The sequence below is a fragment of the Bos indicus x Bos taurus genome, chromosome 5, assembly GCF_003369695.1.
Source record: "Bos indicus x Bos taurus breed Angus x Brahman F1 hybrid chromosome 5, Bos_hybrid_MaternalHap_v2.0, whole genome shotgun sequence".
NCBI lineage: Eukaryota > Metazoa > Chordata > Mammalia > Artiodactyla > Bovidae > Bos > Bos indicus x Bos taurus.
Genome location: NC_040080.1, coordinates 11,757,563 through 11,879,045, shown reverse-complemented (window position 1 = coordinate 11,879,045; position 121,483 = coordinate 11,757,563). Strand labels below are relative to the sequence as shown.

General features: G+C 52.2%; 3 protein-coding genes and 1 pseudogene across 4 annotated transcripts; 2 read left to right on the top strand and 2 right to left on the bottom strand.

Moving 5' to 3' along the window:
• The first annotated feature begins 2,918 nt into the window (after window positions 1-2,918).
• Window positions 2,919-46,495, top strand: ADIPOR2 (adiponectin receptor 2). 2 transcript variants are annotated; one of them, XM_027540937.1, is made up of 8 exons: window positions 2,919-3,082; window positions 24,984-25,240; window positions 31,530-31,649; window positions 38,859-39,030; window positions 40,791-40,977; window positions 41,152-41,339; window positions 42,759-42,952; window positions 43,970-46,495. In XM_027540937.1, exons 2-8 carry the CDS (start codon window positions 25,070-25,072, stop codon window positions 44,096-44,098), a joined length of 1,161 nt encoding a protein of 386 aa, XP_027396738.1. In that variant the 5' UTR covers window positions 2,919-3,082; window positions 24,984-25,069; the 3' UTR covers window positions 44,099-46,495. The 2 variants fall into 2 exon arrangements, with proteins under 2 accessions (XP_027396738.1, XP_027396739.1); XM_027540938.1 differs by having other exon boundaries at window positions 2,947-3,082; window positions 24,984-25,244.
• Window positions 5,568-7,638, bottom strand: LOC113893386 (annotated as a pseudogene).
• A 2,520-nt stretch (window positions 46,496-49,015) lies between the features above and the next one.
• Window positions 49,016-117,053, bottom strand: CACNA2D4 (calcium voltage-gated channel auxiliary subunit alpha2delta 4). Its single transcript, XM_027540934.1, has 38 exons — window positions 116,742-117,053; window positions 114,938-115,019; window positions 113,541-113,657; window positions 111,876-111,935; window positions 111,033-111,195; window positions 110,715-110,846; window positions 107,095-107,155; window positions 106,337-106,487; window positions 105,485-105,559; window positions 105,132-105,221; window positions 104,942-105,055; window positions 104,514-104,592; window positions 102,818-102,966; window positions 101,730-101,792; window positions 100,892-100,972; window positions 100,376-100,450; window positions 99,666-99,752; window positions 99,074-99,145; window positions 93,788-93,849; window positions 92,638-92,705; window positions 92,158-92,203; window positions 91,976-92,073; window positions 90,525-90,618; window positions 85,337-85,432; window positions 84,251-84,378; window positions 81,048-81,128; window positions 59,121-59,182; window positions 57,426-57,470; window positions 57,177-57,239; window positions 56,239-56,309; window positions 55,823-55,898; window positions 55,384-55,436; window positions 55,056-55,111; window positions 54,640-54,660; window positions 53,732-53,849; window positions 52,294-52,406; window positions 51,628-51,710; window positions 49,016-51,023 (listed from the first exon to the last, which is right to left on the bottom strand). The coding sequence occupies exons 1-38, from the start codon at window positions 116,894-116,896 to the stop codon at window positions 50,919-50,921; spliced, it is 3,345 nt and encodes a 1,114-aa protein (XP_027396735.1). The 5' UTR covers window positions 116,897-117,053; the 3' UTR covers window positions 49,016-50,918.
• LRTM2 (leucine rich repeats and transmembrane domains 2) lies at window positions 64,188-78,196 on the top strand. The gene is made up of 5 exons (XM_027540936.1): window positions 64,188-64,603; window positions 70,166-70,375; window positions 70,819-70,965; window positions 73,005-73,595; window positions 76,081-78,196. The coding sequence occupies exons 3-5, from the start codon at window positions 70,887-70,889 to the stop codon at window positions 76,533-76,535; spliced, it is 1,125 nt and encodes a 374-aa protein (XP_027396737.1). The 5' UTR covers window positions 64,188-64,603; window positions 70,166-70,375; window positions 70,819-70,886; the 3' UTR covers window positions 76,536-78,196.
• Window positions 117,054-121,483: the final 4,430 nt, after the last annotated feature.

Sequence of the window (121,483 nt, the reverse complement as noted above, 5' to 3'; positions counted from 1 at the left end):
TGAGCATTCTGAAGAAATGGTGGGGTTTGTTTCATCTTTGGGGGGCATCAGGAACTGGCAGCAGTGATCTGAGGGCGGGACCATAATGATAGAATGGGAGGTATATCTTGGGGGGAAAATGATAAGGCTCTTTTTCATATGTTTCAGCAGGGCAAGGACTGCTCCAGAGTAAAGTGCTTTGGTTTGTCAAAACAAAATCACCTAGAGAAGAATGCAGACAAAGTTTGAAGTCTTTGAACAATCTCGTCTTTATGTAGCTCTGTTGTCCTCAGTAGACCTCTCATTAAGCCTGAGGCCCCAGTTCTCTTTGCCTTCTGTAAGTCAAATTTGCTGTGCAGACACACTGGCGTTGTTTCTGAGGTGCTGTATAAGGTTGTCTGCTTTAAAAAAAAATTTTTTTTAATTTATTTATGTATTCTATTATTGGCTGTGCTGGATCTTCCTGGCCTCGGGAGCTCTTTCTCTAGTTGTGGAAAGCAGGGGCTACTCTTTAGCTGTGGTGCACACGCTTCTCATTGTGGAAGAATTGATGCTTTTGAACTGTGGTGTTGGAGAAGACTCTTGAGAGTCCCTTGGACTGCAAGGAGATCCAACCAGTCCATTCTGAAGGACATCAGCCCTGGGATTTCTTTGGAAGGAATGATGCTGAAGCTGAAACTCCAGTACTTTGGCTACCTCATGCGAAGAGTTGACTCATTGGAAAAGACTGATGCTGGGAGGGATTGGGGGCAGGAGGAGAAGGGGACGACAGAGGATGAGCTGGCTGGATGGCATCACTGACTCAATGGACGTGAGTCTGAGTGAACTCTGGGAGTTGGTGATGGACAGGGAGGCCTGGCGTGCTGCGATTCATGGGGGCTTGAAGAGTCGGACACGACTGATCTGATCTGATGGGCTCTAGGGCTCGGGAGTTGCAGCTCCTGGGCTCCAGAGCACAGTCTCAGTAGTTGTGGAACATGGGCTTAGTTGTTCCTTGGTGTGTGGGGGTCTTTCCAGATCAGGGATCGAATCTGTATCTCCTGCATTGGCAGGCAGATTCTTTACCACTGAGCCACCAGGGAAGTCCTTGTTGGCTTTTTTCAAGCTTACCTGGGCAGACTTAATACCAGTATTCTAAAATACTAGTATTAAGACCATCTTATTCATGCTTTTTCTGATTTTAGTAACTTTAATCACTTTTACGATTTTACACTTCCAGGCTGAAGAGTTCTCTATTATAAACATTTTCCCTTATGTATCAGACCTTAGGTCTTTTGATATGAGATCTGTGATGCTTTTCCAGTTTCCTTTGTTTTTTCTCTTGGTATGGTCCCAGGGAGTGATGCTGAAAGCTCAGCTTCTCTATACCCCATTGGGGAATTGAATCTCAGAGGTAGAGTTTTGGGTGAAGTAGAAAAGGATAGCTTTATTATTTTGCCAGGCAAAGGCAGATATAGCAGGCCTTGAGAAAATGTGTCCCCACCCAGGAAGATTTTTTTTTTTAAAGCTTATAAACAACGTAAGTTTATTTCTCATAGTTCTGAAGGCTAGAAGTTCAAGATCAGGGTGCCAGCATAGTTGGGTGAGAGCCCTCTTATCCAGGAGGATTTGATAAGGAGTCTTAGAAGAGCCTGGGAGGGTACAGTCAACAGGGCCACAAAGAGTCAGATATGACTGAGCATGCATGCATTTATACAGCAATATTTCCCAAGGGTGGGGGTTGTTGACAAGATTAGGGTGTGTACAGGATCTCATACTGGTGGTGGTTTAGTTGTTAAGTGTGTCTGACTCTTGCAACCCCATGGACTGTAGCCTGCCAGGCTCCTCTGTCCATGGGATTCTCCGGGCAAGAATACTGGAGTGGGTTGCCCTTTCCTTCGCCAGGGGATCTTCCTGACGCAGGAATCGAACCTGGGTCTCTTGCATTGCAGGCAGATTCTTTGCCGATTGAGCTAGGAGGGAAGCCCTGCAGGGTCTCACGTGGTCTCCTAATCTAGCTAAACTCCTCTGGTCCCTTTAATCTTGCCTCAGGTGGTTTCTTGGCGTCTCCTCCCTTGATTAGCAACAGTTCAAATCTGCCCTTTGGAACTCCGGAAGGACGTGGAGGGTAGAGTCTTGCTTACAAGGAATGGGGGATATAAAAACGAGGCCTCCATGCCTGGGAGCCTCACAAGGTGCCACTCAATTTCAGGATGGACAAGCCTGGGGCATGGGCGTCCTTGAAAGCTTATGGCTTTCCTTTAATTAGTATAACAAGATTTTTGACAGTTAAGGCAATATAACCTCTTCAGAGCACTGAATGTGAAGAAAACATTTTCTACACCGGCCAACTTCTACACTTTGTTTTGTTATAGAATAAGTATGTAGGCAGATTTTGGGTTTAAAGAAGTTAAAGCTCGGTTGAAACAAGTAGAAATTAATCGTTTTGGGCAAATGGACACAGTATTGCTGAATTAGTTTCTGACCTGCTATTACACTGAAACATTTTTAGAATCGCTCTGAATTTTATACTTTTAAGAGGAGCGGGCTCACATTCGTTTTCTGGAAGTCATGAGGCACAAATGGTAGTGTCTCCGTGAGGTAATAAAAAGCAATCGCTGTTGTCGCAAGACGCTTCGCGTTTAGGTCTGAAGCCGCCTCCGACTGTGTCTAGCAATCCCTGGTTTCGGTTCCGACCGCAGCTTGCGGGCCGTATCCATAGAAACCGGGAAGCGTCCTGAGCAGGGCGGCCACGCCTCTTCCGCTGCACACGCTCCCGTTTCCGGTGGGAGGGCAGCTAAGGGACTTCCGTGTCCCCGGGTGCTCGGCGCCTCCCGCTAGATTCCCGACCCACCCAAGCTGCTCCAGGTCCGGGAGCGGCCAGGGGACGCTTCCGGCTTCGACCAGCGCGGCTGCGCACGAGGCGCCTTCTCATTGGCTAGGGCAGCCTCGTGTGATTAGCGTCACGGCGGCGGCAGCTGTAGGAGCCTCCCGGACGCTGGGTCGCGGCGGCGGCGGCGGCGGCAGCGACGGCGACAGCGGGCGCCACCTCCGCTCCTCTGGACTTCCAGCGGCCGCGGTTCCGAGGAGCTCGAGACGTGCGGCGAGGCGGCGGCGAGCTCTGGTGAGGTTCTGGAGTGGGAGCGCGGTACTAGGGAGGGAGGCTGGGCTGGCGGGGGCGAGGGCTGAGGGCAGGTGTCCCGGCAGCGGGGCGAGCGAGAAGCGCGCTAGTCGGTCCCCTTCTCCTACCCCCGTGCCGGCGTCCCTCAGTCCCCGGCCCCCTCCGCCGGGATCCTCTCAGCCCCGGGATCTTCTCAGCCTCCGCTCCCTGCAGTCTGGTTCCCCCAGCCTCGGATCTCCTCAGTCCCGAGTCCCGCCGCCCCGGGTCCCCTTCAGCCACGGCTCCCCCGGCCCAGGGTCCCCGGCTTCCTTCGGTCCCGTTCCCCTCCCAGCCCCGGGTCCGCTCGGCCCCGGATCACCCTTCCGGGTTTCCGCCGGTCGCACTCAGAGGTGGGCTCCGCTCGGGCCCCGATCCGGCTTTTGCGGCGGGAAGACCCCTCACCGGCGTTTGCCCGCGCGCAGGCGGCTTGGCCGGACCGGGTCCTGGGCCCGGTGTGTCGTTGTTGCCCCTCGAGGCGGCTGCTCACCGGTCCGGCGGGTCTGGGCGTCTGTGCCGGAGCTCGTTGCGGGCGCCCCTGGCTCTGGACCTTGTTTTCGTTCGCCGCTGGGGCTTAACAATTTGGCGCGGTCGCGGGTAGAAAGGTGCACGGGTCCCGCCGCGTTCGTACCCGGCACGCGGACTGTGGTGCAGGGTCGGCGTGTTTTTTAAGCAGAGGGGTCTGCTAACGTCTTTATGTTTAGACTCTGGACTCCTCAGCCCTGGGTTGTTCCCATCGCATCTCCTCCCAAAGCAGCCCTTCGTCCATCCTCCAAAGAAACCTTTTAAAACTCCGAGAAATCTGTCATAACATTTCAAATTGCTTCCCAAGTGAAATGTTGAGAATAGTTTCTTCCAATCCAAAGCTTTATTTTTGGGGCGAAGATCAGAAACTTTTTGAAGTTTGAAGTGTCCTCCCAAAGGCCACTTGCGTGTCTCGTCTTGCCACCCTCTGACTGTAATTCTGTTAGACTTTCATAGATGGTTCATTCCTGATTCTTTTCACTCCTCATGTTTATCTCATAGAAATTTCACTTCTAGTGCTGGTAGTTGTCCATAGATGTTTTCATCTCTTCTCATAAATTTTTCCGTGCTGACAGTCCTGATCCAAAACCAAAATCCTTTTCATCAGTTAGTTGGGACTTAAGGCCCTGTGGTGGCAGCCACTGGTGGTGAATTATTATGACATTTGAAGAAATTTCAAATCTATATAAATACGAAAGGTATTTCTTTTTGCCTGTATTTGTAATTGCCTAGCTACTAGCATGTGTACCCATTCAGACTTTAGGCTCCTTAGCAAGCTTTCTCTTACTGGGGCACTAAGGATGAGAAGGAGAATTTCCAGAGCCTAAATAAAAAAGTTGATTTTTTTTGTCCCTACTCTTGTATATATTAATGAATGAACAAGTCCCTTCCCCCCAGTCAACAGTGTCAGTTTAGCAGATGCACTTTCTTTTTGTTTTCCAAAATGAACACAGTTTTGTTTCCCTCTTTATTTCAGGGGTGGGCAAACGTGACAGCTTGTGGGCAATGTCCTACCCGCTGCCTGTTTTTGTAAATTAAATACTCAATGGGACATAGCCATATGCTCTCATTTAGGTCTTGTCTGGTTGCTTTTGTGGTGCGAGTTGAGTGGCCTGTAAACGGTAAACATATTTACTATCTGGCCTTCAAAAGAAAATGTTTGCCAACTCCTTTACTTTATTAAAAACAACACATATTCAATGTAGAAAGTTAAAATGAGTCAGAAAAATGTAAAGGAAAAAGTAAATAGAATCAGCAAAAATCACAACACAAATCAAGGGTTTGTTTTTATGATTATCTTTGTAGAATCTATTGGTGATTATTTCTGTGTAAATGGGCTTATATTGCCAAATATTGGTTTGCAGTCTGTTAAATACTCATTTTTATTTGGCAGTTGAATACATTGTATTTTCTGTATTGAAGATTTCACTAGAAGGGGCTTGATGAACCAAGTTTTCCTTGTTTGTTTTACCAGTCAAGGTTTTTTTTTTTTTTTAATGAGGCATAATAGATGCTTATTGGTGGTAGACACTATTTATTGAACACAATAGATGCTTATTGGTGGTGGACACTATTTATTGAGCACTTATTACGGACCAGATAGTTTTCCAGTCTACATGTTACAGGCAGTGAGTCATTTAATGTCTGCAGCAGCTCAGTACAGGTACACAAACTGTTGTCCCTACTTGCACATGAGGGAACTGGAGGCAATGAGAGATTAGCTGCCTGAGTTGGTCAGATAGTTAATGATGGAGCTGGGGTTTGAGTCCATGCAGTCTGGTTTCCTGGTGGCTCAGTCAAAAAAAAATCTGCCTGCAATACTGGAGACCTGAGTTCGATCCCTGGGCTGGGAATATCCCCTGGAGGAGGGCCTGGCAACCCACTCCAGTAGAATTCCCTGGAAAATCCCCATGGACAGAGGAGCCTGGCAGGCTGCAGTCCATGGGGTCACATAGAATCGGACACGACTGAGCGGCTGAGCACACACAGTCTGGTTTCAGCACCCAGGCCCTCAATAACAGGCCCTCAATAGACAGTTGAGAGATACATAATGTAAAAATTCTTCCTTATGCTCCTTACTCTCTGTAGGAAACCACTGCTAACAAATTTGATATAGAGCTTTCCCTCTCTCTTTGCATATGCAAATGTTTATTTGCAAATCCATCTAACACATGCAGGTTTTACAAAAATTAAGGCTTCGTTAGAGCAGTTTTAGAGTTACAGAAATTGTGTGGCTAGTAGAGAAAGTTCTCATATCACCCACACTCCATTTTCCCTTATTAATAACATCTTTCATTAACATACTCTGTTTGTTACAATTGATAAACCAATGTTGCTTCATTGTTAATTAAAATCTGCATATTAGGATTCAGTTTTGTATTACAGAGTTTTTAAAGTGGGATCAAACCAGTCATTGTTCAGCAAGTGTACTTTTTTTGGGGTGATTTTCAAAAAATAGTGCTTCTGGACTTTTAAATGCAAATGAACAATCTTAATTCACTAATACTCAGATTAATAACACAAGTTTAGCATTTTCCCTGGAATGGAAAATTTGCTTGGAAGTTACTGCTTTTTTCGTTTTTCAGAAGTTTATCCTGTAGCACCAGCTGCTCTTCACTGAAGAAGCAATTACTTTTGGACTGGACATTCTGGCTCCTCCGTGAAGCTTGTTCAGTTTCTTGGAGATTTCTAGCTGTTCTTCATCAAAGGAGTGGTGCACACCCCCCATTTACATCAGCTTCCTCTTCACTGAGCCTGGTATTTCCCCACCTATCCAGATGGTTCTCAGCGTTCTGTTCCTCAGCTTTCAGAAGTTCAGTTCCTGGAATGTAATCTTTAGCATCTAAGTCTCCATATTCTTGCACCCTTGATTTTATTGAGGCCTCTGTAGGCTTACCCTGGAGTTCCTTCTGTGATACCTGAGGATTCAGTTTTCAGAAGAACTGAATCAGAGTTCTAGGAGAGGTCAAGAGTGTATTTTATACTGGGCCAAGTCTTCAGGAAGTTTTTCAGTCATTGAGCTGTTGTCTCTCTCAGGGCATTGCTTCCTCCTGTCATGACTTCCCCAGAGTTCTTGTCATGACAGAATGGGTGGCGTGGTCCTGAGCAGCACCTCAGGGGTCTCTGGGACTACCAGGTGCAGAGAAGTCGGTAATGCAAACAGAAGGGTCTTGTTCCTCCTCTTGGTGCTGCTGCAGAAACCTGTGCACAATGGGACAGAAAGAGCTTGTGAATTCTTGCCAGTCTGGAGATGAAGTTCATGACCAGTATCTTCACTTCAGAAGTTTGCTTATAACTCTTCAGCTGCTTTAGTGGTTTTTCTGCAAATCTTTGGAGCTCCTGAATTGAATGGATCATTGAGAAGTTAACAGTTGTAACTTTTGTCTTGTTTTTGAAGTACTTTGGTAACATTCTTGTCCTGTGTTCGGAGCCTCTCCCCGAGGCATGCAGCATTAGCACTCTAAGTCCTTGCCCTGTTCTTCTTGTTCATCTTGCCCTTGGAGGAATGTCAAGGCAGCTACTCATACTTCGGTGACCTTAGAGAAGCGTACAGTTGTGATAACACTGACTGATGGTCTTGGCATCATTTCACTTATTTCTTCTGTAGTTTAGTCACCACTTCCAGAGATATCTTGGCTGCAGTTGCACTGCTGCCCCTTAACATGTGTGTGTGCAATTCTGCAATACGCATTCACTGTATTCTTGTTTTTTGCACCTTTATTCTCATCAGTCACAAAATGAGTGTACAAAGTCTTAGAAGCTTACATGGCATCATAGAGGTTCAAAAAAGAACTCTGGCAGCCTTGATGGATTGATGAGGTTCTTGGTGAGGTCAGAGCTTTGCAAGGTGTTATTGGGAGGTCTACATTCAGGACAGCGTAGGAGAGAAGGTCTTTTGGTTCTTGAGGAAAGTTGTCTAGATGTTCTGGGTGGCAGTGACCAGTCTGTGCCATAAACATCACCAGCATTGCCAGTTCTTTGCTGGGTTTGTCTGTTAGTCACTCAGTTGTGAGTCATGTCCGACTGTGACCCCATGGACTGTAGCTGACCAGGCTCCTTTGTCCATGGAATTCTCCAGGCAAGAATGCTGGAGTGGGTTGCCATTCCTTTCTCCAGATTTATTTGGTTGCAATTTGAAACTCTCCCATATTGGATGTGCAGTGAATATTCAGCTGTGTAAGCTTCTCAGTGTAGACCAGAGGGTCTACTTTATTAATCCTGTAACTGCCATAGGTTGCTGGGCGGCTTGTGTTTATTTCTGCTTGACAAGTTGACTGTAGACTGACTTTCTTTGAGCGTTTCTCAGAAGACCCACACCACTGATAGTAGCCAGCCCTTCTCAGGCTGGGTCTTGGAGTCCTTCTTCCAGGTGTGACCAGAAGTAGCACTGGGAGCTTGGCTGATGGCGGCATCTTGGTCATAGTATGTTTAAGGGGCTTCCCAGGTGGCTCAGTGGTTAAAAAAAAAAAATCTGCCTGCTAATGCGGGAGACATGGGTTCAATCCCTGAGTCAGGAAGATCCCCCAGAAGAGGAAATGACAACCCACTCCAATTTTCTTGTCTGGGAAATCCCATGGACAGAGGAGCTTGGGGGGCTGCAGTCCATGGGGTCGCAAGAGTTGGACACGACTTAGCGACTGAACACATGGAGTGTGCTTAAAAACCAAGGTCCATGATGGCTTTCCAGGTCAGTATGTTTGTATTTACTCCATCCTTTAGTTTCCTGGTATTTTATTGAATGTGTGCACCATAATTTAATAGTTTTTCCTATTGCTGGGTGTTTTGATTGTTTAAATAGATTGCCTAGTGTTTAAATTTAATATGTATGCATTGTATGTACAATGTCGCGTGCTGGTGGCCTTTAGCTGTCTTCTTTTTTTTCTTCAATATTTATTGATTTGACTCTGCCGTGTCTTAGTTGCAGCATGTGAACCTTAGTTGTAGCATGTGGGATCTAGTTCCCTGACTGGGGATCAAACCCGGGCCCCCTGCACTGGGAGCACGGAGTCTTAGCCACTGGGCCGCTAGGGAAGTCCCTAGGGTGACTTTCTGAGTCTAGTTACTGGGTTGAAGGAAATGCATATTTTTCGTTTTGATGTATATTACTAGACGGCTACCCAGAAAGGTCACAGCAGTGTAAACTCTTGTCAGAACTGTGGCTGAGGTCTAGATTCTTTATACCATTTTGAACTTTTTTTCAATCTTTATCTGATTGGCAGTTGAACATATCTTGCAGTGTAGTCTGTCTCTCTCACTGGGAGATATATTTTGTTTGAAGTTGGTTTAGAGTTACTTTAGGCAAGACCAAGCTTTCTGTAGTAGTTCTGTCTAGTATGTTCTCCCTTAGATAGAGCTGCTCACCTGTTTAGATTCCCTGTCTAGCCCTGAAAGGCAGTGTAATTTTGCCAACCCTGCTAAAAGAATCTGGGTGACTGCCCAGTAGACAATATACTTGTTGAGGATAGGTGTATATAACTTCTTCATGTCTGTTGCAGTCCTGGTGGTGAGTAAATGTTATGTTCTTTTTAAAACCTAAATTAGACTGTGTTCTTTTGGGCTACTGTGAAGTTCTTTAAAGTGAAGTGCTTTAAAATAAAGTGAAGTGCTTTAATTTTGTTAAAAAATAACCTTTTCAAAGTCTTTGTGTAATGTAAACTTGAAAAATTACAGCATAAATTGGTCATCTTGGGTATATTATCTATATCATCCTTTATTTCTAAAATGAGGTAAATAAGACTGGTTAATATCCTAGGACCTGTTTGTAAGGAAATCATTAACCAAACCTATTTAGTAAGTACATACACATTCAGTTTTGGAAGTTAAAGGACTGGGTTAATTAGGGGGTTTGTTTCATGTAACCCCTGGTTTGGAGTTTGCCGTGTGGTAGAGGGCATGTGTACCGCATAAATGGTATCTTGGCTTCGGTAGACCTTGTAAGTGTCCAGACAGAAGGGAAAGGCTAGCCGAAGTCGGGAAGCTGCCAGAATATCTTTAGGCATGGGGAAAATACCTGTGCAAAAGGACATTTCAAGTTTTTCAGTTGAACACCACATACACACACACAAAAAATACAGAACTTACTTTATATGTGGCTTCTAAGTTACATATTCTTACTGCACTTATGAGTTTTCTACAATGTCCATGCACAGGAAAACAAAGCATACAAAGCATAACGGTCTTGAAGAGAAAGAAATAATTACCCTATTAAATTTTGACCAACTTCACTTTCTTTAGCATACATTTTGTTGTTAGTATATTACCTAATTATTTTTCATTGGTAGCATGTTGAGTTTAATCCTGTGTGTCCTGAAATTTTAGTTTCATGAATATGTATGCATAATTCTATCCACATACCCATTCCTTTGGTCAGGAAATAAGCAATGATGGTGAAAACTCCATAACCTTGTGGAGCAGAAGGGTTATTTTTATTTTCTTCAAATTTATTTTCATTTTATTTCATTCCAGAATTTCTGTAACTTAAAAGATCTGGAAGTATAATTATACGTATTAGTTCAGTTCAGTCACTCAATTGTGTCCGCCTCTTGGCGACCCCACGAATTGCAGCACTCCAGGCCTCCCTGTCCATCACCAACTCCCGGAGTTCACTCAAACTCATGTCCATCGAGTCGGTGATGCCATCCAGCCATCTCATCCTCTGTCTCCCCTTCTCCTCCTGCCCCCAATCCCTCCCAGCACCAGTCTTTTCCAATGAGTCAACTCTTCGCATGAGGTGGCCAAAGTACTGGAGTTTCAACTTTAGCATCAGTCTTTCCAATGAACACCCAGGACTGATTTCCTTTAGAATGGACTGGTTGGATCTCCTTGCAGTCCAAGGGACTCTCAAGAGTCTTCTCCAACACCACAGTTCAAAAGCATCCATTCTTTGGCGCTCAGCTTTCTTCACAGTCCAACTCTCACATCCATACATGACCACTGGAAAAACCATAGCCTTGACTAGATGGACCTTTGTTGGCAAAGTAATGTCTCTGCTTTTGAATATGCTATCGAGGTTGGTCATAACTTTCCTTCCAAGGAGTAAGCATCTTTTAATTTCATGGCTGCAGTCACCATCTGCAGTGATTTTGGAGCCCCCAGAAATAAAGTCTGACCCTGTTTCCACTGTTTCCCCATCTATTTCCCATGAAGTGATGGGACCAGATGCTATGATCTTAAGTTTTCTGAATGTTGAGCTTTAAGCCAACTTTTTTACTCTCCTCTTTCACTTTCATCAAGAGGCTTTTGAGTTCCTCTTCACTTTCTGCCATAAGGGTGGTGTCATCTGCATGCCTGAGGTTATTGATATTTCTCCCGGCAATCTTGATTCCAGCTTGTGCTTCTTCCAGCCCAGTGTTTCTCATGATGTACTCTGCATAGAAGTTAAATAAGCAGGGTGACAATATACAGCCTTGACGTACTCCTTTTCCTATTTGGAACCAATCTGTTGTTCCATGTCCAGTTCTAACTGTTGCTTCCTGACCTGCATACAGGTTTCTCAAGAGGCAGGTCAGGTGGTCTGGTATTCCCATCTCTTGAAGAATTTTCCAGTTTATTGTGATCCACACAGTCAAAGGCTTTGGCATAGTCAGTAAAGCAGAAATAGATGTTTTTCTGGAACTCTCTTGCTTTTTCCATGATCCAGCGGATGTTGGCAATCTGATCTCTGGTTCCTCTGCCTTTTCTAAAACCAGCTTGAACATCTGGAAGTTCACGGTTCACGTATTGCTGAAGCCTGGCTTGGAGAATATTGAGCATTACTTTACTAGCGTGTGAGATGAGTGCAATTGTGTGGTAGTATGAGCATTCTTTGGCATTGCCTTTCTTTGGGATTGGAATGAAAACTGACCTTTTCCAGTCCTGTGGCCACTGCTGAGTTTTCCAAATGTGCTGGCATATTGAGTGCAGCACTTTCACAGCGTCATCTTTCAGGATTTGGAATAGCTTAACTGGAATTCCATCACCTCCACTAGCTTTGTTCGTAGTGATGATGCTTTCTAAGGCCCACTTGACTTCACATTCCAGGATGTCTGGCTCTAGGTGAATGATCACACCATTGGGATTATCTTGGTCATGAAGATCTTTTTTATACAGTTCTTCTGTGTATTCTTGCCACCTCTTCTTAATATCTTCTGCTTCTGTTAGGTCCATACCATTTCTGTCCTTTATCGAGCCCATCTTTGCATGAAATGTTCGCTTGGTATCTCTTAATTTTCTTGAAGAGATCTTTAGTCTTTCCCATTCTGTTGTTTTCCTCTATTTCTCTGCACTGATCCCTGAGGAAGGCTTTCTTATCTCTCCTTGCTATTCTCTGGAACTCTGTATTCAGATGTTTATATCTTTCCTTTTCTCCTTTGCTTTTCGCTTCTCTTCTTTTCACAGCTATTTGTAAGGCGTCCCCAGACAGCCATTTTGCTTTTTTGCATTTCTTTTCCATGGGGATGGTCTTGATCCCTGTCTCCTGTACAATGTCACGAACCTCATTCCATAGTTCATCAGGCACTCTATCTATCAGATCTAGTCCCTTAAATCTATTTCTCACTTCCACTGTATAATCATAAGAGATTTGATTTAGGTCATACCTGAATGGTCTAGTGATTTTCCCTACTTTCTTCGATGTAAGTCTGAATTTGGTAATAAGGAGTTCATGGTCTGAGCCACAGTCAGCTCCTGGTCTTGTTTTTGCTGACTGTATAGAGCTTCTCCATCTTTGGCTGCAAGAATATAATCAGTCTGATTTTGGTGTTGACCATCTGGTGATGTCCATGTGTAGAGTCTTCTCTTGTGTTGTTGGAAAAGAGTGTTTGATATGACCAGTGCGTTCTCTTGGCAAAACTCTATTAGCCTTTGCCCTGCTTCATTCCGTATTCCAAGGCCAAATTTGCCTGTTACCCCAGGTGTTTCTTGACTTCCTACTTTTGCATTCTAGTCTCCTATAATGAAAAATACATGTATTATATATATATATATATATATATATATATGGAAAAGGAGGAAGCATATATTCTTTTTCCAAGTGGCAGCTTAATTCAATGACTAAGAATAAAATTTGGATTTGAATTTTCTTGGCAGCCGAGATAAAAATGAAAATATGGTAAAATACGTAGCACTGAACTGGAAGAAGGAACTAGACCAGTTTTCTAGGGATAAATCTTCCCTTGACAGATTTTAAGGAAATTGGGCATTACATAAAGCCTTTTTTTTTTGGCTAGAAGCCTGAGTTTAGAAAAGGGGAAGGATGATGTATTAACATTTCAAACCAATGAAAGAAGTTTTGTAAAGGGCAGTTGGTTTGAATTTAGGTTGCACGTGTGTATTTTATTTGGCTAATAAAAATTTTTTTCATTAACATATTTAAAATGGAAAATACAGAGACCAATATAATTAACACTCACATACCCACCATACATGTCATTTCTCTCAAAATCTTAACATTTTCCCACATACAGGTGAAGCACCTTCTTAGGTTACATTTCACTTTGCAGAAGTATTGCTATCTTGAATTTAGTGTTGATCATTTCTAATGCCTGTTTTTATGTAATTACTACATTGGAGTATATTCATAAATCAATATTATGTCTTGGGCATTTTCAAACTTTATATAAAACAATATTCTACATATTCTGTAACTTGTTTTTCATGAAACATGTTTTTTAGATTCTTGAAAATGCTGATTTTTTTAAACCCATTTTGACCTACAAAAATGGCACTTTCATACGGTTCATCCTAATTAGTCATCACTTTTATCTTCTATAGCTGTATTATTGTATTATACAAATGCAACCAGTTTAAATTTACTTTTCATGTTGGTAAGGTATTTAGGTTGTTTCCACTTTTCCTGTTTTAAAAACAGTGCTATAGTGAACATTGCTGGTTAGAAATCTTTGTGCACATATGTAAAATCATTGGCAGGTTTTTCAAACTACAGGTTGGGAGCCATAAATTGGTTATGAAATCACTTTAGGAATCAAAGTAGGTTAGAGAAGTATCAGGTTGTTTTGCAGGCAGATACAATGTTCTGTGATCGTGTATGTGTGTGTGTGGTGTATGGTTACTGACTTTGAAATGAAGTTCTCTGGTGTAAATTACCCAGAAGTGGTATTTACCTGGTTTGAGATTTTGGAGATTATGAGAATTTAAAATTCTATCAGACATTGCCAAATTGTTCTCCAGAATTGTGTCCCTTGGTGTTTTTTAGCATGAGAAAGAGAATTTGCTGTATCTAACTAAATCCTTATAGATCCATGGCATTGTCAGATTTTTTACATGTTTACAAGTCAGATGAGTGTGAAATGATATTACCTTAAATTTTTTCTTGATTGTTTGTGAGACTGAGCATGTTGAAATGTTGAGTGACCATTCAGATTTCCATTTCTTGGCTGAGTCTGTCCCTGTCCATCTCCCCTACCCCTAATTGCGTTGACTTCCAAAATTGCTTTTAGTAGTTTATTGTATATCCTGTTTGTATCTGTGAAGTGACCTGCAGTATCATCTAGTTTGTGTGGCTTATCTGTCACCTTTTTATGTGGTTTGTTTTGGTGAATGGAAATGATTATCAGATCTATCATTTTCCTTGTTGATTTGTATTCTTTGTGCTTTATCTAAGAAATCTGTTCTGTACTCCAAGGGCATTAAGGTCTCTGCATTTCTTTCTAAAAGCTTTAGAAGTTTGGTTTTTTATATTTAGGTCTTGATATTGCCTAAAAAGAATTTTTTTGTGTGTATAAGTCAGGGATCTAATTTTTTTTTTTTTTAATATATGCACAGCCAATCATCACAGCACTGTTTGCCTGTTTAAAATACAGTGTGTTTTTAAATTTGAATTGTAAATCTTTTAAGCATTTTCTGGTTCAGTGTAATAACAGCCTCTTTGTCTTTTATCAGGCTGCTTTACATGTTCAGGTTTGATCCATTAGTGGATTACTTGATCCAGAAACAGAACCTGGAGGAGTAGATAGATATACCACATTTTTAGGTCTCATGCAGATGTCATTTCTCTCAGCCAGTTTTTAAATAGAGGCTCGGTTGCATCACTGACTTAGTGGACATGAATGTGAGCAGACTCTGGGAGATAATGGAGGAGAGAGTAGCCTAGCATGCTGCAGTCTATGGGGTGGCAGAGGCAGACACGCTGGGTGAGTGAACAACAGCACCAAGGGTGCAGATGGTTTGATGATCAACTTTGATGGAGGGAACAGGTTGCTGGTGTCTTGCTTTGTTGGTTAATACTCACAGACTTTGGAAACTTGATAAGCAGGTGTTAGATTGATTGACTCCTTGATACTGGAAACTTCAAAATATTTACATGTATTTAGTCATCCAGTTGCTGTTATGGATATGTTCTGAAGTTTGAGACTTTCAGTTTTGGTTTTAGGAGAATTCAGTTCAGTTCAGTTCAGTCGCTCAGTTGTGTCCGACTCTTTGCGACCCCATGAATCGCAGCACGCCAGGCCTCCCTGTCCATCACAAACTCCTGGAGTTCACTCAGACTCACATCCATCGAGTCAGTGATGCCATCCAGCCATCTCATCCTCTGTCGTCCCTTTCTCCTCCTGCCCCCAATCCCTCCCAGCATCAGAGTCTTTTCCAATGAGTCAGCTCTTTGCATGAGGTGGCCAAAGTATTGGAGTTTCAGCTTTAGCATCATTCCTTCCAAATAAATCCCAGGGCTGATGTCCTTCAGAATGGACTGGTTGGATCTCCTTGCAGTCCAAGGGACTCTCAAGAGTCTTCTCTAACACCACAGTTCAAAAGCATCAATTCTTCCGCACTCAGCCTTCTTCACAGTCCAACTCTCACATCCATACATGACCACTGGAAAAACCATAGCCTTGACTAGACGGACCTTTGTTGGCAAAGTAATGTCTCTGCTTCTCAATATGCTATCTAGGTTGGTCATAACTTTCCTTCCAAGGAGTAAGCGTCTTTTAATTTCATGGCTGCAGTCACCATCTGCAGTGATTTTGGAGCCCCCCAAAATAAAGTCTGACCCTGTTTCCACTGTTTCCCCATCTATTTCCCATGAAGTGATGGGACCGGATGCCATGATCTTTGTTTTCTGAATGTTGAGCTTTAAGCCAACTTTTTCACTCTCCACTTTCACTTTCATCAAGAGGCTTTTGAGTTCCTCTTCACTTTCTGCCATAAGGGTGGTGTCATCTGCATATCTGAGGTTATTGATATTTCTCCCGGCAATCTTGATTCCAGCTTGTGTTTCTTCCAGTCCAGCGTTTCTCATGATGTACTCTGCATAGAAGTTAAATAAGCAGGGTGACAATATACAGCCTTGACGTACTCCTTTTCCTATTTGGAACCAGTCTGTTGTTCCATGTCCAGTTCTAACTGTTGCTTCCTGACCTGCGTACAGATTTCTCAAGAAGCAGGTCAGGTGGTCTGGTATTCCCATCTCTTTCAGAATTTTCCACAGTTGATTATGATCCACACAGTCAAAGGCTTTGGCATAGTATTAATACATATAAATCTGAGTCTTTCTGAAATGTCTAATAGAAACTTCTACAAAGCAATTTAAGAATGAAAACTATTTTTGTTTCCACTTGAAATGAGTGTTCAGTTGCTGTGAGGTCTGCAGATAGTTATATATTCTATCTTTCTTTTTTCTTTTTCCCCATTTCTTTTTTTTTTTTTTTTTTAATTGGTGATCGAAAGAAGACCTTGTGGTTTAATGGAATTCAGTGATCCTGGGAAAAGTTACAAATACAAGTTTTATTCCTAAATTTCTGGTTGTGATACTGAAAAAGATAATTAACCACTTCTTGGTTTCTCCATCTGCAGCATTGTAACCCTCCCCCATCCCCCTTCTCCCCAACAAACTTGTATTGTAGAGGGTGTTATGCAAGATGAGATGGGGCCCTGAGTAATGGTTGCTTAGACAGCTTTTTACTGAAGTGTAGGGGTTTTGATTTTGCCTGAAACACTGACTCTACAGGCCAGATATCCAGATATACCTGGAAAGATTTTATTTCTGATGTAGTTGGAACACGAGTATGGTTATGTGGTAAAATAATCTGCCTGCAATGCGGGAGACCTGGGTTTGATCCCTGGGTTGGGAAGATCCCTGGAGGAGGGCGTAGCAACCCACTGCAGTATTCTGGTCTGGAGAATCCCCATGGACAGAGGAGCCTGGCCGGATACATTCCATGGGGTCGAAAAGAGTTGGACATGACTGAGCGACTAAGCACATGTGGTATTGTAGGGCAGATGATTTCTGGAAGGAAGTCTTTGCATAATTTACGTATTTTGGTTCATTGTAGGTATGACAGTTTATATACCCTGGACTTCTCAGGATTTCCCTGACTGACTACATTTAGGACTGTTGTTCTTCTCATCTATACTTGGATTTTTGTGCACTGTTCTTTGTTTTAGAAACTCAGAGTTGCTTATAGGTCTTGGGAAAGGGAAACGACATCATAACATGACTATAAGAGTTGTAGGAAGTCCTTTTTATAAAATATTTTTTTATTCATGACCATGACCAGTCACTATAATGCACTGTTTGTACCTTAAATGAAGCCCTGTAATGTGGAGTAATGGGCTTCCCTGGTGGCTCAGATGGTAAAGAATCTGCCTGCAGTGTGGCAGACCTGGGTTTGATCCCTGGGTTGGAAAGATCCCCTAGAGAAGGGAATGGCTACCCACTCCAGTATTCTTACCTGGAGAATTCCATGGACTCAGGAGCCTGGTGGGCTACAGTCCATGGGGTCACAAAGAGTCGGACATGACTGAATGACTGAACAGCAATAGCAAGGTGGAGCTAAGATCTGGTCTTTAGAGTCAGATACAGATTTGAATTTGTAGTCTTCCACTTCAGTTTGTGTCATTGAATTACTTGATCTCCTTTAGTGTCAATTTCTTCATCTGTAAGATAGGACCCCATTTTATAAGGATTGCTGGAGGGTTAAATGAGATGATGGGTGAAAGGTCAGCTATTAGAGTTGGCTCCGTTAAGTGTTGAGCAACGGTTCACCTCCCTTCAAAGAGATAACATCATGACTAGGAAGACTAGAACCACTTCCCTTTGTGGGAGGCAGTGTTGTATCGTGGAGGGGGCCTAACTGGGCAGTTCTCGCTTCTTTGTTTTGTGACTTGTGTAACCTAGACTGGTCTTACCCCCTGTCCTCTTATTTGTAAATAGAGCTTGTACTGTCTGCAGCAGGCAGGTTTTAAAGTTAAAATGAGAGAATGTGTAAAGGCTCACCTTCTCTGGCACTTGGTGGCCCTCTTAATTAGCCTCTGAACTTGGGTAGAGATGGACAGTAACACTGTACTTGGGAAGTAGGTCTCAAGCCTGAGAGGCCGGCTCTCACTGGCTTTGCCCCAGCTCTGCTGCACAGGATCAACTTTGCCTGGTTTCTTCTCAGCAAAGTTGGTCAGTGGGTGGGGCAGTAAGTTAGAAGAGTGAGGTTCCTGGTGATATTACTTAAAAGTTACCCTACTTCATGCTAAGAAGGAAAGTAGCATAAATGATGAGTGTTGCCTGTCTTTATAGCTTCAAGATCATCTTTAAGAAATAGCTGCATTTGATTTGAAATGTTTCTTTGTGCTTCCAACAGTTGAGATTTTATGAACATGAATGCATAATAGTGCCTGTCTTAAAAATCTAACTGTTGCTCCATCTCAGTTATCAGCTGTGCCATTTGTTAAGGGCTGTGTCAGTAGCATATGTTGGGAACTTTTCCCGTTTTATCAGTTATTCTTTTCCAAGTTACCGTTTTTTTTTTTTTTTTTAATTAACATTTTTTTTCTACTCAGAAATGTTCTGAGTGTTTGGAAAGAATTCCAATTTTAACCAGTCATTTTATTGTTTGTGGTATGTGGCAAGGCTCTGTGCTCCTCCCCATTTTCTTCCCGTTTCTTAATATTTTCAACATTGCTGTAAAGTACAGCAGTCTGTCAGTGTTACCTCCTGGTTTTGTCATTTAAGTGCTACTGTGCGTTTATTTGAGAACAGCTTATGGTTCATGCTAACATAGAGGGTTGTGGATAAGAGCATTAACTGGGGTATTAGGTGGACTAGATTGATTGGGTAGATTAGGTTGCCCCTTATTATTGTCATTTAAGACACGTTATTTATATCCCTCTGGGTGTTTGTGATCTCCAGAATGGAGGAAACAGTTGTGCCAGTCTCCCAAAACTGTTGTAAGGATTTCAAGAGAGAATCCAGGGTTCTTTGCGCTTGGTGCTGATTGCATGTTAGCTGTCCCTGTCTTCTCCTTCCTCCACATCATACAGGGAAGGATTGTGAGGTCCTTCTTTGCATCCCAGACCAAGCTTGGGGTTGTGGATACAAAAGTGGATTCCACAAAAGGCTCCCTGACCCTGAGAAGTTTGCAGTTGAGAAGGGGCAGACAGACCAGTGAACAGAGAAATGTAGTCAATTTTGACAGCTACTATAATAGAAACATTAGTAAATAAGAAGAGTTGAAGGAGTCAATGTCCGGAACCTGGGGAAGTCAGGGAAGTTAGTTTCTGCCTAACTTATCCTTGAAGTGTGGGTCGTGATTCCCCGCTTATTTATTCAGCATATGTTTAGTGAATACACGTGCTGTGTGCCAGAAGCAATTTTAGATACTTGGAATATAAGAGTAAAGAAGATACATAATGTCTCTGAGGAATTTTCAGTCTAGTGAGAGAAGACTAGTAGTAAACAAATAAAAATAACGGAGACAAGTGCTGTGAGATTAAAAGGTGATGTGATAAGGAAAGACTGAGATGATGTGGTCAGAGAAGGATTCTTTGAATAGGTGACCTTTAAATAGAGATTCGCATGTGAAGAAGGAGCCCAGCCCTGGGAAGATCTGGGCATTGAACATTCCAGGCCGTGGGAACCAGTGACATCGAGGAGCCCTTTGAGCATTTGGAGTATTTGGGGAGTAGATGGGAGGTGATTGAGGCTGGAACGTAGTGGGCAAGGGGGAAAGGGGTACAGGGTGAGGCCAGAGTTCGGGGCTAAGTCATTTAAGATTTTGTAAGCCCAGGTGAGAGCTTCCTTAGGTGTGAAGAGAAGCCACTGGAGGGCTCAGAAAGCAAGGGAGTGCCTTTTGATAAAGTTACCCTGTGACTGCCTTGTGGGAACTGGGTCCTGAGGATCAGGAGTGGCCTGGGGGGGTGGGTAACTGGCTCTTGTATTAGGACAGGTACGACGTGGTGGTGGCTTGAATCAGAAAGTTAGTGAAGGGAAATAGTAGATTGGGGTGTTTGAAGACCCCTCTGCCCCATCACTGTAACTATTTTTATGTTTTTATTTTTTTTGGCTGTACCTCGCAGCTTGTGGGATCTTAGTTCCCCAACCAGGGATTGAACCTGGGTCCTAATCCCTGGGCTGCCAGGGAATTCCCACTGTAAAGCTTTTAAAAGGGTAAATTGTAAGAGGTCTAGCCCTTTTCCTTGCCAGTTAACGTGATAGAAATCTTCCAGCAAAGTTCTCTGAAGACTTGAAACCAGCCAAGGTAACACATCTAGTATTTACTTTTAATAATGATTTAAAAAGAGAAAAAATAGCCAGTATTCAAAAGAAAATCTTGTGCCTTTAATATCCCTGCTGGTTCCATTGTTGAAATAAATCATTCCATCCTAAAAAATAATCTCGTTTCATTATTAGAAGTTTAGATTTGCATCCTAAAGAAATCAGGAGGGGCGTAACCTGCTGGTACTTTCATGTAGGACATTCTGTACCACTCAGGTTTCCCAAAGCGAAAAGCCTGAACTTGATACCAGAAGTCTCATTTTACCCATGTACTGACTTCACACGCATACCCCAGTGTGGAGTGACAGGGCACGCTGGAGTGATTTCAGTGTACAACTTTCAAGTCACTTTGAAATTGGCTACTTTCACCTCAGGGGAAGCCAGCACAATCATGGGACACATTTTACAGCCTGTCTTCCACTACTGAAGAGTCTAATTATAGAACTGGGAAGATATGCCACCAGCCTTAGACTGCGCACCACTCTCTGTGCCCCAGCTTATACAGTGGGCCATTACACTGCTGGTCCTCAGAATTGGAAGACTTAGGTCCATGGCAGTTGGCCAGTCTTCAGAGAACCTTGCTGGAAGATTTCTCTTGCCATTAACTGGCAATGAAAGGGGTTGGACCTCTCAAAGTTCTCACTTTACAAAGCTTTGCAGTGGTCAGGGAGTGAGGTCCTCTGGACGCTAGTGTTCGTGGGTACACTGCACTTACGCTTTGTCAGCTTTGTGTCCTCAGTGTGCTTTTCTGAATATATTTTTTACATCAATAAAAAATTTACTAGACAAAGAGGCAATGTAATATAGTGCCACAGTGTATTTCTACCCCCCAATCAAAAAAACGTGTAAAATACACATAAAAGTTACTGTAACTTTTTAAGTGTGTAGTCACCTTGTTGTACATCCATGTTGTTGTGCAAGCATCACCACCATTCATCCACAAAGCTTTTTTTCCTCTTGCAAAAACGGAAACTATCCCCATTAGGGAGTAACTCCCATTCCTCTTCCCCCAGCCCTGGCAGCCACCATTCTTTCTATGAGTGTGACTCCCTAAGCACCTATGGCAAGTGGAATCGTACAGATTTGGGTTTTGTACTTGACCTACCTCACTTACCATGTGGTCCTCGGGTTCATCCAGGTTGTGACTTGAGTCAGAATTCTCCTTCTTGGAGGCTGATGTTTTCTTGTGTGTATCACTATGTTGTGCTTGTTTATCCATTGACACTCGGGCTGCTCTTTGTTCACCTGTTGTGAATATGGACATGAGTGTGTAAATGTCTCTTCAAGACCCTGCTTTCAGTTCCAGTACATATATACCCAGAAGTGGAGTTGCTGGGATTGTATAGTAAATCTATTTTTAATTTATTTGAGGAACTGCCATACTGCTTTCCACAGCTTGCTCGCTTTTTTAAAATTGGGGGCAACATAAAAATGAACAGTATGAAATAGGTGAAGTTATACATTGCACTATAGTCTACCTTGGCAGGAACCCAGTGTAACTGTGATTAAGTACTTCTCTTTTTCCCCTGGAGAATGAAACATTCATTCAGGAAACCTATGTATCTGTTGCTCTCAGCAGTGAGCACATCCTGAGACCAACGTGCAGACAAGTATTGGTTTTTAGAAAATACCTTTTCTGGAATAGAGTTAGATTTTTACACCACAAGTATCAAACCATTAAGTTAGCAGTTTCTTCAGGTAGAAAAAAATTGCTTTAAGGTAACCATTTAAGCAACCTTGTTGCTTTTAAGCAACATAATAAGTTTACCTTATACAGTATTATTTGAAGGGAAAATGAAGTCTAAGAAGTAGAGTTTTAAATTTTTCATGGTTTTCCCATTGGGAAGGAAACCCTGGTGTGAGTACAGTTGACTGAGTCGAGAGATTAGTAGGTTCCAGTCCTGACTTTACAGTCTACTATTTGGTAATCATTCTCCTGGATTTTTTACTTTGATTTTTACCCCATCAAACTCCTGTTGTTGTTGTTCAGTCACTGAGTCCTGGCTGATTCTTTGTGATGCCGTGGACTGTAGCACACTTCCCTGTCCTTTACCATCTCCCAGAGTTTGCTCAAACCCATGTCCATTGAGTTGGTGATGCCAGCCAACCATCTTATCCTCTGTCATCCCCTTCTCCTTCTGCCCTCAATCTTTCCCAGCATCAGGGTCTTTTCCAGTGAATCAGCTCTTTGCATCAAGTGGCCAAAGTATTGGAGCTTCAGCATCAGTCCTTCCAATGAATATTCGGGGTTGATTTCCTTTAGGGTTGACTGGTTTGATCTCCTTGCAGTTCAGGACACTCTCAAGAATCTTCTCTAGAGCTACAGTTCATAACTTTTTTAAAAAAGGATTTTGTCCAGTATTAACTAATATGCTAGTATCACTTCTAGTAACGCCTAGTTCTGTTTTCAAGCTCATTCTCTCCTCTGAATTCCAGACTTGTGTTTCCTGGTGCCAGCTGAACGTTTCTTGTACTTCAGACCCCATTTCTGAAAACGAATTCATTCTTCTCCCATGAATTCACTTCTCCCAAATCATCTCTCCATCTGCGTGAGTGGCGTCCTCTGTGCAGTCGACTGCCCGAGCGAGAAGCATGAGTCATCTGAGTTCTTTCTGTCTAGTCTTCATGGACCCTCATTCAGTTATCCAAATGTTGATTTTTCTCTACTGAGCATATCTTGAATTTGTCCCTGTTCTCTCATTTCTGAGCAGACCCTGGACTCCTTGCCTTGCATATTGCTGTTTTCTCCTCACAGAGTACCTTTCCTCTACTCTGCTTGGCAAACCCCCATTGCTTTTGGGCAGAGTAAGTGACGCTTGAGTCTGCTCCTAGAACACAGGAGGCCACTTTTCAAAGACCTTAGATCTGCTTTGCTTGCTGGAAGTTACCCAGTTTGACTTGTGTAGGATTTCTACATCTGTTCATAGACTCAGAACACCTCTCAGTTAACTTGTTTTTTCCTGCCAGCTGTTGTGTATTGGGTTCCTTTCTTTCTTTTCCCTCTCTTTCTCTCTGTCAACTTCTGTGTAATACAGCAAGCATAACATTCATAGAATCTTGATGAATGAAAAATTTCTCTTTGAATAACTTAGAATGTGCTAACTATTCCCTTAGAATAACTCTTTGGGTTAACAGATAATGGTACTCTGAAGTCTTACTTTCCATTTCCATCTCACTCCCTTTTCCTGTTAAGAATCTTAGAGCAAATTAAAGCCTAATTCCAGATACTTCCCCTGTTTTTTATTCTTCTTAGCAAGAAAATCGTTTATGCAAGTACTGTTGGACCATAGTTCCAGCTGCTCTTAGAGACTAACAGCCTTGGATAAGTAACCTAATCTCTGAGCCTCAGTTTCCACATCTGTATAATGGGGGGTGAAATACCCTAGAGGGCCATACGTAAGAATTATGTGAGATCCTGTGATACAGAATTTAACTTTGCCGATCCACAGTAGATGTTAGATCCCTCTTCCCTAAAACAGAGTGAAATGATGGGTGTGAAACAGCTTTGTAAGTGTGTGTGTGTAAGTCACTCACATTTGCTCTTTCACAAGTGGGCATTTGTAGCACAGTTGATAATCTCACTATCAGAATGAGCTTGCTCAGGCCCGTATGTGATGGGCACAGGCCCAGCTTTGGTGATCTTTAAAGATTGTGTTTGTTCTTGTTCTAAAAACTTGAGAGAACTCTTGCAACAAACTCAGATGGTTCATGAAACTAACAGCTGGCTAATTCTTAGTCTAATTTGAACTCTTGAGCTAATGCTTAGTCTTGTGTGTCCACATAAACACTAAATGTTCCTTTCACCTTCTCTGCATGTTGGCTAGGCCCTCCCACTTTGCCCTACTCCTCCTTTCCCTCAGTAAGAATTTTGCATCTCCTGGGATTTATGAGTATAACATGTACCTTGGCTTCTTCCTGTTTTCATCTTTTTAGTTGGATTGGCTGTGATCATCTCCTTATTTGGATATGTAACTTAAATCTCTAAAATAAGCTTGTGTCCTACGAGTTTAGGGCCAAGGACTTGGAATTATTGAACTCCTAGGAAACTTATGTGATCCAGTTTAGAGACATATCGATGACTTCTGAAAGTGTTTTTACCACTTAAGAACATTTAAATGTCATCCTATTTGTTAAACATTTATGTGAACAGCACTTTCTGGGAGCTCAGAGGGGTATGAAAGGGTGCTCTGGCCCTGAGGTTTTACCTTCCAGGGTAGTCCAGTTAGAGTTCAAAACAGCTCAAAAATACTGAAATTTCAGACATTTAAGCAATTTAAATGCAAAACATTACCAGTAATATATATGCCCTGTCAGTCAGAGGCATTGTTTTATTTCATAAAAGTGTGGTGAATTTTGATTTCTTTACTTGTGAGGTAGAAATTAGAATACCCTGAAGAATCGTTGTGATGATGTAAATGAAACTGAATATGTAAAACCTAGTTGTAGTACATAAAATCCACTTATATTCTTTCTATATTAGGTATGTTTTTAACTGAAAGAGTAGTATATGGCATATGGGGGAAAAATGCAGGCAGAATAAGATGAAAAGCAAGCCGCCTCCCTCCTGACTCTAGGTTCTTCCTTGTGTATATACTTGTGCACCGAAAACACAGTTTTGAATATTTAAATAGCGATCCTGTGTACACAAGTATACTTGTTTATGATTATATACTTTTATTATAATACGTAAGTGGGAATATTATGCATGTATCTTTTGTATTCTGCTTTTTTCATTTAAAAGTAGATTTTGGCAGTCCTTTTTTCAACAAAATAGGTTTTTTTTTAATATTAGTGTATAATAATACAACCTATGTCTTCTCCCGTCACTCATGCAAATACGTTAATGCAGAGCTTTCTCTCCTGTAGAGTCAACTCAGTATCCTAAACATCCACCCTCCCAAGAAGAAGGGACAGAAAGAAAGAACTCTTTGTCAGAAAGCCTTGGGTGTCCCATGAACGAGACAGAGGAAAACCGGCTGGAGCACAGCAAGACTCCAGAGCCAGCTCTCAGGCTCAGGAAAGGGCACCAGCTCGATGGCGCGAGGAACGGTGACAGTGGCGTCCACCACGGAGGTCGGGAGCCTCTTGTAGAGGCGTCTGTCCTTTCTTCCTATCATAAAAAAGTAAGTTAAAGTGAAAGAACGGTGAGTAAAAACAGATTTATGAGAATGTGGCTGGAGGAAGAATGTTAAAAATTATGGGGACTGTGCTGGAGAGAGGATGGTGTTTTGAAAAGGAACCTCGAGGACGTTTGTGATGTTCTAAAGTCTCTTAAGTTATCTAGGAGTTAGTCACACCTTTTCTGTTGACACATAAGACCACACTTAAGCTGCCCTATCTTGTTGAATGATATGGATTTTGTAGTTACCGTATATCCCTTATGGTTTGACCATGCTTTAGTGAGGGCATTATCGTTTCTGTTTTTGGAGAAATCCTGAGTGTGTGCTGAAACTGCTTCTCCAGATGCTTTGTCTCCAGTGCATATCTTGGGAGTTAGTAGGCTTCTGGGAAAAGAACCTAGTCTTTTGTTTTACCTTCCAGAGGAAAGACCACCTTTTAAGTGACTCAAGTAACTCTTCCTGGAGAGCAAAGGTGTAGATGTCTGAGCAGGGCCACTGACCAGTGTGGCTGTCTTTACGCCAGTACCGTACCGTGTCCATGACTGTAGCTTTGTAATGTGTCTGAAAGTGTGATGCCTCTAGCTTGTTTGTTGTTCTTTCTCAAGACTGCTTTGACTGTTCAGAGTCCTTTGTCATTCCATATGAATTTTAGGATTGCTTTTTCTATGACTGGGGTTATCTAAAAGGAAGTGGAAATGTATTAAGCGAAGCTAGATGAGTCTTGACTTGGTTCCTGAAGGTCTGGAAAGCACTCCAGGCAAAGGGAGTAGCAGATGTGCAGACTCAGAAAGGGCACAGTGCTTTTAGGGAATAGCAGTAACGATAGTAGCGAAGTGTGTCCATGCACACTGGTGTATGCTGCCGTGTGAACCTGCAGAATGTTCGGTATGGCTGGAATGAAGGACAGAGGGTACAGGGAGTCAGTTTGTTAACAAATAATCCTAGACAGTGGAGTCTAAATTCCAGATCTTTAACCCTTGTCCCAATATCCTATCAGCCAAAATTCTTTCTGAAATACGTAGTGTTATGCAGTGGTTGAAGGGCATAGACTATTACTTCTAGGTCTCTGACTCTAAAGCCTTGGCTCTTTTAACTGTATTTGCTGAAGTTTATAGTTTGTGTTTCATAAGCACCTATAGATAACACAAAAGAGACATTTCAAACCAGGTTACCCTGATCTTTAGTTTTATGGCTTTATTTCATATCTCTGAGTTTTTAAGGTATAAAGTTAAATAAAGAGAACAGCCTTTGTGGTTGTCCTACTTTTCCTCTGCTCCAGATTCTTCCTCATAAATGGGGGCTAGAACCAACTCTTCATTCATTTAACCTAGGATTTATTCTCTTGGACTGATTTGCTTTAACCAAACTCATAAGAATGCCACAGTTTGTTAGTTTATCATAAGAAAGCTGATTTGTACTTAGATTCCTGTCTGCCAACCACTTTGTTTTCTTTTCTTGAGGTCTACTTAGGAACTTCAATAAAGATTAAAAAACAGTTGCTTTGTGAGAATTTTTAAAAAAAATTGGATGATTTTAAAGATCTTTTCCATCAAACTTTGATAGAGAGAACTAGTCTTTAAGGTTGAGAGTATGTATATTTCTCGGCAGACCAAGAGGAACGTTCACGGAGACTAGCTGTTGCACTTGCTGTGTCGGATGATACCGGAAACGCAGTCAGCAGCACTTACTCTTTCAGCTCTTGTTTTTGTGGACACCTTAGTTTCCACTGACCCCTGTGTGTGTACGGGCTTAGATATATCAGCTTGCTAGTGCCCTTACTACACATTGCAGGTTTCTAAATTTAAGGCTGGATTCAACCTGTCAACTTTGCAAAAAGACTATCAAGATATAGCCCGTTGATGTATAATTGTATAATTGCACTTTGCAGCACACATGAAACTAACACAGCATTCATTGTAAGGTCACTGTACTTCAATTAAAAAAATGGTTAATTAAAAAAGGCAAGCAAGCAAACAATAACTTGTTGATGAGATGAAGCGAAGTTCCTTACTGCAGAAAAGTGAGCAGCACCCTAAGGGTCTTGTTCAGAAAGGGGAGGTCGCGGACAGCATGTGTGTGGTTTGGGGCCTGACTGTTGTGGTTTATGGCAGCTCTTTCAGTACCGAGATCATACTGACATTGCACAGAGTTTATGATAGTTTTGATAGTTGGAGCAAGTCTAGTGAGCGGATACTTGGAAGGGAGCAGATTTGCCCAGTTCAGCAACTGTACTAAGGAGCTGGTTGAGCAGTCTAATGTAAGTGAATTTTTGAGAAGTTCTGAAGCTTATAAAGTCACCTAGTGGTTTGTGTCCTTAATCTTCCTGGGCAGGTATTTTATGAACACACGAAGTCATATTGTATGGGGGCCTTAGCTTGTAGTCCTTGTAATTATGTGGATACAGCAGGCCTCCGTTCTCAGACCTCTGGAGGGGCACACACACTTTGACCCAGATTTGGTGTCCTGGCCCCGGATACCTTTCCATTTCCTCAACCTTTATCTTCTCATCGTGGACAGCATTATGATTATGATTAAGAACAGATGGCAAGAATACTGTGCAAAAAAGTCCTAATGATTTGGATAACCATGATGGTGCGGTCACTCACCTAGGGCCAGACATACTGGAGTGTGGAGTCCAGTGGGCCTTAGGAAGCATTACTACAAGCAAAGCTAGTGGAGGTGATAGAATTCTAGCTGAGCTATTCAAAATCCTAAAAGACGGTGCTTTTAAAGTGCTGCACTTAAATGTCAGCAAATTTGAAAAACTTAGCAGTGGCCAAAGGACCAAAAAAGGCCAGTTTTTATTCCACTCCCAAAGAACAGTAATGCCAAAGAATGTTCAAAGTACTGTACAGTTGCACTCATTTCACATGCTAGCAAGGTTATGCTCAAATTCCTTCAAGCCAACTTCAGCCGTACATGAACCAAGAGCTTCCAGATGTACAAGCTGGCTTTAGAAAAGGTTGAGGAACCAGAAATCAAATTGTCAACATCCGTTGGATCATAGAGAAAGCAAAGGAATTCCAGAAAAACGTCTGCTTCATTGGCTATATGAAAGCTTTTGACTGTGTGAATCACAACACACTGTGAAAAATTCTTAAAGAGATGGTAATGCCAGACCACTTTACCTGTCTCTTGAGAAACCTGTATGCAGGTCCAAGAAGCAGCAGTTAGAACTGGACATGGAATAATGGACTGATTCACAATTGGGAAAGGAGTATGTCAAGGCTGTATGTATATTGTCATCCTGCTTATTTAACATATAAGCAGAGTGACATCAATGTGAAATGCCGGGCTAGATGAATCACAAGCTGGATCAAGATTGCTGGGAGAAATATCAACAACCTCAGATATGTAGATGATACCACTCTAATGGCAGAAAGTAAAGAGAAACTAAAGAGACTCTTGATGAGGGTGAAAGAGGAGAGTGAAAAATTCAACATTCAAAAAACTGAGATTCTGGCATCTAGTCGCATTGGTTCATGGCAAATAGAAGAGGAAAAAGTGGAAACAGTGACAAATTTTATTTTCTTGGGCTCCAAAGTCACTGCTGATGGTGACTGCAGCCATGAAATTAAAAGATGCTTGCTTCTTGGAAGGAAAGCTGTGATAAACCTAGGCAGTGTATTAAAAAGCAGAGACATCACTTTGTGGACAAAGGTATATATAGTCAAAGCTGTGGTTTTTCCAGTAGTCAGGTACGGATGTGAGAGCTGGACCATAAAGAAGGCTGAGCACCACAGAATTGATGCTTTTGAACTGTAGTGCTGGAGAAGAGTCCCTTGGACAGCATGGAGATCAAACCAGTCAGTCCTAAAGGAAATCAACCCTGAATATTCATTGCAAGGACTGATGCTGAAGCTGAAGCTCCAATACTTTGGCTACCTAATTCCAAGAGCCGATTCATTGAAAAAGACCCTGATGCTGGGAAAGATTGAGGGCAGGAGGAGAAGGGGGCGATAGAGGATGAGATGGTTGGATGGCATTCAATGGACATGAGTTTGAGCAAACTCCAGGAGATGAAGGACAGGGAAGCCTGGCGTGCTGCAGTCCATGAGGTTACAAAGAGTTGGACACGACTGAGCAACTGAACAACAACGATTGTAGCCTGTGGCACTTGTCTGCTGACTTTTAGTATGTAAATATGTAATTTATGTCCAGCTATTCCCCTAAGTTTCAGCTGAACTGAACTAGTCTCTTTTCTTCAAAAGAGTGCTTTTGCTTTTCCCTCTCGACAGTTCTTGTATCTTTCCAAAATTCTAATTCCTCATGCAGCCTTTCTTGAGCTCCACATTCTGTTTCTAAACTGACTGTACCTTATTTTCGTTACACTTATCTTTGTGGCTAATTTGGTCCCTTATTAGATTGTACACGCATGGAAGGCAGAGACTGTATTTTACTCACCTTTATAGAAAACATCCTTTTAATAAGTATTTATTAAACTGAATTGAGCTGAGCTGGGCGGAAGCAGACAAACACCCAGTAGACTGATGGGTTATTGTCATTTTGTGTTAGACTGATCTTTAAGGACTTTGGTCTTTATCACTCTGGTTCTCTTTCCAAAGGTAAAGTACACCTTGGAGAATTAACATTTTAGCTTGTACTTTGTATGGATCATCAGTTGGATATTGTTGTATTTTGAGATATAACCCACTTTAACTCTTCTCACAGATGGACTTCACTGACGGAGGCAGGAAAAAATGATTTGAAAGAGCACTGACGTCTCTTTAAGTGTAGATATAGTGATTTATTCATAGGAAGCCTTGGAGCATTACGGTTTCTGCCTTTACTTTAGGCAGCTTGGGTTTTCGTTGTTCACCATTCATACTGCCCTGTTTCTCCTCATAATTCGTGTTGATGGCAGTTAGAGGTGTGACGAGAGCAGCAGAACATAGTGTGCGTTTAGCCCTCATGTGTGATCGCCTTAGATGCAGTTCATTGTTGAAACAGATCTTTGGGTCTGTGGTTTAGTGGCCACTGGAAGGGGAATTGAAAGTAATTTCCAATCCTGACAGGGTCATTCTTTAGAGTCCATATTGGAAGCCAGAGGCTTTTATATAATGTATATCGTGCCCAGCGCAGACTTTTCCAGACCGTCATCATGTGGCAGAGCTGTAAATTTGCCCATGTGTCGTGGAGAAAACATTTTTGTCCTTGTTCTGGCCACTTAATTCCTCCCGTGTTATCCTCTGTTTAACCAAGGAAACTTAATTTACTACCACCCACTCTGTGAAGATCGCTAATTAGCAACTCTGCAATGCTTGACCACAATAAATAGCTATTTATAGTCCTGTGTCTTAGACATTTGTTTTTTGGGGACACGTTTGTGAGTATTCTGTTATAAGAGGGCTCAGCAGTTGTGGTGCACGGGATTATTTTGTTAATATTTTTGGTTGTGCCGGGTCTTTGTGGCTGTGTGTGAGCTTTCTCTAGTTGTGGTGTTCAGGCTTCTCACTGTGGTGGCTTTTCCTGCCGTGGAGCACAGGCGCTAGGCGCACGGGCTTCCACTACTGAAGCTCAGCAGTTGAGCCTTGCTGGCTTCAGGCGCACGGCTCAGCGGCTGTGGCCTGTGGGCTCCGTCGCTGCAGGTCTGGGCTCTCGCGCGCAGGCTGTAGTTGTGGCACGTGGGCTTAGCTGCCCCAGAGCGTGCGGTGGCACTCCCTCTCAGACCAGGGTCGAACCCACGTCCCCTGCACTGGCAGACGGATTCTATCCACTGTACCACCAGGGAAGTCCCTGCCTGATGTGCTATAGATAAGTTTAGATAAGAATACTGATACAGTAAGAGTTGTCAGGATTAAATTAATGGCCTTTCTTTTGGGCTTGGTGTGTTTTAAGGATTTAGTAAATAGTTTTACACTGTTTTTCCTCCTTTCCCCTAGAGCACTTCCTGCATTAGATTTATTTTACACGTTCCAGGAGGGATTACTGGAGATTGTCCCCTCAGTAATGTCTCAGCTTTGTATATGTAATAGTATTTTGTGGTCTATGAGTATAATTCTTACAGCAAAAAACAAAGCATCCAAGGCCACTCCTGAACCTTGCTACTGAAACAAGCAGGAATGCTGCTGTCATAGTTCAGTTGTCTGCAGAGAAGAATCAGGCACCTCTTATTTTTAGTACTTGTAGTAATTCTATAATAGACAGACCTTACTTCCTATACTGTTAACTTGTCTGAGGCCTTGTTTTAACCTTAAGAGATTTTCAGTGTAATCTTTTCAAGGAAAAGGTATTGTTCATTTCCTCTGGCTCCTGACCTCTGTCCCTGACTGTCTCTGTGATTGCCTTGCAGAGCGTGGAGGAGCGTGAGTGCGATGATGGAGCATCTCAGGAAGATGAGGGGTTCATGGGCATGTCCCCCCTCCTGCAAGCCCACCATGCCATGGAGAGGATGGAAGAGTTTGTTTGTAAGGTAAGATGGCTGTTCCTGGTCATTCCATGCTGTATGTTTCAGTTCTGTTCAGTTCAGTCGCTCAGTCGTGTCCGACTCTTTGCGACCCCATGAATCACAGCACGCCAGGCCTCCCTGTCCATCACAAACTCCCGGAGTTCACTCAGAACTCACGTCCATCGAGTCAATGATGCCATCCAGCCATCTCATCCTCTGTCGTCCCCTTCTCCTCCTGCCCCCAATCCCTCCCAGCATCAGAGTCTTTTCCAATGAGTCAGCTCTTCGCATGAGATGGCCAAAGTACTGGAGTTTCAGCTTTAGCATCATTCCTTCCAGAGAAATCCCAGGGCTGATGTCCTTCAGAATGGACTGGTTGGATCTCCTTGCAGTCCAAGGGACTCTCAAGAGTCTTCTCCAACACCACAGTTCAAAAGCATCAATTCTTCTGCGCTCGGCCTTCTTCACAGTCCAACTCTCACATCCATACATGACCACAGGAAAAACCATAGCCTTGACTAGACGAACCTTTGTTGGCAAAGTAATGTCTCTGCTTTTGAATATGCTATCGAGGTTGGTCATAACTTTCCTTCCAAGGAGTAAGCAAGCGTCTTTTAATTTCATGGCTGCAGTCACCATCTGCAGTGATTTTGGAGCCCAGAAAAATAAAGTCTGACACTGTTTCCACTGTTTTCCCATCTATTTCCCATGAAGTGGTGGGACCGGATGCCATGATCTTCGTTTTCTGAATGTTGAGCTTTAAGCCAACTTTTTCACTCTCCTCTTTCACTTTCATCAAGAGGCTTTTGAGTTCCTCTTCACTTTCTGCCGTAAGGGTGGTGTCATCTGCATATCTGAGGTCATTGATATTTCTCCCAGCAATCTTGATTCCAGCTTGTGTTTCTTCCAGTCCAGCGTTTCTCATGATGTACTCTGCATAGAAGTTAAATAAGCAGGGTGACAATATACAGCCTTGACGAACTCCTTTTCCTATTTGGAACCAATCTGTTGTTCCATGTCCAGTTCTAACTGTTGCTTCCTGACCTGCATACAAATTTCTCAAGAGGCAGATCAGGTGGTCTGGTATTCCCATCTCTTTCAGAATTTTCCACAGTTTATTGTGATCCACACAGTCAAAGGCTTTGGCATAGTCAATAAAGCAGAAATAGATGTTTTTCTGGAACTCTCTTGCTTTTTCCATGATCCAGCATATGTTGGCAATTTGATCTCTGGTTCCTCTGCCTTTTCTAAAACTAGCTTGAACATCAGGAAGTTCACGGTTCACATATTGCTGAAGCCTGGCTTGGAGAATTTTGGGCATTACTTTACTAGCGTGTGAGATGAGTACAATTGTGCGGTAGTTTGAGCATTCTTTGGCATTGCCTTTCTTTGGGATTGGAATGAAAACTGACCTTTTCCAATCCTGTGGCCACTGCTGAGTTTTCCAAATTTGCTGGCATATTGAGTGCAGCACTTTCACAGCATCATCTTTCAGGATTTGGAATAGCTCAACTGGAATTCCATCACCTCCACTAGCTTTGTTCATAGTGATGCTTTCTAAGGCCCACTTGACTTCACATTCCAGGATGTCTGGCTCTAGGTCAGTGATCACACCATCATGATTATCTGGGTCATGAAGATCTTTTTTTGTACAGTTCTTCTGTGTATTCTTGCCATCTCTTCCTAATATCTTCTGCTTCTGTTAGGTCCATACCATTTCTGTCCTTTATCGAGCCCATCTTTGCATGAAATGTTCTTTGGTATCTCTGATTTTTTTGAAGAGATCCCCTAGTTTTTCCCATTCTGTTGTTTTCCTCTATTTCTTTGCATTGATCGCTGAGGAAGGCTTTCTTATCTCTTCTTGCTATTCTTTGGAACTCTGCATTCAGATGTTTATATCTTTCCTTTTCTCCTTTGCTTTTCGCTTCCCTTCTTTTCACAGCTATTTGTAAGGCCTCCCCAGACAGCCATTTTGCTTTTTTGCATTTCTTTTCTATGGGAATGGTCTTGTTCCCTGTCTCCTGTACAATGTCACGAACCTCAGTCCATAGTTCATCAGGCACTCTATCTATCAGATCTAGGCCCTTAAATCTATTTCTCACTTCCACTGTATAATCATAAGGGATTTGATTTAGGTCATATCTGAATGGTCTAGTGGTTTTCCCTACTTTCTTCAATTTAAGTCTAAATGTGGCAATAAGGAGTTCATGGTCTGAGCCACAGTCAGCTCCTGGTCTTGTTTTTGCTGACTGTGTAGAGCTTCTCCATCTTTGGCTGCAAAGAATATAATCAGTCTGATTTCGGTGTTGACCATCTGGTGATGTCCATGTATAGAGCGTTCTCTTGTGTTGTTGGAAGAGGGTGTTTGTTATGACCAGTGCATTTTCTTGGCAAAACTCTATTAGTCTTTGCCCTGCTTCATTCCGTATTCCAAGGCCAAATTTGCCTGTTACTCCAGGTGTTTCTTGACTTCCTACTTTTGCATTCCAGTCCCCTATAATGAAAAGGACATCTTTTTTGGGTGTTAGTTCTAAAAGGTCTTGTAGGGCTTCATAGAACCGTTCAGCTTCAGCTTCTTCAACGTTACTGGTTGGGGCATAGACTTGGATTACTGTGATATTGAATGGTTTGCCTTGGAAACGAACAGAGATCATTCTGTCGTTTTTGAGATTGCATCCAAGTACTGCATTTCGGACTCTTTTGTTGACCATGATGGCCACTCCATTTCTTCTGAGGGATTTCTGCCCGCAGTAGTAGATATAATGGTCATCTGAGTTAAATTCACCCATTCCAGTCCATTTCAGTTGGCTGATTCCTAGAATGTCGACATTCACTCTTGCCATCTCTTGTTTGACCACTTCCAATTTGCCTTGATTCATGAACCTGACATTCCAGGTTCCTATGTAATATTGCTCTTTACAGCATCAGACCTTGCTTCTATCACCAGTCACATCCACAGCTGGGTATTGTTTTTGCTTTGGCTCCATCCCTTCATTCTTTCTGGAGTTATTTCTCCACTGATCTCCAGTAGCATATTGGGCACCTACTGACCTGGGGAGTTTCTCTTTCAGTATCCTATCATTTTGCCTTTTCATACTGTTCATGGGGTTCTCAAGGCAAGAATACTGAAGTGGTTTGCCATTCCCTTCTCCAGTGGACCACATTCTGTCAAATCTCTCCACCATGACCCGCCCGTCTTGGGTTGCCCCACGGGCATGGCTTAGTTTCATTGAGTTAGACAAGGCTGTGGTCCTAGTGTGATTAGATTGACTAGTTTTCTGTGAGTATGGTTTCAGTGTGTTTGCCCTCTGATGCCATCTTGCAACACCTACCGTCTTACTTGGGTTCGTCTTACCTTGGGCGTGGGGTATCTCTTCACGGCTGCTCCAGCAAAGTGCAGCTGTATGTTTAGTCCTTCCCAAACAGAAGTCTGCGAGTTAGGAGAGCGGGAGTACCGTCCCTTTGGGGAGAGTGTGTGTCCCCGTGAGTGGGAGCAGCGTCAGGACATTAGCCCTGTTCAGTGCACTAGTCCTCGTGTGTCTACAGCAGCCCTGATAAAGGTTTGAGAAAACTAGATCATCTAGCTGGGAAACCGGCTCACAGAGTAGATGTTGTATTGACCAGTTAGATAAGACAGAAGGAAGCAGAGTTGGGGGTGCCTGATGCCTGCAGACCCTGAAATGGTGTCGCTAGGCCCCTGAGTCTGCTCTGCAGCGTGCTGCTCCTCTCAGGGTCCAGTGGGTGATAGACTCCTCCTCAGGGAGGACTTGCCTCGTCTTCACACACATCCAGTGTTGTCAGTGTGGCTGGTATGTTTTCTGAGTCATTAGGATCCCCGTGGGGCTCTGTTCCCCTAAAATGGCATCTGGAATTGGGGTTGCTCGTTTCGAAAACATCATCAGGGACCCTGATACGTATGTATGGGTTTAGCCACTTGATCCATCCGATCCTGGCAGGTGTGACCTCAGGTCAACACAGTTCAACCTGTGTGTGTAAATTTATTATTAAACGTTTTTGAAGAACTCTTGATCATTTAGAGAAAAAATTTTCTGACACTTTGCTTTTTCATGAGTTTTGTGAAACCAAGACTTTTTATGTATATAGTCTTAGATGCTAAAAACTAAATTTAGGTTTTTCTACATTTACAATGATGCTGGAAATAATTGGGGCCAGTTGACTTAGAGTCCTGAAGTTTGGACCAGAGCTGAGAGGAAAACATTATAATCTGAATATAGACATGTCTTTGAAGACCAGAGGAATTTCGGGGAGAGGGTGGCAGAGTCTAAACATTTATGGATCTACTTTTAGAGCCCAGAAAATTTTAATCAGTGTTTGAAAACTGGTGAAGAAAAAGCCAATTGAAACATTAAACCCATTCTAGTAATCACTGTCTCAGTAGAGTTAGAGCAAAGGAATACAAATGATACATTTTGGTTTCCAAAAGCAAGTTTTTCCCTTAAATCTCAGAGTTGAGTATTCAGTGTCAGCCACTAGGGATTTTTATATTTATGGATCAGTGGGGTGCTGTAGGTAACTTGAGTTTTTGTTCTCCCTTCTGAACCAAGAGTAGAGAGTAAGGCAAATAAAACTCTCCAGTTTAAGAGCTAACAGGTGGTGAATAAATAGGACACTTATTTGCTATAGACTATGATTTACTGAAGGAAAAGGAGTGGGTCATAAAATTATTATGAACCCGTATTATCCCCTAGAAGTGTGTCTGAGCGAAAGGGGCAGGCTCCCTGAGTCACCCCACCCACCGCGGCCAAGCTTCTGACTGTCCTTGATAAACCCGCCTGCCTGTATTTGGTGACACCGGATTCTATTTCTTGGAAGCAAGTAAGCAGACAGTTGAGAATGCGGTGTCCTGCCACCTTGCTTGTGTGCTTTCCCTTGTGGAGAAGGCTTTTCTACAGGAATAGGGGGAATAAATAAAATCATTTAGGCTTCAGAGAGTGTTTGTGTTTGGCGTCTCTTTTATTCCAGCCTTCAGTCGTTGCTAGTCTACAAGCATAGTCTGGCACATGTGGACATAGAGGTCTTTTGTGGGTCATTTTTTTTTGTTTGTTATGTTTTGTTTATCATATGATCTAACACCAACCTAGTGAGCCATTGCTAAGATGTTTGATTTAGGCATTGCCCTTGTCAAGCTTATAAACAAAGGTGTCTTTGACTAAGCTTTGACCTTGTTCTTCCTGCCTGGAGTTGAGCGGGGAGGATACCTGTTTGGTCGGCATTTGGCTGCCCTGCAAGTTGAGCCGCAGGTGCAGTGTAATGGAGGCACAGCGCCTGGGCCCAGTCTTCAGAGGCCAGAGTGTGTGTTTAGAAACATCGGGGGAAGTCGCTCTGACACTGTGTACCGGTGTCACTGGTAAGAGCTAGTAACTGCTCGTGTGATAACACAGTAGCTCTCCTCATACGATCACAGCAGAGCCGTTTGCAGGCTGTGAACTGCCTGGAGGGAGGTGAGGATTGGTTTCCATCTTAGAAAATAAAGTTCTCCCCAAGTAAAGCCGAGTACAGCATCTGGTGACCGATGAGTTTATTTTGCTGCACATTAGGAACCAGCAGGGGGAGGGCGGGTGAGCACAGGCCCGGGGTCGGGAGGAGCATGAGCGCCATTGTGAGGGGTCACTGCTGTTCTCGGTTTATAGTCCCACCCCGGTGGAGTGCAGGGAGGGGAGGGTGTGGCGGGCACGGTGGCCGGCAGGTGGGTGCCAGGGGAAGCCCTAGGTGGACGTGCTTCTGCCTCCTCCTTGGCGTCTGTTTGGCTCAGCAAAGGCAGGTTAGTGTAGGCGGAAGTGATCTTACGGTGTGAGCTCGCTGGGCTGAGATGTGAAAGGAGCAGGGTAATGAGGCTGGCGTGTCTTTTAAGAGGGGCTCCCCCACCCCCATCCCTTTCCTTTAGAGCCTGAGGGGAATGGCAGCGAGGAAGAGGGGCCTAAAGGGCGGGAGGCTGCGCTCCTTGGTGGTTCCCCAGACCTGAGCTCTCGGGTGGCTGCTTGTGGGGATTGCACGCCGCCTTTGGGGTGGGGATGCTGGGGGTCATTTCTGTGGATCCTCGTAAGTTCCCATACTCTGGTCCTCGCTTTATAAACGAGGACACTGAGGCTTGAGGATTTTTGTAGTTAATGAAGGCTCCTTCAACTGGGTAATGACAGAGATCCAAGGTTTTCCTACCCCTTTGCTCTTTGTATTTGATTATATTTGCTGGGATTGGAAGAGAAACCAAAGGAGAGGGAGGTAATTTTAGCAAGAGGTACCTAAGTGTGATTCTTCGTTTTTCCCCTACCAACAGGAATATTAAGTATAAAAATGGTCTTACTTATTAATACAACAGGGATTTTTCCTGGTATATATGGTAGTTGAGTTGATAAAGAATCCACCTGCAATGCATGAGACCCCAGTTTGATTCCTGGGTTGCGAAGATCTGCTGAAAAAGGGATAGGCTACTCACTCCAGTATTCTTGGGCTTCCCTGGTGGCTCATCTGGTAAAGAGTCTGCCTGAAATGCGGGTTTGATCCCTGGGTCGGGAAGATTCCCTGGAGAGGAGAAAGGCTACCCACTACAGTATTCTAGCCTGGAGAATTCCATGGACTGTATAGTCCACGGAGTCACAAAGAATTGGACATGACTGAGCGACTTCATGGAGAAGGGAATGGCAACCCACTCCAGTTTTCGTGCCTGGAGAATTCCATGGACAGAGCAGCCTGGTGGGGTACCGTCCATTGGGTCACAGAGAGTCGGACACTACTGAACGATTAACACAAAGTCTGTAGTGAAGGATGAAGGAGGAGCTTCTGTATGGGCGGAACTTCAGTCGCTCATCTTGCCTTGGCCAGACCGAAACAGAGCTGGAAAGCACTTTCTTTTCCTTCTTGGCCATGTCTCGTGGCTTGCCCATGTCAGTTTCCTGACTCAGGACTGAATCCAGGCCTTCCCCAGTGAAAGCACAGAATCCTAACCATTAGGCCACCAGGGAAGTCGCCTGGGTATTTTCTGTAACTTCATTTGCTCTTTCCTTTTCCTTAGAAAAGCTCCCCTACCCCAATAAAAAGAATGTATTTTTTCCTCAGTCAGTTTTTTCAGAATATAGGCCATATGCCTTTGAATGCATTTGTCTTTCTAAAGATAGTTTACTTTATCTCATTGTAAGGCAATGTGGTAAGAGATAGCCGTCAATGTTGCTAAATCGACAGTTAAACCCACAGAAGTATTTGCTGATCCTCTTCCAGGTCTGGGAAGGTCGATGGCGAGTGATCCCTCACGACGTGCTACCTGAGTGGCTCAAGGATAACGACTTCCTCCTGCATGGACACCGGCCCCCCATGCCTTCTTTCCGGGCCTGTTTTAAGAGCATTTTCAGAATACACACCGAGACAGGCAACATCTGGACACATCTCTTGGGTATGTTGAGTAGTAATGATGACTGTGACCATTCTGGTCCTCCCCACTGCTGTGTTTAAGGGTAAGGACAGGACTTAAAAAGTGTGTTTTGAATTTGCAGTTGCTGTTTACTGGATTGCTAGTGATGCAGTTCCTCCGTGGTTGTCTCTGGTTGTCTCAGTTTACACTAGGTTTTCAGACATGTCCTTAAACCAGGCCAAGGAAAAGGCACTGCAGAATTGGCTGTAATATTTTAATGAGCATGAAGAGGAAAGTAGTTATTTCACAGAAGTAAGTTGACTTTTAAAAGTCATTCCTCATGGCCAGTGAACATATGAGAAAGGTGCTCAATGACATCGTGAGTCATTTGAGGAAGTGCAGTGAGATACCACTTCACACTGACAAGAAGGGCTGTTATCAAGAAAATGGAAAGTGACGGGTCTTTGCCCGGATATGGAAAGATTAGAACTCTCACGCATTGCTGGTGGCTTGGAAAATGGCGCAATCTGTATGGAAAACAGCTTGACAGTTCCTCAGAAAATTAAACGGAGTTACCAGCAATTCTAGGTATATACCCAAGAGTATTGAAGACATATTTCCACAAAGGTGTGTACATGAATGTTTTTAGCACCTTTATTCATCGTAAGGGGAAAGTGGGAACAACCAAGTATCTATCACCTGACCTATAAATAAAGTGCAGTATATGGATACTGTATTTGGATTCAGTGGAGTATTATACAGCCCTGCTGAGAATGGGCGACAGCACGGGCTAGCCATGAAAACCTTGTGTGACGTGAAAGCAGCCGGACACAAAGGCCGGGCGCTGTACGATCCATACACACGAAGTACCCCAGGTAGGGAAGTCCACGAGCTGCAAAGTCCAGTAGATCAGTGCTTGTTAGGGTTGTTGGGGGGCGGGGGCGGGGTGATGGGCGATGGCTGAGCAGGTGTGGGGCTTCTTTTTGGGCCAGTGAAAATGTTCTGAAATGAAATAGTGACGATCGCACAACCTGGTGAATGTATTGAGTAGTCTGGCTTTTCCCCGTTTAATGTACGTATCTTACCACATGTTTGATTTCCTCTGTTCCTCCAAGTTCTCCAGAATCAGAGAGTAGATCAGAGTAGAGAATCAGATCGAGTTTGTTGCTGACTTCTAACTTTACTAAATGATCACACAGAATCACTTAGCAAATGTTTTAACTTCTTAATTTCTGTGTTTGTCTTGTGTTAAGTAGCCTTTCCCTAAGCAATAAGAATGTAGTATCTTACTGTGAAGAACAGTTTAAAAATGGTTTGAAATTGCCCAAATAGCATTTCACTGTCCCTAACTCCTGACTCTGTGGGCCAGCTGGTGAGGATCAGAGCTGCAGGTGGTTCCTTAGAGCGGTTGGTGGAGACAAGCTGTATTTCCTAGCAGAGTTTAGAGGGGTCAGCGTTCATTGCAAAAGAAACTGCCGAGTGGGCCTTTGAAACCTGGCTTCAGCACATGTGCCAAAAACATTATAAATGGAATTTCTTATGGATCTAGAGGTAGAGGTGGGCTTAGTTAGCAGGCCTTGTCTGTTTTCTTTTTGGATTAATCACAAGTTACCCTGTTATACTGAGCTTGTGAAGCTGAGGGGCATGTGATACCAACAGTGTCTGGAGCAGACCAATGTTTTGGATAAGATTTAGTTGTTCAGAAGAATTTTGATTCAGATGTCAGGACTGAAAATGTAATTGATACATAACGCTCTCTTCAGAAAGTAGTAATCCTGGCTTTCTTCCGTCCTCTTCTCTAGGTTGTGTGTTCTTCCTGTGCCTGGGGATCTTTTATATGTTTCGCCCCAACATCTCCTTTGTGGCCCCCCTGCAGGAAAAGGTGGTCTTCGGATTATTCTTCCTGGGGGCCATTCTCTGCCTTTCTTTCTCATGGCTGTTCCACACAGTCTACTGCCACTCAGAAGGGGTCTCCAGGATCTTCTCCAAGTAAGTATCTGCAGAGTCCCTGTTTGGATCCGTGGCCCAAAGCCCGTGGGCTCAGGGAGCGCGTCCAGCAGCGCTGGCAGGGCCCTCAATGCCGCCTGCCGGGCACTCTTGCCTGGAGCCTGTAGTGGGCAGCGATGTTCAACAGTAAATGGATTTTTTTTTTCCCTATCCTAGACTGGATTACTCTGGTATTGCTCTTCTGATTATGGGAAGTTTTGTTCCTTGGCTTTATTACTCCTTCTACTGTAACCCGCAACCTTGCTTCATCTACTTGATTGTTATCTGTGTTCTGGGCATCGCAGCCATCATCGTTTCCCAGTGGGACATGTTCGCCACCCCCCAGTACCGGGGCGTGAGAGCAGGTAAGAAGCCCAGGCTGGGGTTCCGTGCTGCCAGTCTGCACAAGAGGGCCACTGTTGGCCAAGCGTCAGGCTAGGCGCTTGTGATGCAGAGGTGGAGAAGTCACAGTTCCTGTTCTTGAGGGGCTTGTAATCTTGGGGTGTCCCTGCTCGTCTCACAGCATCAGTGGGGGTGGATGCTGAGCTGATGCATCTGGTAGTACCGTGTACATGAGTCTAGGGCTGTACATGGTCCTTACAGCTGTGGCTCCATAACTTTTGTGAAATAATGGTTCCTTTCTATGTATTTTCATTTTAAAATGTGTAAAAAAAAAAGAGTCTTTACTCCCAAACTGATGGTGTTATAGAGATAGCACACACCTTCTCTGGTACAGGATGAAGAGGGTTTTATGTTCAGGATCATGCCTGTTTGGTTGGAAACCAGCCAAAAGCCCCTTCCTTCCGGTGCGAGGGCCTGGCTGGCCCCGCTGGAGCCAGGGCTGTGCCCTCAGTGTTTTTGCCTCTAGTACCACACCCAGTGCCTGGCGAGAATGAACAGGAAGTCCTAAAAGGGGTGCTCGTCCTTTCAGTCTTTTTGCTTTCAATCATCTTGTATTAAAGCCCAAGCCACAGTTTACCTGCACTTCCTGTCCATGGGGTGCTTGGTTGAGGCACACACTTCACGGTGGCTGTAGGCCCCGATTACCTTTAGGCTGTTTCTGATCGTGACGTTTTCTTTTTCAATCCTAGACACGTCTTTATAATACATAAGTAACATAAATTATACAACTTGGACAAAATGGTACTTAACCTTCAACTTGACACAGTCTGATATGTTTTATTTCAGTTCATTAAAAAAAAAAATTGGTGATCCAGACTCAGTTCAGTCTTATAACCTAGGGCATGTCCAGAAGTTTGCAGATCACTTGCTGTAGAGGGTTCGAAGGCAGTCCGACTGTGGGGGGGCCATGCTGGTGGACTTGGGGCCCCTCTCTCTCTCATCGCCCGCCCCACCTCACTCTCACCCCGGGGTGTCCGTTGTCTCAAGGAAGGATAAAGCTACAGAACTGCTCCGTACTGTAACCTGCGTCTTATAAAGAAGCGCATATAGGGTGTTGTAAGCCAACTACTTGAGTTGTTGGTTCCTGAGGCATTCAGCAACACATCACTCCAAGCTCCTTGAGGACTGCTGATTGTGGAGCCAAGGCTTTTTCAGCAGGAGGCTCTCTCTTTGCCTTTGTAAATAGATCTCTTTTTAGAACGTAGCCGTGCTGAATTGCATGGCAGAATCCCAGGGTTTGAAGAACCTTCTTTTTCCTTTCAAACTAGAAGCTAATGTTATATCCTGCTTTTGAGATGCTCAGTTTACAGAGTCACTGGCATCGTGCCAAGTTGTTCCTCCTTTCTTTCTCCTTGTCTCTATTGTGTCCTTGTGATTCCCAGGAGTGTTTCTGGGCCTCGGCCTGAGTGGGATCATCCCCACCTTGCACTACGTCATCTCGGAGGGTTTCCTGAAGGCCGCCACCATCGGGCAGATCGGCTGGCTGTTGCTCATGGCCGGCCTATACATCACGGGGGCGGCCCTGTACGCTGCCCGCATCCCCGAGCGCTTCTTCCCCGGCAAGTGTGACATCTGGGTAAGTGTGGTCAGCAACTGGGGGCGGGCAGGGTTCACTGTCTTATCTGTCCATCTGTGAGTTAGTTACTGGCACCCAGGGAAGTGACATGATTGAGGAAGTACCCTTGCCCCAGTTTCCCTCTGAGTTGTGTCAGCGTGGTGAGTGCAGGGCTGAGGGCGAGCCCTCAGCCCTGCAGGGGCAGCCCCTCTGTGAGGCCCGCCGCCCCGTGATGGGCCGCCAGTGCCTTCTCGGGACCGGTCCGGGAGCTCGGGTGCTCCTTACTCAGCGTGCTGCCTTCAGGGCAGGCGTGGAGTCGTCGTCCCCCTGTCCCCGTGCCGGGCGGCAGGTTTTCAGGCCTCCTCCGTTTGGTCTCGTGTGTGGGAGGAGGGGGACACACTGGGTTTTTACCCAGGTCATTTTCAGCACCAGAATTCTGTGTGTGGTTGGAAGGGAGGTGGGATAACCAGACGGTTGTTAAAGGTAAACTGAGAGGAGGAAAAGGTCAGGGGAGAAAATGCAGGGGACCAATGGGCAGCCTGGTACCAGTCCACTCATGAGTCCCGGTCCGTGGCCTGTTAGGAACCAAGACTGCACTTCCGGAGCTGAGCGGTCAGGGAGGGAGCGAAGCTTCCCTGTGTGCACGGCTGCTCCCCATCGCCCTCATGACTGCCTGAGGCCTGCCTTCTGTCGGGTCAGCGGCCCCTTTAGATCCTCACAGCAGCGAGAGCCCTGGCCCTGAAGGGAAGGTGGGGTATCCTGAGATGGCCAGAGTAGGAGTAGAGTGCACAGGAAACACAGCGCGTTGCTGGGCCCCGGTGCCAGTGTGCGCTGCGTCCCGAGCTTGGGGCCGCAGCTCCGTCTCTGTGGGGACAGCGGGCCTTCCCCTCAGCAGAATGTGCTGTGCCTGCTGGGTGCTCTGAGACCAGGGACGCCTGAATTTGAGCCGCCGCCCCACCCCTGCCCCGGCTCCGCGTGGTCTTCGGGATCTTCTGCCGACGTTTAGTGACGTCTCGCCCTCCCTGCTTCTATCCCCAGTTTCACTCTCATCAGCTCTTCCACATCTTTGTGGTGGCTGGCGCGTTCGTCCACTTCCACGGGGTCTCGAACCTCCAGGAGTTCCGTTTCATGGTTGGCGGAGGCTGCAGCGAAGAGGACGCACTGTGACAGCGGCCAGAGGCTGGGGACGTGACCCCCACTGGCCGTGACGCCAGTGCCAGAGGAGCCCCACAGTGCGGGGCTTCATGACGCCCCAGGGCTCCACGTGGTCCGCAACTGGGAAGAGAAAACAAAAATAAATCACACCTCACAGGTGGAGAAGACGCGAGATGGCCCAGCCCTGCCTTGTTCTTGGGTCTGGCCAACGGAGGGCACTCGCGCCGCGGGCATGCTGGCCTCTGCGCTTGTAGCCATCAGCTGGAGGCGCCTCCTCCTCCCTCCTCTCTCCTTAGAAATGGTGACACCGACCAGTGTTGGCGAACATTTATTATGTCCTCTGAGGGGTGGCAGTGTGATTTTAGATGCCCTTTTGGGAGAACAAAGAAATTAATGTAAATAAGATTTCTAACTTACTGTTTAAATAAAAATTTATATAAATGTTTAAACCACAGGGCTAGGGGAGGGAGGGAGGCTTTTGTATAGAACGAAACACGCGAGAGCCACACGCTGTTCCAGTTTTGCACACGTGACCGCCGAAGGATCAGGCGACAGCCCCAGAATGTATGACGCCCGGCGCCCCGGGTGCCTTCTGCCGACGGGGACACCTCGGGCTCCGGGGCAGCATTGTCCCGCCCCGCCTGGCGACTCTGGAGAGCGCGAGGCGGGGGCGGCGTGTTTGCTGGGGGAAGCGGGGTGTGTGAGATCGAGGCAGTAGTGACGTGTCAGAGTTTGAGCAACTTGTTTGTGCCACCTACCCAGGAACGTCACTGAGGCTGGTGGGGATTGGGGGAGTGCCTGCAGGGCTTCCCGCATCCTTTGTGGTTGCAGGGGTGGGGATGAGGTGTCTGCAGTGGAGCTCTGGACCACTCTGTATGAGTCCCTCCAGGAGAATCACTGCCTTACCTCCCCCTCAGCCCCTGCCCCCTGCCAGGAGAGAGACCACCTTCCCTGGCACCATAGCTCCTGGCCTGAGGCTAGCCGCACAGGGGCCCAGGGCCTGCCAACTGTGGTGGGGGAGAGTCTCCCTGTGGTGCTGTCCTGGTACCTGGGGGCTGGGCACGTGAACACAACCTCACCCCCCTTCACCCCCACCTCCCCGATCAGGTCTCCAGGAACAGGGAAGCCAGCAGCACACCTCAGGCGAGAGCCCTTTACCCACCAGTGCTGGGGTGACCAGCACCCAAGAGCCCAGTTTTCTAGGGGTGGTGTGGTAGGAAGGTTTAGAAGGAAGTGATACATTACTGCCAGGGAGTCTGGTTGGCTCCTTGAAGCTGTGTCTTTGAGGAGCTGCTCAAATAAGGCTGCTTGAGCCCCAAAGGTGTCCTGCGGGGGTGTCAGAGTCTGGTGTGGAGGGTCTGGCTCCTGGGAGGCCTGCACCTGCCCACATATCCCCGAGTCCATTTTTTACTCTCAGCAAAAACTTGTGATGGTTGAATCGCACCTGGAGCGGCAGCCGTCACACGTGAACAGGTCCTGAGCTGGGCTGGCCGCCTCCACCAGTGTTTGTGAGCGTGGGAAGGTCTCCTGTTTACTCAGTGTGGGTTTTTTTCTTGGTTAGGTGTCTCCTTTCCCCTGTGTCTCCAGCAAAACCTGGGAACCAGGAAGCAAGAATCTTTTGTAGAACTTGGGAGTATTTTGGTCCTGAGTGAGGGCACTGCCCCCGGTGCTGGGCGTGCTGGTGCCGTGTGGACAGGTGGGAGAGCAGTATTACCCCTCCAAGGAGCACGGCCCATGAGACAGTTCCCCACTGCACCCCTGGGAGGAGGCTCCCTGGGCTTCAGGATGTCCCCCAGAAGCCAGCCTTGCGTCCGGTCACCTGCCCGGGGAAGCGGTGTGTTACATGCAGCCCCCGGGACACCTCCAGCAGTCCGGGGCCCAGCCGCCCCCCACACCCCCCCCCAAAGAGGAGCTGCACCTGGCTCAACACAGCACAAGCACTTAGAAAGTGACGTGATCACCAACCAGACGTCCCCCCACCCCGACCCCGTGACAGCCCCCACCCCGGCCCCTCCCTGGGAAGCGGGTGTGCACCCACCTCCGTGTGTCCTCGAAGCCCTGGCCTGCCTCACACACGCCTCTGCCTGCTGGGAACCCCACAGGTCGGCGCCTGGATGCCTTACTCTCAGCAGTCAGAGGCTCGCTTGCTCTGTGCAGATGTTCGTTTTCTCTTCGGGCCCTTGGCCTTTTCGGACCTCTGCAGCTTCATCCTCTCACCCATTGAAGAGTGGCCTTCTCAGTATTTCCCCCTTCCCGTTTATAAATTGTCAAAGCCACAAAGCACATTTTTGGGGATCATAGACGGCTGGGATTTCAGAAGGGCATTTGTGCGATGGCCCCATTCACCATGGGATGTCCCTCCTCGCTGTATTCTCAAACTTCTAATAAAAAAACCAAGTGGAATATGAATGTTTTTTGTTGTGCCTTTTTTTTTTTAAAGAAAAAACTGCCTCAGCTTCCCTCTTCATAGCTTTTGGTACTTGAAGCCTTCATTTAGATACTGAAGCTTAAATTTCTGGAAACATCCCACTCTGAGTGCTGGAGACCATTCTGAAAAGGCTGTCTGTGGACTGACCAACAGATAAAGCTCTTGTGAAATTATTAATAGTCAGGATTCTTTGGCCACAAAGGTATTTTCTATACCGAGTACAACATCTCAGGACGCTTTGGGGTTTGTCACTCACTGGGCTACCAGTTTTTTGAAGGTCATATTGTATACTGTGGTTTCCCCAGTGTAGTGTTGAGAGTGCGAAAGTTGAAGGTGTTCTCTGGCAGTTTTAATTAGATAAATCTTGTAATTTGTATATTTCACATTTCCATTTAATTTTCCTAACGTGTTAATGATGGCAGGCAGGATGATGATGAGTTAATAAAGAGGGTCCCTGGTGGCTCAGAGGTTAAAGCATCTGCCTGCTATGTGGGAGACCTGGGTTCGATCCCTGGGTTGGGAAGATCCCCTGGAGAAGGAAATGGCAACCCACTCTAGTATTCTTGCCTGGAGGATCCCATGGACAGAGGAGCCTGGTGGGCTGCAGTCCATGGGGTCACAACGAGTCGGACACGACTGAGCGACTTCACTTTCACTTTCAGTATAAAAACCAGTGCTCATGCCCAGCTCAAGCCTTCCTGGCCCTCCTTACACTTTGATCATAACTGGGGTCCCAGGCACAAGAGTGGACGGGAGAGCCAGCTCCAAGGGGCAGTTACTAATTTATCATTAGAGGTACCAAAATAACACGTAAAGAACGCATCCTACAAGGGGGCGCGTGAGAGCACTCAGCACTTCACGGGATTGTAACCAGCCCCCAGTGAGCAGATGTGTTGTTTCACTTGTGTTTTGTAGGTGAGATTAGGAGAGGTGAGTCTGACTCTTGCGACATAGTCTACACTAAGAGGGAAATTCAGGTCTCATGTAGGGACTTCCCTGGCTGCCCAGTGGTTAGGACTCTGGGCTTCCACTGCAGGGGTTGCAGGTTTGATCCCTGGTCGGGGAACTGAGATCCCCTTGCTGCACGGCACGGCCAAAAATAAAAGCCTCGTGTGTCTTGACTGAAAGTTTTGGGGGTTTGTTAACCTCCTATGTAATTTAAGAGAAGAGAGGAGGTCCCAGCCCTTTTTGCCTTGGGTTTATTTAGTTTTTTTCAGGGGAATTTCCAGCATTTGGATGCATTCTGATTTTAAGTGTAGGAATAGGTTTTTTGCATAGGGAACCTGGAGGGTGGGACACTGGGTCGTGTCCTGCTTTATTTTTTACGTGGGCCATTTTAAAAGTCTTCATTATTGAGTTTGTTACGGTGTTGCTTCTCCTTTATGTTTTGATTTTTGTGGATGCGAGGCATGTGGGACCTTAGTCCCCAGCCAGGGATTGAATCTGCATCGGAAGGCCAGGTCTTACCTGCCAAGGAAGCCCCTCCCGTCCTGCTCGAGGCCTACAGACACCCCCTGGCTTTCCCGAGTCCTTTCCTGAGCTGTCTGTAGGCGCCCTTTTCACGGTGATACCCGTGGTGCCGGAAAAGGAGTGGATGAGGGCGTCTTTGAATCCTGGCCTGACAGTTGCTCGGGCTCCCTGGCCTGGAGGTGGCTGTGGGCGCCGTTGCGCCCGTGAGTAACCCCTGGCCTCTGAGTGTCCTACTCGGTCAGGGCTCAAGCGCTGACCCCACGCCTGTGTCCCCTGTGTCCTCCTGGGCAGGTTTTCCCGCCCCCAGCCCCATGACCTGCGGCAATCTGGTCTAGTGTGACTCTGCCTTTGGTGGTGATGGCGGGAGTCTAGCCGGGCAGGAAGGATGGCCTGTCACTGCCACCCTGGCCTGGGGACCGTGCTCTGGGGACAGCACCCGGGGCTGCTGAGACAGCTGCTTTCTCAGCTGTGAGCTCATCCCTGCCCCACCCCAAGTCAGCATCCCTCACTTGAGCTGCAGGGATGGGCTGGCATCTGCGCCAAGCTCTTGCCCTCATTCTTCCCCGAGTCTGCATCTTTGACTTGGAGACATCCACTCCCTCGCCCTCCGGAATGAATTCCCGCTTGACGTCATGGAGCGGTGCTCAGGCCTTTTGTTTCAGCAGCACTTGCACTAGAACATGCTCAGAGGTGACTTAGGAGCTGACACACCCCTGCCCCGAGGACAGAGCTGGCAGCCCTGGCACCCTCGGGCATCCACAGGCTTTTTTTTAGGAAAAGGGACTTCAGGACTCTCTCCCCCAGAATCTTGTCATCTATTCAGTGACTTTGGTTTTAACTTTGTTGGTCTGAGCTTCCCTGGTGGCTCAGATGGTAAAGCGTCTGCCTGCAATGAGGGAGACCTGCGTTCAATCCCGGGGTCGGGCAGATCCCCCGGAGAAGGAAATGGCAACCCACTCCAGTGTTCTTGCCTGGCAAATTCCATGGACTGAGGAGCCGGCGGGCTACAGTCCATGGGGTTGCAACGAGTCAGACACGACTGAGAGACTTCACTTGGTCTGAAACCAAGGTGACGGCTCTTCAGCGCGAGCTAGGCTGCCACCTGCTGCCCTCTGGGCTGTGGTGGTGGCGGTGGTGGGTGGCAGAGGGTTAGAACCACCAAAATAGAAAAGGGCAAGAACAGCCCTGACCTCCGAAAGCAGGGCTTATGTTCTCTTCTCCCAGGTGAAGAGCAGTTTTATCGTATCAACGGTTTTTGCTTCCATTGGTTCTGACAGGGAGTCCTGGCCCCACAGCCCCCTCCTGGTCACACAGAGACAGGGCTGAGGCTGGGAGCGGCCCCAGTACTTCCTAAGCGTGGTTTTTAAATTGTGTGGCGAAGAGCGTCAATAAATTGCCTGAAAAGACTCTTCCTGGTTGTGGGGAGGGGGAACAGGATACTGTCCTGGAGAGAGGTTAGAGGTCAAGGTCTGGACATGCTCCGATGCCCCAGAAGGGCACAGCGAGGGAGGGGCTGTCGCCTGGAGGGCTCTGTGATGTGAAGGTGGGGAGTTGAGCTGAGGGGGTGGGAGGTGGGCCCCCTGCTGCCTCCTCGCCCACCTGCACCCGGCGGGCACCTGTGACCTTGCCTGTTGTTCCAACGTCCTTTCTCCCTCCCCTCCACCAGGAAAGCAGGTGCTTCAGAGGAGAGCCGGTGACACGCTGTGGGTGCCAACCGCAGGCCACGAGGTTTCAGGTTCAGGACACGGACACCACGTGCACGCCTTGCACATCGCGGTCACCTCTTCCGGGGAGGCCGGCTGAACGTAGAGAGTGGAGGCCACCCCAGGGTTTCTGCGTGGTTCTGCCTTCAGTGTCACTCCCACCATGGGGACCGCAGTCCCTGGGGAGCCAGGTCTGCGTGGGAGGAAGCCGCGGCCCCGAGACCCCTGGGTGGGGGGCGTGCCCAGATGCATCCGTCTCCCCCACTGGACTCCAGTTTGCAAATGGGAATGCTCCCCAAAGCTCCAGCTCCAAGGCCAGAGTCAGGTGGTCTCTCTTGTAGATCATCAGCCAGAAAAAGACCACCATGGGTCCTTGGGCCTCCGGGGGGTCTGGAGCCTTCAGGACCCCCCTGACTACGCCTCCCTGAAGACCAGTCTTTTGCTAGGACCCCTCTGGCTGCAACTGGTCCTGCCCCCTGCCCTGGACTCACATCCTTCTCCAGTGGAGCAGCTGTATCGCTAACCTACTAGGTTCTTAGAAAGAGGCAAATGGTAAGTCAGGGCTTTGCAAAGACATTTATAAACTTTTTTAATAGCAATAGTTTGTGGGCATCACACTCAGCCATGTTCATGTAAAGGACCTGCCTTCTCTCTCTCTCATGCACGCGCGCACGCACACACACGCACACATACACACACACCTTTTTTGAGCTTCAACTGTGAGACTGAGCTGCCCTGCTGTATACCTTACCCTGGGGCAGCTACATCTCTAGTGGGAAGCGTTCCTGCCCTCCTCCCCTCTCTGCCCTCCTCCCCTCTCTGCCCTCCTCCCCTCTCTGCCCTCAGCCTCATTCCTCTCCTCCTCCTCAGGACATTTAAGTCCTTGGATTCTACTGAAGACCAACCAGGCTCATTAGAAAGAGCTGCCCTGTCTCTAGCTGGGTCTGGATATCTGGGGGAATAGATGGAACTAAAGCTCTCTGGTCTTGGTCCAGGTTGAGCTCATGCTGGACTCCCCAAGAGGAGGTGGGGAAGACTGCCCACTGAGACGTGGGGTAGAGGGTACCCGGCACCCCAGAAGGTCTTCAGGACGGGTTTCTGACTCCACCAGCAATCTCAGGAGGTCCACGATGGACGAGCACGGCCCTGGGCAAGAACCCAGCTGTAGAGTGCCAGACAGCATGGTGGACTGCTGACTTCCCAGTGTCAAAGCAGGCCTGATGGGGCGGGGTCACCGCAGCAGCTGGGGTGGCAGCACCCAGGCCCACAGAGGCAGCAGGAGCAGGGCGAGTGAGGCCGAGGTGTCTGAGGCGCCTCCGCAGTCCTGGGCATTCTCCTGCGGACCCAGAGCACTCCCGGTGAGGTACCAGTCCAGGCAGAGGCGACCAGGAGACTGGGAGTCAGGAGGGAGGTTCTGGGACTAAGAGGGACTGAGGGCTGGGGGAGAGGGGAGTTCCAGCAAGTGGAGGGAGCCCTGGCCCCCCACCTCCTGCTTCTAGGAGAAGGAAGATGGAAGGGCTGTGGAGTTATCCTCTTAGAGTGACTGCAGAGAAGCCCGGAACTCTGGGAGCATCCTGGCTGTGGATTCAGCGTGTCTAGCAAGGACGACTTGAATACAAGAAGCCCAACTACAGTGTTCAGGGCTGGTCACCACAGTATTATGTGCCTAACGGTTTCCTCCTACCTGCCCGGACCCTGTGGATCCAAGTGCGATGGGGGCTATGTGGAGAAGCTGTGTTTAAGTTTGCCAAGGGCCTGGCCCCTGGGAGACCAGGTCTCATCATAAAAACACTGCTGGGTCCCTCCCTGCATGAATGGACATGGATGGGGGTTCCAGAAGTGCCCTCACAGCTGCACACTGGGTGTAGAGTGCTCTCATGTCTGAAGGGTACAGGCTTGGGCTGAGGTTTGGGGATGAAGACCCCCCCCCCATCCCCCACCTCTGGATGGAAGGCATGGCAGGCGTCCGGGCGCCGGCGGAGCCTCTGGGAACGCATCCTGTCGCACTTGACAGAGGCGTTATGTGCAGAGGTCACTGTTAAGGTGAACACAGCTGAGGCAGAGATGACGCTGGAGCCTGTGTGTGTGACAGTCGCTCAGTCGTGTTCGACTCTGTGACCCCAAGGACTAGCCCGCCAGGCTCCTCTGTCCATGGGATTCTCCAGTCAAGAGTACTGGAGTGGGTTGCCTTTCCCTTCTCCAGGGGATCTTCTCAACCCAGGGATCGAACTTAGGTCTTCCGCACTGCAGGCAGATTCTTTACTGTCTGAGCCACCAGGGAAGCCCAAGAATACTGGAGTGGGTAGCCATTCCCTTCTCCAGGGGATCTTCCTGACCCAGGGATCGAACTCAGGTCTCCCGCATTGCAGGTGGGTTCTTTACTGTCTGAGCCACCCAGGAGCCTCTGGGGACTCAGTTCTGGAACCTCTGGTGGGACTGGCTGCCTCACTGCCTTCTGGGGTCAGAGGTCAGCCCTCGGAGCCGTGGGAAGGGCAGGGTCTTGGTGGTGAGGGTGGCTGGCCCCACCTCTCTAGATCTGAGCCCCTCGGTGATGACCTGCCCTCCACCCTCCCCCGCCCCACACAGGCTGGAGCCCCAGAGGATATATTTGACCTCCTCCGCCTCCCGCAGCACTGGCGGGAAGATGCTGCAGTCACAGGTGCGGTCTGTCACCAGGAGCAGGAGGTTGCTGCTGGGGACCTGCTGCATCACAAATGCCCTGAGGACACGAGAGAGGTTGGCCCGTGGAGGCTCCGAGCAGCCGGATGCTGGGCTTCAGGGAGGCTCTTCTGGAGATGGCGCGAGGGCTTGGGGGCCCAGGTTAGCCCCCTGGTGGGGGGCAACCTGGTTTGCATCTCCCACAAGCCTTTACAGCTGCCCTGCTCCTTTCCTAGCGGATTGGAGGGAAGGAAGCCCAGACATCTAGGGGGATGGGAGTCGTTATTGACGTCCGCGGGGAACACAGGCCTAAGTCAAGACTATCAAGTAAAGGCTGGTGTGGAGAGGCCGGCCCCCAGCGAGGTTACAGTGCTCAGGCTTGGCCACAAGGTGGCGCCCCAGGCCCGCATGCTGCCTGATTGGGAGCCTGGTGGGTGCAAGCCAGTTGCGGTCACTGGCTCAGCCAGTGCTTTGGCCACAGACACTGCCCGTAGGCATTTCCTACGGGGTAGAGGACTTCATATGTGCACGTGCACACACACACAGCACATCCACGTGCTCATACACACGTGCACAACAGACTCACATGTACATATTCAACCTTCTTCATACCATACGAAGTTGGTATTATCCCTGTTTTGCAGATGGGAAAGCTGACTCCTCTGGGTAAAGTGTTGCACCCAAGGTCACCAGTTCCTCTTCAGGCAAGTCTGTTTACTCTGAGGCCTTGGCTTTACCCACACTGTTCGCTGTGTCCACCCTGCCAGCCTCCGAGATAAGTGTACAAATAACTACATTCCCGTGAAACCGGATGTGTGAGTCCTACAATGACTGCCTGCCTGCACACGATGGGCTGGCTGTGTCTGAGGCCAGGGTCCCAGGCGTCCCACGAGAAGGCAGTTTGCTCGTGCCCTGAATCTCAGGGACATCCCGGAAGCCCCTGGGGAGTGGCATGCTGGCAAGTGGACAGCCTAGGGGAGGCCATCTCCTCCAGGTCAGGATGGAACATCCTGGGGGTGGGCGGTGGCCCAAGGTCGGGGTGGGAGTGAGCAGCACGGAACTTTGAGTCAGGCCTCCCGGCCTCCCTGGGCCAGAGCCTGGCCTCCCTGTGGGAGCTCAGGCAGAGGTATCAGGTGCCCCAGCCACTCCTGAAACGTCCTCCAGCCTCCTGGTTCTCTGCGTGGACAGACGTCTAAGCAAGAGCTGGCCCTCCTTCCCCAAGTCTGCCTGGCCTCAGGGCCATCTCTCCTGTCTGCCAACATGGACACTATGCTAGCCCTGTCCCCACCTGGCTGCCATGCTCTGGGCCGAGGCCTGTGTCCCTCCACCAAGGCACAGAGGCCTTGCCGCGGGGACCCCACCCGGTTCCCTCCCCTCCCCGCTCACTTCTGGCAGGCGCGGCACTCCACAGTGCCGTTGGCCTCCCGCACGGCCGTCTGGTGGACGAACACGGGGTAGGCGGTGTCACAGGGCTGCAGCAGGTCCTGCTTCTTGTGCTTGTGGGCTGCGGGGACACGGAAGGGTGTGGACGCGGGGCCTCGGTCACCCCCGTGGGGTGGGCCTCGACAGCCTGGGCAGTGTGGTCACTGCGCCGGGAGGAAGACGCTCCGTCCACTGGCAGATGGCAAGCCATCAGGACTTGGGGGGCGGGGGAGAGGGAGCAGCTGAGTGTGAGTGACGCCCTGGGTGACCCTGGGTACGCCTGGCTCTCTCCTCACCGTCAGCGGTGATGTCCAGGGCCTTGGAGGAGGTCAGGGTGTGGGGGGCCTGGGAGACGACAGCCCTACTTCCTGTGGACGGTCCAGCGGGTGCTCTGCAGACACAGCTCCCGGACAAGCCGTGGGCCTCCCCCCGCAACTGACCCCATGGTCACTTAGAAGTGGGCGGGGGGCCCAGTGCCCAGACTTCCTGGACTCCTCAGTGGGGCCTGTGTGGTCACTCAAGCGGGCTCAGAAAGGACTCGGCAAACTCAGAGGCCTGGCAGTTGCCCTGGAGGACCCATGTCCACTCCTGGGTGAGCAGATAGCTGTTCCCTGTGTGGGGCCTTGGCCTCTAGACCACAGGACACTGCCTTCTGGTGTCATCAGAGCTATTGCCCAGGAGAGGGCTGGAGGGTTCCGTTTTCCCTGGGGCAGGGCTGTGATTGTGTGGGATGAGGTCTGGGCTACGCACCCTTCCCTAAGGAGCAAGGCTCTAAGTTGGGAGGGGCCTTCATTGTTGAGGAGTCCTGGAAGGAGAGAGGTTCCTGGGACCCTCCCAGCCCAGCACTGGGGCTCCTCGGCCGCTCTACTTACAATGATGGAAGACGGTCTTGGCTGTCCAGGACGTGTGGCCCAGCACGGGGTGGTGATGATGGTGATGATGGTGGTGTCACATGGTGTGGGCATGATGTCACATGGAAAGGATGATGTCACATGGGAATGGTCAACATCACACGGGATGGATGATGTCACATGGATGATGTCATATATGATGGATGACGTCACACGGGATGGATGATGTCACATGGGATGGATGATGGAACACGGATGATGTCACACAGGTCCGTGGTGTCCCGAGATGGTATGATGTCACACAGAGGTGAGGGAAGGTGATTAAGAGGCCGACAGGATGGACATGAGCGGTGGGCCCTCTGCAGTCCCCTCCCCACAAGTGGCGGCTGGAATGATGCTGGGCTCTGGGCTCTGGGCTCCCGCAACTGAGCACTCACCCTCAGCCCTGTGGTTCCCATGCCAGGAGCCCCAGGCCCTCCACTCCAGCAGGAGCCTGTTGGATAGAAGCGGTCAGAGACCTGATTGCCCTCCTCACTGGTCCCCGGGCTGTCTGCCCCTCCCTGCAGGGAACCCTTGTCTGGAGGCTCCTGGGGTGCAGAGGCCCTCCCCTGGCAGCTGCATGTAGGAGGGGGCATTGTATGTGCCTGGCTGGTTCCACCCCGGACCTCAGCCTCCTCCTCTGGGGTTGTGGGGACCTCAAGCAGCTCCCTTCAAGGGGCCCCCTCATAGCCCACCCCTGCGTGAAGTCCCCAGCCCCTCACTCACAGCAGGAGCTCGTTCATTAGCCACCTGGTAGCCGACAGGATGGCAGAGATGGGCTGGGGGGAGAGGGGACACACCGTGAGCCCCGGGCTGCCCCGACCCCCTCCCAGCAATGGGATCAACAGAAAGCTGTTCTGGGAAATTCCTGCTGTAGAGCAGATGATGGGATAATGCCAGTCATCACCCTGGGTGGCGTCTATGGGATCCCTGATGGGTTGTGGACCGTGTCGGGGTGAGGGTGGGAACCAGGCAAGAAGGGGGCTGCAGCTGTCCCTCTGCTGGAGCAGTTGCCCTGACCCCTCCTGCCCCGTCAGATAAGATCTGGGAGGGAGCAGACTGTGAGTGGCAGGGGCAGTGGGAGAGGGCCAAGGTGGGCCCTGGTTCCTGGAGAGAAAGGGACAGGCCACCATCTGGTGGAGGGAAGCCCCGGGGGGACACTCACGCTGACCAGGGGCTCGGAGGCGCTGTGGTGGTGGGTCGGGGGTCTGCACATGGCCTGGTAGTCGTACATGGTCACTCTGAAGCCAGAAATGGGACAGGGTGAGTCCAGACCCCACCCGTATTCCACCCCCACCCTGCCCCAGGAGACTTTGCAGCAGGGTTTTTGTCCGCAGGTCAGAAAATGACATTTCTGGGCTCGGGCTGCTCAAAGACAAGGGACAGCAGACCTAGCTCTCCCTCTCAGGCGGACTCCAGCCCTTCCCACCCCGCAGGCCTCGGGCCTAAGGAGGTTGCTCTGCAGCCCTGGGGGTCCCTGTGCTGTTCTGAGGTTGGGATCCAAGATGCATCTGATCTGTTTAGCATCTGACCCCGCCTCCTCTCTATGTGTTCGGGGAGGGGGGTGCCTGCCCCACTTACTGGCTGAACACCCCCATGCTGAGCAGCTGGGTCACGAGCGCACCGTCTACCTCCCCCAGGAATCGGCCCACCTGAGAGGGCAAGAAGAGGGGGAGAGGGAGGGACAGGGGGTCGCGCCGAGCTCCCGATTTCACCTGCATCTGGGCTTCCCCTCCTGGGGCTTAGTAAGTATGTGTGGGGAGGTTATACTTTCTCCTCGGTCCTTCTGGGTCTAAGGGGGTCCTGGGTGTGTGGCCAGCCGGTGTGATGGGGCACCTCCAGGCCAGGCTGGCTGGTGAGGATGGACTTTCCCACCCAGGAGGTCCAGAGGAGGGGAGAGAGCATCCAGATCCTGGCCCCACGGAGGCTGGGAGGGTGGGCGCTGAGGTCTGAGCGTGTGCCTCGAACTCACATGCAAAAAGGTGCCTCCAGGGCAACAGGCCCACCTGATGGGGTTGGTGTTCTCAGAAGAGACCCCAGGGGGCTCCCTGCCCCTTGCCGCTGGGACACACTGAGAACCCTGCTACCCAGGGGGGCCCCCTCAGGCTCTAGCTCCTACAACTGTGAGAAGAGCATCTTTGTGGTTCGTGAGCTGCCCCATCTGTGGGCTCTGCTCCGGATATCTGAATGAACTAAGGTGGGTGGAGGGGGAGGCAGACAGGAGTAGGTGGTGGGGGGCAGGAAGGGGCTCAGGACACTGGGGTGGGCCCCCAGGGCAAGGCTGCAGACAAAACCTGGGGGCCTCGGGGAACCCCCCACCAATAGAGCGGGGGAGACAAAACAGAGGACATCTGAGGTGAAAAGGCTGGATCCTGGGGTCTCTCAGTGCCAGCTGTGGTTTCAGACTGTCTACTGATTGTCTCTGGGCAAGGATTATTGCTTCCAGCCTTTTTGACAGTAGAGGTCACTGGGCGATGTGAGCGCCCCCACCCCTCCAGTTCTGCTTCCGAGCGCCTTACCTCCTGGGGCCTCTCAGAGATCAGGATGAACCCATTGTTGTCGACGACAAAGCAGTCCAGGTCCTGGGGAGAAGCCCAGAAGGAGGTCAAGGCCAGGCCCTAACACTGACCCCTGGTCTTGCTGCCTGCCCGCTGGACCATGTGGGGAGGCCTCTGCATGGAGCCCAGGCTGGGGAAGGAGGGACTGGCCCATCAGGGGGACACGGGTGGAGGCTGTCCCTCCCCTCTTCCCACTGGGGAGGCACTCACACTGTCCTGGCAGCTCTCTGGGCACGGCCCCTCCGCGGCACCACACTGGAGGGAAGGGCAGAGCTTTGAGTTGTGTATCCATGTCTGTGCGTGTGAGTGTGTGATGTGTGTGGTGCAGTGTATGTGATGTGTGTGTGACGTGTGTGTGATGTGATGTGTGATGTGTGTGTGTTATGTGTGTGATGTGTGTGTGATGAGTGATGTGTGACATGTGTATGATGTGATGTGTGATGTGTGTGTTATGTGTGTGATGCGTGATGTGTGTGATGTGTGACGTGTGTTATGTGTGTGTGACGTGTGTGTTATGTGTGTGTGACGTGTGTGATGTGTGTGATGTGTGTGATGTGTTTGTGCATGGTATGTATGTGTGTGTGTGATGTGTGTGATGTGTGTGTGATGTGTATGGTGTGTGATGTGTGTGGTGTGTGATGTGTGTGATGTATTTGTGCATGGTATGTATGTGTGTGGTGTATGTGTGATGTGTGTGGTGTGTGTGGTGTGACGTGTGTGGTGTGTGTGTGATGTGTGATGTGATGTGTGTGGTGTGTGATGTGTGTGTGTGATGTGTGTGGTGTGTGATGTGTGTGATGTCTGTGTGATGTGTTTGTGCATGGTATGTGTGTGTGTGGTGTGTGTGATGTGTGTGTGTGATGTGTATGTGTGATTGTGTGATGTGTGTGTGATGTGATGTGTGTGGTGTGTCGTGTGCGTGATGTGTTTGTGCATGGTATGTATGTGTGTGGTGTGTGTGTGATGTGTGTGTGAGGCGTGTGGTATGTGTGGTGTGTGTGTGTGATGTGTGTGTGTGATATGTGTGATGTGATGTGTGTGGTTTGTGATGTGTGTGATATCTGTGTAATGTGTTTGTGCATGGTATGTGTGTGTGATGTGTGTGATGTTTGTGCATGGTATGTATGTGTGTGATGTGTGTGTGGTGTGTGTGTGATGTGTGTGATGTTTGTGCATGGTATGTATGTGTGTGATGTGTGTGTGATGTGTGTGTGATGTGTGTGGTGTGTGTGATGTGTGTGATGTGTTTGTGCATGGTATGTGTGTGTGTGATGTGTGTGTAGTGTGTGTGGTGTGTGATATGTGACGTGTGTGTGATGTGATGTATGTTGTGTGTGTGACGTGATGTGTGTGATGTGTGTGCATGGTATGTATGTGTGTGATGTGTGTGTGATGTGTGTGGTGTGTGTGTGATGTGTGTGATGTTTGTGCATGGTATGTATGTGTGTGATGTGTGTGTGATGTGTGTGTGATGTGTGTGGTGTGTGTGATGTGTGTGATGTGTTTGTGCATGGTATGTGTGGTGTGATGTGTGTGTGGTGTGTGATGTGTGACGTGTGTGTGATGTGATGTGTGATGTGTGTGTGATGTGATGTGTGTGGTGTGTGTGTGATGTGTGTGATGTGTTTGTGCATGGTATGTATGTGTGTGGTGTCTGGGGAATGGAGCCCAAAGGACACCTGTGGTGTGCATGCAGGGGTCACATGCCTATGTGGTGAGTGTGGTGTGTGCACACGGGGGACTTGTGTGGTGTGACATGTGTATGGTGTGTTCCTGTCGTGTGTGCCCTGTGTATGTGCATGGGGGGTCCGGGGCTGAGATGCGGGCAGGACCTAGGTGGCAGCACTTCAGGTGCACAGGTTGGGGTCCTCACCCTGAGTGGCCCGCCCACACCCCTACACCCACCTGCCGGGTGGCAGCCCAGAAGCTGCGCTGCAGGAATTCCATTCTCATCTGGACGCCCACGGCTGCCGGGGAGCGGGGCGGGGGTGCAGCGAAGAGATGGTAAGAGAGGTGTTGGATACCAGTCCAAGGGAGGAGGTGCATCCGCAGAGGGCTGGGGGCACCTGGCAGCCTGGGCTGGGGGCGCGTGTGGCTCGGTCTCTCCAGAGCCGACAACACCAGAAAACACCCCAAGATGTGATGATGAGGTCAAGGAGCTGGGAGCTCAAGGTGGGTGCCCGGGGAGGTGGTCCCACTTTCCCGCTGAGACCCAGGTTGGAGTCCAGGGCCCTGTGGGAGCGACACCCCTCCACCGGCCCGCTCAGGCCCCCGTGTAAGAGGCTAAGAGGCTCCTCCTTACAAAGCAGGACCCAGTGAGCAGGCCTGCAGGAGGCTCCCAGCCCCGGAAAACCCGGCTTGCTGCTGCTGCTCACAAGAGCCACCATGCCTCTCTGGTCCCCAGACAGGCTGGGAGAATGCGAGGTGGTGCCCAGAGGCTAGGAGAAATCTGGGCCCAGAGAATAGGAAGACAGGCAAGTTGTAGAGAAAGAGAAAGCATAAAGAAACGAGGCTGCTTCCTACCATCAGGGATGAAGATAAGAGACAATGTCCTGGGTGTCAGACAGCTAAAGTCCCGAGCTTGAGTCCACATGGTAGACAGCTCGGGGGGGAAGGGGGGATCCACGCCCAAGTCACCGGCCCCTAAACACGAAGACCTACTGCCCGGGGTCTCTAAGGCCCCTGGCCACTCTCTCCTCTGGGCCTGATGTGAGCCCCTGTCGGGAGGGCGCTGATGGACCTGGGTAAGCCCCCTCGAGGTCTGCGGCTCCTTCCTCTGTGAAATGGGGTCCCCAGCATTCTGCCGTGTTCACGAGACCACGTCACCCCAACAGGGAGATTTCCCACCACAATCGGGGGCTTCTTTGCTCCTGCCGGGTCTGGGGTGTGTGTGTATGAAAGGAGTGGGTGGGAAGGAGATAGGACGCTCCCCTCCCCCATTTCTCCCTACGGCTGCAGGAGGCCCCTCAGCCATAGCCCTCGTTTTTCCTGTTACAACCTCCCCTGATGCTCATTTTATTTATTCATTTTTAGTCTTTTGGCTGTGCCCCAGGGCATGCAGGATCTCAGTTCCCTGACTGAGGAGCGAGCCTACACCCCCTCTACTGGCAGCGTGGTCTGAACCACTGGGCCACTGGGGAAGTCGCCCTGCCCTTCATTTTAGACAGACTTCTCTCACGTGTAGGAAGAAGCTGGGCAAAAGAGGAGGCATCTTCTAACAATGGCCAGAGGGGAGCAGTGTGAATGGTTCGGGATTCAAGAAACCCTGACCTTGGCCTCTGGGTCCAAGCTCTCAGACTCTTTCTAGAGCCAGACTCAGCCTTGCCACTCCATGGCTCAGGGCCGGGTCTCCTGGAGCTGTGGCATTTCCAAACTGGAAGAAATTCTGGGATTCTAACCCAGGGCATCTCGAGAGGGCGGAGCTAAGGTTTCCCTAATGAGACAGGGCTTTGAGGCTCACGGGTGGAGACAGAGGAGCAAGCCCCCAAGCCTGTGCTCCGGAACCAGGGTCCATCTCACAGTGGGTTCACGAGCCCCTCCAGGCCCTAGGCCCTGGTCCTAGGACTTGGGACACCTCACTGTTTGCTGTCGGTCCACCCTGGTCACCAGTAGGCATTTCAGACTTCACATGGTCAAAACCCGACTGTGGCTTTCTCCCCAAACCAGAGCCTCCTTGAGAACCCTCCCCACATGAGGCCACATCGCCCACCTAATGGTCACTATCTTCCCACATCCCGCCAGAGTGCTGCTCCCCTTGTTCCCAAACTTCATGAATCTCCCCACTCTCTCCAACCCCACCACTACCCCCATCCCACCTGGATTAATGCCCCGGACCCCCCAGCGGATCCTTCCCCACGGAGCCTAGAGAGTGACCTTCCTGAAGGTTAAGTTGTGTCTCTCCCTTGCTCAGAACCTTCCAAGGCCTTCCCGCTGCCCTCAGAACAAAATAGAAACTTCTCTGTGGTTTGGCATCCAAGGCCCTGCCGATCTCTCTGATTTCAGCCCGAATCCCTAACTCCCTTGAACAAGCCTGTTCCCAACCCAGGGCCTTTGCACCAGCCACCCGCTCCCCTCCACCAGCACCCCCACCCTCGGAATGCACTTCCCTAGAATTAATGAAGTGCTCCGTCTTACAACTGGATCTCAGCGCAAACAGCATCTCCTGATGCAGTGTCCTGACCTCCCGGATAATGAGGTCCTCCCCTCGACTGGCTGTTCACCCTCTATCTCATCACTCTTTATTTTCTAGGAAGCATGACATTTACTTTCCTCGTCCATGGTCTGTCTTGCCCCACCTAGAATGGGGGCTAGCAGTGAGCAGGGGGCTGGAATTCCCTAGCCCCGAGAATAACACTTAGCACATAGCAAGGCTCTCAATAAATACTTTTCGAGCTAAGTAAAATAAATGCTTGTGAATTCTGCAGAGTCCGCCCCCTGACTGGTGAGCCAGTTCTGCAAGGACTCCCCTTACCTTGGGGTGGGGGCCTTGCAGAACTCCTCCCTCCACTCGGAACCCCTCCTTCCTAGAGATGGAGGTGCTTAATGCTGGAGATCTAGCTGTGCCTGGTGCCCTAGAGGACCCAGGGAAATCCACTAAGAGACGGGGAATTCAGGTGAGACATGAAGAATAATTTCCTAGGGAAGAACTGTTAGATGCTGAGAGCAGGGGTTGGTTTGGAGTGAGGCAGGCAGGGTGCAGGGCCTGGGGGGAGACAAGTGGGCAGGAAGGGGGCATCTTCAAGGATTTAAGGACAACTCGCTCGCTGTGCTCCACCACACGTTACCTGGGGCTCGAATCATTTCAAACCCTTTTGTTCAATGCCTGCTTCACAAACTGAATCATGCTTTTCCACCCCATCAAAGAGCCCAGCCTCCTCCAGGGAGACTCCAGGGCAGCTCTCACACCTCATCCCTTGCTCCAGTGGGCCCCAGGCTGGCCACCCCTGCCTGGCAACCCCCCGGAAGCCTGCTCTGTGCAGGTGAGACCACCCCTTGGTCCTGGGTTTGCAGATGGAGAGGCCGAAGGCAGGTGAGGCCTCCATCCTCCCAGGCTGCTGTCCCCACATCCCAGGCCTGTGCTTGGCAGGTCCTTACATCAGAGCCTGACCTTGGTCCCTAGGGGGACCTGCCACAACCTGTTGGAGGGGGGGCGAGCAGACCCCTTCCTCCTGCCCCTGCCCTGCCTGTCCCCCTGATCCACGCCGCCTCATGCCCTCCTCTGCCTGCTTCCTGCAAAGCAGTTTTTCTTTAAGACCCGCTCGCTCACACGGCTGGCAGACAAAGAGCCTCAATAAGGCCACGGGCGGCAGACAGCTTATCAAGACGCTCCTCCTTGCTCTGTGTCCTGGCTGTCACCTCCGCGTTGCTTTGTCATCACAGACGGCAAAACAAAACAGCCGTGCGGCACACGCACAACCCCGCCCCGCCAGAGCCGCCGTGCCCTGGGAGTCGGAAACTCCATCACCCCCCTCGCTCTCCTGTCGACCGTGCCTTTGAAACCCAGCGGCAGGCTGTGCTGACCTGGGGGGTCGGGCGGCTGTGGGTCAACGGGGCCCATCCTTTATGTAGCAGCTGGGGAGCTGGTGCTCAGGGACCCCAGAGACTTCGTCATCCACCTGTCCACTCTGGGGCAGTGAGTAACCCCGCATCCGGTTCACAAACAGCTAATGGCTGGTTGTCAGAGCCTCTGGACCCTGACACCTGGCTGAGCTCTTCCATCCCTGCCCATTCCTCACTCAGCCAGGGGAGGCAGACCCCTCTTCTGGAAGGGCCTTCCACTGTAGACCTGGGATGACCCGCCCACCCACAGACAGCTGTCCTCTGTGATATGGGTCAGAGAAGAAGGTCCAGCCGGACATGCGCACCAGGACGGGAGTTCTGGTTGAGTTTTCAAGGAGGGGAAGGTGCCCCGTGGGTGAGGAGAGGGTTCCAGATGCTGGGAAGGACATGCTGTCCTGGGAGCAGCCGGGCGACAAGGGGGTGTGTGGGGCAGGTGGGGGCCAGTCTCATGATGCAGGGCGGGAGGCTGGGATCCTGGGAGGGAAGGCTGCTTTTCCTCTGGGCACTCCTGCTGTTGCCCAGCAGAGCAGACAGAGAAAGAAGGTGCAGGAGTGTCGAGGGGTCTCTCAGCTTGCACCCAGTGCTGACCACGGACCCCCAAAAGCGGGCGTAAAGGAAGAGGGACTCTGGATACCCCTGACAAACACGCCACGCGTCCAGCCATCAGGCAGGCTTTGAAAGATGCCAGGAAGGTCACCAGGGTCCAGCTCTGGCCGGCGGCTCCTCCCCGACTGGTCCCTGACTTCGTTTCCTTCGGGTCAACCCCTGCCTTCCCTTGGAATATCAATTTCTCCAACGCCTCCGTCCTGACTGGCTGGTAGAGAGACCTCTGAGCTCTTGATGTCAATCTCTCCCCATCCAGCCAGAGGTCCAGGCTGGGGAAGGGGCTGGTTTGCCCCCCTTCCCCACCCCCGTGCTCCTCCAGGCTCACCCCAGGGCTCTCCAGAAAACTTGCCCCAGGCCCCGGCCCAGCCTGCCTGCGTCTCCCTCCCCAGATAGCCCTGGTCTCGGGTCACGAGGCTCAGTGACCTCTGTGTGTCTGCATGCCACTGGCTCTGCGTGGCCTGGGGCCCCTCCCTGGAGGACCTCAGACAGATGGGCGCTCATGTACCCCTCCCTCCAGAAGGTGTCCCTTTGACCAAGACTGTCGTTCAGCTTTCCCTTCCTGCAGGCGTGGTGGGAGATACGGCCCCCACCTCTGAACAGATTCAGAGCGGCTTCCCACTGCTTCCCGGGGACCTCTGTGCTCTGGGTCCTGCCGCTTGGTCCCCAAAGGAAAGGGGAGAGGGGACAGAGCTAGAGGATGCTGTGTGGGGGGCAGCCAGGGCGGGAAAGCCTGCGGAGGCGGGGAGGGAAGGTGGTGGTGGGGGGCGCTGGTGCACAGCGCTTCTGCCCCTGGAGTTCACGGCCGGCCGCGGCTCCCTCTGAAATGGGAGGTTTCAAGGGTGAGCGCCTCCGTGTGTGTGCGCCCGCCCGCCCGAGCGCCCGCCTCCCGTGTGCGCGCCTGTCGCTGTCATCGCGGATGTTCCCCCACTGTCACTCCGCTGCTCTCTGCTTGCACACACGCGCCCCTCCCCGCCTGCCCCTCTCCGCGGCTCCCTCTGTCCCTCCCTCTCCTCCTCCGTTTGCCATTGACCCGGCAGCCCTGGCCCCAGGAGGAGGCAGCCAGCCGCAGGCTGCTCCCGCCGGTGCACTGCTGCCGGGTCCTGCTGGGGACCCAGGTCCTGCTGGGGATCGGGCTGTGCCGCTGTCTGATTCCTCCAGGAATTCCAGGAGGGGCTGGCTGGACGGCTCAGACCACTGATTCAAGGGGCTTGTTCCTGCCAAAGGTGAGTGCTGAGTGCTCAGCGGGGGTGCAGGGTTGGGTGGGGGGGGCGTTGCGGGAGCTGGGCTTGGGGCCCGAGCCCATCCTTGCTGGGTTCTGTGCCTGCAGGGACAGCTGCTATGCCTCCTACCTGGGGGCAATGGCTGGGGCTGGGGCGGGACTCAGGACCGGACATCTGGGCAGCTGAAGGGCACAGGGAACTCTGACCTCCCAGTGTTGGGGACAGGAGCCAGCATTCTGCCGGAGGAGGAGGGAGAAGGCAGCCACAGGGCCAGACGACAGGCCCGGTGGCATAGAAACCATCCCTGCAGCATGTGGGGCGCCAGCCGGGGGCCCTGGGCCACCTGCATGCCCAGCTCGGCACAGACAGCCCTGGGATCTGGGTGCCATGTGAAGGGGACACAGCGGACGTCTGTGGGGTAGGGGGCAGCCTGGGGCACTGGACCTCAGGGGGCTGACTGACCTCTCTACAGGATGCCCTCAGTGTGGGGCGCTGGCCTCCAGGAGGCTGCCCTTAGACGGGGGTGCAGGGGAGCCTGCCCCAGCTGGACCTTAGTCCCTAGGTTCCAGCGGAGCCTCCCTGGGGGGCGTGGCTGGGAGTGGACGAGGGAGGGGAGCCTCCAAGCCCTTCCTCCTGCCCTTCCTCAAGGCTCTGGATCAGCTCTCAGCCCACCCAGGCCTGGTGGGGGCCCCAGGAACCAAGCTGAGGCTGGAGTCTGTACACCCCCTCTACCTACAAAAGGGTCAGAAAGCCTTAGAGGGGGTGGTGGACTCAGCTTGGGGTGGCCAGGACAAGACAGTGCAGGACAGAGGCCCCCTGACCAGGCGTCCGGGCCTCCTTGTCCTCTCCCTGAGCTGCTGTCTTCTGCCTGGGGTGGGCGGGGGCAGGCTGGCACCTGGCTGTCAGGCCATGGCTGGGTATCACCTGGTCTGACTCAGATTGACGCCCGGCAGCTTAGATAACTACATGGGGTGGGGTGCTGGGGGGCAGGCTGAGCACGTGGAGACGGGTGGAGGAGTCCAGCTGGGAGGGAAACCCACAGCGATTCCCCCCTCCCCACTGCACAGGCTCGGCTCTGCCAAGAGAGGGAGACCAGGGAAGCCAGCCGGGGGTGGCGGAAGGAGGAGGGGGAGGCTTCTTAAGATCCGATCTGGCTCCTTTGCGTTTGCCTGGAAGCTGTGTCTGGGGCCAAGCGAGCAAACCCTGCCCGCATTTCAGTCCCCAAGCTGAGGGGCTGGGAAGGGGTCTGTAAAGGTTGGGGTGCCAGGGGAGGTCTCTCCCCACCACTACACAGATCAGACCTCCTCATCTCCTGCCTGCCCGAGGCCACCATTGAGCCTAGTCCAGAGCCTGCCCAAGAGCAACTCCTATGAGAAGTGACGGGGGTGGGGGTACTTTATGTCCGTCTTCCCAGAGGGTCTGCTTGAGATCGGGAGTGTCTGACAAGGAAGCCAGGCTGTAGGAAGTTGGGGATGAAAACGGGACTCGCATTTAAAAATGAACCAGGAGGCTGTCTCCTCCAAGAACAAATTTAGAGATTTAAAAAAACCTGCTTCCGCACTGCTTGAGCCGCGCGTGTTCCGGGTGCCGGGCAGGGAAGAGGTGGGAAGGGCCCGGAAGGCCAGACCGGCGGCTGCGGGTGGAGGGCACAGCCCTGGTGCCACCCCCCAGGGCTCAGCGTGGGTGCCCCAGTCCTGCCTATGGGGGGGTCTTTGGGCTTGGGTAGGCGGGAAGGAGGGCGCTGCCCTCGGGGCCCTGGGCAGTGGCCTCAGCCTGGCCTCTCGCCTCTGTGACCTTCACCTCTCCGCAGAGTGCAGACTGCAGAAGTCTTGCTCTGGGGTGGAGGTCCAGGGGGGAGGGTGTGCGGCCGGTCGGCATGATGTCCCAGGGGCAGGCGCGCCAGTCAAGGCACAGTGGACGCTGCCGGCTGTGGGGTGTGGACCGGGCTAAGGGGGATGGACGTGACCTGGCAGCAGTGAGGAGGGGCGTGGACACCAGGCCTGTGGGGTTTCCTGGAGGTTTCTAACTGGAGACTGAGCCAGCCCTGCCTGGAGGGGGAGAGAGGGTGGGTGCAGAAGCACAGAGAGATCAGAGGCCCCCCAAGCTGGGTGTCTGCAGGAGGCAGGAACACGGCAGGCCTCTCCTTCACGGGGCCAGGCGAGGCGCCCGCCTCCGAGTCTCCAGGGTACTCTGGCCCCCAAGTCTCCAGGGGACACGGCCCCCCACGCGGCTGGGAGGGAGCACGTGGGCCCTTCTGCTCCAGCTGCCGCCTCCTGCCCGTCAGCACCTCCCGCCCCGGCTTCCCTGGAGCTCCCAGCCCACATGCTCACCTCAGTGCACAGCCCCTGCTGCAGGGGTTCTAGAAAGCATCCTCCCCACCCCTCTAGGAAGACCCCTGCCCCCCAGGACTCTCCCCATGGCATCTGTGAGCGTCCCTGGGAAGAAGGGCGTCGGGGAGGGGGCGACCAGTTTGATAAGAACAACTGCATCAGGTACACTGAGCCAGCGGACAAGGAGACATGGGGTCAGCTGTGAAGCTGGGCAGCTGAGAGGGTGCAGCCCGTCCCTGCCCCCTGCCTCCTGCTCCGGCAGCCTCCATGTGCAGGCAGGGCAAAGCAGGACCGGCCTAAAGGCCTGCAAAGACAGCCGGGTTAGCAGACTGGTCGCTGGACTGCTCGGACACAAGCCTGCCACCTTCTACTGCCTGACCTGAGACAAGATACTGAGTCTCCAGGGCCTCTGTTTTCCCATTTGCAAGTGGGGCTGACAGCGCGTCTCAGCCCGGGGAATAGCTGGGGGACCAGGGACCACGCACAGCTACTTGTGGCTATGGTAACATGTCTCCCCGGTCCAGAGCCTTCCTGCAGGAGGTGATGCTTCCAGTACCCGTACCACTCCAGCACTGCCCCCTGCTGCCCGGGCCCCTGACATAGCCCCCCAGGAGAGGAGTGACCAAGCCCAGGGCCTTTCAAACTTGACCAGATACATGAATTGCCTGAGATCTTCTAAGAGGCAGGTTCCAACCCCATCGGCCTGGCCTGGGTCTAGAAAGTCCCTGGGGAGGCTGGTGCTGTTGATCCCTGGACTGCCCTTGAGTAGCAGGAGGCTGGGTGGGGCATAAAGCCCCAGTTTCTGCTCTGAGGGGGTACTCAGGGTGCTCGACTCTCAGCTCTTGACCAATCTCAGCCCCGATTCTCTCAGCACGGCTGCCCTCCGCTCTGTGCCCCTGTCCCTGGACTGGACAAAAATGCCCACAGGGCTGAGGGGCTCGGAGCCTGGAGACCCCCACCCTCACTTGTTTCCGTTCTCCACCTGAGTGGGGTCTCCCCTCCCAGACGGTGTGTGGGGTCTCCCCTCCCAGACAGTGTGAATTTATTCCTCAGCGGCCAGCGCCTGCCTTAGCAGCTGTGCCCCCAGCTTCCTGATGTAGGTCACACTTTCCTAACGAGGCTGAAAGCTTCCGGGTTTTGTTGGGGGAAGGGGGTCCTCAAGTTGAAGGTGGGCCGGAGGGCAGAGTTCTGGGCCCAGGGGTCCCTGAGGCGTGCTTCTGGGGTCCCCAGGCAGGCAGGACCACTCCCCAAGGAGCAGTCTGCACCCCATGGACCTGGGGAGGGGCTTGTTCTTGTCAGGCTTCTCTGGAGATCTCAGGGCCACCAGTGTCCCCTCCCCCCAGACAGTGGCTTTAATGGACCTGGCTGGCTTTAATGCACCTCACGCTGGGGGGTGGGGTGCCAGGACCTGCACTCAAGTCACCTTCACGGACAGGTGCTCACTCTGGGGATTGGGTGGGGAGGTGGGGATGAGCCCAGGTGGGCATGGGGCCTGGGCTTGGGGGAGAGGGCTCTCCGCCACGTGTCTCCCCATGGCAGCCGGAAAGACCCGTGGGTGGGTCTGAGTGTGGAAGCACCCCCTAGGGGCCTCTCTCGATCTTGATTCTAGGCCAGCGGTCCCTCCCCCGCCACCCCATGCACCTGTCTGCTGGGGGCACCTGAGAACTGCCGGAGGGGCAGCATCTGAGGGTGCGTGAGTGCATGCGTATGCGTGTGTCAGCACGTGCCCGGGCTGCACGCTCTCTGGGGTTGTCTCCCCACATGCCATGTTGGGAGCGTGTGTGCACCCTGCTCAGCCCACACCTGCTGGGGCCACTGCAGGGAACCATCACCAGGGAGCGGGCCTCTGTCCCTGGCCGGCCGTGTGACCAGGCTAGCTGGTCTTCATCTCTGAGCCTGGGTGGCTGCTGACCCGCCCAGTACCGGGTGGATGCTTTGAGCGGCTGACATGAGGGTCCTTGCTGGTGGGAGCATTGAGGGGCTATTCCGAGGGTCGGGGCCGAGAGGGTGGACAGTGACCTCGGTGATGGAGGTCTGGAGGCTGTGTGTGAGCCTGGCCCACGGTGACTGCCATGTGACAGCTGCTTGCCTGGCATGGGCTCAGGAACAGGGGTGTGAGGTTGGGGGCAGGAAAGAGTGGTCAGCGGCCAGGCTTGTAAGCTGCTGACCCCTCCCTGGGGAGGATAGGGGCCCTGGCTTCTCCTTGTGTCTACCTGGGGTCACCTAGACTGTCTTCCAAGACAGTGTGTCCTGAGTTCAGCAGACATGAACTCGCCTCCCACGATTAGACTGGTCTCGTGGGGGACAGTATGTTTTGCTTATTGCCTTCGAGATAAGGAGACTGAGACCCAGGGAGCCGATGGGGTTTAACTTACAGAGCGGCTGGCACAGACTGGAACCCAGAGCCCACCCTGACCTGGGTGTTTCAGCCAGGAGCCCATGGGGTCTGGTGCTGGGAGGTGGGGGGGCATCCGGAGATGACCCCTGAGCTGCTCCTCCATCGCCAAGCTCAGGACCCTGGTCCATCCTCAAGGTTGCGCCCTCACTCCACACCTGCCCAGCGTGCCTCCTCTGCAGCCCCTGCGATGCTGTGAGCCCTCCAGAGCAGGGGGTGGGGGCTGAAGTCCAGAGCCAGAGCCAGGTCCGCCCCACCCCACCACAGCGGTCCCCTCCCTCCCTACCCCCCTCATCCCGAGTGGCCCCCAAGCTAAGCAGGTGCCCCTGCCTGGCCGCTGCTAAGGACCCGCGGGCGCTGCTCTCCGACTGGGCTCGAGAGGCCAGGAGGCAGCTTGGCAGCTGTATGGAAGGGGGGAGGAGGCGGGAGAGGCCCCTGGTGCCCGAGGGAAACCCTGATGGTGATGAGATTCCAGGGCTCAGCAGGCCCCCAGCAGCTCCTCCCACCTCCTCAGCGTCTGCTCGGCTCTGCCATTGGCTCCCGGGCTCCCAGAATTAAACTGGCTGTGGGAGGGGGAGCGGGAGGCTGCAACCTGGAGCCACCGGGGGGACCCATGTGGCCGCCCTCTGCGAGCAGCATCGCGGTCCCCCTCCCAACTGGCCTTCCCCACCTGGCGCCAGGCCCAGCTGTGATGGGGCCCCTGGCCACATTGGGAGGGAAGCAGGGAGGGCCTGTGCCATTGGGTTGGGGTGGGAGCAGGTCCCCTGGGACGTAGAACCCCCTCTCCTTGTCCCTGGCCCTGCAAGCTCACCCTCTGCTGGACCTGTCTCCCCACTGCAGCACGAGCCCCTGAGCTGATGAGTTTTTCCCCAGACCTGCCGGAGGCGGAGGACGGAGTACGGCTGCTCCCCCACTAGGAGACCGTGGAGGAAAAGCAGGGGGCTGCCCCGCGGCGAAAGCGGGGCCTGGGGCTCTCCCGTGACCCACCCACTGACTGACCTACCGACTGCCCCTGCGCTGGGCCTGGTCTCTGCCTCCCTGGGGGCCATGGTAAGAGTGCAGTGGGGTGGGGAGCCAGGTAGCCCTGGCTTTAGGCACCTGGGATGTGGGGGAGGCTTGTACACAGAGGTCACATGACTCCAAACACGTTCAGGAGATCATCCAGGGAGATAAGGAGAAGGGGCAGGCAGAGGATGGGGGCTGGGGTTGAGGGGGATGGACAGCTCCTGAACCTCCTAGCCCGGAGCTCAGTGCCATCTGGGCTCCATCTGAGGGCTCCCGGGATGCCCGCCTGCCCCTGCACGCTCCCTGACTCATCCAGGGAGGCTGAGGTTCCTGGCTTCTCAGCCCTCTCCCTCCCCTTCTCCCCCAGCCAGGGAATCAGAGCTGAGAAGAACGGGAGAGGAGTGTAAAGAGACACCAGCCCCCTCCACAACCCCTGGGCTGGAACACCTGATGCCCGCTTTGCTCATCTCTCTCTCCCTCTCTCTCAGGAGTGACTGAACGGCCGGACGGGGGCTCCTCTCCCCGGAGGCGCAGGGCCTGGCCGCAGTCAGCCACCATGCTGGCCCCGGGCGGCAGCCCTGAGCCAAGGGGCACCAAGGGGCACACCTGGCTCGCTCTGTGGAGGCGGATCTCTTGTGAGTGGGTGGTGGGGGGAGGTCGGGCTAGCGGGGCTGCAGGGACCATCTGCCCGGGTGTCTGTCACCAGCCCTGCCCGTGGTTCCAGGGGAAGAGCCACCTCTGAGCTCCGTGATGGGCGGATCGGGAGCGGGGTCCCACATGCAGGTCTGTCCCCTTAGACGGGTCTGCTCCTGAGCCCAGGGGCCCCATCTCCCTCTTCTAATGGCAAACCTCTTGTTGTGCTTGGCTGGAGGCTGAGTGGGCCTGGAGCCCGCTCTTAGGGCCCCACGATGGAGGGAACCAGTGGGCTCTGGGGACATGGCGCTGGAAGGGCTCTAGGGGTGTGGTCCAGGCCTCCCCTGTATATGGGTACACAGAGGCCGCCCACTTCCCACTGGGGAGACTAGTGAGCTGTCGGGTGAAGGAAGCCCTGGGAATTCTCGCACAGCTGAAGGGTCAGGGCTACGGGGTAAGAGATAAGAATCATCCCGGGGGGACGTCCGTCCACCTGACCTGCCGGCGCCCGGTCAGCCCTGAGATGCCACCGCCCCACGACATAGACGAGCTGAATTATTCACCATGCAGAGCGGCTGAGCCCCGAGACGCCAAGCTCCCCTTTCAGCCTCCTTCTAGAATCACTCAACACCTCGCAACACACGGCTCTGTTTTCTCGTCACCGGAGCTTTCACGCTGGCCCGAATTTCTCGGGGCGGGGGGACGGTGATCTCTAGTCCTGTCGGTCCTTCTGAGTGGGGAGGCCGGATGGGCTGAGTGTTTCTCTGGGGAAAGTGGGGCCCGAAGGAAGGGAGGCTGACTTCCGAGTGGCAGGGCGGGGGGAGTTGGGCAGGCTGCCTGGACCACAGTCGGCTCAGAGGGCGACAGGTCAGCGGTCCAGCAGGTGACCTCGGGTGGCCGGAAGGGCCTCCAGCTGGCATCCACGGCCCTACCTGTGCTCATTTCGCCCCTGAGAACAGAGAGGCTCAGGTGTCAGCCTGGTCAGGTCTCTCAGGTGTCACTGACCCTCCAGGAAAGGGGGTGCAGTCCTGTCCTGCTCCCTCAGGCCCTGCCCTTCGGGACACCAGACCCCAGACCCCTGCTGGACATAGATTCAGAGCCACCCCCTCCTGGACCTGGTCAGGGAGGTGCTGCCCCTCCCAGTGGAGCCAAGTGGCTAGCGTGGGTCTGAACTTGTCCATCGCTCCTTGGTTGGGGCCTTCCTCTGAGCTTGGCCAGCCTCCCTCCCCCTCCACGGGGACACCCAGGACAGTGAAGGGGGCTTTGAGTTCACTCTTAGAAGGGTAGACCCCGGAGCGAGGCATTGTTTTCTGAGGGCCCCTTCCCCTGCAGCCCCGCCACAAGGGCTCTGGGCAAACTGTGAGACCACGAGAGGAACGCTGCCATCGGATTCCTCCTGCAGAAATTGGGGACGGAGCCCCCAGCTAAGGGCAAGGCTGCTCGTGGAGCGAGAACAGATGTGGGGCGTGTCCAGGCCCAAGATTTGTGTGGCTTGCACCCCAGCGTCCTCTGCGTGGAGGGGGAACTGGCGTCTCACCCTGTCATTTCCACAGCAGTCTCGGGATGGGAACTGGGTGCCGGGGCTCCCTCCTCACCCTGAGGTGCTGGACCGTCTTGGCTGTGGGATTCCTGCAGGCTGGGGTAGGGGGGCTTGGTGTGCCCCTTACAGCACGGCCCCCACCCACTCTCCATGCGGCTCTAGGTGCGTGTGGGGGGTGGGCATCGAGAGAAGGGAAGAGAATCTTTCCCACTGCAGCGCCCCTGGAGAGGGACGTGGAAGGTCCCCTCACAGCCCCACGTCCTCTGTCGTGTCCGTCTATCGTGTCAGGGGCCCAGGTGCCCGAGGTGACCCACCACCCGGGATCTGTTCACGTGAGGGTGCTGCGGTACTGAGTTCTGTCTCACGTGGTTAGGACACGCTAGTGCACGCTTGTGGGTGGCCATGGGGATCCTGGCAAGGCCCCGCTGTGGGATCTGCATGAAGAGGACAACAGGAGGAGGCGGTGACCGTCTGTCCCTCTGTCCCCTGTCTGTCCCCCAGGGCTCGCCTGCTGGATCGCCCTGTGCACGGCGGAGGCTGTCCCTGCTTGCCCCTTCCCCTGCACGTGTGACGGCCGCGGCCTGCAGGTGGACTGCAGCGGCCTGGGCCTGACTGCGCCGCCCCCGGACCTGCCGGCCGCCACCCGCAGCCTCCTGCTCCTCAACAACAGGCTGAGCTCCCTGCCCGGCGGGGCCTTCGCCAACCTGTCGGGCCTGCAGCGGCTGGACCTCTCCAACAACTTCCTGGACCGGCTGCCGCGCATGGCCTTCGGGGACCTGGCCAACCTGACGGAGCTGCAGCTCCGAAACAACAGCCTCCGGGCCCTGGACGCCGCGCTGCTGCGGCCCCTGCAGCGCCTGCGCCACCTGGACCTGTCCCTCAACGGGCTGTCCCGGCTGCCGCCTGGCCTCTTCGACGGGCTGCCTGCCCTGCGCTCCCTGTCACTGCGCGCCAACCGCCTGCAGAGCCTGGACCGCCGGACCTTTGAGCCCCTGGCCGGCCTGCAGCTGCTGCAGGTGGCAGACAATCCCTGGGAGTGTGACTGCCACCTGCGGGACTTCAAGCGCTGGCTCGAGTGGTTCTCCTACCGAGGTGAGTGCAGGGGAGACTGGACGGGCCAGCAGCAGGCAGAGGGCCTGGTGCTGCCCCTTCCTCCTGTGTCTCCTCCACTCCAGCCGTCCTTCTCTACCCTCTCTCTCTCCAGACTGACTCCCTGCCACGTGCTCTCCCTTCTGTAGGTTTTCAGGACAGGCTTGAACACACCGTGTAACTGTCCCCTCGGCATCCCTGGGCCCAGGGAAGAGGGGATGGATTAAAACCACCCTCGCTCCTCTGAATAATGCAGCCACCTCTTACACACCCACAGTTTCAGGAGGTAGAGCGGAATTCAGATCCGCAGATGCAATCCCATTTTCATATTGACGCTGATCTCAACTCCTCCTCCCAAGAAATTCTGTTATCAAAGCTTTAGCTAAGAAGCCCAAAGCCTCTGGTTTCCAGTTCCTTCCCTTACTCCTTTTGTTAACCCCGGGCAAGTCCTAGAAAAAGCTTCAAAATGATTAAATGAAATGGACAGGAGGGCAAAGATATAAGCCTCCTGGTTAAAAGCGCCAGATCTGGGTTGGCTTCGTGGATCTGCCACTTACTAGCTGTGTGATCTTGAGAAAGTAGGCTAGCCTCTGTGGCTGTGCCCCCATCAGCGAAATGGGGCAAATAACAATATCTGCCTCAGAGAATCCCTGTGCAGATTAAATTGGAAACACATGGAAAGTAACTGGAAAAGTACTCAGTGTAAAGTGGGTCTGCAGTAAAGCTCACTCATTTATATGTCCACTTGCTTGCTGGTAGAAGTCGTAATATTTAACCAGGCTTAACTAGACCCAATTTGGTGCCCAGCACAAAGTAGGGCTCCAAGAATATTTGCTGAATGAATGAATTGATGTGAAAAGGACTCTAACGCTTTCATCAGGCTGACTCCTTTTGTTTCAGAGTGTTTCCACAATCTCATTATTTGCCTAATATTCTCATACGTTAGTTAATTAAAAACATTTTACAAATGATGAAGTGCCATAAAATATTAGTCACTGTGGTAATTGCTCCCATTTTTTGTGAGAGGAGAAATAATAATGAACACTTGTATAGTTTCCAGTTTCCAAGTATCTTTCCATACCCATGACCTGCTTGACCCCTTAGAGCAGCTGAGATGGTCATTCTTATGACAGCCATGAAAATCGAGCCTCGTGAGCGATTACGCGACTTAGGTACTTTGCACAAGATGACGTGGCCGGGAGGGAGTCGGCCTCAGGTTTTTGGAGCAGGAAGGTGAGGTCGCCCCATCTCCATGGCCAGTTCCCGCTGGTACAAAGGCCCTGGACACAGTTCACAGGGTGCAAGCCTTGCATAGGCGGTTGGCGGCACGGGGGAATTGGACAACCAGAACGATGTGTGACCTGCAGGGGACATCCTTGCCCCTCCAAACGGTCATCGGTCACCAGGAAGAAAAGAGCACGGAGGGGAATGTACATTGTAGGATCTTGTCACTCTTGGAGCTGTTTTCCACCCTGCACGCCTCCAAAAGACACCAACCAAACCAAAACAAAGAACCTAGGCTTTTCCTGCACCCGGGAAAGACTGATGTCTATTGTGTGGGGAGTCTGCAGCAGCTGGGCTGGGCGCCGGCAGGGACAGGGGGTAGAAGCCCAGGCCCTTCCACTGGGGCAGGCAGTGCCTGCATCCTGGTCTCCGGACACTGAAAGAGGCCAAAAGGGGGTGTCTGGGCAGCTCCTCTCCTCTCGTCCCACCTGCGATCTGCACCCGCCTCCCCCAGGTCAAGTCTGGCTCTGCCGTCATTTGGGCGAGCCTGGGCAGCCTTGTGGCCTGCATGCCCTCGTTGGCTATGGCCCCTCCTCTGCCTTCAGGGGTCTTCGGAGTGCCCTAACAAGATGCCTCTGGGCTCAGAGTGCTACGGCCAGGGCACTGACGGGGCCACTGTTGCTCTAAGAAGGACACCACTCTTGTGGTTTCTCCTCTCCCTTCTCCAAGGAGGTACCTTAGGGACCAAGGTCCCTCTTGGAGGAGTGTGGCTCTGACTTCTGCCCTTGGTGTTAGCTCGAGGAGCCTGGGGGCATGAGACTCTGGGGAGAACGGTGCCGGGGATTACAGACAGGTCAGCAGGGATCAGGACAGTGCCTGGGTGGGCCAGCGGGGATCAGGCAAGGAGGGGTATGGACTGCATCTGGGTCATGGCCCCTCCTTCCTGAGCACCGGGCAGGGGGTGGCTGGTTTGACTCCAGGGAGCAGGCAAGGTGGGGATGTCTGGTGCTTCTCTATCAAATAGGAACAGGGACACTGTCCACGTCACAAGGCTTCTGCATGGATTAAATGCCATCATGTGTACCCACCTCCCCGGCTCTAGGCTTCATACACGCTAGTCCCCCACTTTCCTCTCCTATCACTGTGGCTGCAGGACTCACTGCCTTGCTGGTGGAAAATGGTCCTCCTGGGCCCTCCACGTGGGACCTGGGGCTGGGACAGGGACTGCTGGTTCTCATCCCACCTTTTCTCTCTCCCGATGCAGGGGGGCGCCTGGACCAGCTGGCCTGCACCCTGCCCAAGGAGCTGAGAGGGAAGGACATGCGCATGGTCCCCATGGAGATGTTCAACTACTGTTCCCAGCTGGAGGATCAGAATAGCTCAGCCGGGCAGGAGGTCTCCGGGCCGCCCTGCACCAAGGCCAGCCCGGAGCCTGCCAAGCCCAAGCCGGGCCCTGAGCCCGAGCCCGAGCCCAGCACCGCTTGCCCTCAGAAGCAGAGGCCACGGCCTGTGAGCGTGCGGCGGGCCATCGGCACGGTGATCATCGCGGGCGTGGTCTGCGGTGTGGTCTGCATCATGATGGTGGTGGCCGCCGCCTACGGCTGCATCTACGCCTCCCTCATGGCCAAGTACCACCGCGAGCTCAAGAAGCGCCAGCCCCTCATGGGCGACCCGGAGGGCGAGCAGGAGGACCAGAAGCAGATCTCCTCCGTGGCCTGAGAGCCCGGCAAAGAGGGTGGGGGAGTGCGCTGGCTCTCTCTCTGCCATCCCCTTTCCACCTTCCTCCCAGCCTCCATGGACTCTGAGCCTCCGGAAGCCACCAGCGTGTGCTGACGCTCCTCCTGGGGCCCCCAGAGCTCTGGACTGTGGGCAGAAAGGACAGGTGTGCCACAGAGGCTCCTGGGCCCGGCGCCCCCATGCCCCTTCAGCCTCTCCTGCAGTCAGAGCTTACAGCCTGTGATGCTCCCCACCTCTGGCTTGACTCATTTAGCCTGCATCTGGGGTGCGGGGCCAGTTTCTGGAACTCTCTTCTGAGCTGGTCGATGTTGGGCCCAGCTTCCAGTGGCTGGTACCAACGTGCAGTCAGACCAGCCCTGCCATTGAGACCGGCGCTTGGAAACCCAGCACCACGCTCTGGCTGACACCACCAGGCCCTGAGTTACTGACCTCCCTTCCCTGCTCACTGGTCACTCTCCCAGTCGCTCGGCATTGCACTCACAGTCTCATGGGGACAGAGGTCGTAGAACCTCGGGGAGCAGAGCCAGGCCTCCCACATGGTCTCGGCACCCAGACCACACAATCTCCTGCTTGCTGACACAACCTCCCACAGCTGATGGGGAGAAGCCCAAACCCATGGCCACGAGGATTCCTTTCAGATCCTCCCCAGGGGCCAAGGTGGAGGTGCTGGATGAGGCTGCTCGTTGCCATGGTAACCTGCTCACACCTCTCCTGCTGGGCTTTCTGGGGGACACTGCTGGCCCAGAAGCCTTGAGGCTGCAGCGTGTGTGGACAGCGGGCCCCCCGGGTGTCTAGGTACAGACCACCGACCGGGCTTGTCCTCAGCGCTGCCGAAGTACATCCCTGCCAGGCCCTGTGGGGTCCCCCACCCCCACTCCCGCAGCCTGCAGCCCCAGAACTGTTGCTCTGCACCTTCATCCCCCCGCCCCTACCTTCAGCATCCCTGGGCCTGTGACCTCGGGGTGGGGGACTGGCTCATACTCTGTGACTGCCCTGCCAGCACATCCCAAGCAGACGCTGGGAGCAGCGAAAGGCCGCCTGCATTCTGCTCAGAGGCATCAGTGGGGGGGCGGGGTCCCTTTCCCAGCGTTCTGTCTGCTCCACCTGGCTTCCCACAATCCTCGCGGCCCCTAGACTGGGGCCCAAACCAGAGCACAGCCCTGGGAGCCTGTCTATCTCTACCCGTAGCCCCTAAACCACCAAAGGGACCGAGGCTGGGGGCGGGGGTGGGAGGGGGCAGTGCAGGCTCTCCTTGCCCAGGTCTGCCTCCTTGGTCAGTGTGATCTGAGGTGAGTCTGGGGCTCTCTCTGCAGGACCAGCCTTCCCCAGCTTATGGAGGGTTGGGAGCCATCAGGCCGGTTTCTGGCTCTGAGACGGGAGGTCTCGGGGGGGGTGGGTGCCCAGAACACGGGTCTGAGGCAGGACAAGGACGGGGGTGCCGAGTGCAGGCTGCCCACCCGGCTGGCCACAGTCTTCCTTCTTTTGAGGTGCTGGCTGACACCGGATCTGGGGATTCGGGGAGTGGGGGAAGGCTGGGTGTTGTCAATGGTGGAGTCTTAGCCTGAGACAGAAGATTTTTAAAGGCAAAATTATATTTCTGGTTTGTTGTTTCAGATGACCAATAAAGACTGTATTTTCCTACATGCCTCCTGGTTTCCTTGGGCGGGAGGCGAGCCTGGAACTGGGAGCTGGGACAGGGTCCCCAGGCAGGGTCATGGGGTGTCCCCAGTCCCCTAAGGTGAATGGAAACTCCCAGCTGAGGCCTGGCTTTGGGGCACCCCTGGAAGGGCAGTGGGGGAGCACAGAGACCCGGGTCTGCATCAGCCCTGCCGTGAGCTTGGCCACCTTGAAGCTGAGGGCTGACACCGTGGGGTAGGAGGTGCACCTATGACCCAGGGACCCTGCTGTGTGATGGAAGAGGGGTTCCCCAAGGGCACTTTAGGGGAGCAGGTTTCACCAGTCTCGGGGAGGTCTCTGGGTTTGCAGGAGGTACCCCGTTTAACATCCTGTGCTTTTAAGACTGACTCCAGGGACAGGCCGACAGGACTTGGGGCTCACACAGATGACCTCTCCTAAGGGTTCAGCAGACAGGATCAAAATCATGGACCGGAGGCCTGGGGACGGCGGCCAGGAGAGGAAGTGGCCGGGAGGACAAGAAGGCCTCCGGGTGGGTCATCCACCTGATGCCCGAGTGACCCACCTTGCCTGACTGGCCTCTGGCTGACTGGGCCTGGGCTACACAGGTCACACTCTTCAGACCAAGATGGAATTCTCTCCTAACTGGGAGCCCTCCACTGGGTGACCACCACCGCCCCCACCCCCAGCCCAGTGAGACAGGAGCAAACCCTAGGGAGAAGAGAGCTAGTAGGCCCCTGTTCCAGGAATTTAGCTGGACCCTCTCTGGGGAGGGAGTAACTGGGGGGAAGTCCTAGCTGTACCCCTTCCTGGGTTGGGGGTAACTTGCGGGAGGTCCCAGCTGGAGCCCTTCCTGGGTAGGGGGGGTAACTGGGGGAGGTCCCAGCTGGACCTCTGCCTGGGTTGGGGTAACCAGGGGGAGGTGTCCCCCTGGAACCCTGATGGGTACAGCAGAACTGGGAGACTGGTGCTTGTGGGGGCAGAGGACAGGCCCCCGCAGCCTGCACAGGTGTGGGTAACACACAGGTGCGCTGTTCTGGGCACATGAGGTCTGAAGGCCTGCTGGGCTCACACAGGCGCAGCTCTAGACAGAGATCCTCCGACCACAGCCGCTGTGCTGGGGACACAGCTGCAGCTGATGGCAGCCGCACATGATGCTCTAGATATTCCCCAAGCAGGCCTGGCACTCACAGAGACTTGATAGTGGGTCCTGATCAGAACTGTACATTCCTAGAAATTTTGCATAAACTCTTGCGAAGCAGCTACTTAGCGGTCAAAGGATCCCTCCTCGTCCACCTGCCTGGCCCTCGGCTGGGCCTTGAGGCTGTCCTTCCTCCTCCCCTGCACAGACAGGGGGCGTGCGGCCGCCTGTCAACACACGCTCGTGTGTACACAAGGGAAGGAGCCGCCAGGACAGCATTCAAGGGCTCAGGGAGGCTGAGCCATAGGCCAGGAAGAGGAAATTACAAAAGGAGACTGAAAGAAATATAATCGAGGGAGAAAGGTCTCCAGTGCCCCAGCCCTGTCCGATCGCATCCGTGCCCTCCCTCCTCTGGAGCGTCAGAGTGATTGTCTGCAGCGAGTTAAACCACAGGCACCCGGACACGGTTTCCATGGCAACCCCTCCCGGCTCTAATTCAGCACTGAGTTAAAAATGATATCAAATAATTGGAGAGAGCAGGAGAGCACAGCCAGCAGCCTGACCCCCCGTGCCTTCCCTTCACCGGGCGTTCAGGTGTGCGGGAGCTGAGATGACCACGTCATAGAGGGGGGCAGGTGGGCTACAGACTCAGCCAGGGCCCTGGGATCAGCAGCCCAGGTGAAGGACAGAAAGGGACAGAGCGAGTCCTTCTCGCATGCCCTGCTGCACAGCCTCAGGACACCTGTGACACACATATTTGTGAACGAGGGTGCTGAGCAACCAGACCCAGCCACTTGCTCCCGCTTCATCCAGATGTGGGCGGCACCGTACGCCCCTTGCTGGGGCGGGCAGCCTGCCTGCCTGGTGGCTCCTGCCTGCGCTGCACCCTGCACCCAGCCTGGGGGAGAAGACGTGAGGGTCCCGACCCCCAGTGCTGGCCCCCAGCAGCTGAGTCCCCCATAAGGCAGGTGCCCAACCCCAGCACACACAGTGGTGAGACCCCAAGGACCTGGCAGGTCCGAGCCATGGAGGTTGGATGCAGGACCCTCATCACACAGGCCTCATGGCTCTCAGACAACTATCAAGGAGGCAAGGACCTTCCTAGGCTCCAAGAAGTTGGGGCAGCCTGCGAGTCTCCCTGGGCGCTCTCGAAGATTTTGTCTCCAATGGCAACACAGGGTTGTGATCCCACGCCTTCAAGAGGTGATCTGAGCTTAAATTCTAGTTCATTAACTATTAGCCGTGAGGCTTTGGGCAAACAATGTTTCTGGGTCTCAGTTTCCTCATCTGTAAAATGGAACCAAACCTGATCACCCCAGGGCTGGATGAGAACTGGCACGGGAACACTGGGCTTGCGTAGGGGCTCAGACTTCAGGGTCCGAGTTGTAAGCCCCCTCTTCCCTTTGGTGGACAGTGGAGGCGGGAGCAGCACGCAGAGGGTGGGAAGGAGGTCTGGGTGGTCTCTGTCCTGGGTGACCTCGAGCAGATCTCTTCACCTGTCTGGGCTTTACTTTAGGCATGAATACTGTTAGATCTGAGGCGTCACGGTTTTATAAACAGAGTGACTCAGGAAGACTCCCCTCACTCCCCGGCCCCACATTTCATCTGTACAGACTGGGGCCTTGCAGACCACACGCAGGGCCTCCTGCAACATCTGAGCCTTGCTCTCGACTCTGTCTCCCTGCCACCCGGCCTTGCAGCCCCGGGGCAGCCCCTACCTGCAGCGATGGCCGTTCTGTTGTCCACGCTCACGGCTACGGCTGTGCTCACCGTCACCACCGCAGGCTTGCTGGGACTTTCTGGGGGAAAAATTGCCAAGTCACATTTTCAGCACCTGAGGGGGAGCCGAAGGTGGGGCGGGCTGGGGACAACGGTAAACACCATGTTCCCCGAGCGAGTGGGGGGCTTCCAGGGGGCTGCCTGGTACCACCCACCTCTGGTCTTTGTCGAGTGTCTCCTACATGTGCCCTAAAGGCGGGGTGACGCCCACCTCTCCGTGCAGCTCCGAAGCTGCCAGGTGGTCCCTGCCCCTCTGGATGGTGTAGCATCACCAGGTCCCCGACTGCGGACTGGCCTGCCTGCAGCTGCCCGCTGGAGCCCAGGGACCCTGCTGGAGCCCACCCAGGGACTTGTGTGGCATCTCAGCACCCTATTGAGTGGGAGACGGGGTGTGTTCTCGGACAAGGTGCTGGCTGACCCTGGGTTGTCCTTCATCAGTCACGTGAGTCAAGGTGACAATGACAGCCCCTTCGGGAAGCGAGATGCCAGGGCTGCATGGGGCCCAGAAGGCCGGCTGGTGTCTGACACATCCACAGAGCCCCCATAAACCCTGAGGGCCTCCACGTCACTGCCCGCTTGGCAGCTGTGCTCTGGGGACTCGGCCAGGCTCCAGGGCCCGCCTGGAGGTGGCTCCCCGGCTCCGAGGAGAGCCGGGCTGCCAGGTGCAGCACCAGCTCGAGCTCTGCATCCGCACAGAGCTTCCACGCTGAGGGCTGTGGACGAGTGCACCCGTGGCTCCTGGACTTCACGTCCCTGGACCTGCTCTTCAGGGCGCTCTTGTCCACGGGGTCAAGTTTCTCACTAAGATTCCTGAGAAAGAGGTACAGTTTTCTCACGTGCTCTCCTGTTACAATGTCTTTCATCAGACGCTGCTTGAAACAAATAGATCCTGAGACTCCCAGTGTCAGCCGTGAGGAAACTTAAATCAACCACTGGTTTCTCCTATTTGCTGTTTCCAGGCCAGCACCACCCGTGACACCTTGCTGGGACCAAGTATCTCACAGAAACAGAAAGTAACTCTGATTCTAGGAACTGAATCTACGGAAGGTGGTCCTGGGATCTAGGAATTCGCTATGATGAAGACCCACGGGAACACATGTCTCTGCATGGGTGGCCGTTTCTCTCCCTCCTTTTCTCTAAAACGAAAGCCGGCTTCCCCCACTTCCTTCTAGAAATGTCTGGAGGATACTGATGGGATGACCCCCGCAGGCTCCACCGGCTGCAGGCTGCTTCCAGGACAGACTCCCTGTGTGTGTTCCAAGGGCTTGGAAGGGACACCCGCGTATGGGTGGGGCCCTGATGACACGGTCTCTGGGGGTGTTGGGGATCTTAGCATCTGTGTCATTGGGCAGCTACCCGGCCCGACACCTGGCTGCATGAGCCAGCTATCAGGGGGTGGAGGCAGGGCCTGGGGCTGACCCCAGAAAGGGGGCTGTGGGTACGGAGGCCACAGGCCTGAGCCGCCAGGGCTCTGGTGAGACCCTGTTCTGTGCTGGCAGTCTTAGCACCAACTGCAAGAGATAGCTCAGCTCAGGCAGGGCTAACCCTGGGGTCAGGCAGAGGGTTGAGAGTCAGCCTGGGGAGGCGGGCCTCCCCTCACCCTGCAGCTGAACCCCGCTCGCCTTCTTGGGGTCACCCATTATACAGGTTGTTTTCTCTCTCTGCAGTGGGTGGGGAATGTATGAGGGTCCCCTTGCTGGTCCCCAACTCTCCCTCCTCGCCGTGCACTCAGCTCCGCCCACCACCCTCCTGTCCCCTGCCCCCCAAAGCTACTAGGAGGCCTGTTCTGGTGACAGTATGGACAGGAGGGAGCCTGTCATCCTTGGGGGTTGGACAGGGTGCCACCCCAGAACCTCTGAGGACCTCACGGACCTCCTGCTCTAGACACATGGGAAGGAGGAGGTGCCCCTGAGGCTTCGGCTCCACGAGGGAAGGGGCCTCTCATGGGTGCTCGCTGGGGTCACAGCCTGCCTCCTGCCCCACCACCGCCTTACGCACAGTGAAGTGCAGTGAGACCCTGGCCCTGTGCCCCTCTCCCCCCAACTGTGTGGTCCTGGTGAGCCTCAGACTCTCCCTGTGTAAGAAGAGGCCATGCACGCCAGATGAGCTTCGTGTGGATAAGCATACAGTAACGCGACGGGAAGATGGACGGGAAGGCATCTGGAGGGCGGCCGTAGGAGGGGCCTGGGCCTCCCCTGCCCCAGCTCAGTGGGCCGGCTCTCGCTGGGCTGCCTGAGGGTGGTGGTGCTGGTGCTGGTGGACAGGCACCTTGGAGGGAGGACAAGCCTCCACTCCAAGTTGACTCCCAGCCGCCCTCCTCCCCTTTTCTCCACTCCTGCCCCCTCGGCTCACTCGGCCTGGAGGACGTGGATACTCCCAGGCCTTCTTGCTCACTGTGCAGGGTCAGAGCCCCAGAGGGGACTCGTGGACCCTCTCTGGACCATAGGCTCTTCAAGTGGGAATCAAGAGAGTGAGATTTTGTGCTTCCGGGTCCAGTCTGTCCTGAACATTGTGCGGCTTGCTTGGGGCTCTGTTGAAGCTGCTTGGCTTCTTTTCTGGGCCATCTCTTGCAGTGGGGGCTGGGTTAGGGGTTGGAGGCTGCAGCTCTGAACCCACCCCTGCAGCCCTTGGACGAGCAGGCCTGTGCTGCCTGGGGCCTGAGGCCCATTCACCACCCTCCTCAGGCCCTTCAGCCCTCAGTGACCTGGCAGCCGGGAGGCACCCTGTTATTACCAGGAGTGGCTGAGGGGCTGGCTGGGGCTCAGGGTTGCCCTCCTGGGAGACGTCAACAGCCCAGCCCTCTCGTCCCCACTGTGGAATAAAGTCTGTTTCTTTCATGGTATGAGCATCTGTTAGAGACACTCAGAAGTTTAGAAATAGAAAATTCTTAGAGGCCAACTGTCCCAATAGCCTCCTATGCAGAATCTGGGCTAGAATCCAGCCCTTTCTGACTTTTGGGTCAACCTCTCTCCTTTGTTCTAGCTTTTAAATGGCATTGTTGACTGCTGACCAGGGAATGAAATGACCCACCCTGGGTGTGGGTGGAGGCCAGTGGGGAGGGGACCCTGAGATCTGGATGGTTGTCTTGTATCCCTGGGGGGAGGGGGGATGCCCTGGCCGTGGAGCTCTGGACATGGCTTACCTGGTCCTTCTGCCGAGCGGAGGTTGAAGACCATGCTGCCGGGAGGATGCTCTGCGGCCTGGCGGTACCAAAGAGGGAAGTGGTCCAGGGTGAACATGCTGTCCTCGTCCGCCGGAGTCAGGAACCTCCTGCAAGGAAAAAGACCTGGCACGTCCCCTAGATCCGGGAGCACGGTCTTCCCTGTCTTCTTGTTCTTACAAGGTCACCGTGGCCAGGCCAGGGGAGCGACTCCCCTCTGCCTTGGTGGAGGTATAGGCAGGACAGATTAGCCCCTGAGCGGGCATTGTCCCAGACGATGCTCCCTGGCACTTCCAGCCTTTTCCAGAATCAGATGCTGGTGCATCAGCAGGCACAGCGCGGGAAGAGCAGGGGTTCTGCCTAATGAAAGGCCTTCATCGCCCTGTAAACTGCTTGTGTTTCTTCTGGATAAACACCTTGATTCCTCTGTTGGGTAATTAGCGTGTCTGCGGGAGGAAACCATACAGTCGCAGGGGGGCTCATTCGTGTCCGTCTCTGCTCTTTACGACATGCTGGCGGGGTGGTCCCAGGTTGGGTGGGATTCTCCTGGAATTCAGGCTTTGCCAGCAGTGGGCTCCTCAGACTCAGCACTGTAGACATTTGGGGCAGACACCATCATGGGCCGCCCCCTGCACTGAGGGGTGCATGGCTGCACCCCTGGTCTCTACCCACTGGCTGCTGGTAGCAAGCCCCTCTCCCCAAGCTGTGACAACAGAAGTGTCTCTGGACATTGCCTGGTCAACCTGGGGTGGGAGTGGGAGGCAGAATCGTGGGCTCAGGGCAGGGGGTACGTGGTCAACAAGGATGGCACGACCAGATCCAGCCGGTCACTCAGAGACGCATCCCGGTGGGGGCCCACATCTGCTCCCCTCTTGGGGTGACGTCTCCCTCCTCTGCTGGGGACCTGTCCAGGGTGGTTTGAGCTTGGGTAGGAGGCAGGTTTCTCTGGCTCCCCAGTATGTCAGCCCCAACTCTTCGTCCCCCCCACTCCTGGAGTCCAGCGTCAGGCTGCTCACTAACCACAGTGACACCCCAGAGACTCTGCTCCCGGTGCCCGGCGGGACTCACTTGTCAGAGACCTTCTCGGAGCCCACGAACAAGCTGCTTCTGAGGAGGCCAGCCCGGGTGCCCAGGAAGGCCATGTCCACCACTTGCTCGGACTCGCTGTGGGCAGACAAAGCAGGTGGCATCACACTGGGCCAGGGCAGGCGCTGGGGAGGATCCACAGGCCCCTCCCAGAGCCAGGTCCTGCGGTCGATCTCTCGGGGGCTGCCGGGCACTGGCTTTTGCTGTTGTGAGACCCCCCTTGCTCGGGGCCCCCTGGGCCTCTGCCCGCTGCGTGCACTCAGCTTTGGGGCAGCGGTTGACTCTGGCAGACAGAAGGAACTCAGGAAGAGAGGTTTTAGCCCCAGGACTTAAGGAAAGTAACTCCTTGTTCCCAGCACACACTCAGCACCATGTCCCATGAAGCCGGTTTCACATATTTGCCTTATTCCTGAGATTGGGGAGGAGCAGACTTCCACATCTATCCAGAGAAGTCCGGGCAAACCAACAAGATCTGGGGGGGGCCCGTGGGCTGGAGGGCTCTGAGCCTTCTCACAGGCCCAGAGTGGCCCTATGGGGATCACGCCACACGGGAAGTCGTCACTTTTTAAAAAATTTCAGCTGTTTTTTAAAAATTTACCTTTTATTTTTTGGCCACACTGTGCAGCACATGGGATCCTAGATCAACAAGGGTTCGAACCCACGTCCCCTACATTGGAAGTGTGGAGTCTTAATAACTGGATCACCAGGGAAGTCCCAGATTTCAGCTTTACTAACGTATAAATAACATAAAATTGTAACGTAGTTTAAACATGTGTCATGGTGATTTGATACATTTATATATTGTGAAAGGATTCCCTCCATTGTGTGTGCATGTGTGTATGTGTGTGTGCACGTGTGTGCGCATGTATGTGTGCACGTGTGTGTACGTGCACGCGTGTTTGTGCGTGCGTGTGTGTGCATGTGCGTGTGTGCATGTGTATGCATGCATGTGTGTATGTTTGTGTACGTGTATGTGTGTGTTTATGTGTGTGTGCGTATGTATGTGCATGTGTGTATGTGCGTGTGTTTTTATGTGTGTGTGTATGTGTTATGTGTGTGTGTGTGTGTGTGCGTGTGTGTATGTATGTGTGTGCGTGTGTGAACATTTACGTTCCACTTTCTTTGCTCATCTCAGTCACAAAACCCAGGGTTCTGAGTAGAATCACCACCCTCAGCCCCTACTCATCTTACGAGGTCTGTCCCCTTCTCCTGTCTCCTCCCCCACCGCCCCTCCAGCCCCCAGCAATCACTTTTTCACTGTTTCTGAGTTAGTTACCCTTTTAAAAAAGATTCCACATGTAAGTGATACTACACAGTATTCACGTGCCTCTGTCTGGCTTATTTCATTTAACATAATGCCCTCTGGGTTCAGACATGTCATTGCAAATGGCAAGATTCCCTTCTTTTTCCAGGCCGAGTGATAGTCCGTTGAGTACATACGCCACATCTCCTCTTTGTCCGTTCATCCACCAGTGGACGCTGAGGCTGTTTCCATGTCTTGGCTGCTGTGAACAGCACGGCAGCGGACAGGCGCGTGTGGACATCTCCCCAGTGGCCTGTCTTTGCTTCCTTTGGATAAACGCCCAGCAGTGGGGTTGCTGGATCGTGTGATAGTGCTGTTTAAATTTCTGGAGGAGCCTCCGCATTGTTTTCCATAGCGGCAAAATCAGTTTACATTCCCACTCACTGTGCACAACGGTTTCCTTTTCTCCACATCCTCACAAACACTTGTTATCGCTTGTCTCTCTGATAATAGCCATCTTCCAAAGATGACTGAGATCTTTTTTTTCAGTATTACAGTGAATCCAGGATTTTAACGTGTTCATTGTGCTCTGATCCACAGCTGCTGTTACCACACCTGCTGCCTCTCGCCTGGTGGGTCCACTCGTGCTGTCCGCCTGCCCCTCGTCTGGCCGGTGAGAGCCTCTTCAGTTTGTCTCCAATGTCCTGTGAGCACAACCTCCTTAGTCTTTACTGACTTGCACTTGGGATGACGAGATGCCCCCGGCTCATTCTGTCCACCTCCTGCCCCAGTCCTGGAAGCAGACACTTCTCCAGGGGTCACTGGCTCATTTCAGTGAGGGCTTCTTAGAGTGGACACTGAAACTCCACGTGGTTGGGTCTGGGGTGCTCATTGAGATCGGCCCTTTCAGTGGACAAGGATCTCCTCTTTGTTTCTTTCAGGGAAAATACATCATGAGTTCATTGATATTTCCAGTCCATATTTAATGTTCCATCTAAACTTCTTTGATTTAAAAAATCTGCACTGTGGGGCTTCCCTGATGGTCCAGTGGTTAAAATTCATCTTCCAGAGCAAGGGCTGCAGGTTTGATCTCTAGTCAGAGAGCTAAGATCCCGCATGCCCTGGGGCCAAAAAACCAAAACACAAAAATCAGAAGCGATATTGTAACGTATTCAATAAAGACTTTAAAAATGGTTCACATCAAAAAAACAGCTTAAAAATATTTGTGCCTCTTTTCTCGTTGGCTGAAAATCTTGTTCCTAACAACATTAATGACACTATTTGCTCTGCTTATCCATGTAGTTTGGAATAACAGTGCCAATAAATACAGTGTCTAGAAATGTGCTTATGGAACACAGTTTTTAAGATTTTCATTTGTTTAGAGTTTACAGTTGTGTTCACTTGCTTTCAAATTTTCAGAGTTTATTTTTTAAATTTAATTTCATTTTATAATGACATGATTTACACAGTCCCAGAGTCAAATATGCAAAGTAAACCATGTTCAGAAGAATCTGTTTCTGTCTCCATCCCTCTGCTCCTTCCTTCTTCTTATTAGTAAGCTTTTTGCTCGCTCGTTTATTCTTCCATTAAAAAAATGTAAGCATAGATATGTAGGCACGTGCATGCACATGTTTCTCTATGGAGTTTGATGTAATCCCACTTGTCGGCTTTTGCTTTCGTTGTGCTTGCCTGCAGAGACAGATCTAGGAAGATCTTGTCAAGACTCATGTCTGGGCTTCCCTGGTGACTCAGTGGTAAAGAATCCGCCTGCCAGTCCAGGAGACACGGGTTCGATCCCCGATCCAGGAAGTTTCCACCATCTGTGAGGCAACTAAGCCTGGGTTCCACAGCTGTTGAGCCTGTGCTCTAGAGCCTGGGAGCCACAACTACCGAAGCCCGAGCACCCTAGAGCACTACCAAAGAGAAGTCACCACAGTGAGAAGCCCTGAGTACCATAAATAGAGAGCAGCCCCCGCTCTCCGCAGCCAGAGAAAAGCCTGCACAGCAGCGAAGACTCAGTTTATCCAAAAATAAATAAATAAATACCATTATTACTTTTTTTTAAAGACGGATGTTAAGAAGCACACTGCCTATGTTTTCTTCTAGGAGTTTTATGGTTCCAGGTCTTATATTTAAGTCTTTAATGCTTCTAAGTTGATTTTTGTTTATGGTGTGAGACAGTGGTCTATAATTTCTTTTCTTTTCTTTCTTTCTCTTTTTGTGTGTGGCGGTCCGGTTTTCCCGACAACATTTGTTAAAGAGACTATCCTTTCTCCAGTGTATATTATTTGTTCCTTTGTCAAGTAGGAGTTATCCACGTATTTCTGGGCTCTCAGTTCCGTTCCATTGATCCATGTCTCTGTTTTTCTGCCAATACTGTGCTCTTTTGATTACCCCAGGTCATCTTTCCTGACGTACTCCCTGGTCAAGAATATTTGCTCCTCAATGTCCCCCCGACATTAAAAACATCAGCTAATTTCTCAACTTGGAAACATAAAGACTGTGACTCTTCTCACCAAACCCAATGACCCACCCCCCCCATGGTCGAAGGCAGGGGCCAAGAGTCCAGACTCTGAAAACACGCTGCCTAGTTTTGACTCTGGCTCTGCCACTAATGAGGCAGAGGACCTTGGGCAAGTTGCTTATCTCACTCGGCCTTGGTTTCTTCATCTGTAAAATGGGGATAATGATAGGATCTATTTGTCAGGTTGTTGTGAGGATCAAATGGCTTCATGTACACTAAGTACTTGGAGCAGTGCTGGCCCACCATATCCTTCATTCTTTAGTTTCATTTAATTTCGAATAGATAACACAGGGCTTCCCAGGTGGCTCAGATGGTAAAGAATCTGCCTGCCAATGCAGGAGATGGGGGCTCGATCCCCGGGTCAGGAAGATCTCCTGGAGGAGGGCGTGGCAACTCACTCCAGTTATTCCTGTCTAAAGAATGCCAAGGACAAAGGAGCCTGGTGGGCTCTAGTCCATGGGGTTGCAGAGGAGGACACAATGGAGGGACTGAGCATGCACACATGTTCACACGGACTCAACATGGTACCAAAAATTATATAGAGAAAATCTCTCCGTCCTGGGGTCAGTTGTCTGTGCTTTTACCCGGAACAGCCAGTGAGGACTGTTTCCTACACAGTCTTCCATAGGTTTATATATGTACACATTCCCCCTACCTATTATGTTTCTGCCCCTTTAACAGAAACGGGAGCATATCACCATGCACTGTTCCACGTCTTGCTTTTTTAATTAAGTGCTTGTTCCTGTAAGATTCTGTTGGTGTTTTCAAGAGGAAGCACTGATTATTAAATGTCTAGGAGAGATCTGACATCGCTGGGATGTGAATGTTGACTCTTACTGTTCAAGAACAGGTGTGGCCCCTGCGTCCTTCAGCTCAGCAGTGCCTAACCCCCTCCTGGTACTCATGTGTGCGCTCACACACTCACATCTGTCTCTTCTTTCCACCTTCCCGTGAGACACCAGAGCCCCAGGTGAAGAGGAGCAGAGGGAGAGAGGACTCACCAAGGTCACGTTTGTACCACATGCAGCCTCAATCTCACCAGCTGGAAACAGGCCCCTTCAAAGGCTTGAGCTGTGCTGTTCGGGGGCAGTTGGGCTGATGCTTGTCCCCCCTGCCCCTGCCAGTTGGAGCCTGGCACCAAGGGAAGGGTTCTGGGAACTGGGCTACAGGGTGTGGTATGGATGTTTCCTCAGTGGAAGCTTTGCCAAGTCCCTGCTGTCCCGGGGGGCTGTGAGGGTCGCCGTCTTCCCACGTCTATGAGTGTGACCCCCCACGTCTTCCCACCCTCCCCTCTTCTTAGGCCAAAGGGCCTGGGTGGTCTCCTGAGCCACCCACCAGGTCATGGGAGGCCCTGCCTTGACCCAGGGACTCCAGGGGCAGGACCCAGCCGCACCAGGACTTACTCGGAGCTGTTGAGGGCCAGTGCCGTCCAGTATGCCTCCATGGGGGCCGTGACCACGGCGTCAAACAGCGCCTCCTGCAGCAGCTCCTCGTCACCTGGGGCAAAGTCCGGACACCATCCGCTTACTCCCCCGCGATGATGTGGGCGCCCACCCCCTGCCCAGGAGCCCTGACCCTCAGGGTCTAGAGGTGCCCCAGAGAAGGTCTGGAACACTCAGAGCCCCTGCTCTCTGCCGGAGGAGGTCGTCTCCGGAGGCCGGGAGGCCATGTCCTCGGCCCCAGTGTGTGGGCAGAACTCAGCGATTCCCAGGCCTCGCCAGCTCTCAGGCTCCGTGAAGTCAGGAGGCTTGCCTGCCAGCTGCCCCTGCCTCCCCTCCCCAAAAACTGGCCTTGGGGCCTCTGCATACCTGGTCTGATGCTTCCGCCCTGTCTGCCTGGGTGGCCCTTTCTCTCCCTTCCTTTCTCTAAAACGTTTATTGATGTTTATTGCGGTGAAATCCACACAACGGACACCCTGTGGATGGCATGCAATCTGGCACTTTCACTTGCACAGAGACCGGCAGCCCCCTTTACGACCCCGAGTTCTCATGGCCCCAGAGGACTGCCATGAGGCGGGTCCTTTTACCCGCAGCTTGAGTGATGCCCCTGATGAGGGCCCGCCTTCCCCACACAATACCTACTCATGGCCTCATCATGCCTGCAAGGACTAGCCAACATCCACTCAAGTGCTGGTCCCACCACCTGGCTTCTCCCCCCACCCGCAGACTCTGTGATCGCTCGGCCTGGTCTGCAGTCATCAGAAGCTTCACTGATGAACACCACCACCCTCACCCCGCCTGGCTGGCTGGAGAACGTGTCTGGCACAGACTTGAGAGTGGAATGAACGAATGAATGAATGAATGAGGCCTTGTCAGAATGGCATGGGAGGTGGGGACTTCTCTCGGGGGGACACTGATGTGACAGGATGATCCACACCTCCTTCTGAAGAGGAAGAAGTGGGACCCAGTGGAGGGTGGTCCTGCATTCGTGCAGGGACTTGGGGTTACCTGGACCCGGCTAAGGGAACACTCACAGATCACAGGCTGCAGGAGATGATGCCTTGAGGGAGCCTTACCTTGCCTGCTGGCTGGGGAGCGGGGTTGGGGGGCCCTACTGGGTGACGCGGACAAACCTGATGGGCAGGCCAGTGCCCATCACTGTGGGCCCTTAACAGTGCCCAGGGGACAGAGGCTTAATGGGACCCTAGTCCCTGCCACGGGGACACACCCGTGCCCTTACAGGTCTCAGAGCCCTCGTCACTGGTGTGGCCTGGGGGAGCTGGCTGTGTCCTCTAGTTCCAGGGGGTCTCTCTGGTCTCCCTGAGCCATTTGTGAGCTCTGCAAGCACAGCACTCAAGCCTCCACCCAGCCCTCTGTCCCCGCGGAGTCCTGAGCTCAGGCCAAGGGACACTCACACTCCAGGGCGGGGTCCTCCTGGGTCAGGAAGCGTACCACAGCCTCCAGCTGGCTCAGCTTGCGGTGCTCTGGGTCGATGTCCGTGATGCAGTAGATCCTGGAAACCCGGCAGAGCCCATTACCCCGAGTCCCCTCTGCCTCCCATCCCCACTCTGCACTGCACCAGCCCCCGGGTCCTCACCAGTCGCCGGCCAGGCTCAGATCTGGGTGAAGCAGGTCATGCAGGCCTGAAAGCAGAATCTGTGCTCGGTCCAGGGCTCACAGACCCAGTGCTCTAAAAGCAGCTTCAGGGGCAGGGAGGGCCAGCCGCATCCTGGCGGGTTCTCAGGCAGAGATAGGCTCAGCATGGAGCCTGATGGTGTCGTGGTCATGTTGCTCTCTAAATGCCTTCCATCCCAACACCTCCTGTCCGCACCCTGCCCCCTGGGATCGCCCTTGAGGAAGCCTTGGCTCGCCTGGCTTCATCGTGCCCAGCTGAACCCAGGGCTGTGTATGTCCGGGGCCACACCCTTAGCACAGAGGCCCGCACTGGGACACACAGGCCCCTCTGGCTGCACAGCCTGGCCCACAGAGCCCCGGCTGGGTTGGCCTTGCCCTGTGTCCCTGGAGAACCTAGTTTTCCTCAGAACTGTGCAGAGGTCCTGGGCACTGGCCGACCCACCTTCTTCCACCGACGTGTTCCCCAGGAGGATGTATTCTCCGTGACCTCGGGACAGCACCACCCCCAAGCTGCAGGCAGAGCAGAGGACACAGGCTAGAGGTCAGCTGGGGCCCGGCCTGCTGCCCCCCAACCTCGGACCCTCCGAGCACACAGCCCATGACAGTGAGTACAACCCGCCGCCCCCACCCTGCCCTGGCTCTGAGTGCCTCCCTCCCCGAACCCTGGCAAAGACTTCTGCTCTGTCATCAGCGTCTTTCTGAGAAGGAGCTGGACAAGAGAGAGCAAGGCCCCCTCCACTCCCGTTCTGTTGGATTCACCCTGGACCTCTCGGGGGCTCCGAGGATGGAGAAGGGTCTCAGGGTCCCACATGTCCCGTGGTCAGGGAGGCCCCTCCTGCCTGGAGAATCCCACCTCACCTTCCTCTCCCTCCTGGAAGATCATCTTTTGAGGCTTGGCTGATACCTGAACCACCTAGGGGGTTTATAGGGTCTTAGCGCCTGGGCCCCACCTCAGGAATCCCGAGTAAGGAAGGAAGGATCTGGACACAATGTCACAAGTTCCTGTAGGTACCCCAGGGACCAGTCGGGACTGGGGACCACCCTTCATCGAGCGATGGGGAATTCAGGAATAGGGGCATTTGCTCTGTGCACGTGTGATGCTAAGCTGAACACTTATATAATGGGAGGGAAACTGAGAGACCTTCAAGGCTTACCTTTCATCTTACAACTACTTACAATTGCCTGGCTTTAAGACCTCCGGGTAGAGCATGACATTTATTAATAATTCTCTCAATACTGAAGAGAAGCAGCTATTATTATCACCCCCCGTTTTATAGATGAGACATCTGAGGCATAGAGCAGTTAAGTCACTTGCCTAAGATCACACAGCCTATGAGTGGCGGAGCTGGGATTCCAGCTTAGTTTAGCTCCTGGCCCTGAACACCGGGCCATACTGCAACACCGAGTCACACAGCAAAGCAGGTGTAGACCTCAGTTTTCCCGAGTGCAGACCTGGGTCTTTTTCTGTTATCACAAAATTGCCAACTACTTATGAGTGAATCCAGTCCCAGACCTGAAAGTCCCACCTGAGCGGTTGGCCCTGACATTGTACCCCGCCCCCAGCCCCCGCAAGTAAGATCCAGGCCCCTCACCTGAAAGGTGTGTCACTGATGTCCGTGAAGAAGTAGTCGTTGGTCAAGAAAAGAACTCGCTTCTGAAAGAGGCACCAGGGAAGTGTGCCGGCTGGGGAGGGAGTGCCAACCACCCCTCCCTCCCTCCCCATGTGCCGCCTGGTGCCCCGCCCTGCCCGCCCCCCCACCAAGGCCTTTTCCCATTGGGACACTGCAGCCCTGGGGAAGGTGTGCCTGACTGAGGGCCATAGTCCAGACTGCACTGTCCCTATGGGGCCATGAGTTACCATGTGTACCACTCAGGAATGGAAATTTGAAATCTCAGTTACTGTCAATTAACAGAAATGGAAACCTAGAAAGCCTGGCTGGCTGGTGGCCCCTATGCTGGCCGGTGGCCGTGCTCCAGGAGGGACCAGCGCAGGCTGCTGGCTGAGCTCACACTTGTACTTCCCACCAGGAACCGCTCGCCTCTGGAGTCCAGACCCCTCCAGGCCTTGCTGCCTTTCACAGCTTCTCTTTCCTTTCAAAGCTGCCATGTTGAACTGAGTTGAATTTGCACAAGTCAGGGCATCGGGGGGTATGCACTGCAGCTAAGACAGGCACAGGCATCATACAGCCCTGGTCTAAGCCCCACTGGTCATTCGCGGGCTGGTGAGCTTGGGTGAGTGACCTCACATTCTTGGGCATCGCATTCCGTTTGTAAATCAGACCATCCCCAGTGGGCTGCTGGGAGGTGGTGAGGGTGTTTATAGTGGGCGAGAAGGGCAAGGTTGACTTGGGCTCTGGTGCCCCATAGGCTGTACCATCTGCACACACTTGGATGCCTCTGGGAAAGCCGCACACTGCACTTGGCCATGGGGCTGTCCTTATCCCCTTTGCCTTTTTTTCAGGCTTTTCTTCTGGGTTGGAAACTGGAGTAAGATGTTGGATGGGACACAGAGCGAGAAGGTAGCAAAAAAGGTTTGTTTCAATAGGAAACCAGCAGTGGACCAAACGAGAAAGGACAGTTCCCAGCTCGGGCCTCATCCTGCCTGATGCCCTCTGGCCCTCTCTGCTTCAGGCAGACCCTCTCCCAGTTGGGTGGGAGGTCTGGGAGCCATGGGGGCAGCTGGGGGCCAGCCAGGGCACTGATGGGCTCCAAGTGGGGCTGGTTTGAGTCTGAAACTGGGGAGCATTAACATTTTTTTCCTTTCTCTTTTTTTTTAATTGAATAAAAAGTTGAAATGCGCACATCTAGATGTATCATTTCATCAGTTTTGATAAACACATGCTGCTGTGGGATTACCTCCTGGGTTGAGATAGGGATTGTGTGCAGCCCCCACGATCTCTCTGCCTTCTTCCGGTCAGCCCCCGCCTTCCTGGGCGAGCTCTGCCCTGACCTCCATCCCCACAGCTTCGGTTTGCTGTTCTCACAGCACGAGCCCTTTTGCAGCCACTTCTGCTCCACGGAGTGTCCCTGAGACCCACCCGTGTTGTTGGGGCGTCAGTGCTCTGTTCCTTTCCCTCCGAGGAGTAAGTACTTCAAGGACAGCAAACCATGGTGTACTGCTAGGTCTGCCCTTCGTGCGTGGCCATCCGGGGTGTTTCCAGTTTAGGGCTGTTTTGAATAAAGCTGCTGTGAGCGTTCTTCTTGTGGACGTGTGTCTTCATTTCTCTTGGTAAGTACCAGGGAAGGAATTCCTTTGCAAAATATGCAAATTATGTTTGCCTTTATAAAACACTGCCAACTTCCCCAAGTTATTTTGTTATACTTCCACTAGCAATGTATGAACTCCAATGTCTCCACATCTTTGCCAGAATTATCGGTCTTTCAAATTGTAGTTATGTTAGAGGGTATGGAAGTAGTTTTAATTTGCATTTCCCTGACAACTAAAGTTGCTGGTTGGGCTTTTCGTGGGCTTGTTGGTCATGTCTCTTCATTTCTAAAAGGTCTGCTAAAGTGTCTTGCCCACATTTTAAAAATTACATTGTTAGACTTTTTGTTAGTAATCTGGAGAAGTTCTTTATGGTCTGGACACAGTCTGTGTCTGGATTTTCATTTTCTTAATTGTGTCTCTGGATGAACAGAATTGTTTTTTGATGAAATTCAATTTTTCAAATGTTATTTTATGTTTAATGCCTTTGGTATTTTGTCAAAGAAAACTACATAACCTCAGGTTGTAAAGAGTTTTCATCTGCATTTTCTTCTAGAAGCCTTATAGTTTTAGCTTGTACGTTGAGAGCTTTGTAATTGAGCGGCATTCAAATTAATTTTTGTGTATGGTATGAGTATATCTCAGTGACTTTTGATACATTTATTCAATTGTTCCGGCACCATTTGTTGAAAAGTCTTTCCTTTCTCCATTGATTTGCCAAGGTGTCTTTATCGAAAATATGCTGGCGACTTGAGTGTTTTTCTGTGTGCTTTATTTTTGTAGTCTCTGTTCCATGGATCCATTTGTCTATTCACATGTCAATACCACTCTGCTTGGTTACTGCAGCTTTGAAGTAAGCTTTGAAATCAGATACTGTGAATCATCTATCTCATTCAACAAAAAGAATTTGTCCTTCTTTTTCAACATAGTTTTGGCCATGTTAGGTCTTTTGCATATTCATCAGATCAGTCGCTCAGTCGTGTCCGACTCTTTGCAACCCCATGAATTGCAGCACACCAGGCCTCCCTGTCTATCACCAACTCCCGGAGTTCACTCACACTCACGTCCATCGAGTCAGTGATGCCATCCAGCCATCTCATCCTCTGTCGTCCCCTTCTCCTCCTGCCCCCAATCCCTCCCAGCATCAGAGTCTTTTCCAATGAGTCAACTCTTCGCATGAGATGGCCAAAGTACTGGAGTTTCAGCTTTAGCATCATTCCTTCCAAAGAAATCCCAGGGCTGATCTCCTTCAGAATGGACTGAAGGAGACATTGCATATTCATATAAATTTTAAAATCACCTTCTTCTATGTCTAGAAGTCTGTTAGATTTTTTTATTGGGATTATAGTGAATCTATAGGTTAATTTTGGGAGAATAGACATCTTAGGAGTATTGATCTTACAATCCATAAACATGGTTATCGTTCCTATTTATTTAATTTTTTATTTGACATGCTTTCTGCAGTGTTACGTAGCTTTCAGTGTAGAGGTCATATATGTAAGATTTATTCCTATTTGTGCTGTGGAAATTGGAAATCAAAAGTATTTTCATTTTGCAAATGTTTCTGGCTATATATAAAAGTATAATTGATTTTTATAACAGTGACTCTGTGTTCTGTGAACTGGCTAAATTTATCTATTAGTTCCAGCAGCTGTTTTGCAAATTCGGGGGATTTTCTATGTGAACAATTATCTTGCTGTGAACGAAGATAGCTTTACTCTCTCCTCTCTACTGTTCATGGCTTTTGTTTTGTTTCCCGGCCTTATTACAAAGACAGGTTCTCGCCAGGCCCCCAGCAATGTTGAACGCAAGTGGTGAAACCAGACACCTTACCAAGTTCACAGTCTCAGAAAGTGTTCAGTCATTCACCACTGGAAGTGAACTTTTCCACACACGGTTTTTTCTTAATCAGACCGCAGATGTTTCCTTCTGCTTCCAGTGAAGATTTGTCAAGTGTGTTCAGCATGCTTTGGGGTAGCCGCGTGCTGGTTTCTTCCGTGTGTTAATGCGATGGGGTAACTTCCCTCCGTGCGGCTGTTATCTTACATTTGCTCACATTACAAACCCCACAACACAATGTCAACATTTTCCCTTTAAACCGTTGTCTTTTTGAGAAGTTAAAAGAACGAATGAAATCTTATCCTAACCCACGCATTCATCGTTTCCAATGCTGCTCATTTCTCTTTGTGTTGATCTAAGTTTCCATCTGTGTCATTTTTCTTCTGCCTGAGGAATTTCCTTAAGTATTTCTCTTAGGGATGAACTTTGATCTCCTTTATTTGAAACTGTCTTTATTTCTCCTCTTTTTGAGGTGGGAGCACCCCAACGCCTGTGAGTGGAGGTCTGGTTGAGATAAGGGTGGAGGTGCCTGGAAGCCACCCCTGCCTCTTCTGGCTCATGAGAAGGACCTGCTGGGCCTGATGGGTCATCAGAGATGCTGACCGGTCTGCCCGAGGGAGGCCCTCTCAGTCCAGAGCTTGAAAACAACAGGCAGAGGCCAAAGAACTGACGCAGGTCCCAGTGAGAACCAGCCTGCACATCTAAAAGGAATGCAGAGAGTTACTTTCCTTCCCAGGGCTTCCGTGTTTGGCTTCCAGGAAAGTCCATGTCTGTGAAAGAACCTGGGTCTAATTGTTGCCGACGGATGCCCATGTTCTTCCCTCGGAGGCGAAAGGGCAGCAGTAGTGGGAGGGAAGAGGTGACATTTGTAAATATGTCAAGGGACAATGTAGAGTCAGTGCAAGCCAGTGGGGCCTTTTACACTGAAAGAGGAAGCCATCCCTTGTAAGTGACAAGCGAGTCTGTGGGGACAGGAAGGCATCGCTGGGTAGACCCAGTCCTGAAAATCAGCTCTGAGGAACAGCAGTAATTTTCAACTTCTTCCCAGATGACATGCTTTACAAGAGCTGCTAACAGTTTGCAAAATTAACTGTCACTTTCCCTGTTTCCAGGGGCTTCCCTGGTGTCTCAGACAGTAAAGAATCTGCCTGCAAAGCAGGAGACCTGGGTTTGATCCCTGGATTGGGAAGATCCCCTGGAGAAGGGAACGACAACCCACTCCAGTATTCTTGCCTGGAGAATTCCATGGACAGCGGAGCCTGGAAGGCTACAGTCCATAGGATTGCAAAGAGTTGAACACGACTGAGTGACTAACACCTTCCCCCTTTCCACCATAAACGAGAAAAGGGCCACATAGCAGGCAGGTAAGGCAGAAAGAGGGCTTCCCAGGTGACACTGGTGGTAAAGAACACACCTGCCAATGTAGGAGACATAAGAGACGCAGGTTTGACTCCCGGGTTGGGAAGATTCCCTGGAGGAAGGCGTGGCAACCCACTCCCAGTATTCTTGTCTGGGAAGGTCGCAAAGAGTCGGATACAACTGAGCAACTTAGCATCCACGCAAGGCAGAAAGAAGACCCGTGAAGGGCTGGGCTTGCTGCTGCTTCACCCTAGGCCCCTGAGAGGCAAGCCCTGGAGAGGGGTCACTCTCTGGCCAAAGCTCCGTGGGGCTGATGCTGGCTGGGCTGGGTCCCTCACTCGGGCCCTCCAGGCTCCAGCAAGTTCTCAAGATTTACACTCTGATTCAGCCAGGTCCCTTGTCAACACCGCCAACCTTAATTAACCAGGATGCCACATCCTGGGACCAGACCTCAGCCTTTTCCTGGAGCGCTTACCCCTCTGTCCAGCGGGACTTTCACATCCATGGAGAGAGACCCGGTCTCCCCGTTGATCATGGCTGTTCTCAGCTTCGAGGAGAAAGAAAGCAAAATCAGTTGCTTGGCACACACTAGAGTGTGGAGGCTCTGAGCCTCAACTTAGAGGTCAACCCTGGGAACACGCTTGGTTTTCCCCTTTCCCCTGTGAGCAGAGCCAGGGTGGGAAAAGAGATCTGCTTCCAGGGCTCTACTCCCCTTAGCTGGAATTCTAGAATTCACCAAGATAAGGCTCCCAGTGGGCTGATGAGCGAGGGACACTGTGGCCGACCCTCCAGACACAAGTTCCTCCAGGAGGAGCTCCTGACAACAAGGCTGGCCTACAGGCACCTGAACCCAACCTCTGCGGCTACAGACACAAGCTCCTTCAACCTCGGAGGGAGCAGCTGTTATCTCTCTGGGGCCATAGGGAGAACCATCTGTTAGCAGCACCACTTCTGCTTTGGGCCCGGAAAGTCTCCACAGAGGGAGCGGGGTGAGCTCAGCACCTACGCGCTCCTCACCCCCGGGCCCCGCCGTCCAGCCACCCACCCTCTCTCCCTGCGCCACTCACCATTCCGGCCTGGTCCTCCCACTCCACTTCCGAGAGGTCCACGCTGTTGTAGTTGGGCTTGGGCTTCAGTTTCTTCCCCTCTCGGTACTGAGTGGGCCGGGCAGGGGAGAGACACGAGGTTAACACAAGGCCCCGCTCAAGCCCAGCCCTTCCAGAAGGCCTGTGGGGCAAAGCCATAAACCAGAGCATCTCGGCCATTCCTTCACCCAAGGCAGAGGGGCCCTGGCTAGTATTCATGATGGATGCTCCGGGCCTCGGAGGGAGATCTCCTTTGACCAGGAGCTTGTCCTGGTTTGGGACTCTAATTGTTAGAAAGTTCTCCCTCATCCAGAGCAGAAATCTGTCTCCCTGTGACTTTTACTACAGGACCACCAGGGATGCCCCTATATTGGGTTCTTAAATGGAACCCATTCACTGTTTCAACCGTTTCTATAAACTACCCCCAAATCTGGGTGTGGCGGCTCAGATGGTAAAGGAGCTGCCCAGAATTAGGAAGACCCAAGTTCGAACCCTGAGTCAGGAAGATCCCCTGGAAGAGGGCATGACTACCCACTCCAGTATTCATGCCTGGAGAATCCCATGGACAGAGGAGCCTGTCGGGCTACAGTCCATGTGGTCACAGAGAGTCAGACATGACTGAACACACACACATGAACTACCCCCAAATCCCATACGGTTAAGACGTCAAGGCAAATAGGGTTGGCACCTACCAGGGGTCGGAGGTCAGGATGTGAGAGGATGTAGCCGTTGTTGGTGTTCAGAAAGGCATAGCCATGCACCCCGAGCTGGGGAGACAGAGATCGAGGGAGTATCAGGGGGTCTTTGTGCAGGAAGACTGGGACTGGGCAGGGAGGAGGACCAGGATGGGGAGAAGAGACCACAGAGCAGGACGCAGCTGATGTGGCCAAGGATCCCAGGGGCCGCAGCCTCCGTCCCCTCTGCTCTCTGTGCCTGCACATCGAGGGTGTGTGTGGATGTCTGGGGGGCATGTGTGGGTGTGGGGCAGGAAGGCAGGATGTGGGGGGCGGTGTCTGGGGGCGTGTCTGGGTGGGGGATGGGGGTGGCATGTCAGGGGTGGAGTGTCTGGGGAGGGGGCATTAGGAGGAGAAATGCAGACTCCGTCCCAGCTCTGGTCTCAGCCACGCTGTCTGCAGGGAGGCTCCTGAGCCTGCTGAAGTGGCTCCTGGGGGGCCTGTGACCCCACTCGGGGGCTGATCCAGGCTCACCTTGTACCGGGGCGCCAGCTTCATCAGCTCCCTCAGGGCCACGTCAGAGCCCACTACGCCCAGGAGAATGCCGTGGGACCGCTGGAAGGAAACGCCGGTGTCAGGGGACCCGGTTCCCATGCGTGAGGCCAGGCTGGACCCCCAGCCCTCCCAGACCCACAAGAGGAAGCCACTTGCACCTGAGGCGGTCCTTGCTCTGCAGTTAGAGTTTAGGCTGAGATCCTGGAATAAAAACCTAGAACCTAGCAGAAGAGACCCCCAGGAGTAACGTCATGCTGGGAAGATTACTGTCCTGTATTAACACTGAAGTTGTAATATTTAAATGAAATACAGAGTTGAATGAATAATCAGCCTTCACAGCAGAGGCTGAAGTACTGGGATCCGGGGGGACCCTAATCTGAGGGCTGGGGGACTGTGAAGCACACAGGGCCTGTAAGGAAAGTTTTTCCGGCCAGACAGAGGAGGGGTGGCTCTCAGACTCCCCCACCAGAGCCTTCACAGATAAGTCAAAGCCTGCCCACACCTGCAGGGTCAGTGTGGCTTTGCTGGACGCTGGGCAGGTGACCCCTCTGGCCTAGGATCCCCAGGCAGGGTCCCATGCCCAGAGCAGCTGGCCAGCACCTGCTGGGTGAGCAGAATCACAGGGCAGCTTCCAAAAGTGAGGATCCCGCCGGCCCCTCCCAACCCAGAGACGTGGGTTCCTGGGGCACAGGGCCTGGAACCTGTGTTTACACCCGACCATGGTGACCCTGAGCCCGTGTCAAGAACCCCGGGTCTAAAGAAGCCGGCCGGCAGCCCCAGCTCTAACCTGGGCAGCTGCTCATGAGCAGCCACTCACCGTCTCATTCTTCTTGCTGAAGACAGGCATGGCCACGGTGGTCAGCAGCGCCAGGCTCTGTGCCTGCGGGTGGAGAACTGTCAGGGGGGCGGGCGATAGGACAGAGTCTGCAGATGGGGACCCAAGTCACCATGACTGCCCGCAAAGAGGCTTTCCTTCTCTGAATGAGGAGGAGAGTTGGCAGAAAGGCCGGAGGGGAAGGGGCTGGAGGGGAGCTGGGGCAGACACCACAGCAAGCAAAGCCCTGAGTCAGGGCGGGTCTCAGAGCCCTGAGCCCATGGTCCTGCCCTGAACCCGTTCACCCAGGCCTCTTGTCTCGGCCACGCCAAGGAGGCAGGCACACCCACAGGACAGGTCCATCCGTGCACGAGCCCAGGAACAAAGGCTCAGACAGCAAGAAGCCACGCCGAGGAGCCACCGGGGCACAAGTTCTGGCCACTGAGATGCCAGGTTAAGTGTCCGGTAAGACTCTGTGGACATTTCCCTTAGAGGTGGGGTGTGCGCCCCTTCCCTCCTCCACCGGAAGCCTTGAATGTGGCTGCCACCATTCTGAGCCCCGGTAGCCGCTTACACAAGGTGGACCCCAGGATGGCAGGGGAGGGGGCAGCGGGAGGGGCCAAGGAGCTCGTCGTCCGCCTCCAGGCTTCTTGTACGGGAGAGGGAAACACATGTCCCTCCTATGGAAGCCACCGTTCCCAGGTCTCTCTTAATCCCAACCTGACATGGCGGTCTGTGTTTGTGATGGGATTTGAGGAGCAACAGGACTGTCCCTTTCCTAGACACTTCATCTGACCGTCTACCTGACAAGTCTGGCCCTACATGGGAGGGACCTACAAGAGTCTCACTGGGTACCGTGGTCCAAGGGAGGATGCTGGGTTAAGCTGCAGTGTCTGAACCACTGGTCAGTCCCCTTTCTTCCTGGAGTGGGTGGGAGAGGACAGGGAGGCAGGCAAGGACCATGGAGGAGGGACAGTCTGGGGCCAAAGTCTCTGTCCAATGGGGGACGCCCCTGGTGGGGAGGTCACTCCACAATGCCTCCCCAGGAGGTGCTCTGCCCACCCCTCCCCAACCCAGGAGCCCCCGCTTGCTCCCTGGGGCCCCACCTTGCTATCTATGTAGGCTTCGGTCCAGGTGATGTCGTGGTCGTGGTTGATGACCATGGGCCGGCTGAGCACATGCAGGTATTCCATCACGTTCTCCTGGGCATCCGCCAGTGTGGAGATCTGCGTGTAGTAGCCTGGTGGGGGAGAGGGTGGCCGTGGACGCGAGGAGCACGCCCCCAGCTGCTGACAGCTCTTGGCTGGGAGCTGCCCTGGGTCAGGCACTGGGCGCTGCTTCTCCCAAGGCCGCCCTCTCCTGGGGCAGTGGTGCTGCCAGGACATGAAGGCCTGGCCCTGCCTGGACTTGGGAGAACCCCCACCCTCTCAAGATCTAGAGTTGCCCTGGGAGCAGCAGGGCCTCAACTCAGGGCACAAGCCTGCCCCTCACCCCCTGAAGGGCTGTCCTGCAGGGGTGAACCCCATGGCAGACAGCTCTGTCCCGCGTCTTTTAATTTTTTATTTTATATTGGAGTCTAGTTGATTTATGTCTTCCCTGATAGCTCAGTTGGTAAAGAATCTGCCTGCAATGTGGGAGACCCCAGTTTGATTCCTGGGTCGGGAAGATCCACTGGAAAAGGGATGGGCTGTGTTAGTTTCAAGTATATAGCATTTTTCAAAATTTAATTTTTGATTTTATATTGGAACTCCTCACCGCCTGCCCCTCATCCCACCCCTCAAGTCTATTTGCAGAGAGCCTCCCTCCACCTTTCTCTAACCACAGTCCCCGTCAGTCATGGGGAAGGGGCTACAGCTGAGGCAAATGCCGTACAGGCTGTGACTGGTCTAGCACGTGTCTGCACACCATCACCCACAGGACGCTCTCCCCAGCTCTGGGGAGCTGGGCCGCTTTTACTTCCAGGACGCCTCTTGTCTCAGACACTCTGATGCCCTTCCTCGCTCTGCGCATCTGACTCACGCCTACCACTTCTTTACGTCTCACCTCAGACACGCATCCTTCAGGAGGCCTGCCCTGACCCCCCAGATGCAGGAGGGCTGCCCCTCACCCACACTTTGGGCAGCCTGTGGCCCTCTGCCCACAGCTCAGTTCAGATCGTCCCCTCACTGACGGCTCACGTGTGTGTCTCCCCGCCCCACCTCCCTGTCTTCCGGACAGAGTCAGGGCCATCCCTGCCATCCTGACCACGTCCATTTCCCAGGGCTGGGACCGTCCAGAGCAGGTGCTCGGACATCCTGCTGGGGTCGAGGGGCCTGAGTCAACACCATGAAGCCTGAGTATTGGGTTCTTGCCAGAAAGAGATGAGGGCTGCTATACACAGAGCCTTGTTCTACAGAAAGCGATGGCCTGTGCCCTGAGTCTGGAGCAGAACCGAGCCCATGGGCTTCATCTGCAGCAGCTGGAATGGAGGCCGGACACCAGAGAGCACCGACATTGAAGTATCGGTCCCCCATCTGCCTGGTTTTCTGTGTGGCAGTTTGGGTAAAACCTCATTTGAAGAGACGGCCCCCCCTTCTGCAGACCCGAAGTCCTGACTTCTGGGTGCGTCTTAGGGGGTGTGTCGTGGGGTGAGAGCCCTGCAAGGAGCAATTGGCACCCATCTTGATTGTCTGAGGAGGAAGCGGGTGGATGCAGTCACCTCCGCTTTGGGTTCTGCACCAGAGCCCTGGCTCAGCACCTGTGCTCAGGAGAGGCCCCAGACACTCTGGCTCACATGGCATCACCCACCTTTGTTGTTGCAGGCGATCCACTTCAAGCGGTCAGCAAAACTCACTTCCCTCCCAATCAGGTAGGTGAAGACCCGGACCTGGTGGATGAGACCCGGTAGGCTCATCAAATCCCAGCCATTAGGGACCTGGCCGCATCTGGGTCTAGGTCTGGGCTTTGGACTGTGCACTTTCAGCCCTTCTAATTAGGAAGGGCCCAGGGCCTGGGCTCATGGTACGGGGGATGCCTGCCTGGTGTGGAGGTCTGCCTGGTGAGGCTCACAGCCCACAGTATTCCACCCCCACCATATTCTGTGCCCTCGAGTGGGGCTCTGTGGTCACCCTAATGTTTGAACGTCACCCTGGGTCTCATGGGCCAAGCATGCAGACACGGCAGGAGGAGGCACTCCCCCGGCACCCCCTTCCCCGACACCCCTCCCCGAGAGGAACCTTGCGGTCTGGCCAGTTGTACTTCTCCAGCACCGGCTCATAGTCTTCCACAGCACCATCGGTGATCAGCATGATGGCCTGGTTGCACAGGCTTCCTTGCCCGGCCTCTTGGAACTGTGGGGAGACGTGGTTGTGACTCCCTGCCTCCTCTGCCCCATCCCTGCCCTGTGCTCCCCAAGACACATCAGACCTGCTGCAGGATCTGGAAGGCTTCACGGAGGGCTCGGTCCACGACCCCCACACCTTTGACCATCAACTCGTCCACCAGCTGTTTGAAGTGCTGTTGGAGACAAGAAGTTAGAGGAGGGTCAGCGGTCGCTGGGCCTGGGAACTTTCACCATTGGTGGTACTTTCAGAGGCTGTGCAGAGCTACTTGCCCAGAAGAGCATGACTGCAGGACCCATCCCCTAATTTCACAGCTGGATGTCTGCAGCAGAGGTTTCTCAGAAGCCTCCAGGAGAAGCTGAGAGGCTGTGAGTGGCCGGGGGCAAGGCCACCCCCACCCCTGGAAGGAGAAGCCAGACGGGTTCTGGGTACACCCACCTCTCGGTTGTCCCGATCTGCCTGGACCAAGATCCCCTTAAAACAAGGTTCGATGTAGTGGATGTAGTCATTATACTGCAGAGGGCAGAGGGCAGAGGCCAAAGGGCAGAGGGCAGAACACACAGGGTCAGTTTGGCAAGTCAGGGCCCAGTCACGAAGCTCACGACTCACGACTCACGGAGGGTCAGGGGTGGGCTTACCCAGGCCCCTGTGTAATATGATCTTGGGGACCTTACGCTTTGGGCAGTTTCTCTGAGTAGAGGGAAGGGAGTACAGGGAACAGCAGGGCCTTGACTCTGAACATTCTCTCCCAAGTCCTGGCCTGGGCATCTTCTGGGGAGGCTAGCCGGGTGCTGTCCACCCCTGGAGCTCACAGAGTCCAGGAGTCGCCCAACTCTTCTCTCCATTTCTGTCTGTCTGTCCCTTCACTTCATCCCTTTCTGGGGGCAGGTGGAGTGGTCCTCAGGAGAATCAGGACCGGGGACTGTGGGCCCCTCCCTCCCGACATGTCTGGATTCAGGGATGAAGGAAGTGGGAGCCGGGGGTCTCCCATCCTGCAGAAAGGAGGGTCTTTCCAGGGTGACGCCACCAAGGGCACAGGGTGGGGCCGAGTTAGAGGTCTACTTGGAATCTCCTTCATCTTGATCAGACCCCAGACTAGTCTGAGAGCCCAAGGAGAGCTGCTGCCTCAGAGAAATGGACATATGCACTTCCCACGTGATCTCAGAAACTGTGGACCCCTGGAAGCCCGTCCTGGGTGGGAGGCCCTAGCTCCAGGGGACAAAGCCCATAAGTACAGGTCACTCTGGTACAGGTGGAGGACGGTTTTTCTCGAACGGGAGGCGTGTTTACCGCGATGATGTTCACGAAGTCGTTCTCCCCCAGCGTGTCCAGGATGGTGGAGACCGTGTGCTTGGCGATGGTCATCCGCAGCCCCTTCATGCTGCCGCTTGTGTCCACCACGATCACGATGTCCTTCGGGGAGGTGGCGGCTTGTATGTACCTGTAGTAGAGGGGGAGGGACAGGTCTGCGGTGGGATAGCCGGAGTCAGAACCACTGTTGGCTGGGTCTCTCTTGTTTCTGTTCAGACTCTGGCTCAAAGTTCAAGTCAACGCCCAGGCTTGCTTGTGTCCGAAACCACCCAGCTGTTGGGCAGCCATTGCGGGGGCAACGGTTGGGACCGTGCCCACTGAGCAAGCATGTCAGGTGGGGATGGTCGGGTCTCGGTAGTGACCCTTGTCCTCTTTGGTTCAGGCCAGCCTGAGTTCCAGGGGGATCTGACAGTGGGAAGGGAGGGAGCCGGACCCCCCAGACCTGGTTATAGATCTGCCAGAGGAGGGGTGTGGGGAGAGACGGGATCTGGCAGAGGGTGGGTGTGCAGTCAGCTCAGGGCCCTGGAAGGAGGTGTCAGGCATCAGGACAGGTGTGGTCAGTCCTGGAGCAGAGCAGCTGTGGGGTGATGCAAACACTCTTCTTCTCTTGTGCTGGGTTAGTTCTGCACACCTGAGGCCCAGGGGTGGGTGCAGAACAGGCCCTTGGTGAGAGCTAGGCAAAACCTGGAGGCTGCAGAGACACCAGCCCCAGAGGCCGGGCCCCTGGGGTCGCTTACCAGCCGCGGTTCCGGCAGTCGAAGGTGATGACTCCGTTCTCATCCGGCGTCCACTTGATGCCTGGGGAAAAGAAGGCTTCACTCAGAGAGGCTGCCCCAGAGCCCCGGGCTGGGTGCTGATCCCAGGATGGCCAGGATGTGTGAATGGGTGTGTGTGTACATATGTGTGCGTGTATACATGTGTGTGCGTGTGTGTCTGTCTGTGTGCATGTGTGTGTCTGTGTGCACGTGTGTGTGCATCTTTGTGTCTCCATGTGTGTGGATGGCCCCTGGGGCAGGGCCAGTTGGGGATGTGGGCAGTGTGTGTGGGACCAGTCATCACACCCTATAAACTGAGGGGGCAGCAAGGCAGGAGGCAGCTGATGGACGGACACTCACCCTCAACTGCCCAGACCCAGAGCTGGGTTCACTTCACAGGTAGGAACCCCAAACTCCTGAACTCCCAGCGCCCGGAGAGACACGGGCGAGGCCCGACAGATTTTCCTAAGTGGTTGCCCCACAGATGAAAACCTCTGACTGCAAGCACGTGGACCTTGGACTACGTGAAACGAGATTTTCATTTTTGTTTCCCTCCCTTTTTTTCCTTTTCCTTTCCCCCCTTTTCCTTTCTTATATATATATATATATATATATATTTTTTTTTCCCCCCCACAATGTACAACCCCCTTCAGGGCTCACAGCCCACAGGTATAGAGGCCAGGCCGTGGTTGCAGGCTGAAGTTGACTCTGGCATGAACATACCAGGAGGAAACTAGACTGGTGATGTTCAAAACCTCACTTGGATGCCAACCAATCTGAGACCTGAGCAGGAGATGAGTGGGCTCCCAAGGCCCCTCCCCAACATGGCCTTTAACCCCCTTCCCTGAAGGTCCTTGTGGAGCTGGAATCCTTTCCTGCCTTCACCCTGCTGCACACAGTCCCTCTTCAATAAAGAGCTCTGCTTGCCTACACGTCTTGAGGGAGAGATGTTCATTTCTATGGCCTTGCTTTCTTAGAATCTGGAAAGGCCCGGGGAGCACACACGAGATATTTGTATCAGGTAACAGTAAAGGCATCTAATTTGGGGAGATTAAGAAGTCAGGGTGGGGGCAGAGATGTAAGCAGGAGAGTTCTCAGGTGCTTTTTTGACTGAGAAGAGGGTAAAATATGATTTAATTGTAAAACCTTGTGTCACACGTGCCTGTTAAATCCCTGTTACACATTCAGGACTAATGACTAAATGGAAACAGGAATAAGTTCAGAAGTGATAGGAAAAAAAAAAAGAATTGGAGGGGGAGAATTTATGAAAAAAAGGTAAATCATTAAAAAAGAAAGGAAGAAGCAAAAAGGAAACATAAAAACAGAAGAGGGAGAAATCTAAAAAATAAGATTATAGCATGTCCAAATATATCAATATAATACATGAAAATGTGCTTAACTTGCCAAATAGTAAAAGAGATTGTCAGTTTGAATAAAAATTAAAAAGCTATATGCTATTTTCAACAGATATGGCTAAAACAAAGTGACCTAGAAGATTGGAAGTAAAAGGATGGAAAATATATAGATATCAGGCATATACCAACCAAGAGCACACTAATATCTCTATGAATATCTGATGAAATAGACTTTAAAAGCATGTTATAAAGGTTAATGAGGAGCAAGCAGACATAAAATCAGTAAAGGCATGGAAAATTTAAATAATACGATTAACAAGCTTCATCTAATGATGTGAGCAGAATTTCTATCCAACCATTAAAACACCCATATTCTGCTCAAGCACATGTAGAATATTTACAACAGTTGATGACAAGCTATTAAACTAGCTCCCAACTAATTTCATACAATCAGCACCATATACACCATGTTCTCTGGCTGCAAACAACTGAATGAGAAATTTATAATAAAAAGATAAAGCTACAATCCCCATGTATTGGGAAATTACAAAACACACTGTTAGATTACTAAAAGTTCAAAGAAGAATTCACAGGGGAATTCAAAAATATTGAGAAGCAAACAACATTAAAACACTCCCCTGACACCAAGAAGCACAAAGACTTCTGCGGGTCAAAAGTCACAGTGAATAGAATGCAAAGGGAATCCACAGAGTGCAAGGGAAAAGCCAGACTGTGAAGAGAACCCAGTGACAGAGCAGCAAACAACCCAGGACAAAAACGGGCAAGCTTTGTGTCTGCAGACAAGTTGACAGCTCTGGGAGCCCTGATGCAGCAGGAATTCCACCCTGGGGAAGGCATGAGGGACATGGGAGGAGTCTCCAAGCATTTGAAGGGTTGTTCCACGGAAGAGGGATGAACTTGCCCACTGAGGCGCCAGAGAACAGAAAAGAACCAATGACTTGTTGTGGATTTGGGTAGTGAGACAGCAGTGTCCCTGGTGGCTTGGATGAAATTTGCCTGCAATGCAGGCGGATTTGATCCCTGAGTTGGGAAGATCCCCTGGAGAAGGGAATGGCAACCCACTCCAGTATTCTTGCCTGGAGAATCCCATGGACAGAGGAACCTGGCGGCTACAGTCCAGGGGTTGCAAAGAATTGAACATAACTGAGCAACTAACATTTTCACACGATTTTTTCACGGGAGGGTCCACCCTGGGGAAGCCGTGAGCTCTGAGGTTGTTTTGTACTCCTCCTAAGAGAAACCCTGGGGGACATGGAACCATCCTCAGGACCCTCAGGACAGGCTGGGGCTGGGGACCTGGGACCCTTGGCTGAAGTGCTTATACCTGGACAAACGTCTCCTTGAGCAACAAAATACAAAGCAACTATAGACTAAAAATAACTGCACACGTGTGCAGTTGAGGCAGATTATGGACAACAAGATATAAAAACATCAAAAACACAACTGCCACTTCTGAAGAACTGGGAACAAAACCTGGGCACTGCGCACGTCCCCTGCACTCAACACCACCAAGGGGTGGGCAGACCACACAGGCACCCCTCCAGCCCAACCCTGGGACGCACCCCTACTCTCACCCTGATAAAAGGAACCAGCTCCTCGCCCGCGGAGCCAGCAAGGGAACCTGGGTTTTGTTCTTGCTCCCCACTGCTGCAGCCAGGGCCCCAAATTTAAAGCCTTGCCTGAATTTCTTGTCTGTCTTCTAGACAATTTCTATTGATTAGGGGAGTAACACTTGTCTCACCAAACAGGGCCATATCAAGGTTTTCTGGAGAGGGGGCTAAAATAAGACTGGGTGAGAGCTATGGAGGTGAATCCTTTTAAATGAGAAGTAACAGGAGGCAGAGCTCTTGGAGACCTTGTAGAGGGGCTTCTGTTTTCTGTTTGGTCAGTAGACCAGGGAGATTCCCCGGCTGTCTGCTGGGCTGGCCGCTAGCCAGTTTAACCTCGTTCCCGCTGTTGAACATGGACTTTGTCCCATTTCTCCAGCGAGGTTGCAGCCTTCTGAAGGTCAGAACTGTTTGGCCCTCCTCTCCACCTCCCACATGCTTCTTGCAGGACCAGAGTCCAGGTGGGCATTGACTGGCTATTTACCGAGGGGTCCAACGGCGTCGTTGGTTCATCCCTTCATCAGTTATCACTTGAAAGTGTGCTTCTTGGATTGCAGCGTCACCTTGCTCCCAGAGACAGAGCCTAGAGGACTGTGGAGACGCCTCCCCGGGTCCTCACCTGGGTAGATGCGGAAGAACCCTGTGGAACTGCCGAAGTACTGCCAGGTCAGCGTTGGGTCTCTCTGGAAGTTCTCCACGAAGACAGCGTTCAGAGCTTCGGACATGTAGATTCCATTCAAGATATCTGGGTCTGAAGGGTGAGATTGTTGGGGGAATGCAGAGGAGATGAAATCAGTCTTCACCTGCTGAACATACACGCACACACAAGCACACACTTGAAAGCACGCTGCCTGCAGCGAGGCCATCCACACCCGCGCTCACTCTCCCCTGACCCGGGGGCCCTGTTTGCTCCCGGAGTGGGGGGTCCGGAGGGCACCTTTGTTGTAGACGTTGGTGGGCAGCTGCACGCTGCTCAGGGTCGTGTTCACCAGCAGGTCGCTGAAGTGCGCGTTGGCCTCTAGGAGGAACTCGGCCCCCAGCTCCACATATGCCCCGCTCGAGTCCTTCTCGTTGAGGAGGACGGAGTTGTAATAGTCGAACTAGGGTGACCAAGAGGGACAGGGGGTGAGAGAGGGTCAGACGGGAGCGGCATCCACATGGGCTGAGGAGTCCAGCCACCACTGATTCGGGGCAAGTTCCAAACAGTTGGACCCGATGGTTGATTCTTCGGGTTTTGAAGTAAACTGTCTGGATTATGTCTTCAGTCCCCACTTTGCTTGGTGTGTGGACATAGCCAGGATTGGGACAGACAGGCAGACACAGATTCAGGGGAGGTGGACAGATGGAGGTGCCCCCACCAGCACCCTGAGCTCTAATGGGAGTGGGAGGGCTCCTGGGACCCAGAACAGGGTCCCTGCAGGGGGTTTCCCTCTGAAGAGACAGCCTGCAGTCTGGCCCTGAACTGGGCCACAAATGGCTCCTCAAGGACTCAGAATGGTTCAGAATCAACCCTCTGGTTCATACATACCTATGTGGTTCAGAACCAATCCTCACATTTATACACACCTGTGTGGTTCAGAACCAACCCTGCAGGTTCATTCATACCTCTGTGGTTCAGAACCAGCCCTCAGGTCCACACATACCTGCATGCATTGAAAGACGATGCCGGGCCTCTTCCCCCCGACCCTCGCCCCATGTCCCATCCTCAGGGGACCCAGCCTGAAGGGCTTCGGGACTTTAGTTGTCGTAACTCCCAGGGCTGTGGGGCAGGAGGACTCACCACCAGGGACTCGTTGAATTCGTGGTTCAGGTCGGCCTCCTCGGCAGCCTCCACCAGATTCTGCGGTGGGGACACGAGGGGAGAGTGAGCGGGGAAAGGAGGCCAGGGGCCCCGTAAGGTCCACTCCCAGGGATCCACCCACGAGAACCAGGGACAGACACTCAGACCAGCGCCTGCACCGAACGTGCACAGCAGCGTTAGTCTCAGTGGCCAAAAGGCAGATGCAGGTCACAGGACAGGAGACCAGTCTGCAAGGCGACACCCAGGGTCCTTTAAGCTACACAGTGTTCCAGGGAAGGTCAGACACAGAAGCCTGGGGACACAGCCCAGAGGTCAGCCGTGGCCAGGGGCGAGCAGGACTTTGCAAGGCAGTGAAACTACTCTGTGATCTATGGCAGTGGGTACATGTCATTACATGTTCGTCCAAACCCTTGGGATGCACACCCCCAAGAGTGAACCCTCAAGCAGACTACGGACTTCAGGTGACAATGACACATCGGTGTCCGTTTGTTGATTGTACAAGTGTACCACCTGGTGGGGGTGTTGGCAGCTGGGAAGGCTGTGTTTGTGAGGGCAGGGGAGTAAATGGGAACTCTGTGCTTTCTTCACAATTTTGCTGTCAACCTAACACTGCTTTAAAAATTAAAGTCATTGGGACTTCCCTGCGGGTTTAGTCGTTAAGACTGCGCTTCCACTGCAAGGGGTTTGGGGCTGATCTCCAGTTGGGGAACTAAGATCCCAAATGCTTCATGGAGCAGCCAAAAATAAATAAATAAATAAAATATATTAAAAAATACAAAGAGGAGTTCCCTGGTGATCCAGTGGTAAAGACTCCAAGCTTCCAGTGGAGGGGCTGCAGGTTTGATCTCTGGTCAGGGAACTTGATCTCACATGCTGCAACTAAGACCCAGTGTAGCCAAATAAATAAACAAATAGCTTAAAAGAAAAAAGATAAAGGAAAGAAAAGGTGCAGTAAATAGAAGTAGAGACACAGCAGGGCATTTATTACCAGGAAGATGGGATTTTACATCATTTGCCACCCTCTGGGTCTCTGTTTATCCTCCTGTGAACTGGGCAGAGCAATCCTTGCTGCCCTGCACCCAACCCTCATGGCTGAGGGCAAGATGAAGAAGTTCCACGGGGCAAAGGTTATTTAGTGCTGCTCTGCAGGAGATTCCCCATGGCACCCTCATGGAGGGTCTGTGGCTGTGACCCTGGAGGGAAGGGGGAGGAGGGGAAAAAGGGAGGAGGGGAGAAGGGGGATGGTGGGGAGGAAGAAGGGAGGAGGGCAGGGAAGGGCGGGGAGGGGGTTCACTTCACAGGCAGTCAGTCACCCCATGGCCCTCCCACCCTCTGCCCCCACCCACCATTCACTCAGCGGTGACTCCTGGGCCCTCACTCTGCACCCTGTCCCACCACTGAACCTGAAATCATGATGCAGGTCTTTCTTGACACCATGGGCTGGCCCTCCAGCCCTGGACGCTGTTCCCTAAGGCAGGGCACCCCCCCCAGCCCTCCTCTCTCTCCCCTTGCCCCCACCCCACCTCCTTTACAAGGGTCTGGTGGCTCACAGAGCTATGGGGTGGAAGGTGATGTGAGTGGGAGGGCCCAGGGCGGGTGTTTGGTGTCTGGGGTGGGCAGACCCCCAGACCCCAGGCTGAGCACCTGGACAGCCTCCACTTTCCTGCGGAGCATGGTCTCCATGTCCTCCGAGAACTTCCTCACCAGCTCCAAGCCGTCCACCTCCTTGATCTTCAGACTGGACTCCACGTCCTTGTATTTCTGTTCAGGAGACACATGGAGACACACACCTGTTTTCTGGGACCCAGAAGTCCATCCGGATGGCTAGCAGTCTCCGCCCTCCCACTAGATGTCCACACCGGGGCCAGGATGGCCCTGTCTCCTCCAAAACCTCTCCTGCAGATGACAAGTGACTTCTCTTATCAGACGTCCTCTGATTCACATCCGTCAGAGGGAGAGGTTGAGGCTCAGACAGGTCGTGAAACTCAACTGAGGTCACACAGCTGCTCAGGGGCTGGGCCTCCACATGCTGCCTCCAGGGATGGCTCTCAGGGGCTGCGAGGCCCGAGATCTTGCTGTGCCCCCCACAGCCTATGAGCCGCAGGGCTGGGCACTGCCTGACCCTCGGCCAGTGAGCCTGGGCGCTAAGAGGGCCACTGAGTCACTGTCTGGGCCCTGGGAAGCCACCTGGGCACAAGTTGCTTAGTTCCCCAAACTGCAAGTCCATGGCTTTTACCCCAAACAGTCATGGCTCCAGCTCCCTCATGAGTCAGAGGAAGGAGAAAATCGGAAGAAACTTGCTTGGCTGAGGGGCTGGTGTGGCAGTGGGGAGAGTGAGGGGAGTCGGGGGGAGCTGGCATTGCTACCTGCCCAGGACTAGGACAGCCGGAGGGGACAGGCATGACCTTAAAAGCCAGAGGCCCCTTTCAGCAGTGCTTAAGAAACAATCTGAAGCTGCAGAGGGGATAAGATGGGGAACATGGACACTCGGCCATGGGCAGTAGGACAGCAGCACCCTCCTTTGTGATGGTCTGGAAGTCGCGATGCCAGGGGGACTGGAGCTTGAGGGGTCTAGTGAGAAGCTGGTGGGTCATCTTTAATCGACAGAGCAGTGAACTACTCATGGGGGGTGGTGGCCAGCTCCTGCCCAGGGGCCCTGCAGCCAGGACACCGTGGCAGGCAGGGTGGAGCACTGAGTGGGCGGCTCTCTGCTGGCCCCTTCCTGCTCCCCAGTGTGGGGCCTGCATCTGGCCCACTCACTCCCTCTCCCCCGTCGGTCCCTCACCCCCACAATCTCTTGTTCCCTGATCCCATCTCAGTGTTGGCTTCCTGGCCCCTGAGCTGACATCCCACCAGCTTGCTCTGTGTCTCAGGCAAATCGTTCCTCTCCCTGGGCCTCAGTTTCACCATCTGAAATGGGGATTGGATTAGATGGCCCCCATAAGCCCTTCATAAGCACAGACATCCTGCTTCCCCACCTGGACGGAGTCCCTGGCTCTGACCACCTGGCTGACTGCCCAGCTGCCCTGGGTGGCACTGACCTTCTGCAGCAGGAGGGAGCCCGAGTACTTGGTGACAGTGTCATACAGGTCCCGGCCAAAGGTGTCTGCCCACAGCTTCACTCTGCCAGACAGAAGGAGTACAAGTGTGCATGCATGCACTCACACACACATGCACACACACATGAATGCACACACGTGCACGTACACACACGGAGACAGATGTACACACGCATGTGCAGATGCACATGTGCATGTATACGTGCACACACACAGACAGATGCACACATGCGTGTGCAGACACACATGCATGTACACATGCACACACATATACAACCCATCCACAGACCCTTGCACACACATGCATGCATACATGCACATACATATACACACAGGGAGAAACAAAGATTCACTCATGTATACACACAAGCACATACACACATGCACACACACATAGACACAAAGATGCACACATGCACACACACACACACGTACACATGCATGCACACACACCCAGATAGATGCACACAGACGCATGCACATAGGAAGCCTGTGTCTACATGCAGAGACACCCACTGTTGCACATACACAAACCTGCACAATCATGCAGGGACACAAATAACATAGACATACACGTAGACATGGACACACACAGGCACACACAAATTACACAGTGCCGTACACCCAGGAGAACACACCAACACAGTCCACTCCTTGTAGGGCAGGGACCCAGAGGGCCCGTCAGGACTCAACAGTTACACTATGATCAGAGCACCTTGGCTAGGACCCCGCTGAGGGGCAGAGCTGACCACCCGGAGCCAAGCCTTAACCCCACACCCCGAGGACTAGAGAGAAAGGAACGAGGCTGGGGGTGGGCAGGCTGGGCGGGAAACCCTGAGGACGTGCACAGATGCAGCTTCTCGGCCAGCTGTCCTCCAGCTGCCCCTTGCAGGGTCACCCTGGGGCCACGACTCCTCTTCTAAAGGCTCGGTGGCGGGGTGTGAGTCTGAGAGGGTGAGCCTCTGAGCTGTGTCTGGGAGGTTGGGGCCACAGGCAGGTGACAAAGCAGAGGTGGGACCCTCTCCGTGGGGACAGTGAACTGCAAACCTCATGCTCGGCTCAGCCCCACACAAACCCTGGGCATCCATGGGCTGCAGGGCCCCCTTCTGTAAGGCCAAGGCTGACAGCAATCTGACTCGTGCTGGGCTCAGGTGTGATGAACAGGTAGCCCCTTTAGTCCAGGATGCTCTGCACCCATCCCAACTGGAACTGTATTTAACGGAGCCACCAGAACTGAGCACTAAAGACCAGACACCCCCAGGGAGCCACACAGTACTTTATACACAGTTGTGAATGACTGGAAACTTCCCCGGAGCTGCTCTTAGTGACAGAATGTAGGACTGGGGCCAAGAGGAAGGCAGACAGGTGTAAAAAGGGAATGGGGAACCCCCCTTCACTCCCCCTGACTCCTGGCTGCACAGGTAGTGGTCAGTTTAGGCCTGTTTACCCTCATAATGTCGAGATGTGGGTTTCCTGGCAAATCCTTGGGGGACCCTGATGGTCACTTCCAGCAACTCAGCTCCCACTCCAACCTCTCATCCTGCGATCACCCCGCAGGTGCTGGGGGTGCCAGGAGTCGTGGGGGCTTCCATGATCAGGTCTGGGGAGGGGTAGGGGTGGGGCCCCAAATGGCAGAGATTTGGGGAAGAGAAGTTCACAGGGGAAATGGACAGGGGGACTGGGTGGCCGAGCCCCAGGGGATCTGGAGGGGGGCGAGGACTGAGATGGGCTGGGGAGGAGAGGGAGGAAAGGGTATCTGGGGCGGGGGGCTGGCCTCGAGGCTTACGTTTCCACGGGGATCCTGACCTGCCCCCGTGTGGGGGACAGGGACGTGCTGGACAGCAGACACAGGAGGATCGCCGTCTTCCGCAGGGAGGCCCAGGTCACAGGGATGGGGCTGGGGTCTGTGTGGTTGCTGGGGGGCCCAGGCATGGTGCCCATGTGGGATGAGGCTGGGGAGCAGCCTCAGACCCTGAGCTTTGTCTGCCCAGATGCCTCGCACGGCCCACACCTTCTGCTTCTGGGTCTGGACAAGCCTGTGGTTCCCCAGCTTCCAGTAGGGTCCTGGCTGCAGTGTCTGTGCGTAAGGAGGGGGCTCCCCTGTCTGTCTCGCAGAGGGGTGGCCCCACCTGAGCAGCAGGCTCCCAGGAGAGGGGCTGACTGGAGAGGCTGGAACAGAATGAGCCAGTTAATCCGCCGGCCTCTTCTCTAATCCCCGCCCGGCAGCAGGAGGGTGGAGTCAGGGACCTCAGTGGGATTATCCTGGTTTCAGAAGTGGGGGCCAGCTCACCACGCATGAGCCTCAGTCTCCCGAGTCACAGAGGCAGACCAGTCTCTGGACCCAGGAGACGACAGAGTGACCCTGACCCTGACCCTGTGATGAATCTGCTCCTGAAAGCTCAGAGCCATCCTGGGATCCATGTGAGCATCCCTGTTTGCTCAGGGAGGCGAGGGGACAGGGTGTCTCTGCGTGGGCTCCCACGTCCAGCCTGCTGCCTTTGGCCAGGTCACAGGTAATGTCCACAGCCAATGGCCCCAAGTCCTCCACGTCTCACCTGGTTCTAGGTCGGGGACCCATTTTCTGGGAAGCTCCAGCCCCCCGCCCCCGCCCTCCCCACCCCTTGCACAGATCCAGCCCCTAATGCACGTCCAGCCACTGCTGGTCAAGGCCTATGTCAATCTGCATCTCAGGTCCTCTGTCTGACTTCCCCCATCCTAGGTGGAGCTGGGGGGACTGTGGGCCACCGGGGTCCAGCCGAGAGGAAGCCAAGCAGGGATACAATGAGTCTGGCTTGTGTAGCCACCTAGACTGTTGTCTCCAGCCATCCTGGCAGGGTGGCTCCAGGGACACTCACCGCCTGCCCTCAGGGCTGCTGCCCCACAACTGGACCACCCCCCAGCAGCAGCGTGACCACCTCACAGCGTCCCCCACTGGCAGTGTGCAGGAGGGGAGGGAAACAAGACCACAAGCTTGTCTGCAGAAGATTCTACCCACGATGGAATAAAGTGGTCGGTGAGGGACCTGGTTCTCTCCAGGCCTGGTGCTCCTGTTAGGAAGCAGTCGACACTGACTGCCCATAATTATAAACATGACATATGCTGTCTTCTCTTCCGACAGGAATTACACATAACAGGATTTGATGAAAATTCTTGTCTCTGGGGGCCCAAACTGGCAATAGTGCCTTATGAGGCCACATCCACCCCTGCCACCGGTCAGAGTGCTTGGTTGGTGCATTTTGTCCTGATCAAACTCGCTGCTTCCTGCAAAATGGGGTGTGAGGCTGCCACAAAAGCAGAGAAATGCCCGGAGAAGCAAGGGTTCCCAAGACAAACTCTTGTGCATCCCTGGTGGGGAGTCAGTGCTGCGTGTCTGGAGGGGCAGTGATCGCTATAGATGCTGGAATTTAGCTCCTAGGAATGCTGGGTTTCAGGGGAATTCTGCATACTCTTCATTATGAATCATAACAAATTCAGAAAAAGTGCCACAGAGGGGTATTGGTCAATTAGCAAATAAAAAGAATCTGTGACTTTTCTAGGTTTTGTGATTTTTGTGGTATTCATCCACTTCCTAAAGTTTGTCATTTGGAGTGACTCTTTCATTTTATTTTTTAATTTAATTTTTTGTTTTTTCAATTAAAAAAATTATAGTTGATTTATAATGTCTCAGGTGTATAGCAAAGTGATTCAGTTATGCATACACATAGACCACTTCTTTTGGATTCTTTTCTATTATAGGTTATTACAAGATATTGAATATATTTCCCTGTGCTACACACTAGGGCCTGGTTTATCTATTTTATATATAGTAGTGTTTGTCTGTTAATCCCAAGCTCCTAATTACTCCCTCCCCCAGACTCTGTTATTTTAAATAAATGCTCCCTTTTATGCCTCCCTCTGCACCCGTGTTCTGTGTCTGCTGTGGGTGACCCCCCACGTGACGTGAGCCATGATCCCCTGGCCCGCCCCGCCCCATTCTAGCACCTGCTCACTGCGGCCGCTGCCTGACTCTGACGCTCTAGGCCCTGGAGCTGCTAGGAAGATCTGTCCACATCACAGACATGGGGGTGATTGGTTCCCCAGCCCCTCAGATCTGCTGGGAAGCCCGCAGACTTCTTGCAAAGAAACAGGCTGATGTGATGTTAGGGTGGTGGGTAAAGCACTGGGTGCTGCCCCCACAGGCTGTGTAAAGAAACACGCCTTTCCAGCATCTCTAAGACACAACTCGCTGTGCACACATTGTCCACTCTGGCCCGCTCCAGCTATGGGTCCCCTTACTGCACCACTTATGGCTCCCCAGGGCTGCAGGGGCTTGGTGGGGAGGGCAGAGGGCTTCAGAGTTGAGTCCTTCAGAGGGGGCATTTCTTAGCAGGAATAAAATGACCAGAGCAATAGCTAAGGGCATTACCAAACTCAGAGAGGCCTCTGACCTTCAGACCTCAGGGCTCAGCCCTCAGCTGTTGGCCAGGAAGGAGAGAACTTACATCTGGCTTTATTCTTACATCCAGCTTTTATTCCCACAAGGGGAAGAGTATTTCAGTCTTTCATCTCAACTTCCCTAAATTTAACCCTCTTTTCTAGGGAGTCTTCCTGGTGTCAGCCCCTCACCATGCCCTGGAGATGTGAGGCACAGATTGGAAGGAAGGGTGGACGTGATGCTTGAGATAAATACTTAGAGTCTATCCAGGGACCCTGGTCTCAAAGCCACCACTCGGCTGAGTGCCGTCATGCCTAAGTGAAGTACTTAGCAGCATAGTATGGATAGAAGAGACATTTATTCTTTCCTTGTGGTGGGAAGAAGGCAAGGAGCAATTTTAGGGAAGGCCTCCATAGTGAAAGGGACATCTGAATTGGGCTTTAAAGGATGAACAGGAGTTCACCAGTTGGAGACTCTTGAAGGGACTGTTATACAGAACGGATAGGATAGGAGAAACAGAAGGAGCAAAAGCAGAGAACCATGGGTATATAATGCTGTAAACACTTTTTTGGTAAGTAGTGAGACTCTCATTGTTTATTACTGCAAAGTTATACTTAGTGGCTTAAAAATAAAAGCAATTATCTCTTTAGCTCCTGAGGGTGTGTTTTGAGCAAGGCTGCACAGAAGAGGCTCATTGGTATCCCACGTGGTGTCAGCTGGGGCAGCTCAGTGGGGGCTGGAGGGTCCGTGGCCCTGCTTGCCCTCTGCCCCTGTTTCTATTGGACAAGTCCTGGAAGGGGGGGATGACAATTCAATTGACTTGGAAAGAGTTTATTAAAGGGACTATTTACAATTAAAAGATGATTGCTCCTTGGAAGAAAAGCTATGACAAACCTAGAGAGCATATTAAAAAGCAGAGATGTCACTTTGGCAATAAAGTCCGAATAGTCAAAGCTATGGTTTTTCCAGTAGTCATGTATGGATGTGAGAGCTGGACCATAAAGAAGGCTGAGCACCGAAGAATTGATGCTTTCGAATTGTGATTCTGGGGAGGACTCTTGAGAGTCCCTTGGACAGCAAGGAGATCAGATCAGTCCATCCTAAAGAAAATCAACTCTGAATATTCATTGGAAGGACTGGTCCTAAAGCAGAAGCTCCAATACTTTGGCCACCTGATGTGAAGAGCCGACTCATTGGAAAAGCCCCTGATGCTGGGAAAGATTGAAGGCAGGAGCAGAAGGGGGTGAAAGAGGATGAGGTGGTTGGATGGTATCATTGACTCGATGGACATGAGTTTGAGCAAGCTCTAGGAGATGGTGAAGAACAGGGAAGACTGGTGTGCTGCAGTCCATGGGGTCACAGAGTCAGACATGACTAAGCAACTGAACAACAACAAGAACATTTACAAAGAGGTGAATAGGGTACTGGGGAAACCTCAGGCACTGCAGTCGCACCAGCAGGACACAGCGGATACTGATCCCCGGGCCTGCGAACCTGGATGGGCTGAGCTGTCCTACAGGAAGAGCTGTCACTCGGAGCAGCTTCAGTCACAATCACCACGAGCTGGGGGGCCCAGGTGCCCATCAACAGATGGTGGGTAAACAGAGCAGTCTGTGCACACAGGGGGATGTGGTTCAGCCTTAAGGAAGGAAGCTCTGACACCTGCCGCACCATGGAGGGGACTTGTGGACATGGTACTCAGTAAAATAAGCCAGACAAAGAGGGACGTGTATTGTGTGATTCCGCTTGTAAGAGGTCCCTGGAGGAGTCAGAGTCATAGAGACAGTAGTAGAAGGGTGATACCAGGGGCTGGGGGTTAGTGTTGGTGAGGGCGGTGTTTCAGTTTTGCAAGATGCAGAGTTCTGGAGATGCTCGCATGGTGGTATGAATGTGTGTGTGTGTGTGTGAAATAGTCGCTCAGTCATGTCTGACTCTTGCAACTCCACAGATTGTAGCCCGCTAGGATCCTCTGTCCATGGAGTTCTCCAGGCAAGAATACTGAAGGGTACTTAGTGGTATTGAACTGTATACTTAGAAATGATTAAGATGGTGAGTGGGTTTTTTAAAAGCTGGAGAAAAGGGCACATCTGCAGCTGCCCTGGGCAGGGCCATGC

Bases quoted from the DNA above. Each gene is read 5' to 3' on its own strand.
- ADIPOR2 (XM_027540937.1), top strand. From the start codon at position 25,070: ATGAACGAGACAGAGGAAAACCGGCTGGAGCACAGCAAGACTCCAGAG. The intron at 31,650-38,858 runs GTAAGATGGCTG...ATCCTCTTCCAG, and splicing joins TGGAAGAGTTTGTTTGTAAG to GTCTGGGAAGGTCGATGGCG. The intron at 40,978-41,151 runs GTAAGTATCTGC...TCCCTATCCTAG, and splicing joins GTCTCCAGGATCTTCTCCAA to ACTGGATTACTCTGGTATTG.
- LRTM2 (XM_027540936.1), top strand. From the start codon at position 70,887: ATGCTGGCCCCGGGCGGCAGCCCTGAGCCAAGGGGCACCAAGGGGCAC. The intron at 70,966-73,004 runs GTGAGTGGGTGG...TCTGTCCCCCAG, and splicing joins TCTGTGGAGGCGGATCTCTT to GGCTCGCCTGCTGGATCGCC. The intron at 73,596-76,080 runs GTGAGTGCAGGG...CTCCCGATGCAG, and splicing joins CGAGTGGTTCTCCTACCGAG to GGGGGCGCCTGGACCAGCTG.
- CACNA2D4 (XM_027540934.1), bottom strand. From the start codon at position 116,896: ATGGGCACCATGCCTGGGCCCCCCAGCAACCACACAGACCCCAGCCCC. The intron at 92,706-93,787 runs GTGAGGGGCCTG...CTCTGCCTGCAG, and splicing joins ATCAGTGACACACCTTTCAG to CTTGGGGGTGGTGCTGTCCC. The intron at 53,850-54,639 runs GTAAGTAGAGCG...GTGTCCCCGCAG, and splicing joins CAAGACCGTCTTCCATCATT to CCCACAAGCACAAGAAGCAG.